The sequence below is a fragment of the Acomys russatus genome, chromosome 24, assembly GCF_903995435.1.
Source record: "Acomys russatus chromosome 24, mAcoRus1.1, whole genome shotgun sequence".
NCBI classification, from domain to species: domain Eukaryota; kingdom Metazoa; phylum Chordata; class Mammalia; order Rodentia; family Muridae; genus Acomys; species Acomys russatus.
In genome coordinates this window covers 50,587,467-50,700,952 of record NC_067160.1, presented here as the reverse complement: position 1 = coordinate 50,700,952, position 113,486 = coordinate 50,587,467, and the positions used below count along the sequence as shown (strand labels likewise).

The following is a 113,486-nucleotide window of genomic DNA, read 5'->3' as shown; positions in this document are numbered from 1 at the left end:
GATCACTTTGTCCATTAGTGTCTGAGGGGACCTGGTTCCAGGATCCCTGAATATACACAGAGCTCAGTAAATCTAAGCCCCTAGGTGCTGCAGATGGAGGCCAGCCTGGTTTATAAGACCAGTTCTAGGCCAACCAAAAAAAAAAAAAAAAAAAAAAAAAAAAAAGAACGAAAGAAAAAGTTGGTTATAGCAGCTCACAGCATTCAGGATGGAGAAACAGGATGATTGTGAAAATTTGAGCCAGCCATGAGTACCTAAGGATCTCCAAGCAGCCTACTGAACAGAGTGAGACCTCTCAGACTCTAATCCCTGCTAAAATAAAAAAAACTAAGCTGGACCCTGCATGCACTTCCAGTATATTCTGTGTGCTCTGTAGAATCCATAAGACAGTGCATAGAATATATATGTGTCACTACATCATAATGACAAGTCATTTCCATAAAGATACAGGAGAAAAAGCCCTTTTGTTTGTTTTGAGACAGAGTCTCATTATGTAGCCCTGGCTGGCCTGGACTTGCTATGTAGACCAGGCTGGCCTCAAATTCACAGAGATCCTCTTGGTCTCGGCCCCTGGAATGCTGGGATTGAAGATCTGTGCCGCTGCCGAGCGCCATGGCGCACCCCTGTAATCCCAGCACTTGGGGAGGCAGAGAGAGGCAGATCTCTGTGAGTTCGAGGCCACCCTGGTCTACAGATTGAGTCCAGGACAGCTAAGGCTAACACAGAGAAACAAAGCAAACAAACAAAAATATCTGTGCCACCATGCCCTGCCAAACTGTCACTCATCTGAGATGAGGCTTGCTGTGTTGATGGCGCTGATCTCGAGCTCCCAGCTCCACCCTCCTCCCTCCACCTCCCCAGCGTTGAGATCGCAGGCAGGGGTCACCCACACGCGGCTGCCAAAGTTCACACAGGAATTAAGCCAGCGCAGAGGCCTCAGTGCTGAAGGATGACTTGAAGATGACTTGGAGGAGTCAGGACTTTTTCCTGACTGCCCTTCGCCTGCTGTGGCAGTGGCAGCATTGCACTGTCACCCAGCCGGTCTTTGTGTGGCTTCCCACTTCTCCCCAGATTTCCTCCCAGCCAGTTTGCTGAATCCAGGGTGTGTTGCGGGACCACACACAGCATTTGACCCTGTAGGACCCCATGTCCACACTACGCGGGTTCTCCGCCACTGAGCTCCAGCTCGCACAGACACCTCTCTACTGAGGACAGCCCTGCGTCTCATTTTGCTTTGTCTCATGAGGGGACAGCATTCTGGTGCAAGTCCTCCTTCCAGATCCTTCTCTGGCTTCTGCCGGAGTCAAAGCTTCCTTTTGTACAGCTGTTCCTGCCGATCGCTAGCTAGGAAGTACGTTAAGTGTTCAAGTTGAGCCTTGAAAGCATGGAGTGCTAGCCGGCTGTGGTATGGCGGTGCACGACTTTAATCCCAGCTGGGGCTAAGGCAGGCGAGCTCTGAGTTTGAGGCCAGCCTGGGCTATAAAGCAAGTCCAGGACAGCCAAGTCTACACAGAGAAACCCTGTTTGGGGGCAGGGTGGGGAGGGGAGGAAAAAGGGCAGGCTGAGCTCATGGGAGGGTTTATTCAGCTAGGCTAGAAGGTCTGACCTGCAGCCAACCAGCCTTTCCTGAACACAGGAACTCTGAAGGAGCTTGGGAAAAAGCCGGTTGGCCTGCCTGGCACCTGTAAACTCAGCCCTCGGAAGGCTGAGGTAGGAGGGCCGTTGTGAATGCAAGATCAGCCAGGGCTACGAGAGTGCTACCCTGTAAAAGAAATGCCAACATTAGAGCCTGGCGAGATGGCTCCCTGCCTAGGAGCCTTTGTTGCTCTTCCAAAGGACCAAAGTTCTATTCCAGGGACCCACGTGGGAATGAGGGGCTTGAGGGCTCACAACTGCCTATTACACCAGCTCCAGGGACCCCAAACCCTTCTGGATTCCAAGGACATTCATTCATGCACACATACACATATAAAAATAATAAAATAAGGTTTTTTTGTTTTTTGTTTTTTGTTTTTTTTTTAATCAGGTCTAGGCCTAGGGAAACAGCTCGGTGGGTAGAATGCTTGTCTCGCACACAGAGCTCTGGGTTTGGTACCCTGTGCTGTAGAAATTAGATATGGTTGCACACAGTGGTCACTGTGACTCTTGGGCAGGAGGGTCAGAAATGGAAGGTCCTCGGCTCTATAGCAAATCTGAAGCCAGCCAGAGCTACATGGGAGCTTGCCTCAAAAAGTAAGTTAAATAATAATTTTAAAAGTAGGCCAGTGAGTTCGAGGCCAGCCTGGTCTACAAAATGAGTCCAGGACAGCCAAGGCTACACAGAGAAACCATGTCTCAAAAAACCAACCCCCCCCACCACCCGCCAAATAAATAAAATAAAAGCAGGTCAGGTACAGTGCTGGCCTCCAGGCAGCTGGTCCTCAGGTCACACTGCAGTCAGCTCAGTAAAACCCAACCCCACTCTTTAGTGAGGAAGCAGAGGTCAGAGCAAGGCCTGCTAGGGGGGAGCCGCGGGGGGTGGGGTGTCTTCTCTGGTGTCACTGCTAGAATGACGTGGGCACGGTGGGTATCAGAAGGTCGTCGATGCTGTCGTTGTCTTCTGGTCTCTGGGGACGTTCCAGGCAGCTGCTTATTGCAGTGTGGGGGGTGGGGTGGGGATGTACTCCCCTTATACCCGAGAGTCTCAGAGAGGGCACACTCCATGGCAGGCATTGGTGGGGTGGTGACCTGAGATGCTTCCCCTGGACTGCACCCCCATGTCTTGGCCTCAGGGTCCCCTGAGCGCCTGGGCCGGAGGCACCGAAGTGGGAGAGGAAGGAAGCGGGGAGCAGAGGAGGCCAAGGCTGTCGCCTCCCAGCCTGGAGAGGGGCCTCGAGTAAACAGGAAGGCCTGGCGGCTCCATGGTGGGGGTGTTTAGAGGGCTGGGGGCCAGGAGCCCTTCTGAGTATGCGCAGACTGTGAGCACAGGGTTTCCTTGGTGGGGCACACGAGTCCGGAGAGGTGGTGAAGCTTTCCCCAGATCACCTGCCTTTCCAGCGTCTGTTCCCCTCCCCCTGGAGTCAAGATGGGCCCTTGGACCTTAGTTTCCCCTTCACAAACTCAGAACACATATTTTAGAGGTCCCTGGAGCCCCACACGGGAGCCATGCCCCACCCCCTCCACCACCTGGATAGTTCCAGTGAGTTAATACACAGATGAAATGTTTTTTGTCATGAATATATAAACTGCTTGGGAGTGTTGGGAGAATTCAGAAAAGGATTCAGGAAGAATCCACTCTTGCTTGTTTGTTTTTCGAAGCGGTTTCCCTGTGTAGCCTTGCCTGTCCTGGAACTCCGCTCTGTAGACCATGCTGACTTCGAATTACAGAGCTCTGCCTGCCTCTGCCTCCTGAGCGCTGGGATTAAAGTGTGCGTCACCACTGCCCAGCAAGACTCCACTCTGATTTTTTTTTTTCTGAGACAGGTTCTCCTTATGACTCGCCCACGCTGGCCTGGAGCTCAAAATTATTCTGAGTGCTAGGATTACAGCCCCAGTGGTACTTCACACCCTGGAGTTCAGGTCGCCACAGGAAGGTCCTCTGAGGTAGTTCTTCTAATGCTGGGGAGCCTGACCTCGGGGACCAGCTGCTTTTGGGGGAGTTTGTTTTCTCTCAGGGGCACTCTGTCCCTAGACTCACAAGGCCTCCATTTTTACATTCTGGGGTCTGTCTATCACTCAGGAGACCTGGCACTTTGCAAGCAGGTGACAAGGCTCATCACCTGTCCTGGTGTTTCTGGAATGTTTGTTAGTCCCAGCACCAACATCAGGTGGCTCACAACCATCGATAGCTCCAGCTCCAGGAGATCCGATGCTCCTGCCTCCTTGGGTACTACATGCACAAGCACATACCTACATGCACACACACACACACACACACACACACACACACACAAGTCCTGGACTTGCTTTGTAGACCAAGCTGGCCTCGAACTCACAGCGATCCACCTGCCTCTGCCTCCCCAGTGCTAGGATTAAGGTGTGAGCCACCACGCCCGGCCAGGAGAGGCCACTTAAAAAAAAAATGGTCAAGGGCTGGAGAGATGGCTAGGCAGTTAAGAGCACGGGCTGCTCTTACAGAGCACCTGAGCTTAATCCTTAGCACCCTGCATAATAGCTCACAACTATTTGTAGCTCCAGTTTCACGGGAATTCCATGCCTCTTCTCACCTCCGTGGGCACTGCGCACATGTGATACACACTCATATGCCCAGGTACACAGACATACACATAAAACTGCATGTAAAAAGGGATGCTCAGAGGAAGCCTTGCTGACCATGTGCTGTTTGAGAGGAGATGAGATGAGAGAAAACCCTAGAGAGGTCCCTAGAGAGGAAGGGGGTAGAGGGAACGTTACGTGTGAAGGCCCTGGGGCCAGGGTGTTCGAGAAACGATGGAGCCAGTGTCACGAGGGTGACATGAATGGGAGGCCATCGAGGGGGAAGGGGTGCTTGTTGGCTATTTGAGAAGACTTGGTTGCCGTGGAGGGTCCGGGGCTGAGCAAGGCCGGTTGTGAACTCCACAGGCTTCCTGCGCAGAGGAGAGAAGAAAGGGCTGTGAGAAGGGAAGAAGGAAGCAGAACTCGGTGAAGAGATGACCTTGGTCCCCAGAGGGGATAGGTGCAGAGGGTTGGGCGAGGCCTGCTATGGCTTGGAGTGACAGCCTAAGGGTTATACAGAGACAGAAGAGGCTAAGAGACCTGAGGCTTAGCCATTGATGACACAGACTAGACTAGACCCCTGCTGGGGATGTAAAGAGTCAGAGGTATCCTGGAGCCCTGAGCAGGGGACAGGACTGTGCAGGGAGGAGGTGGGGGCGGGGGCAGGGTGGGAAGGGTCTCCGGCAGAGGGACTGGTGTCCACCAGGCATGGAGAGCTCTTTGGGGGGGCACAGTGCCCCTGGGAACAAAAGTTTCCGGTTCTGAGCTGGGGAAGGATGTGTAACAGCACCCCTACCTCCTCCTACCCCACCCCCACCCGGAGATGTTGAGAAAGTACAGGCCTGTCATGTTAAAGTGGGTCTGGGTTTGTCTTTTGAAATAGAGCCTCACGTAATCCAGGCTAACCTGGTACTCACTGTACAGTTGAGGGTGAACTGGGAACTCCTGATCCTCCTGCCTCAGCCTGCTGAGTGCTGGCATTACACATGTGCACTTCCTCGGATTGGCACTCGATCGGCTGAGCTATATCCCCAGATCCAGTCTGGCTTCCTAAAACACTTATTTAGCACGCCACGTTATCCATGTGAAGACCAGAGGACAACTCATAGGAGTTAGTTTATTACCTCCACTATGTAGGTTCCGAGAATCAAAGCCAAGTCATCAGGCTTGGTTGACATGTCTTTACCCCATGCCCTCTAATTTGCCTTTTCTTTCTTTCTCTTTTTAAAAATTATTTTGTGGTTTTAATATGTTTTTGCCTGTGTGTATATACACACCATGTGTGTGCCTGGTGTCCAAGGGAACCAGAAAAAGGTGTCAGATCCCCAGGCTTGGCGGGCTGCTTCTTCTTCTTCTTCTTCTTCTTCTTCTTCTTCTTCTTCTTCTTCTTCTTCTTCTTTCTTTTCTTCTTCTTCTTCTTTCTTCTTCTTCTTCTTCTTCTTCTTCTTCTTCTTCTTCTTCTTTCTTCTTTTTTAAAAGATTTTCTTTATTTATTTTATGTATGTGTTCTATCTGCATGTGTGTCTGCATCCCAGAAGAGTGCATCAGAAGCTATAGATGGTTGTGAACCATCATGTGGTTGCTGGGAATTGAACTCAGGATCTCTGGTAGAGCAGTCAGTGCTCTTAACCACTGAGCCATCTCTCCAGCCCCTGGCTTGGCTTCTTGAGACAATATGCAGACTAGGCTGACCTTGAACTCAGGGGGTTGGGGGGGTCACCTCTGTCTCTCAAGTGCTAGCCATGACTGCAGGCCTGTGCCACCAAGCCCAGCTGAGGGTCCATAGTTGCAATAAGTTCCTAAAAGAGCCTTGGCCCTCATGCCTCAGACTACCAAGAACCTACCACACTACGGTTCATGGTCAGGGCCCATGGGTGGGCACTGAAGTCTAGTGCCTTGTTTTCAGGAGTAAAGAGAAACAGCACAGCACGCATGCTATTTGAGGACATGGCAGGGACGGGAGCGCAGACACATCCACAGAGCTCTGTCCTCTTCTTACCTGAGCCCAAGTTCCCCAAGGTGACTTGTCCCTGGGCTAGGACATGATGTCATTGGTCACCAAGGTCTGAGAAAAACCTGATTTGGAAGTTAAGAGAGAACAGAAAAGGAAAGAGTGCAAAGGCCAAGCCAGGGGAGGGGGAAAAAGAGGAACCAGTGGCAGATAAGGCGTCATGGGATGTAGCAAGGAGACTAGGATGGAAGGTTCTGGAAACCACAGAAAACCAACAGGTCCAACCCTATACATCCTTGGACTCTCTCCAGTCCAGTGGCTTTGCACATCTGAGGATGGGCTGTGAAGAGGCACTTTACGCGGGGCCAGGTAAGCTTGCGAGCGACAGAGACTTCTTGTACTCGCCTTGCATTTTGAATCCCCACAGGCTCGCTGGCTGCCCCCACCCTTCGTTGTGCATTGAGGCTCCAGAAAGTTGCAGTGCCCTGCCTTAGGCTCCCTGGCCAGCACAGGACAGAGTTGGGTACCCAGGCTCCTGGCCTAGCGCTCCCCTTCCCATTCCTGAGCGGGTCTGGCCATGTTGTTACTAACAGCCCCTTGGCGACAGGCCGGTACTGGAGACTCGAGGCCGCCTTGGGGTCCTTAGGGGCCACCCGCCTGACATTCCTTTGGTGGCCACGGGCCGCCCGCCTGACATTCCTTTGGTGGCCACAGGCCAAGGTGGACGTGCTTCATCCTTTCCTGCTGGTCAGGCCTTCCCGGCCCCACCAGGAAGAAGACGGAGCCCACTGTGGGGGCCAGACGGGGCCTGGCTGGGGGCCACGTCTCTCCTGGAGTGTGCTCAGGAGGCACTGGAGAATATCTTCATCAAGCCTCTGCAGGAAACAGATGGAAGGCTCCCAAGGGACAGCTTTGAGAGACCATGGAGAGGGGTGTGTTTACACAGGTGTGGTCAGGGTGCATGATGCTATCACCCATCACCCTGTGCAGATTACTGCTTGGCCTGACGGCTGAGGAGAGGGACCCAGTTCCTGGGTAGCATAAGATAGACCTTAGCTAGATTATGGTCCAGGGGGAGGGGGAGACCACTGATGTGGAGTCAGTCTTTGGGAGGACAAAGCCGAAGGATAGATCATTCTCTCTTGCCCCTGTCTGTCCCTCGGGAGCAGGGGAGTGTGTGTATTCCCCCGCTCCCTGCCCCCACCCCCTCCCCCCAGCCAATGGAGGGAGCATGTTGGAAGCAAACCACAGCTTGCTCAGATCTGTCCCTTGTTGCAAGGTGCTATGATCACTGAGCGTCTAAGGACAGAAGACCCAGCCCAGGAATGGCTTTATCTACTTGGGACAAGAAACAAGACCGTCCTCTCCGTGCCTCAGTTTCCCCATTCCTGCAGCCCCCCTGTTTGCCCTTGGCCTCCAGGGAAACTCATATGTTTGTTTTGTTTTTGTTTTTTCGAGACAGGGTTTCTCTGTGTAGCCTTGGCTGTCCTGGACTCACTTTGTAGACCAGGCTGGCCTCAAACTCACAGTGATCTGCCTGCCTCTGCCTCCCGAGTTCTGGAATTAAAGGCGTGCGCCACCACCGCCCAGCTGCAACTCAATAAAGATATCTTGCCATGTGTGGTCGTACACTCCTGGAATCCCAGCACTTAGGAGTCTGAGGCAGGGGGATTGCAAATTGAAAGTCAGCCTTCTTGATCCTTCTAGAAAAAAGAAAAGCAGTTCAAGAAACAAAGTCCCATGGCTCTGAAGGGACAAAGCAGCAGAGGCCATCAAAATTCCCGTCCTCCTGGGCATTGAGGCACCACCCAGACTTCAAACTGGCAGTGATGGCCTCTCTGCTCAAAGCTTCCAGGCCAGAGGCCCCACCCCCTTCATTCCCTTAGGAGGTCCCCGAAGTGGGGGTCCCCTAAAGCCTACTGGTAAGGCTGGTTCTTGTCTTTATAATTGTTTTAAGATACATTTTATTTCTTTTCTTTTCTTTCTTCCTTTCTTCTTTGTTTTTGTTTTTGTTTTTGTTTTTTGTTTTTTGTTTTTGAAGACAGGGTTTTTCTGTGTAACAGCTCTGGCTGTTCTGGAACTTGCTTTGTAGACCAGACTAGACTGGCCTTGAACTCACGGAGATCCACCTGCCTCTGCCTCCCAAACGCTGGGATTAAAGGTGTGCACCACCAATGCCCGGCCCATGCATTTTATTTCTTACCGTGTTTTCATACGTGTATGTATGTGGCGCACGTGTGGAATTCAGAGGACAATTGTGGGGAATCAGTTGTCCCCTTTCTCCATGTAGCCGCAAGGCTCAGACGCAAGCACTTTTACTCCCTGAGCCATCTTGTTGGCCCCTCTTTTTCTTCCTTCCTTCCTGGTGTTTTCAGACACGGTTTTCCTTTAAAGCCCTGAGCAGCCTAGACCTTGTGTAGATCAAGCTGGCCTTGACCGTGTTGTCATGCAGCTTCTCCCGCCTGTGAGAAGCTGGGATTATGGGTGGGTCCTGTTAGCTGCCACCCCACAGATGCCTCCTTGTACCAGCCTGGGGCCTCCCCTGTTTTCTGGAGAACACATTAGGTCTTGCTTATTATCAGAATGCAGATGGATTGTGCTGCACAGAGATGTTTTGGGAAGAACCTTTAAAAACATCCTTGGGAACCAGGCGTGGTGTAGTACCCCCGCCCCCTTTGGTTTTTGGTTTTTGGAGACAGGGTTTCTCTGTGTAACAGCTATAGCGCTGCTGTCCTGGACTCGCTCTGTAGACCAGGCTGGCCTTGAACTCACAAAGATCCGCCTGCCTCTGCCTCCCGAGTCCTGGGATTAAAGGCATCCACCACTACACACCTGGTTTATGTAGCTAGTTGTAAGCAGGCCAAAGCTACACAGTGAGACCCTGTTTCAAAAAGAACCAAAACACAAACAACAACAAAAAAACAAGACAAAAACCCCCAGGCTTGGTGGCGCATACCTTTAATCCTAGCACTTGGGAGGCATAGGCAGGTGGATCTCTGTGAGTTCGAGGCCAGCCTGGTCTACAAAGGGATTCCAAGACAGCTAAGGCTACACAGAGAAACCCTGTCTCAACAAAACCAAAACAAAACAAAACAAAAAAAAAAACCACAAAAAATCCCCCAAAACCAAAAAAACAAAACAAGGCTAAGAAGTGACCAAGTTTAGTCTAAGTCATGAAAGTAGGAAGTACTCTGGTCATCCTGGGACAGCAGGGTGTGGAAAAGTTAAGAAGCCTGGAGAGGCAGGCAGTCTGTCTCTGGAAGGGCCTGGAACACAAGGACTTGTCCTGGGGTCCCAGAGGATCCCCCACCTGTCACCTCACCCTGTGATTCTCACAGTCTTTGTACCAGCTGCCCCTTCCGTCCACTCAGCTCAGGTGGAGCAGCAGATGTGGAGCTGGCGTGGAGGCCAGGCAGCCCTGAGCTGTCCACTCTCTGTGCTCCTTATCAGGCTAGCCTCCACCTGTGTAAAACAAAGCCTAACGGAGCAGGCTTCTCGTCAACAGTGACGATTCGATACTGATAAGGCGAACACCCTGGGTGGGCCCCGTGTCGTGTAGAGCTTAGTCCCAAGCCTGGGCTGACCGCTCCCAAAACAGATTCCGCTAGAGCATGCAGAGAGAAGCTCACAGCCACGCTTACCACCACCCTATTCTGCCCTCTGGAGTCCTGGTGTCTATCCTTTGCCATCTCCATGACTGAACAGGAAGGGCAGACAGGGCCATCCCCAAGAGGCCTGGTGAGCTAGGTCTCCCATGCTTGCCTCGGTGAGAGCAAGCTGACCTTCCACCAGGATGCCTTCAGGAACTACACCCGCCCTCCCTGCTTCATGTCAGCCCCTGCAGAGACAATCTGCTGGCCTGGCCTGGTCACTGAGGCATGAGAGACAGGAGGGCACCTAGAGGCCAGGCCTGAAACCCTAGGCCAGTGTCTCCTTTCAGAGGCTACGCTTCTCAATCCTTCTCCCTCCTCAAGACGAGTGACTCCCACTGGCCCCAGGGATAAAGTCCCTGTGTTCAGGCCCTCCCAGAGTCAGGCTGCTTAACCTCGCTGTGCCTCGCTTTTGCCCCAGGATGACCCAAGCACTTCCTCCTGGTGTGTTTTAGCCTATGCAAGGTTCTATCTTGGCCTCCTGTGCTTGCTCCATCTGGGCTCCCCCGGTCCCTGACACCTCTCCAGGCAGTCCCAATTTTCTTCTCCAAGCTTTCCTGGGCTTGGCACTAGATGCTACCCTAGCAACACGGTTTACTATTTGCAGTCCAAGCGACTCATGGGCCTTGCTGGGATTGTCACCTTAGCTGAGGGAGGGAATATGGATGGGAGAGCAGCTCTTGCAGGCCTGGTCCAGGGCTCAGTGCTGGAGCCAGCATCTGCTCCTTGGAAATTTCCCCCAAGAGCCCCGGGAAAAGGACACAGCTGTGCCTTGCATCGCCAGCAGGGAACTGAGATTAAGGACTCGGTCAGGACTCATCAGGGCAGGTTCAAACTCAGGGCCCTTAGACTCCAGAAATGCCATGAAGCCTGTGCCTGTTCCTCCTTTGAGACAGGATGTCACTATGTATAGCCCTCCAGCCCTGGCCTGCAGGGGTCAAGGAATTATAGGTTATGTGTCACCAAAGTCAGTTGTGTTTTTCCTGCCTTTAAGGCTATGTGGGCCCTGACTGACTCTGGTGCCTTCTCTGGTCCCAGACAGTATAGTGTTGCTCTCCTATGCTAACCTGGGAATGTGTCTTCATGTTGAGCCTCAGTTTCCCTGGCTGCAATACAAGGGGCATGACCAAGAGCAGGGCTTCTGTAAGTCTGCGTTGATGGACGACGCTGGCAGGGACCAGCCAGAATCCCTTCCAAAAGGCTGCGCAGCCATCATTTGCTTCCATCTCTAGAATGGAACCTGAGTTCCTGGGGCTTCTGCCAGGCCCTGTCCCCTGTAAGGTTCTCAGACGTGCCCTCAGCAGCCAGCCTTGGCAAGGGTAGATGAAGAATGGGGTGAATCGGGGAGATCTGCCTCCTGGGCCCTCCCATCACCCTGCCTCCCCCATCCCAGGGCCCCCCACCCAGCGACAAAGCCTGTGGCACTTCCTCTCCTAGCCTGGCAGGCAGCCTGGCCCGGCCCCTTCTCTAAGGAAGCGCATTTCCTGCCTCTCTGGGCCGGGCTGGATGAGCTGAGCTCCCTACCGTGACGGTCAGACCCCTGCCTCCATCTGTGTCCTGGTCCCCCAGGTCAGGACCAACGGCCGCCGTTCAAAAGAGCCGGGTGCCTCTTTCTCACCACCCAGTCAGCTAGAGACCCCTGCCCTGCTGTGAGTCTCGCGCCCACTTCTCCTGACTTCTCCGCCGCCACCTCAGAAGGCTGGAGCAGGGACGTGGTCGCTCCGGCCGCCTGCTCCCTTTGGGTCCCCGTGCGAACCCACGCCGGCCCGGGCGCCCACCGGCAGCGCTGCCTCTGGATACCGGATAAGGCCCAGCGCACAGACTCCCGGGTGGACAGCATGCTTCCTCTGGCTGTTTTCCTGCTTCTGGCCATCTGTAGCCTTGTGCCCACAAGTAAGTGTCCAGCGCTCCTGGGTTGGGGACACAGCTCAGGCTAGGGCCTGGGTGTTCCAGGTCTTGTTTTTACGTCCTGAGCTCATAGCTGATGAAGCCACCCAAACTTGAGCATTAGAAGTTTGAGAGAAGTGGGGTACACTACTTACCTTAGCCCTGGCACCCGCCTGTTATCCCTTCCTGTGGTGCTCAGCAATCAAAAGGTCAGCAGCTAGAGTGCTGTGCATCACTGGGAGTATGCCCTCCGCTCTCTGAGCCTTGAGGTTCCCATTTGAGGAAGTTCAGGAAGGAGGTCACAGGAGAAATTTAGGCTCTGGGTCCAACTTTGACCTCCTTGTTTCCTTGTGTGTGTACTTTGAGATGAGGCCTCTGAGCCAGCGAGTGCTCTAGGAAAGGCTGATGGCGAGGTTATTTGTCCAAAGATGTCCTCTCACTTTCCTGGGGCTTTGCCCACTCCCGGAGCCCCACTGAACCCACAAAGGCCACATGCTCTGTCCTGACTCTGTTCCCCTTTTCAAGAAGGGCAGAGGCTCAGTTAGGGGTTCTGGGTGTGGGTCTTCTCAGCCAGGCTGACCATTGAAAGTGACCGTGAAGAGCCTGGATCCCAGTCACACTCATGCTGGGTCTCTGTAGGGCCTGCTCCTCAGCCGCTCACCCCCCCCAGCCGCCCCCCCCCCCCCGTGGATAGCCGCCTGGCCACTTGGACATTTCAGGGGCTTGTTCAAGGGTTGGGATGGGCTACCAGGAGGCAGGAGTATGTGGCGGGTGGTATGGGGAGATGGGGGCCACCTCAGCATCTTAAGTCTGCAATTGATGGGGCCACCTCAGCATCTTAAGTCTGCAATTGATGGGAAATCTCCCGTCACCACCTCATTGGTCAACCGGAAACAGTCTCAGAGCACTGAGTGACTTAGCAGGGATTTGATGCAATGTCTGTGCCCCTCCAGAACCCTTATTCTGAGCACATGTGACCCTGCAAGATGGCTGCCATAAATACCCCATTTCCCAGAAGAGGAAAATGGAGGTACTGACCTTCCAAATCCACCTACTCTAACAGTGCCTGACCCGAGCGAGTGAGCCTGGGCTTGGGGAGATCTGTAAGACCGTTAGGGCCTGACTTGTAGGACTGGAAGTGGGGGTGTCAGTGTCCAGGTAACCATCCAGAGTATAGATCAGCCGATGGCAGTGATATGACTACCCCCCAAGAGCTGACTTCAGGCTCCCAACCCTCAGTTGGTATTTGGAAATCAGAGTTCAGTGGCACACAGCAATCGCCTCTCTCCCCTACATAGGCAAGAGGTACAGGCACCCTCAAGGGTGTACATGATTGTAAAGTGGATAAAGTAATTAGGGGATAGTAAGTTCTGATTGCTATTCCCTGGGCATGCAGCTCTGGTAGAGCTCTTACCTGTCACATGTAAGTTAGAGAAAGAAATTATGCCGGGCAGTGGTGGGGCACGCCTTTAATCCCAGCACTTGGGAGGCAGAGGCAGGAAGATCGCTGTGAGTTCAAGGCCAGCCTGGTCTACAAAGTGAGTCCAGAACAGTTAAGGCTACACAGAGAGACTCTGTCTCGAAAAAAAAAAAAAAAAGAAAACAAAAAGAAATTACAAACATTTACATTTACACATGCATATACATACATACATGCTTTAGTTTTATTTTACTTCTTGAGAAAAGGTCTCACCATACAGCCCTGGCTGGTTGGGACAGGAAACTTAGATTCTCAGTGGATGGAGTCAGAATGAAGGGCGCAAAAAAATGGGCCCAGTCTTCTTGGGCACAAGGCAGCAGAATGTTCTAAGGCTGTAACTCCTGTATAACGCTTTATTTAACCTCACAACTCAACTTCAAAAGTCAGCCCGAAGCCGGGTGTGGTGACGTACAGCTGTAATCTCAGCACTTGGGAGGCTGAGGCCGGTGTGTCCACATGAGTTCCTGGCCCGCTGAGATGACATAGTGAATTCAAGGCCAGCCTGGACTACATAGTAAGGTTCTGTCTTAAAAAAAAAAAAGTCGGACCTGGAGAGATGGCTCAGTGGTTAAGAGCACTGACAGTTCTTCCAGAGGCCCTGAGTTCAGTTCCCAGCAACCACATGGTGGCTCACAACCATCTATAATGTGACCTGATGCATACTGTATACATAATAAATAAATCTTAAAAAAAAAAAAGTCAACCCTAGAGTGTTACCTGAAGGACGTTGGCTCATGGTACCCATAATAAGCCCAGCAAACAGATCCCACCCAAATGTCCATCAGCAGGGCTTCTCACTGAAGAAGTCATGACATCACGGATGCCATCCAGGAAACCAGTGGATCTGTACACCAGGGCACATCACAGCGTTAGGACCCTGAGCAGCAGTCCATTTCTACTAATAAGGCAGCAGTGATGCAGTTACACAGAGGACATTCTGGAATGGTGTGCACTGAGTGCGACTGTTCTCCAGTTCTGCAGGGGTGTGCACTGAGTGTGACTGTTTTTCAGTTCTGCAGGGGTGTGCACTGAGTGCGACTGTTCCCCAGTTCTGCAGGGGTGTGCACTGAGTGTGACTGTTCTTCAGTTCTGGAAGGGTGTGCACTGAGTGCAACTGTTCTCCAGTTCTGCAGGGGTGTGCACTGAGTGTGACTGTTCTCCAGTTCTGGAAGGGTGTGCACTGAGTGCGACTGTTCTCCAGTTCTGCAGGGGTGTGCACTGAGTGTGACTGTTCTCCAGTTCTGGAATGGTGTGCACTGAGTGCGACTGTTCTCCAGTTCTGCAGGGCTGTGCACTGAGTGCTACTGTTCTCCAGTTCTGGAAGGGTGTACACTGAGTGTGACTGTTCTTCAGTTCTGGAAGGGTGTACACTGAGTGCGACTGTTCTCCAGTTCTGCAGGGGTGTGCACTGAGTGCGACTGTTCTTCAGTTCTGGAATGGTGTGCACTGAGTGCGACTGTTCTCCAGTTCTGCAGGGGTGTGCACTGAGTGTGACTGTTCTCCAGTTCTGCAGGGGTGTGCACTGAGTGCGACTGTTCTCCAGTTCTGCAGGGGTGTGCACTGAGTGTGACTGTTCTCCAGTTCTGGAATGGTGTGCACTGAGTGCAACTGTTCTCCAGTTCTGCAGGAGTGTGCACTGAGTGCGACTGTTCTCCAGTTCTGGAAGGGTATGCACTGAGAGGGACTGTTCTCCAATTCTAGAAGGGTGTGCACTGAGTGTGGCTGTTCTCCAATTCTAGAGGGATGTGCACCGAGTGTGACTTTTCCCTGGTTCTGGAAGGGTGTGCATTGAGTGTAACTGTTCTCCGGTTCTGAGTGCGACTGTTCTCCAGTGTGGGATTTTTCTCCAGATGCTAAGACAAATTTTTCTGTCGTGGATTTATTAGTTTATTTGTATGGTTGTTTCGCATGCATGTATGTTTGTGTGCCCAGAGAGGCAAAGACAGCTGGTGCCAGGAACTGAACCTAGGTCCTTTAGAAGAGCAGCAAGTGCTCTTAACCACCGAGCCACCTCTCTAGCCCTAGAATTCCAAAAATATGCATGCAAAGTTTCTTTTTTTGTTGTTTGTTTGTTTGTTTGTTTCTGAGATAGGATTTCTCTGTGTAATAGCCCTGGCTGTCCAGGACTCACTTTTTAGACCTGGCTGGCCTTGAACACACAGAAATCTGTCTACCTCCCAAGTGCTGGGATTATAGATGTGTGCCACCACACCTGGCTTATGTAGAGATTCTTGGTTTGATTTTGGTTTGGTTTTTTTGAGACAGGGTTTCTCTGTGTAGCCTTGGCTGTCCTGGACTCACTTTGTAGACCAGGCTGGCCTCAAACTCACAGCGATCCGCCCTCCTCTGCCTCCCGAGTGCTGGGATTAAAGGTGTGCACCACCACTGCCCGGCCTCATGTAGAGATCCTTTTTTTTTTTTTTTTTTTAAAGATTTATTTATTTTATGTATATGTCTTCAAGCACACCAAAACAGGGCATCAGATCTCATTACAGATGGCTGTGAGCCACCATGTGGTTGCTGGGAATTGAACTCAGGACCTCTGGAAGATCAGCCAGTGCTCTTAACCACTGAGCCATCTCTTTAGCCCCCATGTAGAGATTCTTAAAGAGCAACTTAACCATGTATTTGCTCCTCAAAGACAACACATGAGTGAGGGGTGCTGGGGTGTAGCTCTGTGGCAAAGCCATGCTTAGCAGGTGCCAGGCTCTGCAAAGAAGAGAGCAGAGGGGAGGGGAGGGGAGGCATGGTGGACACACCTGTAATACTAGCACTCAGGAGGTAAAAGCAGGATCAGAAATTTGAGCTCATGTCAAGCTCAAGGCCAGGCTGGTCTAGGTGAAGACCTGTTTCAAGAGAACAAAAGGAAGAGAGAGGGGCAAAGGGATGGAGTGGGGGGGGTGGAATAGAGTGGGGGGGGAGTGAGGAGAAGGGTGGTGTTTTAAAATCTTAGGTCCATGGGCCAAGAAAAAGACTCAGTGAGTAAAGACGTGCTGCCAAGGCTCTCAGCTTGAATTTGATTGCCAGAATCTACTTGGTGGGAAGAGAGAGCCATATGTTATAGTGCACACACACACACACACACACACACACACACACACACACACACACACACTCCCAAGTAAGGCTGGGATATGAGTGGCAGAACATTCTCTAGAATATTTCAGGTTCAAGCCTCAGTACTGCAGACAAACACTCCCGGGTCTGTTAGCATACACACACACACACACACACACACACACACACACACACACACACACATTGCCTTCTAGGCTCTGCAAGGTGTTCTGGGCCTACAGATGAACACGTGAAATCTCGGGGAGCCTTCTTAAGTGCCATATTATTTGCACGTCATTATTTGGGCTCTGTAACTGTCCGTTTGCAGTTCTGGACTATTCTGTCCCTTTTGTGAGCTGTCATTTGAACAGTAAGTCTCTTGTTGTTGAGTATTTAAGTGATCCGCCTTTTGTTCCAGTTCGGCGCATGCACCATTCCCCGTATTTTGGCTTATTTCATTTGGAGGGTCCTGGCACTGATGGCCTGAGCCTGATGACTGGGGTTAAGCGCCTAGGTTTGCATGGTGTTTCCAAACTGTATGTGGACATTTGCCTGAGGTGTAGCAAAGTGTGACCTGGAGTCGCCAGACTGCTGGACATCTGGGCGGGAATCTGGGCCTCGACACAGAAGGAGCTGGTGGCAAAGGGCAGAGATCACATCTATGGTTTCCAGGCCACATTCCAGAAGCTTCTCAGAAGGAAAGGGGGACTAAGCAAGCATGAACCACGATCTATGGAGACACGACCACGAAGATTCTCTCTCACACCCACGTTCTGTTTACTCAAATCCAACCACCCGTAACTCCTGTTCCAGGGAGTCTGCTGGCCCCTGGCCACCATAGCCATATGCACACATACATGCATGTGGTGCACACAAACTCAAGTAGGCACAGATGCATTCACATGAGTAACACTTTCTTCAGCCAGAGAGACAGAGATGCTGAGACAGAGGGACAGAGGACCTGCTCCGTGTCACATGTGGGCCAGTGCTGTGGTGTTGGACAACAGGCCTGCTCCATGTGCTCTGGGGCCTGCAGGCAGACATGGGCAAGAGGGAGGTGATCTGCTCTCTGTGCCCTTGGTGTGTCAGGCCCAGTGTACAGATGAGGATGACCACGGTTCTCAGTAAGCGACACGGCTTGATTTCTACCCTAAGCTGTCTGCTCCTAACCCAGCCTCCTCTCTGGGCTGAAAGACTTAGAAATCTGGGGCCCAGTTCTGGGATCCACCTGTGCCTCCAGATCAGGCTATGGGGCAGCAGCCCTGGAATTTGGGGGGGCACTCATTCCAGAGTAAATTGGATTTAACTTCATCGCATAAGTGGGGTGATGGGTATGTCAGCTGACATTGATGGGGTCCTTGCTGTATACCAGCACTGGCACTGCTCTAGGCTGTCACCCTCTGTTATCAATGAGGAGCCTGGGGTCTAGGAGATAAGAGAAACCGCTAAGCAACACAAACTAGAGTGGATAGTCAGGGCCCAAACCTTGGACCAGCCATCTCCACGAGCTACCTTGGGGAAGGGCAAGCAACCTCTTGTAGCTTGATCCCTCATTTCAGGGACTTGGTCCCTTGTCTCAGACCTGAAATGGCCTTCCTTCTTAGATGGGACCCTGGGACACCGTCAGTGTCCTGCCTTCTTGCCTTTATCCTGGATAAGACAATCTCACAGAGGGGACCAAGAACAGTGGGAGGATTTGACATCCAGCTAAAGATAAGCCTTAACGTTTACTGCACAAATTGTGTTCTGGTCCACCCCAGCCCACATAAATAACAAGGACATAGTGAACCAGATTGTCCCCATGCTGTGCTCTGGGGGGTACAGAGAGAAGAGGCTAAACAGTTGCAGCCAGGTGTGGGTGCACTTGGGAGACTGACACAAGAGAATCAGGAATTCAAGGTAAGTTCCAGATACACAGTGAATTGTGGGGCAGCCTGGGCTATAGGAAATCCTGACTCAAAAATCAACCCAGCCCTGCAAACATGGCCCAGGGGTTAGGAGAATTGAGAGGACATCGGTCAGGTTCCCAGATCCCACATCACATAATGCACAATTGCCTGTAAGTCCAGCTCTAAGGGATCCTCTGCAGGCATTTGTATACACATACACACACACACACACACACACACACACACACACACACCATGCACATATACCACGCAAGCCACACACACACATACATACACACCACACACACACACACACACACACACACACACACACACACACACTGTACATACACATTACACACAAATAATTAAATGAATCTTCAAAAGAGAAAACCAGAGGTTGGTGAGATGGCTCAGTGGTTAAGAACACTTGTTCTTGCAGAGGACCCAGGTTCTGTTCCTAGCACCCACATGGTGGCTCACAACCATCTGTAACTCCAGTTCCAGGGAATCTGATTTCCTCTTCTCACCTCAGAGAAAACTGGGTATGGTTGTGATGCACATACATACCCACACATACATACATACATACATACATACATACCACATATAGATAAATATAAAACATTCATATAGAGCCAGGTGTGGTGGTGCATGCATGTGATTCCAGTATCAGGGAGAGTGCAGAAGCAAGTGGATCTCTGTGAGTTCAAGGCCAGCCTGGTCTACAAAGCCAGTCCAGGACAGCCAAGGTTACACAGAGAAACCCTCTCTTGGGGGGGGGGGGAAACAAACAACAAACAGGAACACTCATATAAAGAAAAATAAATAAAGCTTAAAAACAAACAACAACCCAAGCCAAGCATGGTGGCACACACCTCGAATGCCATCACTCAGGAAGCAAAGATGGCAGGTGGGATCTCTGTGAGATTGAGACTAGCCTGAGTTACAGAGTGAAACCCTGTCTTTTGTTTGTTTTTCGAGACTGGGTTACTCTGTGTAGCCCTGGCTGTCCTGGAACTTGCTCTGTAGACCAGGCTGGCCTTGAACTCAGAGATCTGCCTGCCTCTACCTCCCGAGTGCTGGGATTAAAGGTGTGCGCCGCCACTATCTGGCTAAGACCTTGTCATAAAATTTTTAAAAACAAGGCTGGGGAGATTGTTCAACTAATAAGTGTTTGCTATGCAAGCATTGAAGACCTAAATTCAATGCCCAGAACTAATATAATACTAATATTAATACTAATACTAATAATAAACAACTGGGTGTGATTCTGGCCACCTGCAATCCCAGTGCTACTGAGGAGGAGACAGGAGGACCCCTGGGGTTCACTGGCTAGTCAGCCAAGCCTGCCCAATGAGGTCCAGTGAAAGGCCTTATCTCAGAAAATAATGTTTATGGTGCTGAGGAACAACCTGGGTTTAAGTTGCACACATGCACAAGCACACATGTACACCTTCACATACTTACACCCACACATAGATTAGCAACAAAACAGGCCAAGCCTACCAAGACAGACAAACGCAACGCAGTCACTTTCTCCTGACACCTAGGACTCTGGGACATCAGGTCCTGATGCGTCTAAGGAAGGAGGCACCTGCTTCTTTCTTCTTCTTCTTCTTTTGGGTGGGGGGCATAGGGTTTCTCTGTGTAGAGCTGTCTGTATGGAACTCACTCTGTAGACCAGGCTGGCCTCGAACTCACAGAGATCCACCTGCCTCTGCCTCCCAAGTGCCTGGATTAAAGGCATGCGTCACCACCACCCAGCTAGGAGACAACTGTTTCAAGAAGAGGCTAGCAGTGGTTTTGAAAGCTGAAAACAAGTTGGCCAGGTAGTCAATAAAAGATGGCCACTGGGGGCTAGACGGATGACTCGGTAGTGGCCCGCACCTGCTGGAATTGTAGAGGACCGAGATTTGGTTCCCGGTACCCGTATGGCAATTTACAGCTGTCCATAACTCCAGTTCCAGGGGATCTGATGCCCTTTTCTGCCCTCTGTGGGCACTGCATACGCAGGACGAGCATCCACACATGCAGTTACACACATAAAACTAAAATAAATAAATCTTAAAGAGTGGCCCGCCAGGCCTGAGGAAAGGCAAAGGCAACCCAGCTGCATTTGAAGGAAGGACAGTCACCACAGCAGGTCCTGAGCAATCTTCATTCATCAGCAGGTGGCTCAGCCCTATGCCTGGGAACACTCAGCAACTCTGAGGGGGGATTTTCACCACCTCACTGTAACGGTCATAATGCCAAGGCATGAAGGCGCCACTGGAGCCAGGCAGTGGCGCACGCCTTTAATCCCAGCACTCGGGAGGCAGAGGCAGGCGGATCTCTGAGTGCAAGGCCAGCCTGATCTACAAAGTGAGTCCAGGATAGCCAAGGCTACACAGAGAAACCCTGAATCGAAGAATGAAAGAAAGAGACCCTGGGAGGTGGTGCGATTGGGTTGGGAACCTTTGGCATTTGTCAATCTCTCCACCTTTTAAAAAATATTTATTTATTTATTACATATACAGTGTTCTGCCTCCATATATGCCTGCACATCAGAAAAGGGCATGCGATCTCATTATAGATGGTTGTGAGCCACCATGTGGTTGCTGGAAATTGAACTCAGGACCTCTGGAGGAGCAGACAGAGCCTTAACCTCTGAGACATCTCTCCTGCCCAATCTCCCCATCTTTTAATCCCACATTAGTGTGTGAATTTGACAGTATGGGCAATGGGAAACTATGGAAAAGACACACAAGGGGGGAAAGAGCTGAGTCTTGATGGTGGCCTGGCTGGGAGATGGGACAGCAATCTATGAGGTTGTCATTGGACTCCGAGAGGAGTAGAGGGTGGCTGGGTGGGTGGTGAGGTGACTGAAGAAGTCTTTTGTCAGAAAGCATCTTCCTCGGTGTCACAGATATTCTAGCACCTATGGGTACCAAGTACTTGATGCATCAGAACTGACCTTCAGAGACACACAAAGCACATGCTGGGGCCTTGAACTGGACCCTCGGAGTTCAAGGCCAGGCCCTGTTGCTGAGTATCTGGGTCTCCTAGGAAAATCCTTTCACTTCCCTAACTAGCTATGAAATGGGTGTCAGACCTACCTGCCTACCTCCCAGGTCTGCTGTAAGGACCCAAGGAATTTACTGGTCCTGAGCCGCCAGTCAGGGAGCCTGACAGAAGACTCTGTGTGAGGCCCATTCTACAGTCCTTTGCAAGCTCAGAATGAGACATGAAGAGACCGAGCTTTACGACCAGGTCATCTGGCTCCAGAGTGACAACCTCCAGGAGCTATTTGGGGTGAAATGGGGACTGGCTGTATAGGAGAGGAAGAAGCAAAATATGTGGGAGGGTGCTCCAGACTCCCTCTCAGGAGGTCGGGGTCACCCCATTCTCCAATGGCGCCTCCTCCGACAGTTCCTGGGAGGCGCCCCCCCAACCCCCCCCCAAGCATTTCCCTTGGTGCCAGGGGATTGTTTTCTTCTGGCCTGGGCCCGCCTTGGGCTGCTGGAGACAGGCTCAGGCGTCACACTCCCTCCTGTCTCCCCATTCTCGTCTGTGGGGTGGGGGCAAGCAGTATTCGAAAAGGCCCCAAAATAAATGGGCCTCTTATCTGATCTCCCAGCCTGGCCTGTTATCTGATCATTACATAATGGCCAGGCCCGTGGCCTCTCCTGCTGGCGCTGGCTGACGGCATGGAGGAGGCGGCCCCAGGCAGCCCGGCAATGCCAGAGGAACTGGGGTTCCTGGAAGTCTGGCGAGGCGAGCAGGGAAAGTCCAAAGATCAGATCGTGGGTCATGTGGAGAGAGAAGTCGGAGACCCAGAGGCCAGCTATATGTATGTATGTATGACTTTGACGTAAGAATCCCTTCAGTTCAGGTGGCAGCGTCCCCTGCTTAGGAGTGGGAAGGAGTTGGGGGGTAGCCCTGAAGAGAAAGTGACAACAGGAGAAGGTTCCAACCTTTGAGTCTTTTGGGGTGAGGTGAAGGAGCCTCAGCAATCTGCCCTGTCCTCCAACGTCACCCGGGCCCTTAAACAGTCAACTGCCACAGCAAATGCAGGCAAGAAAGCTACAAAAAGAACCACCACGTGCCGTGCCTCACAAAGGGTTCCCAACAACCTACAAGCAGTGTATTTGCCTTACCTATTGCCCATTGTACAGACCAGGAAACTAAAGCGCCCCCCCCCCCCAAACCACATAACTAGTCAGAGTTGGATGTTGGGCCTGGCTCCCAGGAACTTGCTTTTTGAACCAAAATTTCATATTGCCCCAACACACAGATGTTCCTAGCACGCAGAAGATGGGACTAGGGCAACAGCTGATAAAATTTGGGCTCCTACAACATTAGGGGATACCTGTCCCTATTCTCTTTCCGAGATGGAGATAAGAGAGCCTGTTGGCGGGGTGTGAGGTGGCCATCTTACCTCCTTCCCTGACCTCAGTGGCTTTAGGCCCAACAACCCAGCTACAAAGGTGGGGGAAAAGGCTGGTCAGGACCCAGCTGCCCGGGGTTCAGGAAGAGCCAGCCTGCCCCCATCCTCAACACTGGCGTCAGCTGGACTTGAAGCCTGGCTCTCCTCGCCCATCTTTGATCTCCAGGAAAACAGGAAGTGACCACGAGAAGATGGAGACATAAACTTCCAAACAGCCTCCGCTTCTCTGCCCGTCCTCCACAGGCCCCCTTCCCCTCGGCACATTCCTTAGGATGAGGTGTAGGGGCCTCATTTCCTCTTCCTCCTCTGCTGGGTCAGGGTGAAATTCCATTCCTCTCCCTTGGGACCCGTGTTTCCGGGCCGCCCTGCAGCAGGCTGTGAGGCCTGCCCCATCACTGCCTTCAACCTGGGCTGCTCCCCTTGAGGCAGGAAATTCCCTCCTCAGAGACAGCCTCTGAGGGACGGACACTTGGAGGTCGGAGGCGGGGGGCGGCGACTGTCTCTATACCATACCCCACCTTGAACTGGCCTTAAGACTCGGGGTCATGGGCCCTGCCACTTGGGGTCATCTGCCATTAGTGGGTGGCTGTGTACCCTGTAGGGTAGCTATGCAGATGCTGTGGTGCCCTGAACTCTGCGCTCATATCAGCGTTCAGAAAATCAATGTGTTTCTATCCAGCTGCGATGGTGCATGCCTGAAATCACAGCACTTGGGAAGTGGAGGGACCATCACTGGCTACACAACAAACTTAAAGCCAGCCTGGGCTACATAAAACTCTGTCTCCAAGTAAAAACAACAACAATCATAATACTTTAAAAAAAAAAAAAAAAGAATAAGAATATAATTAGTGCATTTTCCTCTTAGTGTTGGGAGTTGAACCCAGGGCCTTGCTCATGCTAGGCTGACATTCCTAGCCCCATCCCCTTCATTCTTAACCTGCTTTCCCACTGTGCTCTACCGACAGGTCTTGCGGAAGGGGTCCATTGTGATCTACAGCCTGTGGACCCCACAAGGGGTGAGGTGACATACACCACCAGCCAGGTCTCTGAGGGCTGCGTAGCTCAGGGCACCAACGACACATATGAGATCCACGTTCTCTTCCTGGATTTTCCCAATGTGAGTACCTCAGGCGAGTTTGGTGGGCACCGGTAGGAAGCGGAGGTGGTGGAGTGCAGGATGCCCTTCCTGTGGCTTCACTAGGGCCTCAGCCATGGGACAGATGGGACATCTGCAGGTAGCAGAGATAATTCGGAAAGCAGCATCGCAGGACCAGCTGGAGGGTCAGTGAAGGGCTTACTGGGTGAGGGTGCTTGCGGCCAAGCATGACGACCAGAGTTCAGTTCTCCAAACCTGCATAACAGAAGCAAAGAACAACCTGCCTCAAATTTTTCTCTGGCGCGCGCACACACACACACACACACACACACACACACACACACACACACACACAAACATACACACACACTCACACAGGACACCATACTTAAATGTTAAAAAGTAACTTTAAGCCTGGCGTAGTGGCGCACGCCTCTAATCCCAGCATTCAGGAGGCAGAGGCAGGTGAATCGCTTTGAGTTCAAGGCCAGCCTGGTCTACAGAGTGAGTCCAGGACAGCTAAGGCTACACAGAGAAACCCTGTCTTGAAAAACAAGACAAACCAAAAAAAACCCAAGATGATGATGATGATGATAGATAAATAAATAAATAAATAAATAAATAAATAAATAAATAAATAAATACAGAGTTTCTCTGTGTAGCCCTGGCTGTCCTAGAACTCACTCTGTAGACCAGGCTGGCCTCAAACTCACAGAGATCCACCTGCCTCTGCCTTCCAAGTGCTAGGATTAAAGGCATGCACCATCACACCCAGCAAAAAATAATATTAAAAAGAGGGCTCAGGTAGAAAAGAGCTGGGTAGGTAGGGGAGCTTGTGCCTCCACACTTCTAGTGACAGAGCTCTCAGCTTTTCAGAGGACACGACCCTACTCTAACCTGGACTTTGGAGAAAGGGTTGCGTTCCAGCCTTCCTCACATCAAATGTATGTGATTCCATGGGACATCTTCTGAGATCTAAACCCAGCAAGCCAGCCCCAAGGCCTTCCTGGGGTCTTCCCGAGGTCTGCCACCAGCCAGCGTGTCCAGATGTGTCTCTTAGGAACAGTAACAGCCAATTTGTCAACTGCTTACCGCATGCTGGGTGCTGGGCTGTAGCCTGCTGTCAGCTGGGCACACTCGCTTTGTTTGGTCAGTTGTTTGTTTTTGTTTTTGTTTTTCTGCATTAGGGTTCATGTAGCCCAGGCTGCCCTCAAACTTGCTATCTAGCTAAGGATGACTGTGAACCGATCCTTCCATCTCTATCTCCAAAGTGCTGGGATTATAGACACATGTCATCACATCTGATTTAGATGGTGCTGGGCTTCACACTCAGGACCTCATGCCTGCTAGGCAAATACCTTACCAACCGAGCTATGTCCCCAGGCCTGGATATATATGGGGGGAGGGGCGTGCTCACACGCTCATGTGTATTCTTTTTTTTTTTTTTTAAATAATTTATTTAATTTTATTTTAGCATGAGGGTGTCAGAGCCATTGGAACTGGTATTACAGACAGTTGTGAGCTGCCATGTGGTGGCTGGGAATTGAACCCGGGGTTCTTTGGAAGAGCAGACAGTGGTCTTAACCACGGAACCACCTCTCCAGCCCTGCTCATGTGTATTCTTAAGGGCTCATCAGGATCTATTATTCTCATTTCTTGGAGGAGGAAACTGAGTCCGGCCTTGAGATATAAAATGTGAACATAAAGCCAGAGGACACACCAGATCCCTAGGGACCTCAGAGCCAAATTCAGGCTCACTGGCCTGCCTGTGCCGCGGCCCACGCCCAGCTGTTGTAAACTAACGCCACAAGAGTGAATTAGGAGCACGGGGTAAATTTGTGGCCAACCTGTCCCCCAAAACTGTTGAGCTTCTTTGCATTTTCTGCAGTGATAAGAAGGTGCCTAGACCACCAAAATCGGGGGGCCCCTGCCTGCCACAAGGACTGTGGACTTTGATAATCCCCAAGGTACAGATAGCACCAAATACATTTTATGTGACTCTCATTAGCATTGTAATTGTTTTTCAAGTTTGGTAATGATATGGGAAAATAAGAAGCTTCTTGGAAGTTATTTTGTTTGTGCTGAGGTTTAGGGCCTTGCACCTCTTAGGGTGATTGGGGTCCCCTGAGAAGCAGAGCCAGGCAGAGGAAGGCCCCAGCCAAATAGCCAGGTCTCTGGGACCCAGATGTGTGGACAGCTCCGGCCAGAGTACTGGATGCTGGTGTACTAGCAGGGCGTCCAGGGCAGGGTACTTCAAATGGTAAGGGCTTAGGCAGGGCTTCCTGGAGGAAGTAGCCACACAGAGTAGCTGGGACCTCCTTAGGTGTGGTAGACCCTGGGCACAGCAAGGGGAGAGAGTGCAGGAGGAAAGGAGGAAGCTCCCAGCTCAGATTCTGCGTGACAGGACCTGGCCACTCACCTAGCAGCAGAACTGGGGAGACAACAGGAAAGAGGTGTCACGGAGGAGAACTCAATTTTTATCTATGAGCAGTGTCATTGTCTACTGTTGAAAGATTTTTTTTAGGGTTGTGATGGGTGGGTTGCCACAGTAACTCATGGCTTAGTCCAAGGATGCCAGCGTGTGACAACAGAATTTCTCTGTTGCCCTCTGCCCCTTCACAGAACTCAGTCCATAAATCATGTAACTTTAAAAAAAAAAAGATTTTATTTATTTATTTTATGTATATGAGCGCTATATCTGCATGTATGCCTGCATTCCAGAAGAGGGCATTAGAGGGTATAGATGGTTGTGAGCCACTGTGTGGTTGCTGGGAATTGAACTCAGGACCTCTGGAAGAGCAGACAGTGTTCTTAACCACTGAGCCATCTTTCCAGCACCCCCCTCCCTTTTTTTTCTTGGGTTTTCAAGACAGGATTTCTCTGTGTAGCCTTCGCTGTCCTGGACTCACTTTGTAGACAAGGCTGGCCTCGAACTCACAGATCTACCTGCCTCTGCCTCCCAGAGTGCTGGAATGCTGGGATTAAAGGCTTGTGCCACTATGCCTGGCTTTTTTGGTGTTTTTGATACAGGATTTCTCTGTGTAGTCCTCGCTATATTGGATCTCATAGAAACCTCCCCTGCCTCGGCCTCCCAAATGCTGGGATTAAAGGTGGGTGCTGCCGCCACCATCATACTGGCCAACTGATCTTGTGACTTCTAACCCACCAGGCCCAGGCAGGCTATGGAGCTCTGAAGGGTATGCATTTGAAGGAGTAATGGAGAGAGCTGGGGTCCCAGAGACCCAGGGGTTCAGTCCTGGATCTGTCATTGGCTTGCACCTTGCACAGGGCATAGGCTACAGAAGGTGCACCCCTCGTACTTTTCATGGGTTCAGAGGCTTACTCAAGGATTGTGAAACTACGGCATCTGGTCCAGGCTTGGCTTGTTTCAAGAGTCAATATATTCCATAAATGAGTGCCTGCTTGTATAATAAATGCACTCAAACGTGCGCATGACACAGAGTTTAGGAACACAGCTTCTAGCTGGGCCTGAAATCCCAATTACTCAGGCGGCTGAGGCAGGAGGGCAGCTTGTAAAACTACAAGCTTCAGGTCATCGTGGGCAACCAAGGTGGGAGTTTTTCTCAAAAAACAAACAAAGAAAAAGAAAAAGAATACAGATAGCCAGGCATGGTAGGAGGCAGAAGCAGGCAGATCTCTGTGAGCTCCAGGCCGGCCTGATCTACAAAGCGAGTTCAGGACAGCCAGGGCTACACAGAGAAACTCTGTCTTGGGGCGGAGGCAGGGATGGGGAGCAGGGAGAACACAGATTCTGGAGCCAGTCAGTCCTCACTTGAACTTTGGCTAATCTCAGGGCCACACCACTTTGTTCCATAATGTGTCCCAACCTTGGTCTTCCCATGGGAAACATGAAGAAGATGATAATGATTCCTACCATGCAGGTACTGTGAGACTCCAGTGGACAGTGCAGGCAAGATACAGAATACAGGACCTGCCCAGAGCGAAGGCTCTAATTTGGCGGATGTACATTTTGTTATTACTTTTTTTTTCTGGCCTCCATTTCTTGTAAATACTTGGGCATGATCCAGTTACCAAATATCTTAAAATCAGATTATTCTTTAAACCTCACACTAGTTTGAGCTATATGGAGGACAAGAGGCAGATACTGCGGATCCATTTTTCAGGCAGGCTAACTGAGGTCGAGTCTCATGGAATTCGGGGCCTCCTTGTCTCAAGGGTCTGTCTCTGTGAGCCTGCTCAGTCTTGGTGCTGTGTCCACCAAGGAGCCTGTGACTTGCCTAGGACTTCCACTTTCCTTCCTGATAGTCCAAGACTGAGGTCTGTGCAACAACGCCACGCCACCAGCTTTACCCAGGTTCTTGCTATGTGCCCAGCCTGTGGTCAGGGATACCGACAGAGAGCAACCCTGAACCATTTGCAGACCTAGAATCCCCATAGGGTTGGAATTAACAGTGTTGAGGCTAATCCCTGATTGTAGAGAAGAAAGAGTTTGGGGGCTGAGCATGGAGCTTGTCCTGCTGTGAGCTCCTGGGTTGGGTCCCCAGCATCTCATAAACAAACAGGAGCAGCACTTGAGAGGCTGATGCAGGAGGATTAGAAGTTGAAGATCAGGCTACAGTCGTCACCCAGCAGTGGAGAGCACTTGCTGCTCTTTCAGAAAACACAAGTTCTAGTCCCAGCACCCACATCAGGCAGCTCACAACTGCCTGTAACTCCAGCTCTGGAGGGCCCAATGCTCTCCGTGGGCTCCGACATACAGACACATACACACAATTCAAAATAATTGCTTTTAAGCTGAAGGTCATCCTTGTCTATATAATGACTTTGAGGCCAAGATATTGTCTCAAAAAAAAAAAAAAAAAAAAAAAAGATTCATGTCTAGCTAGAAAGCAGAGTCAACAGCATGTGATGGACAGTATGGTACATGCAAAGTCTTAAAGGCCACATGGGGTAACAGGCCTTGTGGGGGCAGACTGCTTCTACTGACCTTTGGCCTCCTTTGTCAGTCCCTGGCACTGAAAGATGGCTTTCCTGTCCATCCCCACATGGCCTCAGAACCCTCAGATTTCCTGTGTGTGGGTGGCAGATGAGTGGTGGCAGCCAAGAACCCCAGGAAAGTGACATTTGGCATGTGTGTCTGTCTGTCTGTCTGTCTCTGCCTCTGCCTCTGTCTCTGTCCTGGTGTGTGTGTGTGTGTGTGTGTGTGTGTGTGTGTGTGTGTGTGTGTGTGTGTGTGTGTGTGTGTGTTTGAGGAAGTCTGTAGACAAACCAGGGGTTGCTGGGCAGGGGTTATCTCACTAGGTCCCCAAAGGACAGCCTGGAGCCTGGATTCCGGGAGGGGCTTAGGATCACATCCTGACCTTCAAGACAGGAACAGGCCTGGTGCCTCAGCGATTCCCATCAGGCTCACTGCACTGCTCTGCTACCCCAGACCTGGACAGCCAAGCTTGGCTGGCTGCTGATTTGTTCCCTTCCTGGGCAAACTCAGGCAGCCCCTTCCGAAAGAGAGGAGCCAGCCAGGCTCTGACACATGCCAAGGCACGGAAGGGGCAGGCAGGCCTGCCGAGGCAAAAGTGAGCCAGGAGGCACATCCAGGGGTCTCCCTCGGACGATCATGGGAGCCTGTGAGGGGCTGTGGAAGGCAGGGTGGCCCTCGAGCCTATCAGGAGCCGTGTGAAGACACTGAGGGCCGCCCTGGGGCTGGGGCTGCCTCTGTGCCCTTGTCCCAAGGCCTTGCAGATGACGAGCACGTTAGGGAAGAGGTGTAGCTCGGTCGGGTAGCCGGGCAGGGACTGTCCTCAACTCCTCATGCTTCAGCTCCGAGTTAGCCCGAGAGTAGACAGAGTTTTGCTGGATAGACAGACAGATAGACAGATGAGTAATAGATTTAAAGAAAAAAGGGGGCGGGGGGGGCAATCATAAAGCCGGAAGAAAATGGAATGAAATATTTTGTCCTGCAAGTAAACAACAGCTGTGAACCAAGAACACTACACCCTGCAAAATTATCTCCCAAAACTGACAGAGAAAGAACGGTATTTCAAGAGAGACACAAGTGAAGGGAAGTCATGGGGAGTGAGCCAGCGCAGCGCTCAATGGATTGCTTTACCCAGAAGAAGACAAAAGACAGCTTGACTAAACACATTGGCCTGGGAAAGAAACAACATGTCCAACACGGCACCTCGGCAAGCCCTCAAACTTGCAGGGCAGAGAGAAAAGAAATACCAACAGCGCTGCAAACAGGACAGACCCCGCAATTCACAGGAAGGAGCAAAGCCTCTTCTTACAGTTGTCTTTTTTTTGGGGGGGGGCGGGTATTTCAAGACAGGGTCTCTCTGTGTATAGCCTTGGCTGTCCTGAACTCATTTTGTAGGCCAGGCTGGCTTCAAACTCACAGCGATCCGCCTGCCTCTGCCTCCTGAGTGCTGGGATTACAGGCGTGCACCACCGTACCCAGCATATTTGTTGTGCCCTAAGACCAGTCTTGGAGAAGTTCCTGAGAAATGCTGCTGAGGAAAACATATTGGGTGGGACTTTCTATCCGTATCTGTCCTTAGCTCCAGAGGTCCCGCACTAGCTCTCGGCGCTGAGTATGAGAGCTGAAGTCTCCTGCTGCTATTGCATCAAGACCTGGTCAGCCTTTGTATCTTTGAGTGTTTGTTTTATGCAAATAGAGGCCCCAGTATTTAGTGCATAAAAGTTTACAATTGTAAACCTGGTGTGGCGCTGGCCTTTAACTCCAGCACTCCCGAGGCAGAGGCAGGCAGATGGCTGAGGCAGATCACTGTGAGTTCGAGGCCAGCCTGGTCTACAAAGTGAATCCAGGACAGCCAAGCTACACAGAGATACCTGTCTCAGGGGGGAAAAAAAAGTTTACAGTTGTTATATCTTCTTTGAATTGTTTCTTTTATTAATATATCATGTCCCAGTCTGCTGTGGTGGTGCACGCCTTTAATCCCAGCACTCCGGATACAGAAGCAGTGGATCTCTGTGAGTTTGAGGCCAGCCTGGTCTACAGTGAGTTCCAGACCAGCCAGGACTAAATAGGGAGACGCTGTCTCGAAACAAATACACAAACAGCCAACAAATGTTGTGTCTCTTTTTATCGCTTCTAACTAGTTTTGATTTGAAGTCCACTCTGTCTGGTGTAAGGATAGGCTTCCATTTGCTTGGTAATTTGTTTTCCATTTTCTGGTATGAAATTTTTGGGTATCATTTCTGCCTAAGTGTGCTTCTTGGAGGCAGCCCGTAGCTAGTTCTTGGTTTTTTTTTTTTTTTACCCAGTCTACTATCAGTCTGTGTCATTGACCTTGCAGTTCTCATGGCTCCAAGTGCCAGGACTGCAGCCGTGTGCCACTGTACCAAACTCAAAGACAATTTCTTTAAAAATATTTTCAGACTGGCCATGGTGGGTATATCTCCTGAGTCCCAGCACTTGGCAGAAAAGTGAGGCTAGCCAGGTCTCCACAGTGAGTTCCAAGCCAGACCCTGCCTCAAAACAAAACAGAAAGCTGGACGAGGCTAAATCCCAGTACTCGAGAGGCAGAGGCAGGTGGATTTCTGAGTTCAAGGCTGACCTGGCTAGTTAGGCTACATAGTGAGACCCTGTCTCAAAAAAATAAATAAAATAAAATGGGGGGTGGGGGGGGGAGTCAGAGTAGGGCTAAAGAGATGGCTCAGCCATTGAGAGCACTTCTGGCTCCCAGTGTAAAGGATCCCAGTGTGGTTCCCAGCACTCCTGTTGTGTGGCTCACAACCACCTGTGATTGCAGCCCCAGGGGATCTGACTCCCTCTTCTGGCATGCCGACATACACACCCACTACTTGAAATCATTTCGCTCGGGAGGCAGTCATGGTGGCACACACCAGTGACCTCAGTAGTCAAAGATGGAGGCCCGAAGATGTTAAGCGCAAGGCCAGAGCTGCACATAATGAGATGCTGTCTCGAGTGAGTTGGTGGCGCATACCTTTAGGTACCTTTAGGGCTACACAGAGAAACCCTGTCTCAAAAAGCCAAAATGATGATGATGACAGTGACAACTTGGGCCAACTGTAGTGTCACTTTCCTGCTTCCCAGTTACTTTGGAAGCTGAGGCAGGAGAATCACTTGAGTATAGAGCAAGGCCCCATCTCAGGGTTACTAGAATCTACCAGTGGATTGAGAGGGGCCAAGTAGATTGAGCTGGGCTCCCGCACCACCAGCTTTGAAGTCAGACCACTGCAGGTCACAAGTACAGGAGCAGTGTACTGTCCAGCTAGTGCTCCAGATCAGGGAAACTGAGGCCCAGAGAGGAAGGCTGACCGTGCAGTCACAGAGCCATGTTTGAATTCGGGTTGGTCTGGCTCTGAACTCTTTTTCCCCCACCACTCTTCCTGTGTGCACTGTCTGAGTCTGCTGAGGCCGACCTGGGTCTCCTCTGGGCTGGCCCCGGGAGGGTGGGGGCTGCAGGCAGACCCAAGGCTCCGGCTCCTAGAAGAATTGCTGGAAACAGCTTTCTATAAGTGGCAACTAATACTCAGGGCCTCTTCACTGAAATCCCCCTTTCCCAACACCAACCACTGGGCTAACAATGGCATCTGAGCAACGGCTGGTACAAAAATAGCAACTGGTCTCCCACCCACCCACACGGGGAGGGAGTCTGGCTGGTCCGTGCTGGCAGGCCTTGGGGCAAGGAACTGGCACCTACGTCATCCTGGCTGTTCCTCGAGATGCCCAGGAACCCACCCTGAAGATGGGCAGCCCAGGCTATGGGCAGGCAGGCAGGCAGGCCCCTCTCTTTACCTCTTAGGGGACGAAAGAGGAAATCGGTATGCGTGCAAATGGCCGCCACGGTGAGTCAGGGCGGACGGGAAGTGTTTACCGTGTTTACCGTGGAAACCCTGGCTGAGTTTTTCTGGTAACTGGTAGTCATCAGCTAGGGCTGGGAACACAGAGCCCTCACCCCCCGGGGAGCCCTGCTTTTCCAACTGCCTCACATTTGCACGCTCCTCGCTTTGTGACTGGCTGGTGACTGCCTGGCTTTGGGCCTCAGCTTCTCTTAGCTTCTCCTCTGTACGGAAGGTCCTGGTGACAATGGAGCAGTGGACTTGCTTTATGAACGCTGGAAGAATTGCTGAAACCTGTCACAAGGCATCCTGAAGTCTTAGCCTTCTGACCCATGGTCCCCCACAGCCTGACCCCCCCGCTCTGACCTCTGCTTCCTTTTCATTTCCTTCATCCACAGCCCCTCCTGGTCTTGGCTTCCGGCCCTTCCCTGCTCCCATTTCACAGCCGAGGAAAAGGAGGCACCCAGGAATCGGGGTCAAATAGCTGAGGGTTTGATGCCCAAGGCACTTACTTCCTGTCCACAGTTCCAACCGCTGCATCCCAGGATGCCTTAGTGCCATCTTCTTGCCCGTGCATGTCTCTTGGCACAGTCTGCCAAAACTGTTGAGCCCATCTGTTTGCTCTAGGTGTGTTTTGAAGTCTTCCCTCCAAAGGGGGCATGGGTAGAGCTGGAGGCAGTCTGGGTAAGAGGGAGACAGAAAAGGACAGGCTCGTGGCTTACTGCTGGGTGGTCAGGTGCTGTGGGCTCCATTCAAGCATAGGCTCATGTGCCCTGGGCTACGGACTCCGCACTCTCTGTGTGACTTCCTTTCTAGGCCTCCTCTGCCACGGCTGTAAGCTGGGGAATACCTGTGCCTGCTGCGGCCAGCCTGCATATGCCATGTGCTCAGCACAGAGTGTAGCGTGAATTCCACTGGACAGTGACACATTACAGGCATGCAGTTGCTTTACTGGGGTAAAGTCCACTGATCTGAATGGTGTAGCCTAGCTGAAGGACAGGCGTCAGGTTCAGGGAGTGACCCTGTCTCAAAAGGAAATGTAGACATGAAGCTGTGTGACCAACCTGCACTGTTTGAGCAAACATTCACAGTGATTGGATAAGCAGGCTGGGACACATATTCTCCTCCAGTAAATGTCTTTCTTTCTTTCTTGTCATGCATGTATATTTGGGATGCAGAGGCCGGAAGATCTCTGTGAGTTCAAGGCCAGCCTAGCCTATTGTCCATACCAGCCAGGGCTACATATTGTGATCCTATCTAAAGAAAAGTGTATATATTGTGTATGTCTCTGTATGTGGGTATGTGCACTTGAGTGCAGGTGCCCGTTGAGGCCAGAGGTATTGGATGCCCTGGAGCTGGATAGAGTTACAGGCAGTTGTAAGGGGCCTGATGTGGGTATTGGGAGCCAAACCATCTCTCCAGCCTTCAGCATTTGATTTTAGTGTGTGAATGAATATATATATATATATATTCTTTTTTTTTTTTCAGACAGGGTCTCACTATGTAGCCCTGGCTGTTCTATAGAACTCACAATGTAGACCAGCCTGGCCTTGAATTCAATAGATCTACCTGTCTCTGCCTCCTGAGTGCTGGGTTCAAATACATAGTATTTTTTTTTTTTAAAGAATAATAAAACAGGATAGGTACAGAATCAAATTTTGAACCCATTAGTAAACATTAATGTGGACAGGGGCTTCAGGTAAATCGCAGAATGTTTGCCAAGTATGCACAAGACTGAGTTTGCTCTTTAACATTGTAATTTGTTGTTGTTGTTGTTATTATTATTATTATTATTATTATTATTATTATTATTATCATAACTTCCACACATTTGAAATTCATCTTTTCATTATACTATAAGTTACTGTAAGAATAATAACCTAGGGGCTTTCAAGATGGCTCAGTGGGTAAAGGCACTTGCCACTAAGCCTTATGACCTGAATTTGAGCCCTAAGTCCCACATAGCAGAAGGAGAGAACTGACTTCCCAACAGACTTCCATGACTAATGTGACCTCCACATGTACATGTGTGTGCTCGTGCACACACACATACACACACACACACACACACACACACGCACGCACACACTCATACACATAAAAGTTTTTTTTTAATTAAAGAAAAAAATAGCCTAGGGCTGTGGCAAGGGCCCGTGTGGCACAAGCAGCAGGACCTAAGCTTGGGTCCCTAGCAGCTACCTAAAGGCTTAGTGTGGGCACGGCTTGTAATCCCAGTGCAAGGGAGCAGGAGAAAGCTAAAACTCCAGTCTAGCCAAAATTGCAAGTGCCAGGTTTAGTGAGAGACCCTGCCTCAAACACTAAAGTGGAAAATGGCACAGACGCGTACCCAGAATCAAACTGTGTGTGGCCTCTATATGTGCACACATAGGCGCAAGGCCATGTATATGCACATACACCACACACACTAATAGGGACTGAAACCAAGGCGTTGGAGAGATGGCTCAGTGGTTAAGGGCACCAGCTGCTCTTCCAGAGGTCATGAGTTCAATTCCCAGCAACCATATACATGGTGGCTCACGACCATCTGTAATGAGATCTGATGCCCTCTTCTGGCCTGCAGGTGCACATTCAGGCAGGGCACTGTATACACAGTAATAAGTAAATAAAATCTTTTTTAAAAAACCATAATAATAATTTTTAAAAGAATTAAAGTAAGGATAAGAACCTAAAGAAAACACTAACATGACAAAAGCCATTCGTCAACACTTTGAAAACAAAGTGATATCATTTGCTCTTTCCTCGTGTTGTTTTAAAGAGTTAAGCTGGAAAACAAAGAGTGATTAGGGAGATCATTTACTGAGTAGCGGAAATATTTCTGAGCAGATTTTTCCAGGGGCTGAAACGCTTGTCTCTGGCTTTGTGACATCAGTCTGGAAACAACAGGGAGAGGATTACAAGCCAGACCCTAAAACTTTCCACTGCTGTCCCTGAGGTAAACCAGTGCTCTGCTTTTTGATGAAGGAGAGACTTTGGAAACAGTTGTCTGGCTGCACGCTGCTGGCAGGAACCACCAGAGACTGTCTGGAAGATTTCCCATTTGCCTTCGTCCTCCGAGACGCCTCGCAGCTTCTGAGGCACCGAGCCGGGCCAGGCAACCTTCTCTCACCCTCGGGCTCAGAAAACTCTCAGAATGGTTTTGATCTGGCCATCTTTTCTTCCTTCTTACTCTTTTTTTGGACAGAGTAGTGTGGCATTCTCAGCCTTCTGTGCAAGTGGCTGCACTTCTCTGTGACTCTGTTTCCTAATTGCGAGCGTTTTAAAAGGTGCCTCCGTAGCCGGGCTTGGTGGCACACGCCTTTAATCCCAGCACTCGAGGAGGCAGAGGCAGGCAGAGCTCTGTGAGTTCGAGGCCAGCCTGGTCTACAGAGTGAGTCCAGGACAGCTAAGGCTACAAAGAGGAACCCTGTCTCAAAAAACAAAAACAAAAACAAAAAGGTGCCTCCATCTTAGGTTGTTTCCATAGGGCTCATGTGTAAATGTAGGTAGGACCAGGGCCTGTGTGTGTGATCTGCCACTGCGCTACATCCCAGCTCTAGGAACAATTGGGGATGCCGCATGTGGCCTCCAAGGGACAACCAGAGAAGGAGAGAGGACAGTGAGAGGGGAGTCCCTGCTTCTATACGTAGGATAGTCTTTTTGTTTTTGTGGTTTTTTGTTTTTGTTTTTTTTCTTTTCAAGACAAAGTTTCTCTGTGTAGCCTTGGCTGTCCTGGACTCACTTTGTAGACCAGGCTGACCTCGAACTCACAGAGATCCACCTGCCTCTCCTTCCCAGAGTGCCAGGATTACAGTCATGTGCCACCATGCCTGGCACATAGGGCATTCCTTTTTTTTAAATTTATTTATTATGTATACAGTGCTCTGCCTGCATATACACTGGTAGGCCAGAAGAGGGCATCTGACCACATTATAGATGCTTGTGAGCTACACCATGTGGTTGCTGGGAACTGAACTTGGGACCTCTGGATGAGCCGTCAGTGCTCTTAACCGCTGAGCCATCTCTCCAGCCCACATAGGTCATCCTATGTGGATCAGTTTGCAGCAGGTGCTCAATAGAAATCATCCTGATTGGATGTGATGGCATATGCCCGAAAAACTCCAGCCCTGGGGAGACTGAGATAGGTTAGGAAGAGGAAAGAGTTCGAGGCCAGCCTGGGCACAAAGCAAGAACCTGTCAGGAGAAGGCAGTTTTGGAGGAAAGGAAGGGTCAGTCTTGCAATCCTGAATGCTGCATGAACGAAGCGTAGACCCGTCTTAGTTAGTTTTTCCTCTTTTCTGGTTGGGTGGAACCAATCTCATTCATCATTCATTTTTTTTTTTAAACTTACTTCTGATTTGATGTGTTCTTATTTATTTACTTAGTGTGTGCACACTTGCATGTGCTGGTGCCAAAGCACTGGTGTAGAGGTTAGTGGACGGCTGGCGGGACCCACCAGGTGGGTTCCAGGGATTGAACTCAGGGCGCCAGGCTTGGTGGCAGTGCTCGCTGAGGCAGGCAGTCCTTTTCTGTTTTGTCGGTATGTGAGAGCTCAGGTACTCTTTTGCACGCAGGTAGCTGCCAAGGGCACGTCAAGCCAAGTAGGGCCAGTGGCATGACCCGCAATTGTGCACAAATCGTTCCTGCCCCACCCCCCTGATCTCACTGATAGATCTCTGTTCCTGACTCCTCCCCCAGGTGCTGTCACAGCTGGAGCTGACTCTTCAGGCATCCGAGCAAAATGGCACCGATACCCGAAAGGTGTTACTGGCCCTCATTTCTAACAGAACTGTCTTCGTGAAGTTCCAGGCCCCGGAAATCCCATTGCATTTGGTCTACGTGAGTGTGCGACGCCTCCCTAACTCTGGACCAGCTGTGGGAAGCACCCCAACCCCCACCCTACGCTTGGTCTCCCTTTTTCTCTGAGCCAGAGCCTAGTGTCCAGGGGGCCATGATTCAAAATGGCCGCCATGCCTTGAGTTCCACAGCCCTGACGTAGAACAAGCGGGAATGAATTGGATCTGGAATAAGAGTCTGGATCAGGAGGTGGATGGATGCCGCAATTCAGGACACGGAGAAGGCAGAGGGGGTAGGGACAGGACCAGAAAGTAGGCCTAGAGGAGGCAGAGGTGGGCTGTAGAAGTGAAGACCCTCTCACAGATGGACTCATAGCTCACATGGTGGAGGCGCCATGCCCTCCCAAGTCCAACCGCAAGGGTCCAGCTTCCGTCCCAGTGCCTTCCCCTTATGGCTGAGAGGGGCAAGGTAAGGTCCCGGCAACCTTCTTATGGTCCCAGCAACCTTCTCATGGTCCCTTCCTTTCCCCTCCTCCAGGGCTGGGGAGCTGGCAGGGCCCTGAATGACACCTGAAACAGGAACTCGGGCTGGAGGGTTGCACAGCGGCCTGCTCTAGCTCAGCCGCATCTTTTTACTCCGGTTAAGCGCTCGAGGTGACAGGCACAGAATCTTCGGTGTGTAGACCAGCACCCACAGGCCAGAGGTCCTCAGTGTCGGGAGACTGACAAACGTCATGCCCTTTAGTCATTGCTGTAACCCTGTGGTACTGAGGTTACTGCCTGCCGAGCAGGCAGTGTGTGCCATCCCACCTTCTCTCACTGTCGCCCCAGTCTTTAATATCTACTCTGAAGCTCTGCCGCTGCCAGGGGACTAGGGTTTTGTTTCTTTTTAAATTTAACTTAATTTAAATTTGTGTATGTTTTGTCTGCGTACCATATCTGTGCCTTATGCCTGAGGAGGCCAGAAAAATCTTGGATCCCCTAGGACTGTAGTTACAAATGGTCGTAAGCTGCCATGTGGGTGCTGGGAATTGAACCTGTGTCCTGTGGAAGAATAATCAGGACTCTTAACCGCTGAGCCATCTCTCAATCCCTGTTTTTGTTGTTGTTGTGTTTTGTTTTGTTTTGTTTTTCAAGACAGGGTCTCTCTGTGTAGCCCTGTCCTAGAACTCACTCTGTAGACCAGGCTGGTCTCAAACTCACAGAGATCTGCCTGCCTCTGCCTCCTGGCTCCTGGGATGAAATGGCATGTGCCACCACGCCCTGCCTCTGAGTCGCTTTTATTATTTACTAAATAATGTCCTTTGCCGTCTATTACTTCAAATAATGACGTCTTTCTGAATGGTCAGATTCCCAGGGCAGGCAACACCCATCTGTCTTTCATTCGTGCATTGTTTTTCACACCTTTCTTCTTTTCTCCTTCCATCTCCCCCTTCGTCGTGCACCGGGAGTACCTGCCATGTGGCAGGTGGCAAGTACGGCAGGTATATCAGATCCCCAGAGAGCAAAGACTCGATGCCCGCAATGTGTTGAATACTGTGTGGGAATGCACACCAAGATTTCCCTCACGTAACCCTCAGAGTGTAGAGGGATTCGGACAGTAGTTGCATGACGTCATTACAAGTGACTTGAATGAGTGTCTTGTGGTGAGGGTGAAGCTGGGACAGGTGGACAAACAAATGTGTGTGTCTGCATAGCACTCATATGCTATGAGAGAGATGGACACTAGAAGAGGTACTTTGGGGGTCTCTGGGCTGCCCGGCGACTTTGTCGCCTTCTCATTCTCCGTCCTAACCTCTTTTCTGCCAACGGACTGAGCTGACTCCCTAAATTGGTTCCTGATCTGCATGGCAGGAAGTGACTCAGCACTCTGTCTCCACAGAACCCCAGACTGGTCATCTTCCAAGAGCCTCCAAGGGACAACGTCACGTTGCCGCCCCTTACCTCCAGGGAACAGATCCTTAGCTGGATAGCCCCGAAGAGCTCTGTCAACTCAATGGCGGTACTGGATGACCCCAAAAGTGTCGTCCTCCGGCTGGGCCAAGGTCAGCTCCTCAGTTGCTTCTCGGTTCAGGTTCAATTGCAGAGAAGGCTGAGCAAACTCCAGAGCTGGGTACTACTAGCCCATGGTGGCACGTGATTTGCCCAACGTCACACATGGCTGGGTGGTCCCCTCTGCAGTTAGTGACGGCTTCCTCATCAAATATCAGAGGAGAAAGGCCAGATTTTCGGCTGGGGATGTGGCTCAGTTGGTAGAGCACTTGCACAGCATTAAGTCCTGGATTACATCTCCAACAACACTGAACACAGTGGCAGAGATCCAATAACGCCAGCACTCGGGAGGCAGACGCAGGAGAGTAAGGAATTCAAGGCTAGCCTGGGCTACAATAGACCTTGACTTTAAAGGGGGGAGTGCTGAGGAGAGGGCTCAGCAGGCAATGGTTTGCCCCGCATGTGATGAGCACCTAAATTAGGAGCTCCCAGCACCGCCCCCCAAATGAAAAGCTGTCATGGTGACACACTGAGGAAACAGAGACAGGAGGATCCCTGGGACTTGCTTCTCAGTCAGTCTAGCAAAGTCTGTGATCAGGTTCAGTGAGAGACTGTGACTCGAAAAAACAAGATGGTAGCCAGGCGTGGTGGCGCACACCTATAATCCCAGCACTCGGGAGGCAGAGGCAGGCGGATCGCTGTGAGTTCGAGGCCAGCCTGGTCTACAAAGTGAGTCCAGGATAGCCAAGGCTACACAGAGAAACCCTGTCTCGAAAAACCAAAAAAAAAAAAGAAAGAAAAGAAAATCAAGATGGAGAACAATTAAGGAAGATGCCTGACCTACACTGATGTGCTGGGTGGGGGATGGGGACTTGAGGGGCAGGAGTGGAGGGGGTAGGGCTACACCCTTGACACTTGCCGAAGGCTCACTCATTATGTTAACCCTGTGTTGACACTTGAGGAAATGAGGGCCAGGCACTCAGCAGTTAAGTCCTCCGTCATCCCCTCCTCACCTGTGAGGCTCTGTGTCCTGAAGGTCACCGCCAGCCACTGCCTTTGGCTGAAGGAAGTCTCTGATACGCTTGTCTCTACAGCTCCAGCTCCAGGGCTGTTAGCCGGCTGCTCGGCAAAAGCTCACCAGGACATGGGCGCCACACTTGAGTGGGAACCACGAGCCCCGAGCGCCGTCCGAGGCTGCCGCCTGGAAGGTGTGACTGGCCACAAGGAGGCGTACATCCTGAGGATTCTGCCAGGTTCCGGGGCCGGGTAAGGGTGCTAGGCAACCGGGGCGTGGCCCTCCCCAGGTTCCCTCCTATATTCCAGGTGTAGTATGTCCCTATTGCTCTGATAAAACACCACAAGCAAGATGGTATTTATATAGAAGAGTTTATTTGGGGCTTACAGTTGCAGAGGGTCAGAGTTCATGAGTGGAGGCAGCAGGCAGTGGGTGGGCAGCTGGAGCAACCTCTGAGAGCTCACGTCTTGAATCGTGAAGAGGAGGCAGAGGGCACAAAGCCTACCCTTTGCATCCTGCATCCCACACCCTCCAGCAAAGGCCCACCTCTAAAGACGTCCCCACACAATGTCACCAACTAGGGGCAAGTAGTCAAAATGCTCAAGACTTAAGAGAGGACATCTCATTCAAACCAACACACCAGGCAGGCCTGTCCCTATACTCAAGCCTTCAAACCTAGCTCCTGACCCAGTGCTTTTGCCTGCTGCAGGCCCCGGACAGTGTCTGTAAATGTGGAACTGAGCTGCACATCTGGGGCTCCCGATGCCGTTCTCATCCTGCAGGGTCCTCGGGATGTATCCTGGCTCATCGATACAAACCACAACATGCAGATCTGGGTGAGCCTTGCACCCCCTCTCCAGCCTGAGCCTTTGCACACCATGATTATTCTTCCCCTGCCCGCCCCCCACCCCCAGACAGGGTCTCTCTGTGTTATCCTTGGCTGTCCTGGACTCGCTTTGTAGACCAGGCTGGCCTCGAACTCACAGCAATCCGCCTGCCTCTGCCTCCCAAGCGCTGGGATTAAAGACATGCGCCACCACTGCCCAGCACCTTGGTTCTTCTGCCCCAACTTTCTACCTGCGGCTACTACCTGTTTTCCTTCCGGTTGTTAACCGTAGAGGCCACTTCCGCTAGGAAGCTTTTGTTGATGGGCCAGGGAGTCCCTTAACCTAAGCTGGGCCAAGGAAGACCCCCCCAGAGAGACAAACTCTGAGCTGGGTTAGAGGATAAAGAGAAACAAAGAGGAGAGGGGAAGGGCAGCAAGGCAGGAGAGAAGGGCAGGAGTCACCAGAGGTGATGGCCTCTGCTCTCCTTTTTTTCCTCCCTACCTTCAGACCACAGGTGAATACTCCATCAAGATCTTTCCAGAAAAGAGCATCAAAGGCTTCCCGCTCCCAGAAACACCCCAAGGCCTGATAGGGGAGGCCCGCAAGCTCAACGCCAGCATTGTCGCCTCCTTTGTGGAGCTCCCTCTGGCCAGTGACGTCTCACTGAGGGCCTCTAGCTGCGGTGAGCCCCAGCCCTGTGTCCCTCCCTGCCCACCCGTTCTGTTGCTCCCCTCAGATCGCTCACCACACTGTTCTTTGAGCTTAGGCCAGTTTCTCTGAGCCCTTCTGGCGTCACCTCCCACATGAGGGCAGTGAGTAGCTAGCCACCCTAGAACTCCGCCCTCAGTGAGCACCCAGTGACCGTCCGCTCCACCCACCCCACAGGTGGTGGTGTGCTCCAGACCTCACCTGCACCAGTTTTGACCACGCCTCCCAAGGACAGGTGCAACCCTGAGCTCCTCAAGTCTCTGATCCAGCCGAAGTGTAGCAATGGCCACATGACTCTGACACTCAATAAAACACTTGTGCAGGTGAGTAAAGCCTTGCCCCTCCTCCTCGGGATGGCACGGACAGCTGGTCCTCAGCCAAGAATTTCAGGGGCCTAGCCCAGGCCGTCGGGCTAATTGCATCCCTCTGCAAACCTCAGTTTCCTCACTAGTGAAATGCAGTTTGAACATAGCACAGAGCCATGCACGTGTGTTCCCAGAGCCTGGAGCCTGAGACAGGAAGATGGTGAATTCCAGGCTGGACCTGGCTGCATAGAAGGTTGAGATAGGAAAATAGGGTCATCCTCAGCTGCATAAGGAGTTTGAGGATAGCTCAGGCGACATGAGCTCCAATCTCAAAACACAATACCAATATTAGGTAGTCATTATTAACCTTTTTAAATTGGTTGGTTGGTTTTCAAGACAGGGTTTCTCTGTGTAGCCCTGGCTGTCCTGAAACTCACTCTGTAGACCAGGCTGGCCTCAAACCCACAGAGATCCGCCTGCCTCTGCCTCTTGAGTACTAGGATGAAAGATGTGTGCCACCACCATCTGGCTTAGTCTTCATTATTAATCTTTTTTTTTTTAAAGATTTATTTATTATGTACACAGTGTTCTACCTGCACACACACCTGCAGGCCAAAAGAGGGCATCAGATCACATTATAGATGGTTGTGAGCCACCATGTGGTTGCTGGGATTTGAACTCAGGACCTCTGGAGGAACAGTCAGTGCCCTTAACCTCTGAGCCATCTCTCCAGCCCCTTCATTATTAATCTTACTGCTGGTTGAGCCAGGTGGTCACAGAAATTTGTACCACATGGTCTTTGTCTGGTTGGTAAATAAAATAACCAAGGTATGGGCAGAGAGCTGCTCGGTGGCCAAGTGTTTGCTATACAAGCCATGAAGACCTACATTCTGATCCCCAGCACTAGGAGGCAGAAAAAGGCGGGCCCTGGGATCTCTCTGACCAGGCAGGCTAGCCAATCAGTGGGGTCCAGGTTCAGTGGAAGACCCTCCCTGTCTTGCCAGGCATGGTAGCACACACATTTAGTCCCAGCAGAGGCAGAGGCAAGCAGACCTCTGTGAGTTCAAAGCCAGCCTGGTCTACATAATGAGTTCCAGGCCAGCTAGGGCTATGTAGTGAGACCCTGTTGACAGAGAGGGGAGGGGGGGCAGAGAGAGAGAGAAAGAGGGAGAGATGGGAGGGGGGAGGGGGGAGATCCTGTCTCAAGAAATAAGGCAGAGGGCTGGAGAGATGGCTCAGAGCTTAAGATCACTGACTGTTCTTCCAGAAGTCCTGAGTTCAATTCCCAGCAACCACATGGTGGCTACAACCATCTATAATGTGATCTAATGTTGTCTTCTGGCCTGCAGGTGTACATGCAGAGCATTGTGTACATAATAATAAATAAATAAAAGAAAAGAAAAAGAAATAAGGCAGATGAATCTGATGAGATGGCCCAGTGGATAAGACACTTGCCACATAAGCCTGCTGGCCTGAGTTCAATCCCTGGAACTCACATAAGGTGGAAAGAGAGGACGAACCAACTCCACCAAATTGTGCTCTGACCTTTACATATGTAACCATCCTTCGTGCAATAATAACGACAACAACAACACTAATTTTTTAAAAAGTAAAGTGAAATGCAAGAGTAAAAGGTGACTGATATCAAACCTTGATGGGGTACTTATAATGGGTAGAACACACACACACACACACACACACACACACACACACGTATATAGACTACATGCACAAGTTTTATTTATTTATTTATTTATTTTAAAGATTTTATTTATTATATATACATAGCTCGCAGGCCAGAAGAGGGCATTAGATCACATTATAGATGGTTGTGAGCCACCATGTGGTTTCTGGGAATTGAACTCAGGACCTTTGGAAGAACAGCAGAATAGTCAGTGCTCTTAACCTCTGAGCCATCTCTCCAGCCCCACAAGTTTTATTTATTATTTATTTATTGGGAGACAGGGTTTCTCTGTGTATCCTTGACTGTCCTGGATGCCCTTTGTAGACCAGACTGGCCTTGAACTCACAGAGATCCACCTGCCCCTGCCTCCCAAGTGCTGCGATTACAGGCGTGTGCCACTGCACCACTGCGCCCGGCCATGCACAGGTTTTAAATGTATACCTTTTAGAATATAACAACTAGAATGGGAAATACATATATATATACACACACATACATATATATATATGTACATACACACACATATACACAGAAAGACTAAGACTTTCACTACGTATTACTGATTGGACTAGGACTCACCATGTAGACCAGGCTAGCCTTAAACTCACAGAGATCCACCTGCCTCTGCCTCCTGGGTGCTAGGATTCAAGGTGTGCATCACCATTAGCACAGAATGGAGAAAAATCTTAATCTTCTCTTCTGAAGACAATGGCTGCCAACATTGTGTTGTCTCTTTTCTTTTCATTTGTGTTTTTCTCTCTATTACAGGGTCTCTTATAGCCCAGGCTAGCCTTGAGCTCACTACCTGGGAATGACCTTGAATTTCTGACCCTCCTGTCTGCACCTTGTCCTGTGGCTTTATCGCTGTTGCTTGGAAGCCTCTTTCCTGTTGTTCTTGTTGTTTTGCATATAACCATAAGAGGCGCCCTCTATGCTACACACTTCTGATCCCTTTACAACTTCGAAAGCTGCCCTTAATGCCACGCTCTATGCTAGTGACATGGTGTCCCGAGTTTCCTCCCCAGTGCTCAGAATGCGGGCTGCATCCAGTCCTGCACTGTTATAAACTTGCTCAAGGAGCTGATGGGATTCCCGGGACATGATTTAATCTTCAGAGTGGTTTACGCTGAGCTTTGACCACTTGGCTCTATTTCCACACTGATATAAATAACATCACCGAAAGCCCTCTGCCAGTATGGAAGGGGAATGTGGCTCTTCTGTCCTAATTAAGATTCTTCCTTAGCAGTGAGCCAAGGCATAGCTCCTTGTGAATAATAAGAATACTGTTTCTGGGGCTTGGTGTGTCTCTTGATCTCTGCAAGGTTTTTGAAATTTTATTTTCATTTACTTGTTTATTTCTGAGACATGGTCTCGCATAGCCCAGGGTGGGCTTGAACTTGCTATGTAGCCGTGCAGCTGAGAATGGCCTGGAACTTGTGGTCCTCCTGACCTCACCTCCAGTAGGCTGGGATTATAGGCATGGCTTTACCTCCCTTTTGTTTTGGGAGTCAGAATCTGGCTACGTACCACGCTAGTGTGGAATGTGCTATGTAGACCAGGCTGGTCTTGAACTCAATAGAGATCTGTCTGCCTGTCTCCTAAGGGATTAGGAGTAAGGGCATACACCACCATGCCCAGCTTCTTTTAACTTTTTTTTGAGACAGGGTTTCTCTGTGTAGCCTTGGCTGTCCTGGACTTGCTTTGTAGACCAGGCTGGCCTCGAACTCACAGCAATCGCTTGCCTCTGCCTCCTGAGTGCCGGGATCAAAGGCGTGTGCCACCATGCTCAGCCTTCACTTTTTTCTTTAAAGCAATTTTTAAGATGTTTTAAAAATGTATATGGGTGTTTTGCCTGCATGAAAGTCTGTGCAGCACATATGTTCAATGTCCATGGAGACACAAGGGTCAATGGATCCCTTGGAACCAGAGTCACAGACAATTGTGAACAGCCAGTGCTCTTAGCTATCTCTCCAGCCCCTTCTTTTAACTTTTGAACAGTTTTTGTTGTTGTTGTTGTTTTTGTTTGGTTGGTGTTTCGTTTTGTTTTTTTTGAGACAGGGTTTCCCTGGCTATCCTGGGATTACCTCTGTAGACTAGGCTGGCTTCAAACTCACAGAGATCCACCTGCCTCTGCCTCCCAAGTGCTGGGATTAAAGGTGTGTATCACTACCACCCAGCTGGGGGGAAAATGTGTAATGTAGATAGGGTTGGAGAGGTGGCTCAGCAGTGAAAAGCATTTGCTACTCATTCTGAAGGCCTGACTTTGATTCCCAACACCCTTATGATGGCTCAGGACCATCTGTAACTCTTGATCTGTGGGCTCTAACGCCCTCTGCTGGAATCTAAAGGCATTACATGTGTATGTGCATAGACATACACTTAGGCAAAACACCACACACATACACACGCGCACACACGCACACGCACACGCACACACACACACACACGAAGACATTCTGGTCACCCATCCTCCACTGAGTCATTCCCCACCCCCACCTGCCTGGCTTATCTGAAATCTCTGTTAGACCTTTGATAAATCATCCATGTCTTCTCAGAGACATTTAAAGAAGTATTTGTTTTACTTATTCTAAGTTATGTGTAGGGTGGGTACGTGCCTATGGATACAGCTTCCGCAGAGGCCAGGGGTCATCCCTCATGGGTTGGGTGCTGGGAGCCAACTTGGGTCCTCTGCAAGAACAGCCAGCACTCTTTCTTTTTTCTTTTTTCTTTTTGGCTTTTCGACACTGTGTAGCCTTTGCTTTCCTGGACTGGCTTTGTAGTCCAGGCTGGCCTTGAACTCACAGCAATCCACCTGCCTCTGCCTCCCGAGTGCTGGGATTAAAGGCATATGCCACCACCGCCCGGCTACAGCCAGCGCTCTTAACCGCCAAGCCATCTCTCCGGCCCCAGTGGGCAGTTCTTACAGTGTTTCGGTAGTGCCCTCAAGGCCTGAGGAAGTGCAGGGCCCCCTGACGGTGCCCTTCTCCCCTGAACCAGACTCTGCAGTGTACCATCACAGGCCTGGCTTTCTGGGACTCCCGCTGCCAGGCGGAAGACAGTTATGGCCAACTTGTCTTGAGCAGCAACTACTCCAGCTGTGGTATGAGAATGGCAGCGCACGTGATCAGCAATGAGGTAAGGCCCAGGGCCAGAAGGCGCCAAGACCTGCAGAGTTGGTGTCCCTTCAGGCACGCTGATCCTAGGGGCTGAGGGTTGTTTGGGGGAGCAGAGAGTAGCACTCATAGGAGTCAAAGCATAAACACGGTGTAGCTGAGCCTTCCCGTCCATAACATGGGGCTGGGAGGCGGGACACCCTCTCCGCGGCCTTCCTGGCTCTGACCAGCTTCTTGCCTCTGTCTTTGCAGGTGATCATCAATTTCCCATCAGGCTCACCACCAATTCAGGTGAGCTGGACGGTCTGCCATGCTTTCCCACTGGTTCGGGGTGTGCTGCAGGGGTGGGGCCCCCATTTCTGGCTTACCAGAGAACAGGCCTCAGGAAACTCAGGCCTAAATCCTAATGAGCTCCCCATGTCTCTGGTGTGCATCAGTCTCCTGTTCTGTACAATGGCAGCAGGGCTGCCAAGGGTTACACACTTTATGCTGCTTAAATCCACGTGTCTAGCACACGCCTTAGGCAAATCATTTAACCTTCCTCGGGCTCAATGGCCATTGGCTGTAAACTGTGGCATGAGAAAAGACCCCACCCCATAGGGGTCTTAGGAGCAGCCCCAGAGATGTGTGGATGCCACCGCATCCAAACTGACTGTCCTCCCTTCGTGCCCGCCCCACAGGAAACGGTGCAGTGCATTGTCACGGACAGGCTGTCCTTCCAGCTGGGCCTCTACCTCAGCCAGCACTTCCTCCAGGAATCCAGTACCATTGAGCTGGGCCAGCATGGCTTTGTGCAGGTACTGGGCACCCCACTTAAAGAAAACACGAGACTTCACCTTCCAGAGGAAGGAGAAGGCCAGCCTGGGTGTGGGGGACAGATAGAAAAGGAATTGCAAATGGGAATGTCACCCTGTCCATCCTGTTTCCTCTGTGGGGCCCCTTCTGGTCTTTTATACAGAGGGTGGGGACTCCCCTTCTAGCTGTCAAGAGGGGGTGTTAGTGAAGGGCCAAATATATCTGTACATAGCTTGCCCCTCTGTGCAGGTGAGCATGTCTCCATCGACCTCTGACGTCACAGTCCAGCTAGACAGCTGCTACCTGGACCTGAGGCCTGAAGGGGAGATGGTGGAACTCATCAAGGGCCGAGCGGCCAAGGGCAGCTGTGTGAACTTCCTGTCCCCGAGCCCCGAAGGTGACCCCCGCTTCAGCTTCTTCCTCTACATGGTGCCCACCCCCACAGCTGGCACCCTCAGTTGCAACCTAGCCCTGCAGCCTAGAGCCTTGTCACAGGTGAGTGGGCATGGCCCAGGTCTTATGGGTCTGGGGTCTGAAGGTAAGAGGGCAGTGACAGGGCAGTGGGATCTAGAAACAGTTGGCAGCCAGCAGAGCAAGGCTCAACAGCTTGGCTGTCAGGGGCATGCACTGCCACCTGCTGCCTCACTGGAACGGTGGCGTTAGTGTACACAGACAGCTGCAACTATCCATCTATGTTTATCCCCTGAATACTTAGCCATCCCCCTGCACCCATCTACCCCACCCACCCACCAGACCCCAACCATCCATCCACATACCAACCAATTGACCTACTTATTCATGTACTCCACCCACCCACACACCCAACCATCCACTCACCCATCCAAACAACACAGCCACCCATCCACCTACCCACCCATCCACCTACCCACCCATCCATCTACCCACCCACCCACCCATCCACCTACCCACCCACCCATCCATCCACCTACTCACCCACACATCCATCTACCCACCCATCTACCTACTCACCCACCCATCCACCTACCCATCTACCCACCCATCTACCCACCCACCTACCTACCCATCTACCTACCTACCCATATACCTTCTTATCCATTCCTTATCTACCCACCCATCCACCTACCCACCAATCCACCCACCCACCCATCCACCTACCCACCCACCCCATCCACCCACCCCACCCCACCCATCCAACCCACCCACCCATCCACCACCCCACCATCCACCTACCCACCCACCCACCTACCCACCCACCCATCCACCTACCCACCCATCCACCTACCCACCCACCCATCCACCTACCCACCCATCCACCTACGCACCCACCCATCCACCTACCCACCCACCCATCCACCTACCCACCCACCCATCCACCTACCCACCCACCCATCCACCTACCCACCCACCCATCCACCTACCCACCCATCCACCTACCCATCCATCCACCTTCTTATCTATTCCTTTACCTACCCACCCCCAATGCATCTACCGGCCTCCCCTCCCTCTACCAGCCACCGCTTAGCCTTCTCCCTACTCACCCACAAGCCCTATATACCCATCATTCTCAGCTCTTCCACTAACCCACCTAGTCACTCACTTCTTCTAGTATCCCACCCACATGGCGAGCACGCACATGACTATCTCAGTAAAGCAAATAGCTTAAGGAGTAATGGGAAAGCCTGATATCCTGCTTTGCTGGCACCCGCATGTTACTGTCTGGTGAGTTCCATTCTCGGGGCCCTCAGTCCTGACACCTGCCCAGGAACACTCCAGGTATCTGCACACAGACTTTCAGGATTCAAAACCTCCTGAAGCTGTGACCCCAGAAGACCACACCTTCCAAGTCCCGAGCCCCCAGGCATCTGGGCTGACCTGCCTTGTGGCTCCCAGGGTAAGAGAGGCTGAGTGCCCCCTAAACACATGGGCATCAGAGGCCTCCAGGGAGCCTGAAAACCATTTACACAGACACAGACTATCTTGCTGCTCTTGCACGGCACATGCCTCCCTAGGACCTGCCCTCAGGCTCCCAGCTAGTAAGCGGTGGACACAGGACTCAGCCAAGGCTTGGCCTGGTGACAGGCCAGAGCTGCAGAACCAGGGAGAACCACATGCTGTCCGCCGAAGGCTGGACCACTTACCACTCTCCTCCCTCCTCAGGAAGTCTACAAGACAGTCTACAAGACAGTCTCCATGCACCTGAACATCGTCAGCCCTGACCTGTCTGGTGAGCGGGAACGGTGGACAACGGAGGGATGGAGCCGAGATACTGGTGGGGAGATGGGATGGCAGCCCTCGGGAGGAGAGGAGGGTGTCTCGGGCCCAGGAGCCTGATGCATCAGTAAGATGCATCTTAATTGAGGAAGACAAATGGGACAGCCCTCCAGACCTCAGACCCCTCCCAGGCCTCAGCTCTGTCCCCTTGGTCACTGGTACGCCTTGCTGGAGGACTTGACCTCCTGGATGGAACATAAGGCACCTTACGTGTAGGATAGGCCTTACATTCCTTGTGTAGTGTGGAGAAAGTCCCTTCAGCCTAGCACCCTCTGGTCTCTTCTTTATCTGTTCCCCTGGGGGCCCAGGCACCACCAGGCAAAAGAGTCCCTGTTGCTAGGGACAGATACATGCCATGTAGACTAAGACAGTGTACGCTCACCCCCAAGCCAGGACAGAGAATACAGGGGGCCCCCTGTGCGGACAGGAAGCCAGAGACCAAGGGCCCAAGGCCATGTAGAAGACAGAAGTAACCCGAGCAACACTAGTCTTGAAAAGATGCTCTGGTCCACTTGTGTCTGATGAGATGGGGGCGGTTGGGGATGGGGCGCTGACCTAAGGTCCCACAGCATGGCAGAGCGGGTCCCTTTCATTCTTTGCACCTATCATGCCATCTATAAAGATGTTTCTCCTCCCGGTGTGATGGCGTACACCTTTAATCCCAGCACTTGGGAGGCAGAGGCAGGCGAATCACTGTGAGTTCGAGGCCAGCCTGGTCCACAAAGCAAGTCTAGGACAGCCAAGGCTACACAGAGAAACCCTGTCTCAGGAGAAAAAAAAAAAAAAAAAGAAATGTTTCTCTGCTAGCCTTCAGAGACAGAAGCGTGGCTCAGAAGGCCTGGCTAGCTGGGCCCTCCGCTTAGTACTGTACTGAGCCCGTGCGCTAGATGAAGAGGTTTATGTTGAGAGAAGTCAGAGGTCACTGGCTGAACTGAAATTAACATAATACCTGTGACCCAGGCCAGCATGACAGGGTAGGGACCGGCCTGAGGCCAGAGTATACTGACTACCATTGGTCCTTCTTTGGTCACACAGGCAAAGGCCTCGTCCTGCCCTCTGTACTGGGCATCACCTTTGGTGCCTTCCTCATTGGGGCCCTGCTCACGGCTGCACTCTGGTACATATATTCTCATACACGTGAGTACCCCAAGCCTTCACCCCCTTCCTCCACCCCACCCCGGGGCATACCCAGGGAAGCCTCTGAGGGAGTGGGGGAACCCCGGCTGGGGCCCTGACCTCCACCCCTGCCCATGCCCCTCAGGTGCCCCCAACAAGCGGGAGCCCGTGGTGGCGGTGGCTGCCCCAGCCTCCTCTGAGAGCAGCAGTACCAACCACAGCATCGGGAGTACCCAGAGCACCCCCTGCTCCACCAGCAGCATGGCATAGTGCCCAGCCCGGAGCCTGGGGGGCCCCAAGCCAGCCCTTGCCCCGCAGGAGAGATGGAGTAGCTACAAGCTGGGAACTGCTGGCCAAGAACTTGTCCCAGGAGCCAAACACTTGCACTCAGCCGAGGATGGAGCATGCCCTCTGCACCTGCCCCTTAAGCCTCCCTCACAGGCTTGTTACCAGTGGAGACTCCACCTTGGAACACCTTGGGAAATCTCTTCACCCCACTTCACAGAACTGTCCAATCCGGGGGCTCTGGAATACAGCTCCCCGGGACTACAGAGAGACATGGCTCGGCCGTGTACATCCTTGTTGCCGTAGAAGCCTAAGCTGCTGCTGCCTTTAGCTGGATCCTACGCTGGTGAACTGGGCAGGGTGGAGGCGAGAACCCCAGACACTCCCAGCCCAGCCCAGAGCCCAGAGCCGCCTGCACCTGGCCCGAGTGGCCTCCTCACCTGGAAGGGCACAACTTTGGTGGGGGAAACAGAAGCTGAGGGGTGTTCCGCTGGGCAGGCTTCCAAGATGACAAGAACAGTGGGGTGGGAGAGCCCAGCCCCTCCCAGAAATGCCAGAGAGACCACCTCCCAGCCCATCCATTGGACAGGCAGTAGGAGGGGAGTGGCCAGGCTGCTGGTCTTGGGCCGAGCCCTGTATATTCACCAATAAATCAGTCGTGAAACTAGTGCCCCTTTGGGTTGTCCTGGGAGAAGGGGAGGGGCCTCGGTGACTCAGAACACAAGTTGGGCTGGCCTGGTACAGATGGCCAAAGAACCTGTTAGGAGGAAGCCAGTCCCCTTTGCTGTTCATTCACTTGGTGGCCTAGCCCTGGGACAGAGGCTACAGAAACCAAACACTAAGAACCCCCCGCTACAGTCTCTGGGGTCTGAGACACAGCTACCCCCATAAAGCTCTGAGTTCTAAGCCTGATTCTTCTCGGCAATGGGCCTGTGGACAGCTCTGTGGCTCCCGGAAGCCAGCCACCTCCCTCATCCGTGAGATGGGCACACCAGTTGAACACGTGGTTGCCAGGGAGGTTTGCAGAGCATGTCTTCCTGTGTGGCAGACAAACTCTGGTCCAGGCTCTCATGACACAGGCCTCTGTATGCTCCTAGGCCACACTGCTAGAACTCTTCAGTTGTCCAGCTCCAAACTCAACCCCCCCAAATGTCTGATGAGGGAGCTGGGATGTTAGGAGCCAATCGGTTTTGTCATTTATTTACAAAAAAATTAAAAAATAGAAAGGATTAAAAGCTTCGATTAGTTCCGACAGCCCACAGTCCCCAAATGCCCAGGCAAGGGCCCTTTCTCTTCCCAGAGGGCACTGGGAGGGAGGAGGAAGTCTCTGGCCTAACCTCAGGTGGGATCATAGGCTGGTCAGGCAACTCGCACAATAGGCTGGACCTGAGCCAGCAGCAGGGAGGGTAGGGAGATGGGTTGGGCTGAAAGCTTGCTTCAGTGCTGGGAAGCCCCTGCTATCTATGCCAGAGGAAGGAGAGGCCAAGGCACAGAGGACCCTGGGCCAGTCTCAAAAGAATCTGAAAGCAGAAATCAAAAGGCACTGAGTATGGAAGTCTGTGAAAAAGGCAGGGCAGGTGTGGGACGGTCCGGCCTTGGCTACTGGGACAGGGAAGGCTCCAGCAGCTTCAGAACTCCACCCACCAGGTGCAGGCTTCCGGTCACCAGGACATGGATGGCAGCGGCCTCACGGAGAACGCTGGCCCCACTGCTGGCCGTGGGATGGGTGAGGAGGCTCCTTGGAGAGCTCGGAGGCTGAAAGATAGGATCCCGGCCCTGGCTGATCCACTGCAAGGCATGGGAGATACAGCTGAAAACAAGGGAGCTCCCGCTGGTAGGCTGAGGCTGGTGCGGGGCCAGCAGCAGGGAGCCTGGCCCACTAGGCTGTGAGCTGGCGCTGCTCCAGAGGTCCGGGCTGGCCTGTTTGTCGCCCAGGCGGCTCCAATGCTGCTGGTGTTGGAGGCAGCGGAGTAGCACCTGGTCCAGAGTCACTGTGAAGTTCTGCTGGTCTGTGGGGTGCAGAGCGAGGCACATCAGTGGAGCGGAGGGGCGCACAGTGAGCACTTCCTTAGCTCCTGGGGCTTAATTCTGCAGGCTGTCCTCATGGTGGACTGACTAGTGCAGCCTGCTACCTGTCCTGGGAAGCAAAGCCTGGTTGTCTGTCCCCGTGGGGTCCCTCACCGTATGGGCATTCTAGAACTCTCCACACGGACCTGGAGATCCACCTGCATGTTTCATACTCCTTCAAAGTTTTGGGGTTTTTTGTTTTTTGTTTTTTTTCCCCGAGGCAGGGTTTCCCTGTACAGCCTTGGCTGTCCTAGATTCACTTTGTAGACCAGGCTGGCCTCAAACCCACAGTGATCCACCTACCTCTGCCTCCCGAGTGCTGGGATTAAAGGCGTGTGCCACCACACTTGGCCTCCTTCAAAGTTTTTAAACCACAAAGCACTAGCCGGGCATGGTGGCGCACACCTGTAATCCTAGCACTTGGGAGGCAGAGGCAGGCGGATCGCTGTGAGTTCGAGGCCAGCCTGGTCTACAAAGAGAGCCCAGGACAGTCAAGGCTACAAAGAGAAACTGTCTCGAAAAGATCAAAATAAAAAACAAAAACAAACCCAAACTTTTGGGTTTCTTTCTTTTTTTTGAAACAGGGTTTTTCCTTCATGCGCACTGATGTCTTCCCTTCTCTTCTATCCAGGGAATTTTAGCTGAGACCCACTAAACTGATCTCAGTAGCCATCAGTGGGCTGCAACCTGCCCTTAAGAAAATGCTATACCTGGTCATTCTTTTACAGTGTTGTGACTACACAGCACAAATTTGAAAATGTACTAAATTCTACATTAAAATCTATACCCTGGGGCTGGAGTGATGGCTCAGAGGTTAAGAGCACTGTCTGTTCTTCCGAAGGTCCTGAGTTCAATTCCTAGCAACCACATGGTGGCTCACAACCATCTATAATGAGAGCTGGTGCCTTCTTCTGGAATGCTGGCACACATATGGGCAGAATACTATATGAATAATAAATAAATACATCTTTAAAAATTAAAAAAATAAATGAAAATAAAAACTTTTAAAACTGCTGTCTTCTAGCATGGTTTAAAGGCCCCATTCCTCTTGCACAGTTACCTCGGGCCTTCGGCATCGGCCACACTATCTGTCCTTTCCCCTCTCACCTGCGTTCTCTGTGGGCGAAACCTCTGTCAGGTTGGGGCAGAACACGGCGTAGTCAAACTGGCAGGGCTGGGAGACCAAGGGGAGGCGTGGCATCAGTCTTCTAAAAAGCTGCTCCTCACCCCCACTTGACTTCCAAATAGCGCCCCAGGCCCCCAGCTCTGGAGACATGCCCATCCCTGAACCAGTAGGGCTGTAGTAACAAGCCATAGGCCTTTAGCGCGCGCACACACACACACACACACACACACACTGCCCCACCTGTGTGCCTTGGTATGCTCCTCTGGGCTTGTTGCTTGCACAGACTACTGTGCAGAGATTTTGGGTGGTACCTACTTAAGGCAGCCTAGCTAGGGAGCAGGCCCCAAACCCAGGCTGGGTAGTTTCTGGATATGAACCACTTCAGCCTCCTGCTCTGAAATGGAAAATGATCCTAGGAGCCTTTCTGGCAGTTGTCCCCAAGCAAAGACGTGACGGAATGGCTCCATTTTAGAGCTGAGGACACCAGGCCCCTGCGCCCACACAGCCAGAACCAACGCTACATGCTACCTACCCTCTGGGGCGAGGGTGAGGGTTGTCCCTTACCTGTAGCAATTTCAGCAAGGCAGCAGAGTCCCTGTCCCCAGTGGAATTGAAGAGCAAGACATGTACTTCAGGGCCTCTGCATCAGGAAGAAATGGGTGGGGCATACCTTCTGTGCTCCTTCCCAGCCCACTCTAGCCATTTCCCCAGAATCTAACCCTCCTTGAACTGGTCCAGCCCTAATGCCTCACGTTAGATCCCCTGGAACTGGACCCAAGGATGGTTGTGAGTCAGTCACTATGTGCATACTGGGAGCTGAACCCGGGTTCTCTGCAAGAATAGCGAGGGCTTTTAACAACCATCTCTCCAGCCCCACAGTATCAACTGTATTGTAGAAACACCATTTAGTACATTTGCAAATCTGTACCACACTGTAAAAGAATTAGCAGTATAGCATTTTTTTTCCAAAGAGCAGGTTACAGCTCACTGATGGCGGCTGAAATCATCCCTAATGGGGTCATTATCCAGGACCCCGCCCCCTGCATGCCCAGCCCTGCAAGAGAGCTCACCCACTGGGGCGTTCGCCGTGCTGCAATGACTGGCAATACCAGCGCACACAGGCCTGCACACTGCTGGTGGTATGCGCGCCATCCAGGTACCAGGTAAGGGGTCCCCGCCGCAGCACCTGTGTCCGGCCAGGCCACTCCGTGTCCCGAAGCCCTGGCAAAGGCAGACGAGGCAGTGCTCTACGCTCCACAAGGCCTGCAGCCTTCTTGCCCTGCAGGTGGATCCACTTACTAAGGGCAGCCCCTGGGTTCCTGGAATGGGCTGTCTTGCTATGGAAACTTCCAGACAACCCTGAGACTGGGCTGCTAGCACACAATAATACATTCCCATCTGACAGCCGGAGTTTTGAGCTCACAAGCAAGTGAGGGCTGGGGCTAGAGTCTGACCTAAGACCTGGTCCAGGGCTGTCCCTGACAGCAACCTGGCACACACACCGAAACTATTCTAATGGGGCGTAAGAATGCAAGCCTTTCTGTGGGCTGAAAGCAGTTTAGGAGGATGGGGCAGAGGTAGCCTCAGCCTTATGACAGACAGCAGCTACTGGCACTCTCCCCCAGGTCCTCCAGGTGCTGGGCTCAGCATCTGAGTGATGTCACATCATAAACCATCAAAATAGCCCTTGGCAGTAGGTTCTATCATTATCTCATTTGGCAGAAAGGAAAACGGAGCCTCCAAAGATTTGTGAGCTCTGGCCAAGGAGGGAAGAATGCTCACCCCTAGGAACAGTCTAGAACTGTCCCCAACTGCCAAACAGGAAACCCAAAGATGCATCTCAAAGGGCACGGAGATACAGCACGGGGCTAAATAAACATCTCAGGGGGGACAAAGCTGTGTAGCAGTCCTGACTAGACAGGAAGCTCCAACTTACCGTGTCTCATGTGGGAGGTGGGATGGAACACAGGTGCCAGGGGCAGCTGCCACCGTATGCTTGGCCCAGACACCTTCAGCTCCCGGACGTCTGTAGGGTATGAGTGTCTGTGTTCAGACCCCTCTGAGGCAGGCTCCGTGTACTGCCCACCTACATGCCCACACCGGCCCACCTACCCTGGTGGTCCTGTTGCTCCAGCCAACAGTGGGCCAGCTGCAAGGCTAAGGCTGCATTGGACCTCTGGTGCTCTCCCTCCAGCCCCAGGGTCAACGGCAGTCCGCCGTCCTCCAGGGCTTCCAAAGGGGGACACAGGAACAGAGGGCACTGCCAGGGGGAAGGGCAACAGCTGGTCAGCAGACCTGCCACCACCGCCACTGTGTTAGAAAGCCCTCTGACCACACCCCAACTGCCAGGACCTACGAAGACCTGCTCCCAGAATAAGAAGTGTCCCGGAGCATAGACAGCCGCCCGACACTGCCCTGCCCCCCCCCACACACACACCTGTGTCACTGCGGTCAGCACACACCTCCACCCTGCCACCAAACCACCCACTCACTCACTGAGATCTGCTGGGCTCGATCCCTCAGCACGGCCAGGGGACCTTCTGGCTGTAGTACAGTGAAGGCAGGGACGCCAGGCTGCAGGCAGGCCAGGGAGAAAGTGACAGGGGCTGTTGGGGGTCCTTCATCTGCCCCCGTGGGCCCCACAGACCTGTGACTGAGGCTCATTTCAGCTGAAGCCATAGAGGGGCTCAAGTCACACGGGGAGAAGGATGAGACGCCAGACCATGCAGGTGGCCAGGTCACTAAAGGTTCTGCCCTAGCCATTCCTGGTAAGCATTAAAAGGACAGACCCTGGGCTCCCATGACCCTCTCCAGCCCTGTTACCTTAAAGATGCCCCCTTTCTGCCATGCTATTTTCTCCACCGTATCTCCTAGGAGGCTGGTGTGGTCAAGGCCAAGAGAGGACACGCCACACACCACTGGCTTTCTGAAAGAGACAAGAAGGCCCTGGTCCCTGGTACTGAGCCACCAAACGACAGGACTCCAGTTTCTCCTCCGCCCCCTAGCGGCTCCCTCACCTGATGATGTTGGTGCAGTCAAAAGCCCCACCAATGCCCACTTCCACTACTGCCAGGTCCACCTGCAGAAGACCAGACAGCATGGCAGGGGAAGAAGTGCCCAGATGCCACCTAGAAGCAGGAAGCCCCCTCCGCTCATGTCCTGGGACCTAAGTCGAGGGTCTAGGAAAGACACGCACCTTCTCTTGGAGGAAGACGTGGAAGGCCATGAGTGTGAGGAAGCGGAAGTAAGCAGGCATGGAAACGTGGCTACCATCCTGCACACAGGAACAAGTCAGTCGCCATAGTCCTGCAGCCCCGCAGCCCCGCAGCCCCCAATCCGGAGATGGGCCCTCCCCAGCCCTCAGCACCTTGAATTGTTCCAGCTGGTGATAGAGGTGCCAGAAGTGCTTGGTAAACAGCTCGGGGCTGATGGGCTTCCCGTTGATTCGAATCCGCTCCCGCACCTGCACCAGGTGGGGAGAGCTGCCGAGAGACCTGGGGTCATCGGGACTCCCCCCTTCCCCAGCCTCAGGGCCCTAGTCAGGCATCTTTCAGAAACACTTAACTGTGCCTTCCCCTGTTCCCAAGGCTCCCTGAAGTCCTCAAGATACTCCTCCCAAGGCCACCTAGACACACACACCCCTCCCCCAGAGGCTGAGCCCCAGCCACCCAGCATCTCAGAAGGACCTCCAGCCTCCAGCCCAGCCCGACCTCTGCACTAGCCTTTCTCTCTTGTCAGGGGGTTCATCCTACGTACTCTCTCAACTAAGACATACACCCCCAGGAAGGAGAAGATGGCCCTGTCCCCAGGATAGTCTAGCACAGTCTCTGGGCCCCAAAAGTCCTATGTTTTCCCATCACACACAGATCAGTGTCCCTGCTAACATGTGCTTACAACAGCCACCGCCTTTCAGTCTCAAAACAATAAATCCAGAGGGGGGAACCATCAGAGCCATTCCCCTGCCCCATCCAAATCCCCAGGCTGGCTAGAAGACCACATGGGCCCAGGGCAGGGGTTAGAGGGTTTATTCAGAAAACTATTATTAGGGGGCTGCAGCAATGGCTCAGCTGTTAGGAGCACTGGCTGCTCTTCCAGAGGTCCTGAGTTCAATTCCCAGCAACCACACGGTGGCTCACAACCATCTATAATGTGATCTAAATGGCCTCTTCTGGCATGCGGGTATGCAGGCAGATAAAGCAGTCCTATACATTAAATTAAAAAAACAAAAAACTATTATTGGGGACCAGCAACGTGGCTTAGTGGGTAAAGGCACTTGCTGACAAACTCGATGATCTGAGTTCCATCCCAAGAACTCACACGGTGAGAGGGGAGAAACTATTCCTAAAGCTTGTCCTCTGACCTCTACACATGTACTGTGGCAAACGCACATATACAAACACACATCCACTAGGAAAATAAGGAAAGGTAATAAAAATGTATTACATTTTCTCAAGCTTTTTTTTCTCTGACAGACATATACTGTCCTTCCCATCACACCGCCTCTCAATGCAGTAGCCACTTAGTATAAATAAGTGTGCCTCGATCGCACGAGCCGCCTTAGGACACATTTCTTAAGCCTCGGGAAGTGACACGTGTCTGCCTTGTCACTCCTCAAAAACCCTCTCACACCAAAACGTCTCCTTTTGATTTTTGTTTGTTTTTCTTTTTTCTTTAAGAGACTTATTTATTTATTATACATAATGTTTCACTTGCATGTGTGCCTGCAGGCCAGAAGAGGGCATCAGATCTCATTACAGATGGTTGTGAGCCACCATGTGGTTGTTGGGAATTGAACTCAGGACCTTTGGAAGAGCAGCCAGTGCCTCTCTAGTCCTGTTTCTTTTCGTTTCTTTTTTTTTTTTTTTTTTTTTTTTTTTTTTTTTTTTGGTTTTTCGAGACAGGGTTTCTGTGTAGCCTTGGCTGTCCTGGACTCACTTTGTAGACCAGGCTGGCCTCGAACTCACAGCGATCCACCTGCCTCTGCCTCCCAAGTGCTGGGATTAAAGGCGTGCATGTGCCATCACCACCTGGCTCTCATTTCTTTTTTAAAAAGGCGTTTGATTTCTTTTTCTTTCTTTTTTGAAAAATTTATATATTATGGATTCAATAGTCTGTGTACATTTGTGCCTGTGCTCCAGAAGAGGGCACCAGATCTCATTACAGATGGTTGTGAGCCACCATGTGATTTCTGGGAATTGAACTCAGGACCTCTGAAGAGCAGCCAGTGCTCTTAACCTCTGAGCCATCTCTCCAGCCCTTGTTTGTTTTTCAAGATGGGTTTCTTTGTATATTCCTGGCTGGCCTGAAAACCAGGCTGGCTTTGAACTCAGAGATCCGCCTGCCTCTGCCTCCTGAGTGCTAGAATAAAAGGTGTGGGCCACCAAATACACACACAGCTCAGCTTCCATTTCTTTATTGTGAACAATCACCAGTCTAGGGAAAACATGTTCATCTGAAGTGACCATTGCCAACTGGTTTTAGATGCTTATGGAGTACTGATAAGGTAAAACAAAGCAAAAGTTGGATATGCTCCTCCCCCAAAGACCAAATCCCGAGGAGCACACTCACAGTTATTCCTCTAAAACGTCATTCATTTAAGTGATAGGCTAAAGAGAGGCATGGTCAAGCACAGGACTCAGGCCTCCAGATTTCCTGGGCTTCTGCGTGTCTGTGTGCCACCACTAGGAGGCGCTGCCTCCAAAGAAAGAGGCAGAGCTCTACTGACCACTTGTGGAGACTTGGACACAGAGGCGGTAAACTGCCTTAATCTGTGCAGTTTACTGCACTTATCTGTTCCTTACTGCAAAGACATCTTAACAGACAAACATTTCTACGCTACTTCAAAACTGCATCTGGAGAACGTGGGAGATGGCTCAGCCAGTAAAGTGCTTGCCACGCAAGTGTGAGGACCTGAGTTCAGATCCCCAGCATTCCTGTCCCACAACCCTGCCCCCTCAAAAAAACAAAAACAGCAGGTAACCCCACTTAAGGGCGGCTGTGATGAGAGGATTCCTGGGGCTAGCTGCACATTCAGCTGAATCCAGGAGCTTCGGGTTTAGTGAGACCCAGTCTCAAAAAAAAAAAAAAAAAACAAGAAGAAACACACACACACTAACATGAACATATGCCTGTGCACCCATACACACATAAATCATATTGGAAGTTGGGTTGAAGTGCCACACGCATTTAATCTCAGCACTCAAAAGGCAGAGGACAATGGATCTCTGTGAGTTCGAGGCCAGCCTGGTCTACATAGAGAGTTCCAGGACAGACAGACAGCCTTTCAAAACAAAACAAAACAAAATAAAAATTTTAAAAAGCAAAACAAAGCTGGGCATGGTGGCTCACACCTGTAACTCCAGCAGGAGTCTGAGGTCGGGAGATCCCCAGGAACTCTAGGCCAGCCTGGGGAACAGAGTGAATTCCAGGTCAGCCTGGGCTGGAGTGATACAAAAACAGGGCCTGGAGAGATGGCCTAGCACTTAAGAGCACTGGCTGCGTGTGCGGAAGGCCTGGGTTTGGTTCCCAGCACACACACGTGGCTCAGAACCCTCTGTTACTCCAGTTCTACCAGGCACACTTGTGAAACACACACACGCAAGCAAAATACACATACAGATAGCACAAAAAGAATAATTAGAAAAGCAAAAATTATATTTGGGATCTGAATTAACGAAAGGTCACCTGACTCTTCCTGCCAGGTACTTGCAAAATTCTGCCACTTTCCCTCCGTGGTTTTCCTTATGAAAACTGACGGGCCATTGTGGGCACTGTAGATGAATGGACAGTGGCAGAGAGGCTGACCTTGGCTCCAGCTCCACAGCCCTACAGAGCTGAGACACCCCGCCCTCAGAGCCCAGTACCTAAAGAAGCCTGTCTTCAGGCCGTAGTTCCGCAGGATGCGCTCAGTGAAGGCACAGGTGGAGCCCTGGGGAGGAGCATTGGGTGGGGTGAAATGATGGTTAGTACTGATTGTGAACTTGGCAGCACCCACAATCCTCAGCAGGTCTGGGAAGGAGTTTTTAGACAGACCTGATAGAGGTGCAACATCAGCACCCATCCCTTCCTGACTAAGGGTGCAATGCGCTCTCCGGCTATGATTATATGCCTCCTAGAACTTGCAGGCAAACAAACTCTTCTTCCCCTAGGGGATCGTTTGGGGAACACCAACTGAGAAAACACAGGCAAACCTGTGTGGGAATGGCTTCTTAATTAGTGATTGATGGAAGAAGGCCCAGCCCATTGTGGGTGGAGCCATCCCTGGGCACCCCTCCATGGCTTGTGAACCAACTCCTGCGCCCAGGTTCCTGCCCTCACTGCTTTCGATGATAAACTGTTTTATGGAACTGTGAGGGAAATAAACCCTTCTCTCCCCAAGTTGCTTTTGGTCATGACGTTTCATCACAGAGATAGTAACCCGAACAAGACATCCTAAGTTACTATTTGGTAGCAGCACGCTAAAAAGCAATTAACAAAGGAGGGCAGGTGTGAGCCACCCACCCCGACCCCGACTCCTCCTGGGCTGCTCTTCCTACCTTTCCTTTGGTCCCAGTGACATGGATAATGTTTAGCTGGTTCAAGTCCTCCACCTAGGACAGACAGAAAGGTGCTCATCTCAGCCACGGGGCTCCCAAGCAGATAGGGTGCAGGGGCCTCACGGAATCTGCTACCTTACCTGCAGCCCGCTCCGTGCCAGGTAGGTCTCCATGGCTTCCAGCTGCGCCTGAGGGTCACTGCGCTGACGCTTTACCTGCTCCAGGTAGCTGGCATTGGTCTGCAGGGTGTTGAGCATGCGCACAGCGTCCTGGCAACAACAGTTCTAGTTCACTGAGGGTCCTTAAGGACAACAGTACCCAGCCCACCAGTGGCAAAGCCAGGGCAATAGGCCTGTTATACCAGCCATCCTTGGGCTACTGCTATTTGATGGGGAGGAAGTCCTGGCATATTTTTAGTTCTGGCAAAGACGGGAGCCTGGGGCAGGCTAGCCCCACCCAGGGAGTGCCAGGTAAAGCTGGCAAGATTAACGGACCTTTATTTCCTGGGCTGCCTTCCCAAGCCTCTGTGCTCTCAGCCTTCACACCCCCTTCTCCCCCGCCCCCAACTTTTTTTTTTTTTTTTTTTTCGAGATAGGCTTTCTCCGTGTAGCCTTGGCTGTCTTAGACTCACTTTGTAGACCAGGCTGGCCTCGAACTCACAGCGATCCACCTGCCTCTGCCTCCTGAGTGCTGGGATTAAAGGCGTGCGCCACCACGCCCAGCTCCCCCGCCCCCACCTCTGTCCTTACTCTCTCTACCACTACTATACTAGGCACCCACTGGGCTAGGGCCAGGTAGGGACTCGGAATTTTGGGGTTCCTTGAGACTCAGGAGTTCCACATTCTAACCCCAAGACAAGACAATGAAAGCAATTAGACCTGGAAAAGGAGGTACAGAGGGAGGGGAAATGTGCCAGGGGAGGGGGGCGAGGGTGTGTGTCATGCATCCAGAATCCACAGGTGGGTACAGCCTGGGGAGATGGCTTCAGGGGATGGGAGTGGGAACAGAAAATAAGTGGAGAGGGCTAACTGAGAGGTATCTGAGGATTTAAATCCAGTCATGTGTGTGTTACAATTACGTCTACACTTTGAGAAGTCTATGCTTAGGCAGTTCCCCTGAGGCATCGGACCCGAGGCCTGGCCTCTTATCCTCAAGGCTTGGCTGGAGGCCTCAAGGCCCTAAAACCGGTGCCACCTGCCTGGCTAACATCAAATTCTGGTCATTGACAACTGACCCCCGGCACAGCAAGCTACAGTTTCTGTTTTCCAGATTTCTTGGTCTCTTTATTGCTTCTTTTCCTGCCTGCCCGCCAGCCAATTCTGAACACTTGGATTCCCAGTCTTCCGAGTCCTGGAGACCCCAACCCCAGATCCTCCTGGGTACTTCCACTCTGGTCTCTAGAACCTCCCTCCTTCCTTCCCCCTCATCCTGCATTGCCAATGCAGACTCTGGGGTCATCTAAAACTCAATTCGGGACCCTGGACGCTCGGCTGTATCACCAGCGCCCTTTCCCTCTGCAATGCGCGACGACACACACCCTCAGAACTCGCAGATCGGGCCACCTGAGCCTAACTTTCCTGTCCCTGTCACCTTTCCTGGACTCCGGGATGTCCCTGCCACCCGAGACCCCTCCCCGCTACTTCAGGAGCCCCCAGCAGCCGGCGGAGAGCGAAGCCCAGCTCCAGACCAATCCCACGTGTCAGTGCGCGGCCGTTCGCCCGCCGGCTGGTCAGAAACCTGGTACTCCATGCCGGGCTCCTGCGGCGCGGGCCACGCGCTCAGCCTCCGCCGCGCCGCGCCCTCCGTCGATGCACCACGCGCAGAAACAACAGCCAGGGACAGAGCTGGGCACAGGTGCCTCCGCGCCCACGACATAGTCCTGCTACCACCGCTAGCTAGGCCTGGTCCGGAGCCGCCCTCTCCGCTCCGCCCCGCCCTGACGCGCCTCTAAGGAGCACCAATCAGAGTCTCCCAAGCCATGGGAACCAATAAGAATCGGCGCCTTATCGCGGCCATCTTTGTGAGGGGCAGTGAGCTGCTCTCGCCAGGTTTCTAAGGGCCGCGCTGCCGCGGGGGTGAGGGGGGGGGAAGAGGGGAGGAACGCGGAGGGAGGGTTGTACGTGGGAGGGGTCCTCTATCTTAAAGGGACTGGGCCCTCTTTCCGTCACCATCCTCCAAAGGCTGTGCCCCCAGGTCTTAAGGACTTTGCAGCACATCCCAAAATAGCCACTCCGAGCAAGCAGCCCTGGGTCCCTGCTCCATGCCAGGCTAGCTCTGGGATAGAATTACAGAGCTGACAGACGCCTGTGGTCATCATTTTCCAGCACCGAAATGTCCCGGCTCAGGCAGACAGTGGGGACACGGCCTTTTCGGTCAGGAATCTGACCCCTCTCTCCCAAGGCCCCTAACTCATTCTGAGAAACTTAGAAAGACTTCCGTGAAGAAAGGCACCCTTGCCAAGATCTGCGGGGGCGGGGGTTGCAGGGGCTTTCCAGCCTAAGAAGGAGACTTTGGGATTGAGTTCCATCTTATTGGACCGATTTGCTCCGAGGAAGCTACGTATAAAATGTGTGTTAGGGCTGGAGAAATGACTCAGTGGTTAAGAGCACTGACTGCTCTTCCAGAGTCAAGGTTCGATTCCCCAGGATCCACGCTGCGGCTCATATTTGCAAACTCCAAGCCGGAGATCTGACACCCACTCTGGCTTCCAAAAGCACCAGGCATGCAGGCAAACACTATAGTGCACAGACATTGCAAACAGGCAAAAATATAAAGATTAAAAAATGTGGGGCTGGAGAGATGGCTCAGCGGTTAAGAGCACTGACTGCTCAGTTCCTGAGTTCAATTCCCAGCAACCACATGAGGCTCACAACCATCTATTATATGTTTTAATACCCTCTTCTGTTGTGTACATGCAGGCAGAGCATTGTATACATAATAAATAAATAAATCTTTTTTTTTAAATGTTAAAGTAAGCCGGGCTTGGGGGTGCACACCTTTAATCCCAGCACTTGGGAGGCAGAGGCAGGTGGGTCGCTGTGAGTTCGAGGCCAGCCTGGTCTGCAAAGTGAGTCTAGGACAACCAAAGCTACACAGAGAAACCTTGTCTGGAAAAACAAAAACAAACAAACAAACAAACAAACAAAGCAACAACAACCAAAAAGTTGAAGTAAATTTGGCTGCCTAAAATGGCTCTAGTGGGAGGAGAGTGATCTGATAAGCACTTTTTTGGAAATTCCGAGGGCAATCTTGGGGAGGAGACAGTAATTCCACCTAATTGTGGGTGAGGAGACCCCCTTCATTTGTGGAAGCACTGGATGGAAAGTGACCCTCAGAACGGCCATGGGTTTTCAATATCTCCCACTTTTCTACATTGGTATTAAATATTTAGCAGAGATGGAGCTGGAGAGATGGCTCAGAGGTTAAGAGCACTGCTTGCTCTTCCAAAGGTCCTGAGTTCGATACCCAGCAACCACATGGTGGCTCACAACCATCTATGATGAGATCTGGTGCCCTCATGCAGAAATACATGCAGGCAAAACACTGTATACTTAACAAATAAATCTTTTAAAATAAATAAATAAATATTTAGCAGAGATTGTCTCTTTTAAATAAGTAAGAGATGTTTGAGGAGGAGCCTGGACTTCTCTCTGAAAGGGCTGCTGGACTCAAACTCACAGAGATCCGCTTGCGTTGGCCTCCTGAGTGCTGGAACCCAAGTGTCCAAGCGTGGATTTTATTGGACGGCTTCAGTCATTCTTCTCCCACTTTTCCTTCCTCTCTACCCTACCCCCACCCCCACCTGTAACTCAGGTGGACTTGGACATAGCTGGGCCAGGCTAGTCTCAAACTCTCTATGCAGCAAAAGATGGCTTTAAACCCTTGATCCTCCTGAGTCCACTTTCCAAGTGCTGAGACTCCAGCAGCAGGGGGACAGGTCTGTACCACCACACCTGGTTTCACACCCTACTGGGGTCTAAAAACAAGCAATCTGCCACTGAGCTATAGTCCTCCAAGGATTTCTTTTGTTGTTTTGAGACAAGGTGTCATGTAACCCAGGCCTACCTCAAACTCACTATGATGCTTTTAAACACTAATCCTTCTGCCTCCACTGCCCAGGTGCTGGGATTACAGGAATTTGCCTCTTGGCTTGTCTTGGCTTTGTCCCAGTGTTTATTTCAGTAAACGGTTTCACTGATTCCTGGCCCCCTTTTTCTCAATTTCTCTATCTTTTCTTTCTTTTTACTCTCCTCTCTCTCTATATATATATATATATTTTTTTTTCTTTTTTTTCGGAGACAGGGTTTCTCTATGTTATCTTGGCCATACTGGACTTGCTTTGTAGACCAGGCTGGCCTTGAACTCACAACGATCCGACTGCCTTAGCCTCCTGAGTGCTGGGATTACAGGCGTGCGCCACCACCGCCCAGCTTTTCTCTATCTTTTCTACAGGGTTTCAGCCTTTAATATGGGAGGACACACACACTCAAGATCTTTCCTCTACCCACTGACTGGTCTTTTTTTTTTTTTTTTTTTTTTTTTTTTTTAATTTAAGATTTATTTATTTAGTATACAGTGTTCTGTCTGCATGTAACACCTTCAGGCCAGAAGAGGGCACCAGATTTCATTGTAGATGGTTGTGAGCCATCATGTGGTTGCTGGGAATTGAACTCAACACCTTTGGAAGAGCAGGCAGTGCTCTTAACCTCTGAGCCATCTCTCCAGCCTCTCCCGCCCCCCCCCCCCCCAACAGACTGGTCTTACAGCCCTTGTGACCCATTTTTTGTCTTCTCTCTGCCAATTGCTGAAGCACTTTGTGCCTCTGGAAGTGTGATTAAGAGGCAACGCTCCAGCGTGGCAGTGGAAGGCCTGTGTCTCACGCCTTTAATCGCAGCACTCAGAAGGCAGAGGCAAGAGGCTCTCTGGGTTTGAGGCCAGCCTGGTCTCAGAAAGAAAGAAAGAAAAGAGGCAGAAAAAACATTTGTGTGCCTGGTTCTGTCCTCCAGAGGGCAATTTTTTTTCCTTGAAACTCTACCAGATCTGTAAGAAGTGACACTGGAGACATATCGCATCCCGAGGGAGCACTTACCTCTGTGGATTCTGTGACGTGAGGTAGAAAGCTTGTCTACTTTCTTGGCTGAGCTAATTTCCTTCCTCTCTTTCCTGGTTTCCTCTATTGGTCTGTTTTGGTGGTGGTGATGGTTAGCTTGCTTTCTTATAACAGGGTCTCACTAGATACCCTCCAGTGGCCTGGAACTCCCTATGTAGCCCAGGCTTTCCTCTAACTCTCTGCAATTCTCCTGCCTCAGCTCCCCAAGTACCGGAAATAGACTTAAGGTTCAAGCAATACAATTGTATGCCTCTATTACTCAACTCAATTTCCTTTACCTTTTAATGTATTTTTAATGTTGTGTTTTATAGGGGGTGGTTTGCCTGCATTCATGTCCTGAAGCACTTTTGTATGGGGCGGTGCAGATCCCTTGGAACTGGAATTACAGGTGGTTGTGAGCTACCATGTAGGTGCCAGAATTTGAACCCAAGTCCTCTCGAATAGCAGCCAGGGCTCTTAAGTGCTGAACCGTCTCTCCAACCCCAATTCCCTTTATCTCTGCCCTGATCAAAGCCAGCAGATGGAGCCTCAGCACCTGCCACAGGCTTTCTCCGGAGCCAGGGCTAAGGCTCTGGGGGTCCTTGCACTGTGCACATCTGCTCTAACCAGCAACAGAAATGGCAACACGGAGGCGGCTAAAGCACTGGGAATTCTGTGTCTCTAAGCGAGTATTATTGCAGTTGTAACAGGAAACCCTAACTCGTGCCTGGAGCTTGAGCATGTCACCTCTGCCTCGGATCTGTGTATACTCTGTTGTCCCCGAGGACATTTTTCATGACTTCCCACTGGTTCACTTTATTCTTTTGAGGTGGAGTCTCATACGTCCCACCCTGGCCTCGAAGTCACCAGGTATCAAAGCCGCCTTTGAACTTCTGATCCTGCTGCTTCCACCTCCCAAGTGATGGGTTTACGGACTTGCAGCAGCAGTATCACATCCAGCCCAAGGCTTTATGCATGCTTGGTAGGCAAGCACGTCCCCCGCTGAGCTACACCCCAGCCTTCAGTTTCTATTCACAGACAGCAATCAACCCCATGTAAGTGAGTGACTCTATACCATACTGTTTTCATATACCCTCCTTTCCTCCCTGGTGCTAGGGTTGGCACACACGCACACACACACACACACACACACACACACACGTGTCATAGCATGTCTGTGAAGATCAGAGAACAACTTGTAGGAGTTGGCTCTCTCCTTCTACCATGTGGGAACCTGGGGATCAAACTCAGGTTCTCGGACTTGGCAGCAAGTGCCTCTCAGCCCCTACAAGCCTTTCTATGCAATTTTGGTTTTGTTTTTTTATTTTTTTGTTATTTGAGACAAGGTCTCTCTGTGTAGCCTTGGCTGTCCTGGACTCGCTTTGTAGACCAGGCTGACCTTGAACTCACAGTGATCCGCCTGCCTCTGCCTCCCGAGTGCTGGGATTAAAGGCGTGCGCCACCACACACCCACCTTCTATCCACTTCTTATTCTGGACTGTGTTGGTATGTAGGCATCCCTGTGGCTGATTTGCTTTTCTGGGCTGTATAGTGTTCCATGTGTGGAAAGACGGTTGGATACTTGGCTAGTTCCTGCTGGCTGCCCATTTAGGCTCTTTGCAGTATTTTGCTGTCACGTGCCGCCATAATGTAATGACATCATTTACCTCCCTTATTTCTTCCGCGTGTGGGAGAAACCTGAGACCAAGAAGTGCACCAATTGTGTCAAGGGTGATGTGCAGCACACACATACATATTGCCTCATCGTGCCTAACAGGGGAGGTGGGACCACTGTCCTCACTTCAGTGGCATCCTCACGTCTTTGTCACAGGACCATGCTGGCACTCTGCCCCTGTGCCGTCTCATAGCCCTCATGTGAATTAGAGATTGCCCTCCTTTCATAGGAGGAGAGCTTGAGGCTCAGAGAGATTAACGAACTCGCCCAGCAAATTCAGATTTGCTGACTAACATCTACCTTTGTTCCTCCCACCGTCTGTCTGTGGAGCTGCTCCCTGGCTCTCTCCACTTCTTGGGCTCACTGTGTGACTGTAGGGGAGCTGCCCCCAACTCTGGTTGGTCTCCTCCACAGCAGACTGAGGTCCGAGGGAAGAAGTCGTCCCTTCTTTACCTGGGTCTCTACACCTGGGCGGCTACAAAGACCAAGGATATCCCAACTCATCAGTAGGTTTATGCGGAACCCTACTATTCAGAAGTGGGGTGCAAGCCAGGATGATGATGGCACACGCCCTTAATCACAGCACTCGGGAGACAGAGTCAGGCGGGTCTGAGTTCGAGGCCAGTCTGGTCTACACAGTGAGTTCCAGGACAGCCAGGGCTACATAGAGAAACCCTGTCTCAAAACAAACAAACAAAACAAAAACAAAATCCAAAACCCGGAAGTGAATGCCTCTCTGTACCCCATGGCACAGACAAGGCGCCTCCATGTTCCAATGTCCATACTAACATCTACAGAGACGCTCCCCCGCCTTGGCGGGACCCTTCTGTGATCTTCAGAGCCTTACTTTCCCTGTGGCCACAAAGGAGTCGTGACATTTTCAAACACGTATATAATGTATTTTGATCATATTCATCTCCATTACTCTGTCATTTACCAATTCCCTGTGCTCCCCTCCCCCTTCCCGAACCACCCCCCTTACACCCTTATATCTTTTGGTTTTTTGTTTTTGTTTTTTGAGACAGGGTTTCTCTGTGTAACAACTCTGCCTGTCCTGGAACTTTCTTTGTAGACCAGGCTGACCTCGAACTCACAGTGATCCATTCCCTTCAGCTTCCTGAGTGCTGGGATTAAGGTGTGCACCACCATGCCTGGCTTTGTTTTCTGAGACAGGGTTTCTCTGTGTTAGCCCTGTTTGTCCTGGACTCTCTTTGTAAACCAGGCTGGCCTCGAACCACATCAGATTTGGTTTTTATTTTATGTGTATGGATGCTTTGACTGTGTGTATGTCTGTGCACTGTATGCCTGCCTGGTGCCCCAGGAAGCCAAAAGAGAGCATCAGCACCCTTCAGGTGCACTCACAGATGATTGCAGACTGCCATGTGGGTGCGGGGATTTGAACCCAGGTCCTCTAGAAGAGCAGCCAGTGCTCTTAACCCGTGAGCCATCTCTCTAGCCCTTATTTATTTATTTTGGTGACTCAGTGAGTTGCAGTCACCCCTCCTAGAATAACGGAAGGAAACAACTGGCCTAAGCTCAGAACCCTATTTGTCTCCTTCCCATGTAGCGGGTGACATGGATAAATATGCCACCTGCCTTCCTGGCCCCCTTTCTTTTTCTGGGCTTCCTGCCACTTGCTGCTCCTTCCTGTCGTAAGCGTCCACTTTGCTGGCCTCACTCTCTGCTCTTTGTCATCACAGGCCTCTCTGCCACACTGGTATGTTATGTGCCAGGTCTGTGATAACTTCACCATGCCACAGGCATGACATGTGCAGCAGCCTCCTGGCCTCTCACCCACAATGTCCACAGTCTCTTAAAATGGTCATACTTGTGACAGCTGCCTTCCAGAATTGTCAATGCTTGCTCATGCCAGCTCAGGCCAACCCAGCTGAGTAGCATCTATCCATCTATGGGACCAGCCGGAGCCCTGGCCAGGTTTCACCGTGGGTCCTTGTGCCAAGCCCCACCCATCTCCAGGCACTCCACTCACACATGGGCTCCAGAGTCCATCCTTTCCCGCCTGGGTCCACCTGACAGTCCTCTTGCTGCCTGTCCTCTGACCCCTGAAAGTTCTCATTTTTAGTGCAGTTCAGTCCTTCTGGGGAACAATAAACTCTGCACGGCCCCCCCCCACTTGGGCCATCCCCTAAGCCCCTTTAACCTCTGCTCACACTTAGTGACCACTTAGCACCAGCCTGGACAGTACTACGATCATTCTCACTGCATAGACAGAGCAGCAAAGGAAGGTACAAAAGGTTCCTCAACCAGCCCTTGGTCACAGAAAATGAATTCGGGGTCTTTGCACTAGCCTGTCCCTCTGCCCAGGAGCATTCAAACGTTTGCATGACTGACTCTCATTGCAGGACATACATGGCACATGCACTCCTTCTGCTTGTCAATCTTTTGTAGCTTTGAGATTTTGAAGCATGTGGTTGTGTTACCATTTCAGAAGAAACACTTTCCCGGGCCACTAGAGTGGGTGGAGGTGCCTGTGGTGAAGACTGACCCCACAGCACTCAGGAGGCAGAGGCAGGCAGATCTCTGAGAGTTCAAGGCCAGCCTGGTCTACATAGTGAGTTCCAGGACAGTCAGGGCTACATAGTGAGACTCTGCCTCAAAAACAAACAAACAAACAAACAAACAAAGAGTGTTATGGTCAGCTACAGTGGTACATGCAGCTGTTGAGAGGCAGAGGTGGGAGCATTAAGAGTTCAAGTTTCTTTGTTTTGTTTTTTGAAAGCAGATGCAATTGGAGATCATACAAAGTGAAATAAGCTCTACTCAGAGAGACTGATACTGCATGTTCTGTCTTCTCGTGGAATCCAGGCAAAGCTGTGTGTGGTCACAACACTAGACATAGGATCATAAGAGGGAGGGCGCGATCTTCAGGGAAGAGGGGAACAGAGTGTATATGATGGAAAAGCGGAAGGCCAGGGCTGGGGAGACGGCTCAGTGGGTGAAGCACGTGCTTCACAAGCATGAGGGCCTGAGTTTGACCTGCAGCTCCCGTGTAAAAAGCCAGCACGCCTTTAATCCCAGCACCCGGGAGGCAGAGGCAGGCGGAGCGCTGTGAGTTCGAGGCCAGCCTGGTCTACAAAGCAAGTCCAGGACAGCCAGGGACTACACAGAGAAACCGTGTCTCAAAAAAATTTTTTAAAAAATGCAAAAAGAAAAAAAGAGAGACCTTGTCTCAAGATGGAGAGTCCTTAATGAAGAACTCTGGCTTCCTCACACATAGGCACATAGCAACACACACACACACACACACACACACACACACACACACACACACACACACACACACACACACACACACACACACACACCACCCCAACAGATGGTGCACACCTTTAATGCCAGCCCTCAGGAGGCAGAGAGGTAGGCTTATCTATGAGTTCAAAGCCAGCTTGGTCTACAGAGTGATTTCCAGGACAGCCAGCACTGCACAGAGGAACCCTAACATGGAGAAAAAAAAAAGGAAGGAAGGAAGCAGCAGTGGCACCCTTTGATTCCTGGTTAGCTCCATATTGCTTTGTCTTGTCTTTTGAGATAGGGTCCCCTCATGTAGCCCAGGTTCCCGCCTCCTGACTGCAAAGACCATGCTAATTTTTGGTATTTATATATTTGTGTGTGTGTGTGTGTGTACTGCATATATTGTATATGTCATTTGAGGCCAGAAGAGGGCATCACAAGCCTGGAACATGAGTCACAGGAGACTCTGAGCTGCCTGATGTAGATGAAGAAAAAAACAGTCTAGGTCCCCTGCGAGAGCACACTGACCGAAGCCGTTGTCCAGCCTCTAGTTTTCTTTCTTTCTTTTTTTTTTTTTCTTTTTCCTTTCTTTTTTGTTTTTGTTTCTTTGAGACGGGGTTTTTCTGTGTATCCCTGGCTGTCCTGGGTATCACTTTGTAGATCAGGCTAGCCTCGAACTCCCGGAGATCCTCCTGTCTCTGCCTCCCGAATGCTGGGATTAAAGGCATGTGCCACCAAAACTTGCCTCTAGTTTTCACCTGTAAGTTGAATTTCCCTAAATAATAGTAAAGTACTTTTGTTGTTCCATTCGAGACAAGATCATGTGGCCTGGATGAAGATGACCTTGAACTTCGGACGATCCTGCCCCCATCTCCTAAGCACTGGGGCTGCAGGCATGCACCATACTGCTTGAGTTGTCCCTCATTTAACCCTCATGAGGAAGGTTGTGTCTGGGCCCAAGCTGCGAGGGAAGAGGTGGTTTAGTGATTTACAGGCTTTTGAGGAGGTCCTGGTAGAGTGGAGCTATGTGGAAAGCTGTGTTCCTTATGTCTCCTGCTCAGGAGAGAGCTCCTGGTGACACAGCCTTTCCCTGGAGCCTGCAGCGATATCTAGAGCCCTGTTCACCCACAAGAAAGCATGGCGACACAAGGCCCCTAGGATCTCCTACCTGAAAGGAGGCAGTTTTAGCTTCGCAAGCACTCCCTGCTGGACCCTTCCTCTCCATGGCCGCTTCCCACCAGCACTTCTCAGCCACAGGCCAGGACATAGGCAAGCGCCTGGCACTTTTCATCACTTGGTTCCCAGCTCCCCCAACAGGTAGGGCACAAATGACTCCCAAGTAGAAGAGTCTCTGGCCAAGGCAGCTTTGCCCAGCTGGAGCGGGACTGCAGGCCCTGAGGGGAGCTCACACAGCCTCTTACCCTCTCCATCAGAGGAGGTTTCCTGATAGGTTCCCACTTCCACCCTGAGCATAGCCCAGTGACTTTCCTGGCCAGTCCTAGTTGGTGTCCCCACTACAGGACTAGCTGAACGCCCCTTGTGAGTTAAATAACAACCAGATAGAGGTTAAAGGTGAACAGTAGGAGGGGGTAGGGTGGACGGAGGCAGGGATAGCTGGGAGATGTCCAAGCTCTGGTTCGCCTTCCTAGCCAGGTGAGACTAGCTCTACCTGGCCTCTCCTTGTCACAGCCCACCTCCCCTCACAGCTGGATCCATTTGGCTCTTATCAGGAGCAAGACCAGGAAACCCAGGTACAGCATGGGAATGAGGCGACCTTGGCCCAGTTCAAATGTACTGCAGAAGAGGCCTTGTTGTACCAGATCAACTCCGAAATAAGTAAATAAACAAAACTAGAACACAGATACAGTGGATAGACTGCAGGTGTCACCAAGAAAGTGAGTCCTGGCTGGGGAGATGGCTCAGCCATTATGAACATAGTTTGTTCTAGCGGAGAACCAGAGAACCCGAGTTCGATTCCCAGTGTCTGCATGGCTCCTCACAAGTATCTGTAACCCCGGTTTCAGTGCATGCAATCTCTCAGAAATCCAGGCTAAAAAAATACCAATGTACAGAAAAGGAACAACAACAAAAAGAAAAAAGAAAAATTAGGGCCGGGCGTGGTGGCGCACACCTTTAATCCCAGCACTCAGGAGGCAGAGGCAGGTGGATGGTTAGTTCGAGGCCAGCCTGGTCTACAAATTGAGTCCAGGACAGCAAGGCTACACAGAGAAACCTTGTCTCAAAAAAAAAAAAAAAAAAAAGAGAAAGAAAAAAGAAAGAGCGTGTGGGCCACTCTCCTAGTGTTTGTCTATTTATTTATTTTGTTTTTCAAGGCAGAGCTTCTCTGTGTACCACTAGCTGTCCTGGACTCCCTTTGCAGAGCAGGCTGGCCTTGAACTCAAGAGAGCCACCTGCCTCCGCTTTTTTTTGTTTTGTTTTGAGACAGGGTTTCTGTGTAACTTTGGCTGTCCTGACTCGTTTTGTAAACCAGGCTGGCTTCGAACTCACAGCAATGCACCTGCCTCTGCCTCCCAAGTGCTGGGATTAAAGGCATGGGCCAACACGCCTAGCTAGTGTTTCTTTTTTAAAAACTGATTTGTTATGTTTAGTGTTCTGCCTGCGTGTCAGAAGAGGGCATCAGATCTCATTACAGATAGTTGTGAGCTACCCTGTGGTTGCTGGGAATTGAACTCAGGACCTTTGGAAGAGGAGCCAGTGCTCTTAGCCTCTGAGCCATCTCTCCAGCCCTTTTCTAGTGTTTATGACTCAGTCTAATGTACGTACCAGCACACAGGGCTGATACTGCAGGGCCTGGGAAGGAGGCCCGCATTACAGCAGGGTATCAGGGCTGGATACTGAGGCATGCCCAGCTCCTTCCTAGAGTAAGGAAGGGGAAGCTTAGGTCAGCTGCTACAGGGTTTTACCAAAACTTTGATTTCCCATGTGCATGTGTTGTGTGTGCACATCACAGAGCATATGTGAAGTCAGAGGGCAACCTGCCGGAACCAGTTCTCTTTTTCTACTATGTGGGTTGTGGAGACAGAACTCGGTCATAAGGCTTGCTCAGTTATTTCGCCTGCTTCTGCTTTATCGCATGGGTAAAAACATTAACTGAACTGGGCATGGTGGCGCAGACCTTTAATCTGGGCACTTGGGAGGCAAAGGGAGGTGGATTGCTGTGAGTTTGAGGCCAGCTTGATCTACAAAGCGAGTCCAGGACAGCCAAGGCTAACACTGAGAGTCTCTGTCTTGAAAAACAAAACAAGGGCTGGAGAGGTGGCTCAGAGGTTAAGAGCACTGATTGCTCTTCCAAAGGTCATTAGTTCAATTCCCAGCAACCACATGGTGGCTCACAACCATCTAGACTGAGATCTGGTGCCCTGTTCTGGCCTGCAGGCAGAATACTGTATACATAATAAATAAATCTTAAAAAAAAAAAAAAAAAAGAAAAAGAAAAACAAAACATTAACTGAATGAGTTAACACAGAAGCATGGCAGGACAGAGCCACCCACTGGCACCAAGCTCAGAAGGCTCTGCGGCCGGGGCCACTACCTCTATGCCTGCCCCAGCTTCACCAGCCTGAGGTCTTTGTCTACATTTTGGGGCCATGTTGTAGTGAGTGTGCATGCTCACGTGTATAATGTTCTTGCGTGAGTGCAATCCTGACTCAACCTGGCACAGAAGCCCTCCCACCTTCACCACCTCAGCACTTGGAAGAACCACAGTGCTCAGTTTTATGTAGCTGATGGGGTTTGAACTCAGGTCCTCATGCTTGTATACAGCAAGCACTTTCTGACTGAACCATCATCCTAGCCCATCACTTTTTTTTTTCCTCCTAGATAGACCCTACTCCCATCAGAGTAGTTTGAGGCTAATGGAGCCTGAGTGCCCAGCCATGACACACACCCAGAAAATGAATGCTGGTATGGTCAAAGTCATGTCAGTTGTGGTGAGGTGAGGATTGAATTCAATAACAGATCTATTATATGGAATGACTTATAAGAAACTTTCAGTGGTAGCTGCCCAGCCCTGGGTCCAATCTTCTAGCCCGGGGTTGAGTCCCTTTAATACTTGAGGGAAAATATCCTCAAGTGGGACAGCTCTATTAGTCTGCCTTCATGTTAGCAGCCACAGAACTGCTCTAATTGTTAGTTACACTGGGTTGAACGATGTTGTCCCCCCCCATGCCCTAGGAATGTGGCCTCACATATATAAAGAGGGTCTCTGCAGACCTGACTGCTTGAGGGGTCACACTGGGTCCTAAACCCAACATCAGACGTCCTCACACATACTCAAACAAAGAAAGGAAAACACTGAGGGATGTTTCAGAACCAAGATTGCTGTGGTAAGTGGTGGTGCTCACCCGTAACCCCCAACTCCTGAGAAAGGGAAGCAGGGAGATGCGAAGTTCTGAGACAAAGGGCTGAGAGATGGCTCAGTGGGTAAGAGCTCTAGCTGTTCTTCCAAAGGAGCTGGGTTCAATTCCCAGCCCTCGACTCAGGGGAATCCCTCTTCTGGCTGCCCTGGGCACCAGGCGTGCACATAGGTATAGTCATACAAAGGAAAACAAACCAAAACAAAACAGAAAACACAGGCCAAGTATTCTATCAGCTACCAGAGTCTGGGGAGACCTGAGATCCAGGGTCCCAGAGAACCTTTAGCAGGAAGCAACTCGGCCAACCCACCCTCAACGAGCAGATGGCCTAACATTGTCCTTCTCAGGCAGCTTTTGTGATGCTACCAAACTCTTAGTGAAACCTGGCACCAAATAGGCTGGTCCTCTAAGGGTCTCCACTCTGTGGCCTCAATGACCCCACTTCCACACTGTTCGCCCCTCCTGCCCTCACCGTCACCCTGACCTATGCTACTCCTGTCACTCCAATGACTTAAAATCTTGCCATGCCCTGCTCAGTAATCTTTGAGCCAGAGCAGCCTGGCCCTGCAGCTCACCAGACACTTCCCAACCACAAAGTGCAGGACAAGGGCACCGTGGATCTGCCCTTGGGGGTGTGACAGGTGCAGTGGGAGGTACCCAGGATGAGTGGAGAGCAAAAACCCAAACAGGTGGTTAAAAAAATAAATAAATAAAAAATAAAGACAGCATCCTAGCTGACCAAATTCTAACTTCTAGCTAGAGGACAATAGGTGGGGGAGGGTCTAAATGCAGAAAATACAGACATTTACTGGAAAAAAAAATATCAACTTTTAATTTAACTAATCAAACTGCATCTAGGAATATCTCTGAACTGAACAAAACACAATAAAAATCTCCTTCTGAGGAAACCAGGAATTCTCATCAGCCCCATGTTCCTGAGGTCTAGGCCAAAAGTAGCCCATTTCCGAGGTGCCTCTGCCCCTCAAATTTCTCATCTCTAGGAAGGGCTGGGGATGGTGAGGGACCTGTGCCCTCCACCCGTCATGCAAAGAGTTCTTAGAAAGTCACAGTGGGCAAGCCTTTCCCACCTCACTTCCTATTTAAGCTGAGACTCTCCAGAGAGGGGCACAGTGGACAGCCCCAGCACCTCCCAGGTCTTGAGTCAGCACTCCACTCCAGTCTACTCAGGCAGCTGTTCCAGTGCCCAGGGTGGGGAGTAAATATGTTATGTACTGGAGGGGAAAAATCTCAAGCATCCCGTCATGTCACATGTTCCACGCAAGTCACATAGCAGAGGAAGCGATCCACCACCAACCTAAGGAGAGCACCGCCTCAGAAGACACGCTCAAATTCTGTCTGGTTGGTAGTGGCTGGATTTCGGCTCTGGTTGGTGGACTGCTGGGTGATCTGGCTGCCCTTTCGCCGTGGCGGTGCCAGGTACTCAAACATAGACGTCAAGTGAGTAGACAGCATGCCCTTGAGGTCCGAGGGCATGGGGTCCGACCAGAAGAAGTCGTGGTTGAGGGCGTCATCACTGTCGATTCGCTGTGCGGGGTCCAGCACCAGCAGCTTGTCGATGAGGTCCAGAGCGTAGGGATCCCGGACATAGGCCTTCAGTCGGTCCTTCACCTTCCGCTTCTGGCCCTTGACCAGCTCCAGCTTTTCAAACAGCTCGTACTTGTCCACATTTGGCCACACCTGAGAGAGGTGTTGAGAGAACGGAGTTGGAGGGAAGAAAGCCTACCTCAGACACCAGGGGCTTGTCTTTTCCCAGAGACTTGCTGAGTTCCCCAACCCCAAAGAGAATCCGATGACTTAAAGATGAAAGCGACAGTCACCAGATGTGGCTCACTGTTGTGGCTAGACACTTTATACAAATCACCAGGGATAAATGTGCCAGCCCCTGGTCAGGTACATTCCTACTTTGCAAAAAAACCCTTTAACCTTCCTCTGAGAGCTCACATGCTGAAGCGTGGTCTCCCGCTGGTGGTGCTTCCGGGAGGAGGTGGGACACAATGGGACAAGTATCCATGGGGCATGTTTGTGTGCTGAGGCCCCTGGTGTTAAGCCAGTCACCACCACAGAGCTACACATTGGTCCCCACTCTCCTGCTTCCTCACTGCTATGACCACACTCCTGCTCTCCAGTGAACTTTCAGCTATGACCCTCAGCAGCATCTCAGCAGCAAAGCAAAGGCTAAACCACCGCAGGCTGAAGCTTCTGAACAAAAGCAAACCTTGGAGCCTTTGTTTTTCTCAGGTCCTCTGTCCCAGCAACAGAGCTAGCTAACACACAGGCTTAGGAGTGATAAGCATCCACAGGCTGTGAACAGCAGGCCTATGCCTCCCTCCATCAACTAGCCTCTCCAGAAAGGACGTCACTCTCCACTGCTGGCCAGAGGGAGCTGGTTCTCGGCACCCTAGGACCACTCAGCTGGCTACTCACCTCTGGAGTGATGGAGCCACAGAGCTGGCTGATGAGGGCAAGCTGGTGCTGCTCCGTGTTACCCTGCATGATAGGGCTGCGAGTCCACATCTCGGCCATGATGCACCCAGCACCCCACAGGTCAATGGGCGGGCCATAGTCCCGCTCTCCTGAGGAGAAGAGTGTACCAGGAGGGACCCTTAAGCCCAAGGGCCTCCTGAGACTCAATGTCCCAGGGCGGATGGCTCAAGAGGCCCCCGGCAATGGGGGCTGTGGCCAGGTAGGTACCCGGCCCCTGACCCCCTCTGCCCGCTCGGGAGTCCTCACCGAGCAACAGCTCCGGAGGCCTGTACCACAGTGTCACCACACGGTTGGTGTAGCGGTTGGGCTGGCTATTCTTGGCTAGACTGAACGCACGGGCCAGCCCAAAGTCGGCCAGCTTTAGAACCCCATCCCGGGTGATGAGCACATTGGCAGCCTTCATGTCCCTGTGCAGAATCTGCAGGGAGGACACACAGAGCCCGGTGAGTTTCCCAGGGTCCTTAGTCCACAGCAGTAAGAGCAAGCCCGCCCCCCGCGCGCACCTTGTTCCTGTGGATGTAGTAGAGGCCGTTCAGCAGCATCTGCATCACCCTCTTGATCTCGGACAGTGTGAATTTGACTAGCACATTGCTCAGCAGCCCAGCAAGGTCATGCTCACAGAAGTCAAACACCAGGTAGATACTGCCCTTGCAGCGGTTATAGGGGGAAGCTGATGCAGAACAGGTGGGGAGGGGGAGGGGGAGGCCAGTAAGTCAAAGACCTAGACCCACCTCCTTTTTCCACACCCAACTACCAACCCTCCAGCCCACAGACATCTATAAGTGCCCACATAGAAAGCACCAGTTCCAATGAAGAAAGACCAGAGGAGCCAGGAGGTGGTGGCGTACGGCTTTAATCCCAGTACTCAGCAAGGCAGGTGGATCTCAGTGAGTTCGAGGCCAGCCTGGCCTACAGAGTGAGTCCAGGATAGCCAGGGCTACACAGACAAACCCTGTCTCAAACCAAAACCAGTAACAGCAACCAAAACAAAAAACAAACAAACAAAAAAACCCCAAAACAAACAGCCCAACAACAAACACAAAACAAAAAACAGAGAAAGCTGTGTGATAAGTCTGAGTCACAGCCATCTTAGGGTTGAAAGCAAAGCCTTAAAACCTTATTTGCTCCCAAAAGCCAAGCAACACACCTTTGGTTCGGCAAATCTCAATTAGGTTGACCACATTCTCGTGTTTTAGGAGCTGCAGAATCTTAATTTCCCGCAAGGCTGTGATGGGGAACTAAGAAGGAGAAAGAGAGGAAGTGGTCAAAACTGAGAGTGCAACAGACCAAAGAACTGTCAGGGGATAGAGGTGAGGTCTATACTAAGGGACAGAGAAAGAAAGGCAGGTGCCAGTGTGGCTCCTGTGTGGATTCCTGTGTGGAATCCAATCCCAGTACTCGGGAGTCAGATAGAGCTACCAGAACTGCCCCAAGTTCAAGGCCAGCAGGGTTAGCTGAGATTGAGAGAGAGAGAGAGAGAGAGAGAGAGAGAGAGAGAGAGAGAGAGAGAGAGAGAGAGAGAGAGAAAATCACACTTAATATAAAGATCTGCAATCAGCCTTTGCAAAACATCAAATAAGTGCACATCTCAAGGAGCTGCAAGATTCTGCAATCTAGACCAGGATGGCCTTGAATTTGTTTGTGACCCATTCTCATCCCTCGGCCTATTTCCTGAGTGCTGGAATTGTAGTCATAGGCCTGCATGTCATATTAAAGGATTCAGACAGGCACAGTCTTTGGCACTAACACTTGTGGGTCAAGATCCCCTGGGGCTGGAGCTAGCTGAATGGTTAACACTGGCCATGGCCAGGTGTGACGCAGACTCCTGTAACTCAGCACTCAGGAGGCTAAGGCAGTTGGACTTCTGTGAGACTGTGGCCAGCCTGGATCACACAGTGAGCTCCAGGACAGTAGGGGCACATAGCTCTTGCATCAAACGAAATTCACGTAGAGAACATGCCCAAAACCAAAACATCCACACACAGTTTTTTCCTTACTACTTTTAAACCTCTTTAGAGTGCACGAGCTGTCTCTTCATAAAAAAAACAAAATTAAATGCTAAACTGAAGCTGTTTAAAAGGTTTAACTTCTAGAATCAAGGTGCACTTCACGCAAAGTTTAGACCTCCTCATTTGGCTTCCCACCAAACTTTGCTTTTTAACACTGGAAGATCTAAGTAGAAATCCAAATTCCTTGTTACACGTAAAACTGAAAAAATACTGGGTGGAATCTCAGCACAAAAGCCTTTGAAAACAGCAGTGGCGAGAGGGGGACGGGGGTGGGGGTGGGGGAGACACACAGACCCAACACAGGCTGGGAGGCCTGCTCAGTGGGCCACATACTCACCCCTTCCTTTTCATTCTCCATCAACACTTTCTTCAGAGCCACCTTCTGGCCCGTCTGACGGTGCTTGGCTTTAAACACTTCCCTGCAGGTAGAGAAAGACCCAAGAGACCCATCAGGCATTTCCGCAGGGCCCGCCCCTCCCCCATGCGAGGAGGGACAGCGAGAGACCAGACACCACGGGGCGCGGCCCCGGGACGCCGGTGCACCGCTAGCTCCGGACCACGTGTTTTCTGTCTCTCTCCCAGCCTCTGCGCTCCCCGCCTCAGCCCCTGCCTGTCTCCCCAGGGGTATCACTGAGGGATTCCGCTCCCATTCTGAGCACCACTCCGCAAACCTACCCCACCCCCATGCCGGGCCTCAGGCTCCTCCTCCCCGCCAATCGGCTCCGTAAGGCCGGGACCTGCGGCGGCGCGGCCTAAGTGAGACAGCTAACAAGCAAGGGAATTGAAGCTACCGGACCGTCACGGCCCGAGCCCGAGCGACCCGACGTGGACCCTGGAAAGCGCAGGTCCTGAGCTCCTGGCCCCACGCGGCCTAATCTTACCCGAATGTGCCTTGACCAATCTTGGCAAGTTTCTCGTATTTGGTGACCTCATCGCAAAACGGGCATTCCACCGAGTCGTACTGCTTGGCCATGGCCGCCTCCAACGCGCCGCCGCCGCCGCCGCCGCCACCCCCAGCCGCAGCTCCCGCCGCTCCCGGTCCCGCCACACTCCAGGCCCCTCCGCGGCCGCGCCACTTCCGCCTCCAAGGCCACTTCCGGCCACGAGGTGCAGAGCCCACCTCTTCCGGTCTCCGCCCGCCGCCAGGCCCCCTGGGACTTGTAGTTCCCGGGAGGCCAGGGGGAGCCGGAGCTGCAGAGGAGCCTCCGCCGCCGCCACTGCCCCCGCCTCCGCCGCCGCCAGTGCTGTTGGCGGCCCCGACCGAGGGCGCAGGGAGCCGTGGCGCTGGGGCTGGGGCTCGCGGCGGTGCGTCCCGCTGCATTGGCCCGGGCCGCGCTGCTGCCGAAGCTGCTGCCTCTCTGGCTCCCGATCCGGGGCCAGCCGCAGTGCCCTGCTCCTCCTCCTCCGACGGCGCCGCCTCCGCGGGGCTGCGCGGGGCGCTGGGTGGGGGGGGTGGGGAAGGCCTGGGGGCGGAGGCTCCCTGGCCAAGCCCGGCCCGGGGCGGCCGGGCAAGGGGGCGAGATTGGAAGAGCAGACGAGGAGGCGGCCCGAGAGCCCGGGAGGGGGCGCGTTATAAAGGGGGAGGTGCCCGTCCTGGCCTCCCCTCCCCCTCCGCCCGCCCCCTCCCTCCTCCTCCCACCCTCCGCGGCCGCACCTGCCGCCGCCGCCTCCCGCCCGCCCGCCCGCTCCCAGTCTAGCGTCCGCCCTAGGCGCGTCACTGCTGACAGCCCCTCCTGTGCCTTTGGAGGTGGGGCCCCGCACTAGACACCTGCCTGCGGCGCCCTGCCGCGTGCCTCAGTTTACCCAACCCCCCCCAACGCCAGCTGCTACAGAATGCCCCTTCTTCCCGAGCTAGGACTGTGCTCCGGATGAAGCGAAGGCGGGAGATGCCGCGGGAGCGGCCAGAGGCCCTGGGAAGAGAGAACTGCCCCCGCTGCCACCTCCGTCGTCTCAGTCACTCGCCGTTGACATGGCAACTGACGGCCGCCAGGGGGCGCGGCGACACTGGAGGCGGCGAGCGAGCCGCGCTCAGGCCTAAACCCTGGATCCTGTGTTGTCGGGAAGGCAGGGATGAGCTCCTTCACCGAGCTGCGCCAGAGCTGGTTGGTCTGCCCTGGGTTAGTTAACTTTGGGAGCACAGTCCCAGCTCAGGAAGAAGAGGCAATCTGTAGCAGCTGGCGTTGGAGGGGAGGTAAACTGAGGCACGAGGCTGGGCGCCGCAGGCAGGTGTCTAGTGCGCGGGGCGGGCGGCGGGGGGGGGGGGGGGCGAGGGGAGTCACCTCCAAAGTTAACATTAATCCAGCACTCCTATGTGCCTTGGAAATACTGAGCTCCAGCCGGCCAGTGGTGGCTCACACCTTTAATCTCAGCATGCTGGAGGCAGAGGCAGGTAGAGCTCTGAGTTCGAGGACAGCCTGGTCTACAGAGCGAGTTCGAGGACAGCCAGGGACGTTACACAGAGAAACACTATCTCCAAAAAACAAAACAAAATACACACACACGCACACACACACACACACACACTACATAAAGTAAAAAAAAAGAAAAAGAGAAAGAAATGCTGGGCATTCCGGTTGAATCCTGAACCATGTTCACTAATCCGTTTTACAGAAGACATTGCAACTCAGAAATCAGAGGCTGTCTTCTCATGGTTGCACAGCGACAAGGCTGGCTCTGGCCAGTCCGTTTGAGGTCCGCTGTCCTTACGCAGGCTGAACACCCAGTGCTCACCCTGTGACCCTTCCAGTAATCTGCTTCCGCATCCTCATCTCCCTGTCTCAGGGAGCCTCCAGACGCAAGCCAGTAAAGCTGTCTTCTCAACCTGTCCCATCCTAGCCCTTCCTATTTGTCAACACCCCCTCCAAAGGATGGTCCTCCTTCCCACCGTCTATCTCCGCATCGCTCTGCAGTCTGTCTTGAGATTCTGAGCGGGACACCAGGGCTCTTAACCAGCGTTTACCTCCTGGCCTTTGTGGTCCTGGAAGCTGCCTGCTGTCTCCCAGCTTCCCAAAGCACTCCTGCTCCCCAGCTGTGATCCTCATAACGCCCCAACTTCCCAGTGTCAGCTGCAGGAAGCCTTTCCATCTCTTGGTATACTGTCCTGGCTTGTCTGGTGCCCACCGAGTAGCCGAGTAGCCCAGGCTGACCCTTAAACGCAAAGCCTTCCTCTTGATCAAGCTCTAGGTCACTGTGCCCCACAGAGCTTTCTGGTTTTACCCTACAGTGTCTGGAAGGAGGGATGGTTTTGGTGACCCAGGTGTCCCAGGAGTACCTGCTGTGAGAAGGGTTTTTAAGACACTCCATAGAGCCAGCCAGGCCTTTAGGAAATCAAGCCACATGTCAGAGAGTGACCTGGAACCTCCTGCCTGGGTGGATATTATTGCTTATGTGAAACAAGAAGTAGGGTGGGGTGGGCGGTCGGGAGAGGGGGGAATACGGGTGGGGGGGCAGTCAGGGGTAAGAAGACGAGAGTAATTGCAGTAATTACAATTAATAGAAAGCGGCTAAGCCCTACACTTAGCCCTGCCTGTGTGGGAGCTATTTCTCTTGTTAGCCATATGCAGGGGGCCACTGTACACATAAGGACCCTGACACTCTGAGGTGCAATTATTGGGCCATGGTCACATGGCCAGCCAGTGGCCACACTAGTTTTGAACCAGGTAAGTTTGTCATAAGCTCCAAACACTTCCTTTATGCCAAGGTCCCTTCCAATCTGGCTTCAGTGTGAAACCAGGGCAAGACTCCACAATGGGCCTTGGTGTTGGTGGGAGACATGGTTGTAATGCGAGCACTGACGTCAGGGGTTTTCATGGCTTATGTGGATGCTGCTATCAGATGTTTAGGTTCTAGCAGGTGCCTGTTTCCCATGAGTCCTCCCTAAGTCACTTCCTGTGGGCAGAGGCTTTAGCAGCAGCAACGTTTCCTGTGATGTTGTCACCTCTGCCCCCAAGCAAGAGCCCTGACATCTTCCAATCACTTCCCCTCCAGGCCTTGGGCCCTCAGCCCTCCTCCACGGGGGAAGCAAGGGTGCTCTGGGAAGCTTTGGAAGGCTACCCAGTTCTGGAGCCCTGGTTCTCCCCAGCCGGTAAATCCAGGTGGGAACCGGAGAGAAGTTAGCCATTTCGAATCCACTTTGGCTTCCTCTTTGTTGGCTGCAATATTACCTGCTTCCTGTGGGTCGCCAAAACCACCAAGGCCCAGCGTGAGACCCAGCCTCAGTCAACATCTACTGGCTGGCTGGCTGATGACACGCCAAGGGAGTCTCTTCTGTGGCCAGTTAACAGCTAAGGAGACTGAAATGGCAAAGTTTCAAGTTCAGGGCTTGTCTGGGCTAAAGACAAGCAAATTCAAGGCCAGTTCAGAATGTCAGTGAGACCTTGTCTAAAAATGAAAAAACAAAGCCAGGCGTGGTGGCACACAGTCCCAGCACTCAGCAGGCAGAGACAGGTGAATGTGAGTTTGAGGTCAGTCTGGTCTACACAGGCAAGCCATAGCAGCATAGTAAGAACCTATCTTGTTTTGGTTTTTTTCGAGACAAGGTTTCTCTGTGTAGCCTTGGCCATCCATCCTGGACTCGCTTTGTAGACCAGGCTAGCCTCGTACTCACAAAGATCCACCCGCCTTTGCCTCCCAAGTGCTGGCAACTAAAGGTGTGCGCCACCAAGCCGGGCAATTAGAGTGCTTTTCTAGGCTGGCTTTGAACTAACAAAGATCTGCCTGTCTCTACTTCCAGAGTCCTGGGATTAAAGGCGCCTGGCCAGTAGCAGAATTCCAGCTTTTGACCTTACCTAGTGTAGTGTTTTGAATAAGAATAGCCTCCATAGCTGGGCAGCGGTGGCGGCGCACACACCTTTAATTCTAGTACTCAGGAGGCAGAGGCTGATGGAGCTCAGTGAGATCGAGGCCAGCCTGGTCTACAGAGCCAGTTTCAGGACAGCCAGAGCTACACTGAGAAACCTGTCTGGAAAAACAAACAAACAGAACAAAACAAAAAACAAAAAAGAGATTGCCCTCTATATATTTGAAGCTTAATCAACAGTGAGTAGAGCTATTTGGAAAGATTAGAAGGATTAAGGGGCGTGGCCCTATTGGGATAAATGTGTTAGGGGAAGTGTGTCTCTGGGAGCGGGATTCGAGGTTTCAAAAAGCCCAAGCCAGGCCCAGTCTCTCTGTCTACTTCCTACATATCAAGACGTAGTCCTCAGGTACTGCTCGTGTGCCATGCATGCTGCCATGGTCCCACCACACTCCCTGCTAGGATGTTAAAAGAAAGCTTACAGTCAGATGATGTCATTCATAAGAGTTGCCCTGGTCTGGTCATGGTGTCTCCTCACAGCAGCAGAAAACGTGTCTAAGATACCTGGACCCTGTTTTCCTCTCCCAAGCTTGGATACAGCTGAGGTCTGTGGAGGGGAAATGGAAGCAGGGCTCAGAAGGTTTGTGCTGTTGGCTGTGGGGTACAGTCACTAGTTGAGGGACACGGAACAGAGAACAGTTTGTAATACCGTGGGCCCTATCCAGTCATGAAGGTTCTGCTCCTACTGGTTTCCCTGCCTCTGCCTGGCCCCATGTCAACACACATCACCTTCCTGAGTGTCACTGTAGTTCTCTTAGGAGCCTGCTATGACTGGGTCCCCAGGTGACAGAAGAAACAGTATCAGTAGCCTTTCTAGGGTCACACAACCAAAGAGCTATGGGGCTGAGATTGAAATCTAGCTTTCCATGATACTGCCTTCTGTGTGGTTAATTTCGGTTTGTTGTTTTGTTTGGATTTTTTTGAGACAGGGTTTCTCTGTGTAGCCCTGGCTGGTCTGGACTCACTTTGTAGACCAGGCTGGCCTCGAACTCACAGCAATCCGCTTGCCTCTGCCTCTTGAGTGCTGAGATTAAAAGTATGTGCCACCATAGACCAGACATCTTTTTTCTTTTTCTTTTTTTTTTTTTTTTTTGGTTTTCACACTGCCTTTAATATGAGGCAGCCAACCAATAGACTGTGCTGAGCAAACGTATACAGTCCCGTCCCCGTGTGTCCGTGTCTCCCCCCCGCCCCAGGGCCAATATGGACTGGGAAGACCCATTCTGTGTCCAGGAAGCAGGACTTTGGTGGGAGGGGGGTGCAATGTACAGCATTAGTCAATCCTGCACTGGAGGGACTGGAAGGAACCAAAAGGCTCAGGGGCTAGAGGGAGGGAAGTGTGGCCTGGCACTGCAGGCCAAGCGTAGGCAAAAGCCCTTCCTCTGGAGGAAGGAGAGCACTAGGTAGGTGGTCAGGGCTGACAGGCTGTGCAGGGACTGCAGGACAGCCACGAGCCAGCAGGTCTCCCTGACCGCACTCCCAACGGCCACTTAAAGCAGCACAAAGGGGGCTCTGAGTACAGCTTCCTCACCACAGTGAGCCCCATTCATTCTCCCTGGGACACCAGCAACCACCCTGGCGCCTGGGCCAACGGCAGGCCTGGCCCTGACAAGCCGTCTGTGCCATAGCAACAGACACTCTCTGATTCAGCCTCCCAGGTCTCAGTCCATGTGCCTGCCTATCTACCACGGTCAGCCTGGCCCGGCCCACTGTCCTCCTTGCCCACAGAGCCAGGGCTTGCTGAGGGCTGCAGTGTGTTGGCCAGAGACTTCTCCCGTGATGTAGGGGTGACTATAACCCCCCATTTCAGAGATAAGGAAACCAAGGTCCAGAGAAGCCACCAAGCACAGCAGTTGCAGAGCTGGTCTGGCCAGAAAGCCAGCACTGGACTAGACAGCTGATGCCACAGCCTAGGTCATTAGTCCAAGTCACACACGGTAACTGTCTCCCGGGAGAGAAGCCAGGGGGTCTACACTTCCACTGGGAAGACCCTCAACTCTTTCCAGGCTATAGGTTTCCCCCGTACCCCATCTTCTGACAATAACCTGGAGAGGGAAGGAGGTACCAACCCAGGAGTCTGCTCCGGAATCCCCAGTTCCAGTGAACGTTTATAAGCTGCCTTGGTCCTGGTGTTTTGTCACAAGAACGGAAAAGTAAGATAATGGTCTAGAAACTTCCTCCCTTGGCCATTGAGCAATGGCCCACGCAGGCCTACATAAACAGGACCCTGCTGCCGTTACCTAGTAGGGCTGGGTCCCCTTCTCTCTCAGGACCTTGGGGTCCTCTTTACCACATCAAGAGAGTCGGCCTAACCTCTCTCTTCCACCAGCACTGCCCTGACAGGAGGCTGAGGCCCAGGGGGCTAGGAAAGTCATCTTCCAGTGCTCTGTTGTTGGAGCAGCAGCATCCAGCCCCAAGTGACTGGGCTCTGGGGACCAGACTCCGATGGAGGATGCAGGACAGGACCCATTTGTCCTGGACTGCACACCTCACAGGCCTGCTCACCAGCTGCGGGGCCAAGTGGGCTGTCTGTACACACGTAATCCCAGTACTCGGAGGAGCGAATTTGAGAGCAGGCTGGGCTACGTCAGATTTGTTTAATTTTTACATATTTTAAAATCTCAAAACAGCAACGGCTGTCCACTCTGGGCTGCTGGGGTAGAGAAGAACTTGCTTAGCGAGTGGATGACCCAGGATCACATCCCACACACAGAAGAAGCAAAGGGAGACCTAGGGCTGCGAAGTCTCAGGCAGATGGCTGTGTGTCTTGTTATATCTTAAAGAGAGTCACTGAGGCTGCAGAGGTGGCAGCCTTCAGAACTACATTTGACCTTGTGGCTCCCTAGGCTCAACATGAGCTGCTCCCCCCCCCCCCCCCCCCCCCCCCGCCCAGCCCTCCCACTACAGGTGTACATGAGGGTTTCATTTCCTTACATTTGTTCTGTGTGGGCGCAGAACTCGCGTGCATGCGCGCATGCGCGCACGCGGGTACACACGTTTGTGTTTGCAGAGCCTGTATATTACTGGAAAGACAAATTGTAACCCAGTGTGTGTGCCACCAACTCTCGCTGTGATCTGGGGAGGTGCCTTTACATCTCTGTGCCTCAGTTTCCCCATCTCTGCCCAAAGGATGTGAAAGACCTGTTCTCACCTGCCTCTGCTGATGTGGACAGGGACCATCATGCCTAAGCAGGTACTGACTTTATGCCTGGCTCTGTCCAGATGTGCTGGCTACCGCGATGCTAGCACATCCTGCTCACCAAAAGGAAACTGGCAGGTGAATCTTCTCATCTGTGATCACGCACACAGCGACAAAGTAGCCATTCACCGCCACTTTATCTCCTGGGTACCAAGGCTTAGAATGAACTGTCCAGACATGGGCCTGTCTCCTGGACTTTTCATCCTGTGGGCCAGGCCCCCTGACAGCTGTTGGCAGGTCCCCAGTGGCCCCCAGCCTAGTGGGCTGTGTTCCCAGAGCCTGTGGTTTGTTCCTTAGGCCTTCCAAGTCCCATGGGTTTGTGGTGTGCCCCCTGCCCCTGCTGCTGGCTGAGGAGGCCCTCAGGGGCTGGACTGGGGAGGCCCCAGCCCCCGCCCCCTGTGGAGAGGGTGGGAGGGTGGGGCTGTGGGAGTTTCTCTAGTTTAAAAATACACAGAGGAAGCGAGTGAGAGGGCAAGAGAAAGGGGAAGGGGTGCGGGGGAGGCCCATCAACCTTGATGCCTGGAGCCTGGAACAGCCACATGTTAGCAAGCCAGGGGCTTTGCACAGCCCGCCAAGATGACAGAGATGCCCAAAAAAACCAGCAAAAAGTTCAGTGAGTACAGACTGTCCACCGACCCTCCATCTCTTCAGCTTGGCCTCTCGGCATCTGCTTCTTAGCGCTGTCTTTCTCTTTCTGTCCATCTCTGCCTCTCTCCAGAGTGCTACTGTCTGCTCCTGCTGTGGCCTGGGGTGTCTCTCCATCTCTGTCTCTGTGTCTGTCTTTCCATTTCTGTCTTTCCCTCCCTCTCCCTTCACTTCTGCTTCCCTCTCGCTACAGCCAGCGCCTCGCCTTTCCATCTTCCGTACCATCCTGCCTCCTCTCTGTCCTTGAGGCTGTGCAGGGAGAGACCCCCCCCCCCCACATACTCCATGTGACAGAACCTAGCTTAACTTGAGGTCTAGGGGGATCTTTAGAGAGTGACTGGATCTGAGGACCATGGATGCTACTATGGTTTTTGTTTGTTGGTTTGGTTGGGGTTTTTTTGCTTGTTTGGTTTGGTTTTTCAAGACAGGGTTTTTCTGTGTAGCCTTGGCTGTCCTGGACTTGCTTTGTAGACCAGGCTGGCCTTGAACTCACAGCGATCCGCCTGCCTCTGCCTCCCAAGTGCTGGGATTAAAGGCGTGCGCCACCACGGCCTGGCTACGGATGCTGTGTTATGTTCCCACCGGTAGTGAGGCTGGGAGCTACCAGCACCAAGTTCCTGGGTGAGCTACACCCATCCGCTGCTATTTCTTTCTCTAGGTCCATCCATTTGGGACCCCAAACTTCTGTCCTCTGACTCCTCTGACCTTCCAGCACTGTGTGTGTGTGTGTGTGTGTGTGTGTGTGTCTGTCTGTCTGTCTGTCTGTCTGTCTGTGTCTGTGCACATACACACAGGGACTGCGTCTCAAAGATGAAGATACACACATCTGTAATCCTAGCACTCAGAGGGCAGATGAAACCAGGTTACAGAGTGAGACACTGTCTCATACAAACACACAAAGCAAACAAACAAAACCCTTAGTACTGAGAAAGGAGGTGATCGGTGGCTCTTCTGCTAGAGACTAGTGAAATCTCTGTCCTAGATGAACCTGCTAGAAGGAGGGCAGGAGCCAGCACTGTCGGGGCTGGGACCAGGGGCACCGGGCAGGAAAGAATCCTGAGGTCCAGAGCCCTGTGATTCCACTCAGGCTCTGAGAGGTCTCACTGTGGACTGTAGGCACACCCCTTCCACTCTCTGGGTCCCGGATTCTGTCCTTGTCACATGTGAGCATTGAGCTTATGTTCCGTTAGGGGTGTGGGTACCTGAGGATGCAGAGGAGGCCGGGGAGGTAGAAATGCCAGTGTTTTTTGCCTTTGCTCAAGTCATCTGGAGGCCCTACGGAAGTCAGAGAAGGGACAGTCCCACAGCCTGGGGGCAGAGCGCAGGAGCGATCAAACAGAATGTACTTCCGTCCCTGCTGGAAGATGGTATCTCGGGAGCCCTGCCTGTGGAGTTTGTAACATGGGTTCAGGCTACAGGGAGGAGAGAAACACACATAGACAGGATGGAGCCCGCAATCCTCAGGCTGGCAGCCTTACCCATCTCCTTTCAACCTAGATGTGTCACGGGTTGCTTTGCATGCTACTCCTTACACACACACACACACACACACACACACACACACACACGCACACACACACCCCCCATACACACATATACACGCACATATACACACACCATACACACATATACACACATACCATACGCACATACACGCACACACACACCATACACACATACACACACACATACCATACACACATACACATTCACACATACACCACACACACTCACACATATACAACATACACAAACACATACATCACAGACACCACACACATTCCATACATACTCACAACACACACACACACACACACACACACACACACACTGGTCTAGGCTTTGGGGTAAGCTGTGGAACCTCAGACCATTCATTTCACTCTGAATGTCAATTTCCTTATCTGGAAATCAGGATGTTATGCATATGTTAAAAATTCACACTGTCCAAGAAGTAAGAGGAATTTTTAGTCATCATTGTCATCTTAATTTTTTTTTTTTTTGGGTTTTTTGAGACAGGGTCTCTCTGTGTAGCCTTGGCCATCCTGGACTCACTTTGTAGACCAGGCTGGCCTCGAAATCACAGCGATCCACCTGCCTCTGCCTCCCGAGTGCTGGGATTAAAGGCGTGCGCCACCACGCCCGGCTTGTCATCTTAATTTTTGATATCTCTTTTTGAGGATATTTTGTATGCCACACAGCACACAAAGCAAAAGCATGTTATTTACAACCTTTGCATGTGTGTCCATGTCCAGGTATGTGTGAGTGGGCATGTTCAGATACAACCTCAGGTGTCTTCTTTGATGCCTTGCCATCTTTTTTTTTTTTTTTTTTTTTTTTTTTTTTTTTGGTTTTTTGAGACAGGGTTTCTCTGTGTAGCCTTGGCCATCCTGGACTCACTTTGTAGACCAGGCTGGCCTCGAACTCACAGTGATCCACCTGCCTCTGCCTCCCGAGTGCTGGGATTAAAGGCGCGCGCCACCACACCCGGCCTTTTTTTTTTTTTTTTTTTTTTTTTTTTTTTTTTTTAAAGATTTATTTATTTATTAAGTAGAGAGCATTTTGCCTGCATGTACACCTGCGTACCACAAGAGGACACCAGATCTCATTATAGATGTTTGTGAGCCATCATGTGGTTGCTGGGAATCGAACTCAGGACCTTTGGGAGAACAGGCTGTGTTCTTAACCTCTGAGCCATCCCTCCAGCACGCCATCTTATTTTTAAAACAGAGATCTCTAAAATTTGTTTTTGTTTTTGTTTGGTTTGGTTTTCCTGAGACAGGGTCTCTCTGTGTAGCCTTGGCTGCCCTGGACTCACTTTGTAGACCAGGTAAAATTTGTATTTTTTAAAACATTATATTACCAGGGCTAATGGTGGCACACACCTTTAATCTCAGCACTTGGAAGGCAGAGGCAGGCAGATCACTGTGAGTCTGAGGCCAGTCTGGTCTGCAGAGCGAGTTCCAGGACAGCCAAGGCTTCACAGAGAAACCCTGTCTTGAAAAACCAAAACCAAAAAACAATATCCTCATTTGTCTTCATATCTGTCTGTACACCACGTGTGTATAGTCCCCATGGATGTCAGATGCCAGGAGAGGGCATTGGATCTCCTGGACGTGGAGGTACAGGGGGTTGTCAGACAAAACATGTGGGTCCTGGGGAATGAATCCAGGTCCTCTTAACCGCTGAGCCATCTCTCCAGCCTCAGTGTTATTTATTTTTTTAAAGATTTACTTTGTGGTGTGTGTGTTGGTGTGGGGAGGGGGAGGGGTATAATCACAGAGGCCAGAAAGGGGCACTGGGCTCCTTGGAGCTGAGAGGGTCTCACCTGACAGGGGTGCTGAGAGCTTCACTCCAGTCCCCTCACACAGCAGGAAGGCCCCTCTCACCTTCTGAATCACTTCTCCAACTCCTCTGTCTTCTTGTTGTTGTTTGTTTTGGTTTTTTTGTTTGCTTGTTTGTTTTGTTTTGGGATTTTTTTGAGACAGGGTTTCTCTGTGTAGCCTTGGCTGTCCTGGACTCACTTTGTAGACCAGGCTGGCCTTGAACTCACAGCGATGCGCCTGCCTGCCTCTGCCTCCCGAGTGCTGGGATTAAAGGTGTGCGTCACCACCACAGCCTGGCTTGTGTGTCTGGCATTTTTCAGGGTCCTCTTCCTAGCCCTTTAACTTACATGCTTTTCTCCACGCCTCTTGCTGCTTGTAGGGGGAGGCACTAGATATAATCCTTGGTTTACTGATGTGGGTGAGAGAGCTCAGAGACATCTGATGATGTGCCCTGAGGCCACACAGCTAGAATGTGGAAGAAAGGTCTGGATTCAGGGCTGTGGCTGCAAAGTCGCACATTATCCCACTCCTGGGAGTGTAGGGATGAACTGGGGGAAGTGGGGGTGTGCAACAGGGGGAGCCCTTGCTGCTTTTAACAGAAGATGAGTCTGATTTCCAGCGCCCACTGTGAGCCACTCACAACCACCTGGGAACTCCCTCTTCTGGCATCCAAGGGTACCACATCCAGGATGCATGCACCCTGCTTCCACATCCATGCGAGTAATTGAGAATTGACCTGAGCTTTGTACGCTCACTGTGTAGACCTGAGTGATTTAGTCGCTCTGACGTTGCCATTAATCCGTTTCCTCTCCTCCTCTCTTGCCAGAGTTCTTCAAGTTCAAGGGCCTTGGGAGCCTTTCCAATCTCCCTCGGTCCTTTTCTCTGAGACGGTCGTCAGCCCCCATTAGTCCCCAGTCTCATGTGGAGCCTGACACTTTTGAAACCACCCAGGACGACATGGTGACTGTCCCAAAGAGTCCTCCCGCCTATGCTCGCTCCAGTGACATGTACAGCCACATGGGCACCATGCCTCGCTCTAACATCAAGAAGGCTTGGAAACAACAGACTAGCCGGAAGGCCCAGGAGGTCAGCCTTGAGTCGCAGCCGGTGCCTGGAGGGCTGCCAGACCCACCACCAGGCTTAGAGGCAGCCAAAGAGGCAGAGGAGGAAACTGAGGTTCCACTGAAGGACACCCCAGGAGCGGGACCCACACCTCCTGCAGTAGAAGCTGACCCTATGAGGAAGCCTGAAGATTCTACAGTAGACAAAAAGGAAGAGCAAATCCCTGGGGATGTGCGCCCAGAAAGGTAGGTGCCAACCGGGGCAGGGAAGGCAGGACGTGCACAGATGTCTTCTTTTTTTTTTTTTTTTTTTTTTTTTTCCCGGTTTTTCGAGACAGGGTTTCTCTGTGTAGCTTTGGCCATCCTGGACTCACTTTGTAGACCAGGCTGGCCTCGAACTCACAGCGATCCGCCTGCCTCTGCCTCCCGAGTGCTGGGATTAAAGGCGTGCGCCACCACGCCCGGCCAGATGTCTTCTTAATATCTCTAGCTGGTTCAGTTCCAGCGCAAACATCTGAACTGAAAATACGAGGCCAGGGCCTAGAGAGTGGTACACCCTGCAGTCCCAGCACGGAGGCAGCTGAGGCTGGGGGACTGCTATGAGTTTGAGGTCAGCCTGAACTTCAGAATGAGATCCTGTCTCAAAACAAAACAGGAAATAAAATAAAAAGGAAATAAAGCAAATGAGTGAGCTGGGTATGTAGGTCAGTTGGTAGAGTGCTTGCCTAGCACCCTGGGGTTAACCCCCAATCTTAGGTTGGGTTTCTACTGCTGCTACGAAACGCCATGACCAAAAAGCAACTTGGGAGGAAAGGGTTTGCTTGGCTTACACTTCCACGTAGCTGTTCATCACTGAAGGGAGTCAGGACAGGAACTCAAGCAGGGCAGGAACTTGGAGGCAGGAGCTGATGCAGAGGACATGGAGGAGTGCTGCCGTCTGACTTGCTCCTTATGCCTTGCTCAGCCTTCTTATAGAACCCGTGACACCAGCCCAGAGTGGGGCACCACCCACATTGGAATGTGCCCTCCCCCATCAATCACTAATTAAGAAAAAGTTCGGGCTGGAGAGATGGCTGAGTGGTTTAGAGCACCGCCTGCCCTTCCAGAGGTCCTGAGTTCAATTCCCAGCAACCACATGGTGGCTCACAACCATCTATAATGTGATCTGATGCCTTCTTCTGCAGATGAAGTGCTCATATACAATAAATAATAAATCATTTTTTAAAAGGCTCTACAGGCTTGCTTTCAGCCCCATTTTTGTTTTTTGAAGACAAGGTTTCGCTGCTGTCTAAGAACTCACTCTGTAGACCAGGCTGACCTCAAACTCACAGGCCTGCGTCTGCCTCTCTAGTGCTGGGACTAAAATGGCCTGGCCTACAGCCTGATTGCATGGAAGCATTTTCTTAATCGAGGTTCCCTCCTCTCAGCTGATTTTAGCTTGTGTCAAGTTGACATCATAATAAAACTATTTATTCAGCACAGTCCCTGCTACCATATTGGTTGGTGTGGTGGCACGTGGGAGCTGAAAGCCAGAGGGCCTGAAGTTCAGGGTGATTCTTGGCTTTATATGCAGCTCTTCCAGGCCAGCCTGGAACACATGGAGGGAAGGGTGGGAGCAATGAACAGTGCAGGAGACGGAACACCCAAGAGCTGCCAACCCACTAGGCACTGCGGAACAAATTCTCAAAAGCCAGCTGGAGAGCTACTGTGTCTGCAGCAGATAAGGAAACAGGCTCAGGGCGGAGATGTCATCTTCCCTAGCCAGGTACCTGTCAAATCGCAGCGCTCACTCCAGCCATCAGCTCAGTGCCTTCAGTTCTGGGGGCCAGCATGGCCGATGCCTGGTCTAGAAAGCCACTTGTCAATGGATAGAGATGAATGCTGCCAACTGGCAACCTAAGTTTGGTCCCCAGTACTCCATCAAAAGTTCAGTTCCCACTGGGAGGTGGTGATGCACACTTTTAATCCCAGCACTCGGGAGGCAGAGGCAGGCGGATCGCTGTGAGTTCGAGGCCAGTCTGGTCTACAAAGTGAGTCCAGGACAGCCAAGGCTACACAGAGAAACCCTGTCTTTGAAAAACAAAAACAAAAACAAACAAACAAATACAAAGTTTGATTCCCAATGGTGAATTGAGAGAACTGGCACATGGTGGCATGTGCACCTACACACACACACACACACACACACACAAACACACACACACACACACACACACAAACACACACATACACATACACACACACACACACACACACACACATCCTAAAAACAGTGGTAAAATTGACAACTCATTGAGCACTTTATTATTTTTTGTTTTGTTTTCGTTCTTTCTTATATTTATTTATTTATTTATTTTTGCTTTCCTTCTCGTCCTTCTCTTCCTCCTCTTCCTTCTTCTTCCTTTTGTTTTGTTTTGGTTTTTGGTCTTTTGAGACAGGGTCTCTCTGTGTAGCCTTGGCTGTCCTAGACTTGCTTTCTTGGCTGTCCTAGACTTGCTTTGTAGACCAGGCTGACCCCGAACTCACAGAGATCCTCCTGCTCCAGCCTCCAGCACTCATTGAACGCTTTTTAAAATGCTGTTGTTGGGCTGGAGAAATGGCTCAGAGGTTAGGGGCTTACAGAGGTCCTGAGTTCAATTCCCAGACACCATATGGTGGCTCACAACCACCTATAATGTGATCTGATGCCCTCTTCTGTCCTGCAGGTGTACATGCAGGCAGAGCACTGTGTACATAATAATAAATCACTCAGTCTTTTAAAAAATGCTATTGTTGGGGCTGGAGAGATGGTTCGGCAGTTAAGAGCACTGTCTGCTCTTCCAGAGGTTCTGAGTTCAATTCCCAGTGACCGCATGGTGGCTCACAACCATTGCATGCAGATAGAGCACTTATACATAAAATAAATACGTCTTTGAAAAATGCTATTATTGCCAGGCGTGGTGGCTCACGCCTTTAATCCTCAGCACTCGGGAGGCAGAGGCAGGTGGATGGCTGTGAGTTCGAGGCCAGCCTGGTCTACAAAGCTAGTCCAGGACTACCAAGGCTAACACAGAGAGACCCTGTCTCAAAAAACAAACAAACAAACAAACAAAAAACAAAGCAAACAGCAACAACAACAAAAGCTATTGTTGAGAGTTGTGGCAGATGCCCTTATTCCCAGCACTCAAGAAATGCACTCACAAAGATCAGCAGTTCAAAGTCAGCCTGGGCTACACAGTCTTACACAGTTTGTTTGTTTGGTTGGTTGGTTTTTGCCTGTGTTTTGATAAGAAAACAGAGTCAGCCAAAGCTGCCCCACGTGGAGGTCAGATCTGAGCACTGCATTCATACACTGGTGGTCACCTTCTAAACTCCAGGGTTGCGGACTTCACCCCTCTCAACTCCAGCCAGAGGAGACTCCAGCTTTGCGAACTTCTGAGCCTTTACTCAAACCAAAGAAGTAGATGTGATAAACAAAAGTGACGTGCAGCCAGTGTGAGGCCTTTCTCAGCAGCTTTTCCCCAGAATACCAAACTTGGCTTCTGTGTAGCCAGGTTCAGACCCTGTCATCAAGTCCAGACCCCAGTTTGGGGCAACAGAAGTTTGTTTCTTTGTTTGTTTAGACAAGGTCTCACTTTGTAGCCCTGGCTGTCCTGGAACTTGCTCTGTAGACCAGGCTGGCCTTGAACTCACAGAGTCCACCTACCTCTGCCTTCTGAGTGCTGAGATTAAAAGTGTGCACTGCCACACCCGACAAATTTTTAAAGATTTATTTCTTTAATGAACTAATTTTGGTTTTTCAAGACAGGGGTTTCTCTTTGTGGCACTGGCTGTCCTGGCACTCACTCTGTAGACCAGCTGGCCTTGAACTCACAGAGGCATGACTGCCTCTGCCTCCCTAGTGCTGAGAGATTAAGGCATGTGCCACCATTACCCTGATGAAAGATTTATTTTTATTGTAGTGTATGAATGTTTTACCTGCATGTGTTTGTGTACCACATGCTTGCAGTGTCCACAGAGGCCAGAAGAAGGCATCCTATCTCGGGGTCTGGCATTTATAGATGTATGTGACTCATCAAGTGGGTCCTGGGTACCAAACCTGGGTCCTCTAAAAGAGCAAGAAATATTCTTCCCTTCTGAACCATCTCCAGCCCTGGCAAGAGAACTTTGTAAACCTGCACAATAGCACCAGATCAGACTCTGGAAATGCTATTTTTCATTCATGCATGCATTCCTTTTGTTTGTTTGCCTACTTGCTTTATTTTTTCAACACATGGTTTCTCTGTGTAGCACCCTGGCTGTCCTGGACTCACCCTGTAGACCAGGTGGCCTCGACCTCACAGAGATCCAACTACCTCTGCCTCCCAAGTGCTGAGATTACAAGTGTGCACCACTGTGCCAGGCTTTTTCTTTTTAATTTTTAAAAATTTTCTTTTGAGACAGGGTTTCTCTGTGCAACCCTGACTGTTCTGGAACCCACTCTCTAGACCAGACTGGCCCCAACTCAGAGATCTACCTGCCTCTACCTCCCTAGAGCTGGGGAAAAAGGCATGAGCCACCGCCTAATTTGGAAATACTGTTTTCATTATTAATAAAATTAAAGCTTTTCCCACCACCTCTCGCTGGCTCGGGCTGCCTTCTCCAGCTACCCTCTCCAAATTTTGGCTTCATTCTGCAGTTAAGGATCTTACTGGTGAAGAGGGCCAGATCCCTGAGGCTGTGAGGTTTCCCAGGTCTGAGGTGTCACCGGTAGCTTGGCTCCTCCCACTCAGAGACTGATTGGTTTGCCGAGCAGGGCAGGGCAAGGCAGAGGGGTGTGTTCGTCTGGGGGCGTGTCCTTCTTCTGCCGGGACGGTGACTGACAGGGATGGGAGGAGGAGCGAGAGAGGAGCAAGTTTGAGGAGGGTGTGTTTTTCCTTGGATCTTAGCGGCCTGGGGGCGTGTCTAGGGTGTGGCCTTCAGGTCTGGCCCTGCCCCTAAGGTCTTACTCTGAGCTTCACAGCTCTGGTCCTGAGTCTTAGCAGGAGTGTCAGACTGAGTCGGTTTCCCGGGCTTCAGGCAGTGACCACCGGGAGCCATGACTACAGTGGGCCGAAGGTGCTCGGCGCTGGGGCCCCGAAGGTGAGTGACCGAACTGATTGTAAGGAGGGCCAACGGATAGCAGGAGTAGTCCGGTGGGGAGATGCTTGTCTCCGGAGCAGCTGACACACCCTGCTATGGGTTTACATCTGGGATTTTGTTTTTCTTTTTTGACGCAGGGTCTCCTGTAACACAGGATGTGCTCAACTTGAGTGTATGTGTGCGTGTGTGTATGACAGGGTCTCTCTACGTAGCCCTGGCTGTCCTGGAACTCACTGGGTAGCCTAGGCTGTTCTCGAACTCCCAGCGATCCGCCTGCCTCTGGGATTAAAGCCATCGCCACCACGCCCGGCCCTGTGCTCAAACTCTTGATTGTCCTGCATTCACCTGGCAAGGGCAGGGGTTACAGACCTGTGCCACCACACCTGGCAGCAGCTGAATATTTTCTTCAGCTGTGACTGTTCCCTGCCTTGTCTCAGTACACGCCCAGCATCTCTCCGCTCAACTTCTGGCAGCTGCTAGAGAGAGAACCCATTTTCTAAGTAAAGATAGAAAAGTTTGCTCTCCTGTTTGACCCGCCTAGTGGAAGTCAGATTAAGAGTTTGACTCCTACCTCCTAGGCTCATGCTATCAAGTCCTAGGAACATTTCCCCCTCAGGTAGTAGGGCCAGGGCTTCTGAGGAAAGGTCTTGAGAAGCTTCAAGAATATAGGGTTTAGGACTCAGGCAAGGCTTGTTCCAGCCATGCCTCTAACACCAGGCTTTGCCTGCACCCGACCAAGAGAAATATCTGAGTTGCTCGGCTTCCCATCTCCAGAAGTGTTCAGGAGTTCTAGGGTGGGTTTAGCAGGCAAGATCAAGCCCTGTTCTGGTGCCCCAGGACCCAATGGCCCCACCCTAGCCCCAACCTCCAGGGCCTATTGATTATCTGAGTTCTTTGGAGTCAGGACTGCAGTGGGGCTCCCAGGCTACCTCTGCTCTGAGCTGGGCCTCCGGGTCTCCAGGAGCCAGCATGGATCAGAGATGCTCTCTGAGGGACCATCCAGCTGGGCAGAAGGCTAGCCAAGAGTGCCATTGAACAGGATGGGCTTCCCCTGCCCCGCACCCCCCACTGCCCAAGGGACCATTCAATTGGATATCGCAGTAGCCCAGGCTGGGGAGATAGTGCCCCTCCCCCCACACTGGGAAGGCAGGGTGCACCTGGAGCTGGAGGAAGGAAGAGGTGAGGCTGCCGGGATTTCCTGGTGCCCTGTCTCTGCTGAGATCATGGAGGTTGAGGCAGAAGGAGGCAGGAGGGGCCCTTCAGTTGGCCAAAGGGAGTGCAACAGCCTAGCCTGCATCCTCCACCCAAGAAACAGGGCCCTCTGCTGGGGGCAGGGCGAATGAGACCGCAGGGCCCAGACAACTCCCCTGGCCCCCAAACCAGTGTGACAGGGGAGGAAGCCAGGCCTCGGGAAGAAGGGGAACCCCACATGCATCATCTACCCACACAGAAATGTCAAGCCAGGGTTCTATTACTTACCAACTATCAGGCCGCCAACAAGCTCTGGAAGTGGTTAGACCAAGGCCCAAAGGGGAGGACTCTCCTGGGGTTATACATTTGTGAGAACCTAAGCTTGCTCTCAGGCTGGCTTAACTCTAAACTCAAACCTTAAGCACCAGGCCACACTCCCCTCCCTCTAAGAAAATCTTATAACGTTTTCTTCCACTGTTTCAAATGGCTTTCCACAGTGCCCCAGTATTGGGCTTATTTCACAGAAGAGCACACTTAGGGTCACAGTATCTAAGCTGAGTTAGCACTTCATTCACCTTATTATTATTTTTTGTATATTTTAAAAACTGTATTTACTATCACATTGACGTAGGTCCTGTCAGAATGTACGTATATGTGGAGGCCAGAGGACAGACTTTGTCACTCTCTCCTATATATGGGATGCAGGGACTGAGCCCTGATCAGTCAGGCTTGCATAGCAAGCACAAGTTCTTTACCCACTGGGCCATCTCACCAGCCCATCATTTTTTAGCATTTCCTGAGGTTAGACCCAGGCTTTCCGCTTATCCCAGGCTCTGAGCAGACAGCAGTGAGCACAGAGGGTTTTGCCTAATGGAGGCCTCATCCCAGAGCCAGACAAATGCGTTATAGGAGCAACTAGAGAAGACCAAACAAATTTACAGTCAAGTAAGGAAACTGGTCTTGGGGGAAGGGGCTCGTGATGTCAGTTTAGAAAGGTTGGAAAGGAGCAGGCAGTGGTGGCACACGCCTTTAATCCCAGCACTCCAGAGGCAGAAGGCAGGCGGATCTCTGTGAGTTTGAGGCCAGCCTGGTTAACAGAGTGAGTTCCAGGACAGCCAGGGCTAATACAGAGAAACCCTGTCTTGAAAAACCAAAAATCCAACCAACCAACCAACAACAACAAAACCCCCAAAAAACAAACAAAATGGGAGGAATAATAATTGAACAAAGAAAGAAGGGCCAAACTCACATGCTGTCTGGGGAAAGCGTGCCAAAGGGTGAGAATGGCATGTGCGGTGTCCTGAGGCAGGGAGCATCTTTGCTACTTGGTCACCAGCAGAGATCAGAATGCCTGAAGTGAAGGATGAAAAAAGGAAGCAGAGAGCAAACAGGTCCAGGCTCCCACACCGTCTTGTAGGAGAATCTTTTTCCTTGCAGATATGGCTAACATATTTTTATTTATTTTCTTGAGTCAAGGGTTCAGACAGCCCAGGCTGGCCTTGTGTTCACCCCAGAACTGAGGGTGACCGTGAGCATCTGCCCCTCCTGTCTCTACTTCTCAAGCGATGGGGTTTTGGGTGCACACCAGCACGCCTGATCTTATGGGGTGCTGTAGATGGAACCTAGGGTTTCCTGTGTGCTGGGCAAGCGCTCCACCCACTGAGCATGTCCTGCCCGTGCCCAGCCTTTTGACGTTGTAACATTAGGTTGTCATCTACAACGCAAGTTGGCAGTCATGCGTTGGGCTGCTGTTCTCAGCCTCGTGTAGCCAGGCGGTTGGGCCCATCTGCAGGGGATCTGATTTTAGCTCTGTCCTGCTCCGTAGTGCCTCCTTAGAATGGACACTTTGTCATTCCCAGAAAACCAGACCCCAGCCCTTACTCCCAAGAAGGCTGCGTGGAAGGACACTGAGCCTGGGGGGAGGTGGTCAATGACATCCTAAAATAGAGGTAGGACATCTATATTGTCCAAGCCACAGTGCCAGGCACTGCAAGCAGGCCAGGACACCACCACCACCACCCCCCTTCCCCATTTCCTTTTGGAATGTTGATTCTGGTTCAAGAATTTCCAAGTCTCTCCAGAGTCCCACGACCCTCTCGGCCCTGCAGAGTGACGTTAGCTGCCGGGCATCTGGTAGCTATTACCCCATTACCCGTGGAGGGGGGAGTCACCGTGGGCTTAGCCTGTGCAGCCTCCCTGGGCTCAGGGTGGCTGGTCCGTGTCTTCTGAAGGGGCCCAGCTGCTCTTGGCTCTCATTTCCTGTGAAGACTTTCTCACAGTCCCCGAGACCCCAAGATGCCTTGGGCTGTGGGAACGTGACTCAGGAAAGATGAGCTGCTCCCCACACTGACTTCCCACTTAAACCACATCGCTTCCAGCCCTGGAGGGACTCAGGTTTTTTTTTTTTTTTTGCAGGTCGCTGGACCTGTGTGGGGTGAGGGCCAAGCAGGACTGTGTCAGATACCTAGTGAATGAGTGTCACTCAGTGAGTCCCTTTCTCCCTCCGAGCCTTAGTTTCTCCCTGCATGGCAAAGGTCAGACAAGATGGCAGGTAGAGGCCTGGACTTAGACTTGAGCTCCAATATATGGCAGTTGCTTATGCTGTAGGAGGGGAGACCGTGCCAGGGAGTTGAATGGGTCTCACTCAGCGTCATAGCTTTCTACTTCCTGCTTAGGTGTTTTTCAGCATCCCTGAGGATTCCCCAAGCCCTTCCCACCCATTTTTCTCTTCCCAACTTTGTCTCCCGCCTGTCTGGGTGAAAGACTATTTACTTCCCATGTTTTCCTAGCTTCCTTCTGTTTCCACTCAGGATTAGCTCCTCATTTGCAGGGATGTCACTCCGCATGAAGGACATGACAGACACCAACCTGGCCCACCTCAGCTCTATCCTGAGCTCTGTGCCTGGGCCCAGGCACCCCGCTTCAGCCGGGCTCTCCCTGCCCTACAGTGTAACCCATCACAGCCAGCAGATGCTCCACACTCCTCCTTCTCCAAGGGCCTCCCTGCGGGCTCTCAGCTCTGGCCAGTAGGTTTCCAGTCCCAGCCAGCAGCTCAGGTTCAGCATCCTTGACTCCTCCCAGCATCCTCCCAGGCCAGTGCCTTTCCTGTGGCTCCCCACAGCCAGGAGGATGGAATCAGGAATACAGCCAATCCAGTGGCAGCCTGTACTGCTATAAGGTGTGGCAGGGAATAAATCCCAGAGACTCTCAGTCCCCATGGCTATCGCCTGGCTCAGAGGAGATCCTGCTTTCCACCCCAGCTTTCGCTGCTTAGGCCACTGAAGCTGAAAACAAAACAAAACAACAACAACAACAACAACAACAACAACAAACAACAAAGATAGGGTCTGTGCAAGGAAAGCTCTATCCCTGGAGCCCACATGGGCAAGGGAACCTGGCCCTCATCCTCATACAAGCATCATGGCCTTCCAGGACAGACATAATCCACCCTCTGAAGATGAGGAAGCCGAGCCTCAGAGGCAGGAAAGCAGGTGGCAGGGCTGGGTAGTTTCCTCTCAGGCCATATGACCAGACCCTGAGGCCCAAAGGAACAAACTCAAGGACAGAGAGAGGGCAGCCAGGCCCGTGCAGAGGGTAAGGCCACACCTGGTAGAAGAGGTGGGGTAGCCTCCCTCTCCCCTTCTCCAGGATCCTTGTGGAAGTTCACCCTTCCTTCTGGTCCAGGCCCAAGGTCCCTGAAGGTGAAGTTCTGGTTCTAACACGCATTAGGGAAATAAAGGATAATGGGTACTAATTAGTACTCATTAATGCAATTAATTAAACTGATATATGCAACGCATGGTGTCAGTTATCAGAACAAATCAGTTAATACAGGCAATTAAAGGAGTTGGTTATTTAAATAATGAATGCTGCTGCTGAAAGGGCCTGATTTAGCTCAGTCGTCACCGTTGCCTGTTAATTGATTTCACCACTCATATCAGAGGGGAAGTGTCTTTTAAGTATAAAATGTAAAAAATTAATTAATTAATTCATGGAGCTGAGTTTTAACCAACACTTTGATTCCTGGATTTGATCATTGCAATAAGAGGAGGTATACGCTAAAAGATGTCTGAACAAACTGATAGCTGAAGGCTGAACCGGGGTCGTCCTGGCCCCTGGCTGTGAGGCAGACAGGGTGGCCCAGGCAGAGGGAATGTCATGTGTAAAGGCCCAGAGGTTGCAGGCCCTGGAATTCTTTGGAAATAGTTGACTGAGGCTGGAAAGCAAGGAAGTGTGAGGAGGAGGAGGGAGGGGAGGCGTGTCCAGGGGAGGTGTGTAGCTCAGTGGTGGCATGCTCGTTATCATCACAAGGTGCTGTGTCCGGGACAATGGCTCCGTGCATTACAGCACTTCTTTCATAGGTGTGAGGACCTGAGTTCAAACCTCTAGGACCCACGAAACAGCCAGCTTCACCCATGTGAGAATCTGTGCTCTCCGTGTTCCCTAGTGGGAAGGTGAGAGATGGCCACAGGGGAATCCTCGGAAGCCTGCTGGCCAGGTAGCACACGAATGCACTGGGAAGCCTGCAACCCCATCTCAGTCAAGCTGGAAGGCAAGGACTGACACCCCACCCGGTGGAAGAGCCTCTGACCTCCACATGAGTACAGTGGCATGCATGGGCCTGCATTCACACACAGGAATACACACACACACACACACACACACACACACAAAACATCCCCCACACTGGGTGCTTTGATAGCTTCTCAACACTGTTGTGAGCCAATGTCTCTGGAAGGAAAAGTACACAGGGAACAGAAAGAGCAAAGCCCAGCCAGCCAGGTGGGGGTGGTTCAGGCCTTTAATCCCAGCACTCAGCAGGCAGATCTCTGAGTTCGAGGCCAACCTGGTCTACGCAGTGAATTCTAGGACAGCCAGAGCTATGAAAAGAAACCTTGTCTCAAAAAAGGAAAGAAAAGAAAAAGAACAGAACAAAGCTGAAGGCCGGGCACGGTGGCGCACACCTTTAATTCCAGCAGAGGCAGAGGCAGGTAGATCTCTGTGAGTTCGAGGCCAGCCTGGAGTACAAAGCAAGTTCAGGACAGCCAAGGCTACACAGAGAAACCCTGTCTTGGGGGGAAAAGAAAAAGAAAAAAGAAAGAAAGAAAAGAACAAAGCTCCCGAGGAGTTGGTGCTGGTGGGGTTCTCAGCATCTGGCCTTGGCTAGAGCAGCCCGCCCCCCCCCCCCATGCTTTGAGTGTTCCTGGGCACTGCAGCAAGGAACCCACCCTCCTGGAGTCTGTTCAGAGCCTTGACTCCCAGGCTAATGGAGCTGGGCTCCTGCTGCCAGCAGGTGGGACAAAGGGAAGCTGGGCTCCAACTTTTATTTTAACGGGGCTATTAGGAGTTGATAAGTGTGTCTCAGGGCCACAAACTGGGGAAGGGTGACCCGTGGTAATCTTCAGGCCAGTAATGGCCGTAGGTTGTCCGTGGACATAGCCGTGTTGTGTACTGGGATGACAGAGTGCTGTAGCTGGCAACGGAGGTGAAGGGGCTGAAGTTCGTTGGCCTGCGGCTCTGTCTTGGATGACCTCCTGTGCTCTGAGCACCCACGCAAGCCGAACAGCATCCCATCCATCCTCACGGCTGTATTCCTGCCGCAAAACCTAAGAGGAAGTGGACAGGAAACAGGAGGAAGCACAGGGTTGATCCCAGTGTGTCCCTGACAATTTGTTCCCAGCAGTGAGAGGATTTCCGGGCCTGAATGGCCGGAAGCGTTGGGATGGGACACCTCATCTCACCCGGGAAGAGTGAACAGAGCAGATGGGGAGGGGCTCTCTCATCCACCTCCCGTGCAGTGTCCCTGGCCAAGGAGCAGCGCCAAAAAGGCATTGGACACTTGAGCTTTTGCAGACTGCAGCCTAAGGGACAGAGGGTAGAGGCCAGGAAGGACTTTCTTTTCTTTTCTTTTGTCTTTTCTTTTTTTTTTTTTTTTTTTGTTTGTTTTTGTTTTTGTTTTTTTCCGATTTCGAGACAGGGTTTCTCTGTGTAGCCTTGGCTGTCCTAGACTCACTTTGTAGACCAGGCTGGCCTTGAACTCACAGCAATCCACCCACCGCTGCCTCCTGAGTGCTAGGACCATGCGCAGCTAGGAAGGACTTCCTAGGGGGAAAGCTGGTAATAAAAGGCTTCAGAAAATCAGAGCTGGGAGTAGCTGTGGGGAGCCCCTGGCCTCAGGAACTGGGGGGGGGGTCTTCTTTTTCCTTCCTTCCTTTCTTTTTTCCCCTTTCAGTTCTTGTTTTGTTTTGAAAATTAGGTTGTTGTGTTTGAGCATACATTTTTTTCCCATTTTGTGGATGGGAAACCTAAGGCCACTGTCTGGGAGCAAGTGTTCAGCCTATAAGAGAAAAACAGTATGGTGGCTGCCACCGGCAAGTGCTCTGTTAAGCCATGTGTGCTGCTGTCCTTTTCTCCTAGATTGTGTCTGGCACCATGCTGGGGACCAGGGTTCACTGGTGAATGACCAGTCTGCACTCTCATGTGGGTCTCTGTTAATTTTCAGTTGAGAAATAAATGTGAAACGGTCGTTGCAGGTGGGAACGGGAGACACTCGGGGGACAGAAGCAGGTGGGAGGCAGGAAGTAAGGCCAAGGGGCTGTCGTAGGTGGTGTGGCCAGGGAGGGCTTCTCTGAAGAGGTGAGGTTAAACTGAGCCCCGAAGAAAGTGGGGGAGGAAAAAGCCTTGCGAAAATCTGGGGAAAGGGCTAGAGAGATAGTGCAGTAGTTAAGAGCACTGTCCGCTCTCCCAGAGGTCCTGAGTTCAATTCCCAGCAACCACATGGTGGCTCATGACCATCTATGATGGGATCTGGTGCCCTCTTCTGGCCTGCAGGTATACATGCAAGCAGAGCACTATACACGTAATAAATTAAAAAAAAAAAAAAAAAAACGAAACTAAGTAAGCAATTAAATAAATACAAGAAAAAGAAAGAAAATCTGGGGAAAGAGAGTTCCAAGCAGTCTCCCCAAGCAAATGCAAAGGCCATGTGGCAGGAACAAGCTGGCAAGGCCGGTGCAGCTGTGGCCAAACGAGGGACAGAACGGTTAAGGTAGGCATGGCAAAGTGTTGGTGAGGCAGGCAGCCAGGCACCACCAGCACACAGAGCCATAGAGGTTAGGGAGCTACAGCCCAGTTATGTCTGTTTTCTATTATGGTAACAGCACCCCTTAATTCCAAAGGAGGTAAGAAGTTTGCTGTGGAGCGGAGTGTAGATTTGATTCTTTAGTGGATGCTGCAGAGCGCTTGCCTAGAGCATGCAATGCCTGGGCTCGCATCCCCAGCACCAGAAAAGAGGGAAAGCATTTCAGTCAGGCTTTCAGTCATGTACCTATAATCTTGGCTACTCCAGAGGCTGAGGCAGGAGGATTGCTTGTGTCTAGGAATTCAGACCAGACTGAGCAGCAGAGTGAGCCTTGGTGGGTAAAAGGAGTGGCTGGCGATCGAGGCCACCTGCGCTGGCTGACTGCTTAGTCGCTGGCTGGCCTCAGAGATGAAGCTGACAGAATGAGTGAGTGGACAAGGGGCACCAGCAAGAAAGCCACAGAAGGGTGGCGCACACCTGTAATCACAGCACTCGGGAACCAGAGGCAAGCAGACCGTTGTGAGTTCGAGGCCAGCCTGGTCTCCAGAATTCCAAGATAGCCCATGCTAAAACAATAGAAGCCCTGTCTCGAAAAACAAAATGAAACAAAATCAAAACGAAAATCGTGGCTGGCTGCAGGGAGAGAACTAGCGTAATCTGTTCTGAAGGGAGGGTTTCCTTCTGGGGCAGGGGATGGCCTGTTGCATGGATCAAGGCCTGCTGGTGGGCCCAGGGTAGAAAGTGTACCTGAGGCTTTGGGAGTCACAGCAGAAAGGAGAGAGCCAGTATCCAGCCCAGCAGGAAGGCAGTGGAGGACCAGCAGCTTATGGGTGGCAAATTGGAGATACCTCCGACAAGGAAGGGCCCGAAGGGGACAGAACATTGGGTGAGGAGTGCGGCTGCGTTAGCTAAAGGTTTCAGTTTTTTAGGCCATGGCCGGGTTGGGTATGGTTGTGTGCCTCTATAATCCTGGCATTCAGGTCGAGGCAGGAGGATTAAAATTTCAAAACCAGTCTCACATACCCAGTACTTTTGTGTTGAGACCGGGCTACACGAGACCCTATCTCAAAACAAATGCAAAAGCACACAGATAGACAGACACAGACACAGACACACACACACACACACACACACACACACACACACAGAGAAAGAGACACACACACACACATACAGAGAGAGACATACACACACACACACAGAGACACAGAGAGAGAGAGAGAGAGATACACACACCACACACACACACACACACAGAGACATACACCACACACACACACACACACACACACACACAGAGAGAGAGGGAGAGAGAGAGAGAGAGAGAGAGAGAGATACACACACACACATACACAGCGACACACAGAGAGAGAGAGAGATACACACACCACACAGAGAGAGAGAGAGAGAGACACACACACACACAGAGAAAGAGAGAGAGAGACATACACACCACACACACACAGAGACACACAGAGAGAGAGAGATACACACACCACACAGAGAGAGAGAGACACACACACACACACAGAGAAAGAGAGAGAGAGACATACACACCACACACACACACACACACACACACACACAGAGACATACACACACACACACACACAAAGCTATGGCTGGGGGAAATGACTCACAAAGAGGACGGCTATTCAGCATCCTGGAAAAACAGCCACCTCTGGCCTCTCTAAACTTCATCCCTCCACCCTGAGGGCACAGAATAGACGTGTACTGGCTCTAACCAGCAGCATTTAATATGCTGCAATGTAGATGCAGACCAAGCAGTGAAGGGCCAGAGGAGAAGGGCTGAGCCTCAAGCCTGGGCCCTTTAGCGTATAGAGTCGGGCATGGAGATTGGGTGAAGGACAAGGAGAGGAAGCAGACACAGGAAAGCACGTGTCCTGAGCGGGGTAAACACTCCTCCTGAGTGCTCTAGACAACTCCATTACACAGTGGCTGATTTACAGAGAGGAAACGCAGGATCAGAGAGGTGAAGGAACTTGCTCAGGGCTGCACAGCTGGCAGGGGGAGAACAGCCAGAGGGCCACCGGCCCCAGCGAGAAGCATTCTGGGCTCCCAAGGTCAGAACCAGGCCACAGGTTAGCAAGCAGGTGGACACTTGTGAGAGCTGAGAAGGGCTGAGAATACTCACCTCTCTCTGTTCCTTTCTTCCAGGACCGCTGCAGAGCTGGAGGCTGCTGGAGACTATGTGAAGGTAGGCGGGACAGCCTGGAGGTTGGCCGTGGTATGATAGAACACTCAGTGCCTGCTATGAACCAGACTTCCTCCTGGGAGCAGAGGGTCAGAGGGTGGGCAGCCCCTGGGGACAGCTATTTCCCATGCCTCCTGCCACTCTGATGACCCCAACCCCACCAACTGGATGGGGTCCCAAGGGTGTGACCACAATGAGATCCCACCCTGTCTCGGGGCATCTATTGAGGGCAGTGCTGGGATGGGGCAGACGTCAGGAGACTGATGTGGAGTCTGGGGATATGGCTCAGTTGATAGCGGGCTTGCCTCATATACAGAAGGCCTTGGGGGTCAGTCCCCACACCACATACACCGAGTGGGGTCCTGCATGCCTGTAATCCTGGCACTCAAGGGACAGAAAGATAAAATTCAAGGTCATCTTCACCTACATAGTGAGATTTGAGGACAGCTTTGAACAAAAAGCCGGACTTGTCCTAGGGACCAGAACTGTTGAAGAAGCAGTGTGCGTGTCTGAGTACATGCTTGCATGTGTGGTGTGTGTGTGTGTGTGTGTGTGTGTGTGTGTGTGTAAGTCAGAGGTGGACCTCATAGTTGTTTCTGTTCACAGTGGCTCTCACTAGGATCCGGGGGGGGGGGGCGCTTGTGAACTCCCGGGCTCTTTCTATGTTCACCACCAATGCTGTTTCAAAGCAGTGCTGTCACACCTAGATTTTTTTTTTCTTTTTTTCTTTTTCAATATGGCTGCCAGAGATTGCCCTCACGTCCTCATGCCCGTATGCCAAACACTTCACAGAGTGAGCCAGCCACAGCACATACGGTTTGTTGTCGTTGCTTGCTGAACTTGACGGCACATGATTGTCATCCCACAACTTGGGAGGTTGAGGCAGGAGGATTGCAAGTTCCAGGCCAGCCTGGACTACAGTGGAAGACCCTGTCTAAACAAGAAAACATGGGTTTTTACATGCTCAGTCCTGATGTGACTTGATAAGCTGGAGCAGATGGGAAGTGGGGAAATTCTCCTTTCTGAGGAATAGGGGAAGGGGAGGGGGGAGAGGGAGGGAGGAGAGGACTGGGAGGAGAGGAGGGATGGGGCTGTGACCAGGGTATATATATATATATTAAAAAAGAAAACAAGGCAGGTGTGGTGGCACACGCTTGCTTTTAATTCCAGCACTCAGAAGGCAGAGGCAGGCAGAGCTCTGTGAGTTTGAAGCCAGCCTGGTCTACAGAGTGAGTTGAGGACAGCCAAAGAAACCCTGCCTTGAAAAACAAGAGCAAAACTAATAAGACTAAATAACATTTTAAAGGCCACCTGCTTGCAAAACCATGCTGGGTGCTGGCAGAGGCACTTTTTGCTCTTTCGTAAACTTTTATGTATTCATTTATTTATCTTTTGGGTTTTTGAGACAGGGTTTCTCTGTGTAGCCTTGGCTGTCCTGGACTCGCTTTGTAGACCAGGCTGGCCTTGATCTCACAGGGATCCATCTGTCTCTGCCTCCTGAGTGCTGGGATTAAAGGGTGCGGCACCACGCTCGGCTTCTTTCGTAAACGTTAAAAAACATTTACTAATTTATTTAAGGTGCATTTTGGAGTCAGAGGACAACCCGTGGGAGTCAGTTCTCCTTCCACCACGTGGGATACGGGAGGAGACTCAGGCCCTCAGCCTTGGCAGGGAGGCGTTCGCTGAGCCATCTCCTGAAGGCTTTGTTGTTCTTTAGAGAAACCCAGCTCATATTGGGTTTTCCACTTGCAGATCAGAAACTGAGGGCTTCCTCACAGTCACGAGGGATTTGTGGGGGCAGGAACCGGGAAGAATTACACAGTTTGGGCACATTTTATGACCCATCAGAACTAGGATTGATTGATGGATTTAAATGTAACCCTGGCTGGCCTGAAATTCAGTATGTAGAACAAGTTGATCTCAAACACTGGCGTCTACCTCTCCAGTGCTGGGATTAAAGCTATATCTCGCTCTTTCCCTCTACTTCCCCCCTCCCAGCCCCCTTCTCTCTAGGGTACCCCTCCCCCCTTTCCTTCTCTCCCCACGCTCATTTAATAAACTCCTCTATAACATAAAAAAGCTATATCTCAAATAGCATGTGCAGTGTGTGTGTGTGTGTGTGTATGTGTAAGTGTATGTGTGCCACGCACACACCTATGACAGGGTCTTATGTAGCCCAGGGTAGCCTCAATCTTACAATGTACCCAAAGATTACCTTGAGATTTTTTGGGGGGTTGTCTTGTATTTTGCTTTATTTTGTTTTGTTTTCTGAGACAGGATCTATCTGTGTAGTCCTGCCTATCCTGAAACTTGCTCTGTAGACCAGGCTGGCCCCGGCCTCCTGAGTATTAGGATTAAAGCCATGCACTGTGTGTCATCTCCCTGCACCCCCCACCCAACTACCATGAACTTTTTATCTTTTCACCTTCATCGCCACCATGCTTGCATTATGTGGTGCTGGGCCAAGGCTTCTGGGTCTAGGGTTTTTGTTTGTTTGTTTGTTTGTTTGTTTGGAGACAGTGTTTCTCTGTGTAGCCTTGGCTGTCCTGGACTCACTTTGTAGACCAGTCTGGCCTCGAACTCACAGCGATCTGCCTGCCTCTGCCTCCCAAGTGCTCAGATTAAATAAAGGTATGTGCCACCATGCCCGGCTGAGGTCTAGATTTTTGTCCCAAGTCTGGCAGTGACTTGGTGGCTTGCTTCCCTGAGACTCAGCATTTGCTCATGTGAAGCTGGAGACTTTGTGAGGTCAGCGAGACTGCACCTGCGCCAATGAGGAAATGCTTGAGTCTGGACCAGGGCAAGCTGGCCTGGCCCCAGATTTCAGGGACATTGAGTCACTGAGCTGCTGCAGCATGAGGGACAGGTTATATAGGGGAGCTGAGCCAGGGATGGGATGGTCATGAATCTCACAGATCTGCTACTACCTTTGGCAAGGCAACTGAGCCTTCTGAGGACTCGTGGCTCTCTGTTGTCTCCTTATGGAGTTAAAATATAGATTTTAGGGCTGCAGATACTGCCTTTTCCTGTAGATACAGCAGGTCTAGCCTTTTCCTAGCTTGTTTGGGGCCCTGGGCTTCATTCATTACAGAGGAGGAAAAGACTTTGAAAAATTATGGGATGGAGAGATGGCTCAGAGGTTAAGTATACTACCTGCTCTTCCAAAGGTCATGGAAGAGTTCAATTCCCTGCAACCACACGGGGAGGAGGGGGGGGCTCACAACCATCTATAATGAGATCTGGTGCCCTCTTCTGGCCTGCAGGCCGAACACTGTATATATAATAAATAAGTAAACCATTTTTTAAAAATTGTAAGTGGAATATCACCTGCTTATTGGAATGGGAACTCATGGTCCTTAAAGCAATCTTAGCTTTGTTTCTAAAGTCTCTGCAGAGGTAGGTGGATCTCTGTGAGTTTGAGGTCAGCCTGGTCTACAACGCAAGTCCAGGACAGGCAAGCCTACACAGAGAGACCTTGTCTGGAAAACAAAACAAAAATAAATAAATAAATAAATAAAGTCTCTGCTGATGAGGGTCAGAATCCATTGTTTCCAAACTCAGTTCCTTCCCTGGAGTGTTCATCTTTGAAGAGTGTCCAGAGCCCCCAAATCCCCAGACAGGAATCTTGGACTCTCAGGATTTCAAAATACTAAAGACATAAAGTATCAAGCTCCGAGTTCAGAGCTTCAAGTGTCTACAGAAACTAACCATCTGGGGACCAGAGAGGTGGACTCACCTGCTTGAGGTCACACAGCCTGTGGTAAGGGTTTGGATACTGGATCTAGATTTATTGTTGTTGTGTTCTTGTTTTGTTGTTAAAATAGGTCTCCTGTAGCTCAGGCTGGCCTTGAGGTTATC

The 113,486-nt window shown here is 51.5% G+C and overlaps 4 protein-coding genes across 6 annotated transcripts; 2 read left to right on the top strand and 2 right to left on the bottom strand.

Moving 5' to 3' along the window:
* Positions 1 to 11,413: 11,413 nt before the first annotated feature.
* Eng (endoglin) lies at positions 11,414 to 51,467 on the top strand. Its single transcript, XM_051166931.1, has 15 exons — positions 11,414 to 11,688; positions 23,503 to 23,654; positions 37,134 to 37,274; positions 39,114 to 39,276; positions 40,318 to 40,489; positions 40,948 to 41,074; positions 41,573 to 41,747; positions 41,951 to 42,096; positions 46,760 to 46,897; positions 47,128 to 47,166; positions 47,556 to 47,672; positions 47,920 to 48,165; positions 49,810 to 49,876; positions 50,959 to 51,060; positions 51,185 to 51,467. The coding sequence occupies exons 1-15, from the start codon at positions 11,634 to 11,636 to the stop codon at positions 51,307 to 51,309; spliced, it is 1,965 nt and encodes a 654-aa protein (XP_051022888.1). The 5' UTR covers positions 11,414 to 11,633; the 3' UTR covers positions 51,310 to 51,467.
* A 1,064-nt stretch (positions 51,468 to 52,531) lies between these two features.
* Fpgs (folylpolyglutamate synthase) lies at positions 52,532 to 73,428 on the bottom strand. Of its 3 annotated transcripts, none has more exons than XM_051166436.1 (15): positions 73,237 to 73,428; positions 62,193 to 62,321; positions 62,053 to 62,106; positions 61,381 to 61,445; positions 57,885 to 57,999; positions 57,714 to 57,791; positions 57,535 to 57,596; positions 57,341 to 57,443; positions 57,014 to 57,091; positions 56,630 to 56,777; positions 56,454 to 56,543; positions 55,588 to 55,738; positions 55,082 to 55,157; positions 54,499 to 54,565; positions 52,532 to 53,333 (listed from the first exon to the last, which is right to left on the bottom strand). In XM_051166436.1, exons 1-15 carry the CDS (start codon positions 73,357 to 73,359, stop codon positions 52,924 to 52,926), a joined length of 1,749 nt encoding a protein of 582 aa, XP_051022393.1. In that variant the 5' UTR covers positions 73,360 to 73,428; the 3' UTR covers positions 52,532 to 52,923. The 3 variants fall into 3 exon arrangements, with proteins under 3 accessions (XP_051022393.1, XP_051022392.1, XP_051022394.1); XM_051166435.1 differs by lacking the exon at positions 73,237 to 73,428 and adding an exon at positions 63,790 to 63,958; XM_051166437.1 differs by lacking the exons at positions 61,381 to 61,445; positions 62,053 to 62,106; positions 62,193 to 62,321; positions 73,237 to 73,428 and adding an exon at positions 58,088 to 58,239 and having other exon boundaries at positions 57,885 to 58,052.
* A 4,324-nt stretch (positions 73,429 to 77,752) lies between these two features.
* Cdk9 (cyclin dependent kinase 9) lies at positions 77,753 to 82,350 on the bottom strand. The gene is made up of 7 exons (XM_051166605.1): positions 81,840 to 82,350; positions 81,296 to 81,377; positions 80,097 to 80,187; positions 79,453 to 79,619; positions 79,196 to 79,367; positions 78,890 to 79,038; positions 77,753 to 78,142 (listed from the first exon to the last, which is right to left on the bottom strand). The coding sequence occupies exons 1-7, from the start codon at positions 82,277 to 82,279 to the stop codon at positions 77,777 to 77,779; spliced, it is 1,467 nt and encodes a 488-aa protein (XP_051022562.1). The 5' UTR covers positions 82,280 to 82,350; the 3' UTR covers positions 77,753 to 77,776.
* Positions 82,351 to 89,476: 7,126 nt separating this feature from the next.
* Positions 89,477 to 94,328, top strand: LOC127206873 (SH2 domain-containing protein 3C-like). Its single transcript, XM_051166169.1, has 2 exons — positions 89,477 to 89,625; positions 93,807 to 94,328. The coding sequence occupies exons 1-2, from the start codon at positions 89,589 to 89,591 to the stop codon at positions 94,289 to 94,291; spliced, it is 522 nt and encodes a 173-aa protein (XP_051022126.1). The 5' UTR covers positions 89,477 to 89,588; the 3' UTR covers positions 94,292 to 94,328.
* The last annotated feature ends 19,158 nt before the right edge of the window (positions 94,329 to 113,486 follow it).

Excerpts from the sequence above, each read along its gene's own strand:
- LOC127206873 (XM_051166169.1), top strand. The coding sequence starts at position 89,589 with ATGACAGAGATGCCCAAAAAAACCAGCAAAAAGTTCA. Across the intron at positions 89,626-93,806 it reads AAAAACCAGCAAAAAGTTCA|AGTTCTTCAAGTTCAAGGGC; the intron begins GTGAGTACAGAC and ends CTCTCTTGCCAG.
- Fpgs (XM_051166435.1), bottom strand. The coding sequence starts at position 63,927 with ATGTCGTGGGCGCGGAGGCACCTGTGCCCAGCTCTGTCCCTGGCTGTT. Across the intron at positions 62,322-63,789 it reads AGCCCGGCATGGAGTACCAG|GACGCTGTGCGCATGCTCAA; the intron begins GTTTCTGACCAG and ends TGTTGTTGCCAG. Across the intron at positions 53,334-54,498 it reads TTCGCCCACAGAGAACGCAG|ACCAGCAGAACTTCACAGTG; the intron begins GTGAGAGGGGAA and ends TGCACCCCACAG.
- Cdk9 (XM_051166605.1), bottom strand. The coding sequence starts at position 82,279 with ATGCAGCGGGACGCACCGCCGCGAGCCCCAGCCCCAGCGCCACGGCTC. Across the intron at positions 80,188-81,295 it reads TGGAGAATGAAAAGGAAGGG|TTCCCCATCACAGCCTTGCG; the intron begins GTGAGTATGTGG and ends TCTCCTTCTTAG. Across the intron at positions 79,039-79,195 it reads GCCTCCGGAGCTGTTGCTCG|GAGAGCGGGACTATGGCCCG; the intron begins GTGAGGACTCCC and ends TCTTCTCCTCAG.
- Eng (XM_051166931.1), top strand. The coding sequence starts at position 11,634 with ATGCTTCCTCTGGCTGTTTTCCTGCTTCTGGCCATCTGTAGCCTTGTG. Across the intron at positions 42,097-46,759 it reads TCAATAAAACACTTGTGCAG|ACTCTGCAGTGTACCATCAC; the intron begins GTGAGTAAAGCC and ends CCCCTGAACCAG. Across the intron at positions 48,166-49,809 it reads AGCCTAGAGCCTTGTCACAG|GAAGTCTACAAGACAGTCTA; the intron begins GTGAGTGGGCAT and ends CTCCCTCCTCAG.